General features: G+C 44.9%; 1 protein-coding gene and 1 pseudogene across 1 annotated transcript; one reads left to right on the forward strand and one right to left on the reverse strand.

Annotated features, from left to right (window-relative positions):
- Window positions 1–3,224: 3,224 nt before the first annotated feature.
- LOC143998116 (flap endonuclease 1-like) lies at window positions 3,225–46,364 on the forward strand (the record flags this gene model as incomplete). Its single annotated transcript, XM_077493860.1, has 10 exons — window positions 3,225–3,328; window positions 11,831–11,933; window positions 13,806–13,845; window positions 18,418–18,479; window positions 20,363–20,514; window positions 24,609–24,669; window positions 27,674–27,805; window positions 35,175–35,323; window positions 38,141–38,294; window positions 41,868–46,364. Coding segments are annotated over 10 exons (993 nt in total), but the record flags the coding sequence as incomplete, so codon positions are not given.
- Window positions 46,365–51,045: 4,681 nt separating this feature from the next.
- Window positions 51,046–70,196, reverse strand: LOC143997677 (epiplakin pseudogene; annotated as a pseudogene).
- Between the last annotated feature and the right edge of the window lie 73,983 nt (window positions 70,197–144,179).

Consider the following 144,179-nt stretch of genomic DNA (forward strand, 5'->3'; position numbering starts at 1 on the left):
TCAGGTTTTGAATCATGTGTCTGGGTTTCAGTCCGCCTGAAACCCAGACCACAACATTCAGACAAGAATGTGGCTTGGTACAGGGCTTGACAGGGAGGGTGAGGGGGCACTATGTGTGCCCGCATTACTATTCTCTTTGGGGGCGCCCAAAGGTGTCTCCGGTCTGTTACAATCCTTTAATGTATACTAAAAAATATTTTTTTTTTCTTCTATGTACCGCTAAAGTGTTCAGGTTTGGCTTGAAGAAAAAGCGGTAACCCTAACCTCCCCCCCCCCATGGCCCTCTTACCCCCTAGTACCCTTCCTACACCCCATTCTTCCACCTGCCACATGGCCTGGATACCCCAGTACCCCGCAATCCTTCCACCTGCCACATGGCCCTGTTACCCCAGTACCCCACAATCCTTATTGGCCCTATAACACCCCGGGATCCCCCCCAAATGTGTCTGTCACCCTCCACCCCAGTATCCCCTCCATTTGTCCCTGTTATACTCCAGCACATCCCCCCTATATTTGATGTCCCTATAACACCCCAATATTGTCCCCCAAGTGTCCCTGTCACCCTCTCTTACACTCCCTTCACCCCGCCACCCCCCTATTCTGGCCCTGTCATGCTCCAGCACCCCCTAGAACCCTCCCACACCCCAATATGCCCCAATTCAAGTGTCTCTGTCACCCTCTAGCACCCCCAGTAGTCTCCCTTCACCCCAGTATTCCCCTTTCCACAAGTACTGTCAACCTCTAACACACTGTAGTTTCCTCCCAGCACCCCAGTACTGCACCTCCTATGTGGCCCTGGCACCCTGTAGTGCCCTCCCTACACCCCAGTGTCCTCCACAAGTGTCACCATCCTGCATCTGTAATGTTCTCCCAGCACACATACCTCCAAGTGGTCCTGCCACCCTCTAGTACCCTCCCTACACCCCAGTGTCACCCACAAGTGTCACCATCCTGTACCCTGTAAAGTTCTCCCAGCACACATACCCCCAAGTGGCCCTGCCACCATCTAGTACCCTTCCTACACCCCAGTGTTTCACCTGTCAAGTGGCACTGACACCCCAGTACCCCAGCCCTGTAACACTTCAGCCCCTCCCCCCCCTTAGTGTGCCTGTCACCCTATAGCACTCCCCCTCTACCCCAGTACCCCTTCCCCCCCAGGCACTGTCACCCTCCATCATCTCACAGTTCTGTCCATACACCCTACCCCCCCCCCCCCCCCACAGGGGCCACATCACCCTCTATCATCTCACAGTTCTGTCCATATACCCTAGTGCCCCCCCCCCTCCCCTGTTACCTTCCAGAACTCCATAGTGCTCTCACTATGCCCCATCACACACCACCCCCCAATTAATATGCATTTACAATGCGTTGGCTCCATATTCACACTGATCTGGAGGAATGAAGGAAATAAATAATAATACTGACCTCTCCTGATCTCAGATGCCCATACACACAACTGACCTCTCCTGATCTCAGATGCCCATACACACAACTGACCTCACCTGGTCTCAGATGCCCATACACACACTGACCTCACCTGATCTCAGATGCCCATACACACAACTGACCTCTCCTGATCGCAGATGCCAATACACACAACTGACCTCACCTGATCTAAGATGCCCATACACACAACTGACCTCACCTGATCACAGATGCCCATACACACAACTGACCTCTCCTGATCTCAGATGCCCATACACACAACTGTCCTCTCCTGATCTCAGATGCCCATACACACAACTGACCTCACCTGATCTCAGATGCCCATACACACAACTGACCTCTCCTGATCTCAGATGCCCATACACACAACTGACCTCACCTAATCTCAGATGCCCATACACACAACTGACCTCTCCTGATCTCAGATGCCCATACACACAACTGACCTCACCTGATCTCAGATGCCCATACACACAACTGACCTCACCTAATCTCAGATGCCCATACACACAACTGACCTCACCTGATCTCAGATGCCCATACACACAACTGATCTCTCCTGATCTCAGATGCCCATACACACAACTGACCTCACCTAATCTCAGATGCCCATACACACAACTGACCTCACCTGATCTCAGATGCCCATACACACAACTGATCTCTCCTGATCTCAGATACCCATACACACAACTGACCTCACCTAATCTCAGATGCCCATACACACAACTGATCTCTCCTGATCTCAGATACCCATACACACAACTGACCTCACCTAATTTCAGATGCCCATACACACATACCCGGGGCTGGCTGGTCCTTCTTGCTCTCAGTATGAAGGTTGCTGTGCTTTGTATGAGACTATTGGGTGGGCCGGAGGCTGGAGACAATGGCCGACCTCCCCCCATCTGTCACACTCAAAGACATCTAAATCTCTAGGGGTATCCTGAGTATTCCAGGACCCATACATACAATCAGTGTTCACCCCATCGGACTCTGACAAGTACCTCTAATGCAGGGCTGCTGCACTAAATTATCTATATCCTTGGTTCCTAACCTGCTGTCTAGGGGACATATGCGGCCCTTTGGCACTTTGTCCGCAGTCTCTGACCATCTCCTGTACTATGTCTGCAGTCCCTGACCATCTCGTGTATCATGTCCGCAGTCTCTGACCATCTCTTGTACCATGTCTGCAGTCTCTGACCATCTCTTGTACCATGTCTGCAGTCTCTGACCATCTCTTGTACCATGTCTGCAGTCTCTGACCATCTCTTGTATCATGTCTGCAGTCTCTGACCATCTCTTGTATCATGTCCGCAGTCTCTGACCATCTCTTGTACCATGTCTGCAGTCTCTGACCATCTCTTGTATCATGTCTTCAGTCTCTGACAATCTCTTGTACCATGTCTGCAGTCTCTGACCATCTCTTTACCGTGTCCGCAGTCTCTGACCCTCTCCTGTATCATGTCTGCAGTCTCTGACCATCTCTTGTACCATGTCTGCAATCTGTGACCATCTCTTGTATCATGCTCATAGTCTCTGGCTGTCTCTTGTACCAATAAGAGATTGGTTCTTTGATGATGCTGGGGGGCATACGAGGCCTCCATATCAGGAAATGTGGCCACCGCTTATCTATATTCTTGGCATCACAGACATCTGTAAGAATCTGTAAGAAGATTAGGAATCCAGTGAGAACAGATAAAAGGGATGTAATAGCAGGTGTGTGAGTCCATGGAGAGTGTTGGAAATCCGGGGAGATCAGTGATGTTTTGCTGTGATTGTCTCTTCCAGGGAAAATCCTTGCGGTGGACGCCTCCATTCTTATCTGTCAGTTCCAGTCGGCGATGCCTGCGCTTTCCAACCGGGACGGCAATAACATCAGGTGAGTGCGTACCGGGGAGGACAGACACCATTCTCACACCTCTTCTATCACAACTGCTGTTATGGACCCCAACCAATCACATTCACTAGAGCCCAAATCTGACCTCCGGCCCTCTTGCACAGTTGTACCGGCTCCTCTCCTGGACTGAAATACCATCCTCTGATTTCACTGCCAGTGACTTTTACACAGTAATCAGTGAATTTTTATAGTACGGATCGCTGTATAATTTTCAGTCGTCCCAAATATGTGTCAAAAGTGCCTGATGTGTCCGCCATAATGTCGCAGTTACAATAAAAATCGCAGATCGCCGCCATTACTAGTAAAAAAAAAAATAATAACAAAAATGCAATAAATCTATCCCCTATTTTTTAGACGCTATAACTTTTGCGAAAACCAATCAATATACGCTTATTGTGATTTTTATTACCAAAAATATGTAGAAGAATACATATCGGCCTAAAATGAGAAAAAAATTGGCTTTTTTGAAAAAAAAATTGGGACATATATTACAGCAAAAAGTACAAAATATTGTGTTTTTTTTTTTAAATTGTCGCTCTTTTTTTGTTTATAGCACAAAAACTAAAAACCGCAGAGGCGATCAAATACCACCAAAAGAAAGCTCTATTTATGAAAAAAAAAGGACATCAATTTTGTTTGGGTGCAGCGTCGCACAACCGCGTAATTGTCAGTTAAAGCGACGCAGGGCCGAATCGCAAAAAAATGCTTCGTCATTGAGCAGTGTTGGTTAAAGTGGAGTTCCACCCACAAATGGAACTTCCGCTGATCCGGTTCCTCCTCTGGTGTCACATTTGGCACCTTTCAGGATGGTGGTGGGGGGGGGGGGGGAGCAGAGCGGATACCTGTCTAATCCAGGTATTTCCTCCCACTTCCTGGCTGGTCTCCTCCCCCGATGTGATAGCTGCAGGGAGGGAGGTGCTGAGAAACCCACCGCCGACGTCAGCCAAGCAGAGGAGGGGAGGAGACCAGCGGGCAGTCACGTGAGCGCCCACAGCATATTATGGCATACTTACCTGTCAAACTGAGCCGTCCAGCGCTGAGCTGTGATCGATCCGCCGTGTTCTGCATGGCTTCCATCTTTGCCCGGTCCTCTTTCCGGGTTCTGTGCTTTCTGTCACTTGAATGGGCGGACCGTGATGATGTCATGGGAGTCACATCGCAGCGGCACAGATCAGGGGGGTGTAAATGTTCATTGAGCTACGCATGCGTGGCTCAGTGTACATAACAGCTGACAGGCAGGAGGAAGCATTTATGACATAAGAGAATTATAGGGTTCCTTCTGTCAATCATACCCTGCCTGTCAGCAACTTTTAATAGCACTAAGTTTACTACCAATTTAAAACAGCTTAAATATTCTTATGCTGCGTACACACGATCGGACATTCCAACAACAAAATCCATGGATTTTTTTCCGACGAATGTTGGCTCAAACTTGTCTTGCACACACACGGTCACACAAATGTTATGAGAAATTCCAAACGTCAAGAACGCGGTGGCGTACAACACGTACGACGAGCCGAGAAAAATGAAGTTCAATAGCCAGTGTGGCTCCTTCTGCTTGAGCATGCGTGGAATTTTGTGCGTCGGAATTGTGTACACACGATCAGAATTTCTCACAACGGATTTTGTTGTCGGAAAATTTGAGATCCAGATCTCAAATTTTGTGTGTCGGAAATTCCGATGGAAAATGTCCGATGTAGCCTACACACGGTCGGAATTTCCGACAACAAGCTCCCAACGAACATTTTCCGTTGGAAAATCTGACCGTGGTGTACGAAGCATTACAATAGCCAATTCATGATCTGATATAAACCCCACATTACATATCCAAGCCTAATACATACACAATAAACATTGTTTAACCGTTTGTCCCCGATTGAACGTCATGTGACATCCTCAAGTTTAGGTGGTTTTACCAGGACCATCATCCTGGTGTCAACATTTTCAGCCGGCGATCGGCTTTTATGTAAATGTGATTCAAGTGGCTATACAGTCACTCGATCACTTCTACAGGCAGCTGAAGGGAGACCCCCCTCCTCCCACCTCCACCTTTCCTGTTCTCCCCCCATCCCATCAAGGTCCCTGGGACCGCTCTGACCAGTGATGAGGATTTTGTCACTTTCGGTTACGGTTTGATGTTTGCAAGCTGTTACCGGCTTGTACAAGCATCTGATCAAACCGATCTTGGATCAACCAGATGCTTTGGAGGTCAGAAGAGACATCTGAGACCCCAGATCTCTCTCTAAAGAAGGGCTGTCATGCTTATTGCAATCACAAGGGATGTTGTTCATCCCTTGTGATAACAATAAAGTTGATAAAAAAAAACTTGCTCGGGCCTCTGATAAAACAAAAAACTATATATATATATATATATATATATATATATATATATATATATATATGTACAGTATGTATGTATGTGTGTATACATATATATATATATATACATATATATATATATATATATAAATATATATATGTATGTATGTATGTGTATATATATGTGTGTGTATGTATGTATGTATGTATATATATATATATATATATATATATTTCTTGATCATACATCACGGGACACAGGAGCTTCATTACATAGTGGGTTATATAGGCACCTCTGGTGATTGGACACTGGTTGACCCTAATTAAGGAGAATTCCTCCCCTATATAACCCCTCCCATCCGGGAGGCACCTCAGTTTTTTCGCCAGTGTCTGGTCGATGGTCACGTAAAACTTAGCTCTATGCGGGTCCCGGCGAGGGCCGAAGGGCTACAACAAACCGGATCCATACCTCGGGCCGATATTTGACTCCCAAGATGGTATGGTACCCGGGCCTCGTTTGCCGAAGACACGAGGTTTTGCCTGTAAGTCCTCTCCATTGGAAGACTGGACTCTGGGACAACCAGACTTGGGGTACTGTTGACTCAGGGCGCCCGTAAGTTTCTGGCAGAGTTTTTTACAAGGCCCAGGTAGGAGGATCTTTTCGTAAGAACCCCAGATACGCCTGAAGGTTGGCTAACAATACCCGCCGTGATGGGTGAAGGCTGGAATTGGTCTGAACACAGCAATTCCTGCGGCGGGGAACAGGTAGGGGAAGTCATCCTATATATTTAATATATGAATGGATTTCTTCACTGTGAGTAGTTGTATGTCTTACCTGGTTTCCACCACTAGATGGAGTAAGAGCAGCCTGATGCATACTTACATGCCTTTCAATACTAACACGCTCAGTGAAGTGCCTGGTTCTCCAGCTCTCACGTCTCCTTGCAGTCCCTGCCACAATAAAGGTAAAAAAGGGGTCCCACGCAGATCAGGGGGTCCCAGGTCACTCCTTTTGGGTTCTCCTCCTCCCCCCCGGATCCCGCGGTCCTCGTGCACGCGCGCGGGCGCGTGCACGCGCGCCGGGCGCGCTCCCGGCCTATTGGGGAAAGGGGGGGGGGTGTGGTTGCCAGCTGTGCACAATCAGGTGCTCTATGCTGTAATGCAGGCGCCAAAACGGCCGATTTAAAAGCCCAGAGCGTCAGGGGACTGTAAGGTGAGGCACAGGAGCTGTGGGCAGTAAGCATCCGTGGGATTGGATCCAGGCAAACCCTAAGACACCTACTCGGCATCATATTGTGCAGTTAAGCTAATATTGATTTATTGTGAGACTTTAAGCACAAATAAGTGATTGCATTTTACATTAGTAACTCTGCTTTGTAGCTCAGTACTATGTCTCCTCGTAAGAGGGTTTCAGGGGCAGGTAACAAAAGCACTGGCAAATCACCGCCTAGGTCCAGGGGTTCCAAGGGTGCATGCAGGTTACCATCCCCCTCTGCAAGAGTGGAGCCTGCATCTCAAGACGAGTCAGTGCCCCTTTCAGGCTTTGCAGCCTCTCCTAATGTCGCAGCCCCGGTCTATGTCACTGAGGACTCCCTTAGGGCTTCATTGGAGAGTTTTGAAGGGAGGATAATGAATTTTATTTCTGCTTCCCTAAAAGATAGCAGAAAAAGGGGTAGATCCCCTCCCTCTGCTGAAATCCCTCTCTCAGACAGTTGCTCTGAAAATGAGGAGAGATCCCTATCTTTAGAAAGGGATCATGAGCAGTCGGATCAGTCAGAGGATGAGGAGCTAGTCCCCTCCTCCCAGGCACTCAGAAAGCAGGTGCAGTATTACACTGAATTGGTGCGTACCACGTTCAGAATGCCGCCTGCTGAAGTCGCTACATCCTCTGTCTCTTCCCTGGGAGTCAGGAAAGCCCCACAGACTGCCTGTTCCTTCCCAATTCATCCTTTAATGGCTGACTTGATGTATGAGGACTGGGGACATCCCGATAAACTGTTTACTCCTCCCAAGAGGTTTTCTATGAATTATCCCGTGGAGGAAAGTTTCACCAAGAAATGGGGGGCCCCATCTGTTGATGCGGCTATCTCTTGTGTGAATAAAAACCTAACTTGTCCTTTGGATAATGCGCAGGTATTTAAGGATCCAGCTGACAAAAGGCTGGAAACCTTGTTAAAAGCCTCCTTTTCCATGGCCGGCGCTGTGGTGCAACCTACAGTCGCAGCCGTAGGATTGTGTCAGTTCCTTAAGGAACAGGTCAAACAAATGTTTGAACTCCTCCCCAGCGAGGAAGTAGTGAAATATGCAGAGATGCCTCACATCTTATGTTTCATAATTGATGCGATTTTGGATTCTGTCCAACAAGCATCCCGTTTGTCCCTTATGTTGGTACACATGCGTAGGGCTCTATGGCTAAAAAATTGGGCCGCTGAGATGTCATGCAAAAAGCATTTGGCTGGGTTCCCATTTAAAGGGGAACGTTTGTTTGGAGAGGAACTAGATAAATTCATCCAAAATATCTCAGGAGGTAAATCTACACTCCTTCCAGTCAAGAAGAGTAAGCGTCCCTCATTCAGGCGTACTCTTTCTCCCGAAGCGTCAAGCTCTAAACAGTGGCGACGGCCTTCCCAGCCCTCCGCTGCTAGAAAGCCTCAGGGCCGAGCCCAGGGACAGAAAAAGACTTGGGGGCGGAAGCCTGCCAAGCAAACCTCCAAGACCTCCTTGTGAAGGGGCGCCCCCGCTCGGCCGAGTGGGGGGAAGGCTCCTGCAGTTTGCAGGCGCCTGGCGGGAGGAGATTCAGGACAAATGGGTGATCTCTTCGGTATCTCTGGGCTACAGGCTAGAATTTCAGAAGATTCCACCTTCTCGTTTTCTAAGGTCAAGGATCCCCAAGGATCCAATAGAGCGGAAATCGCTACTCCTGGCCTTAGATCAGTTACTATCCCAAGGTGTGATAGTAGAGGTGAGCCCGAAAGATCAGGGTTCAGGTTTTTATTCGAATCTCTTCACCGTCCCAAAACCAAACGGAAGTGTCAGACCTATCTTGGATCTGAGAGACTTGAACCGGTTTCTACACATCCAGACCTTCCGGATGCAGTCTATACGCACTGTGGTTTCCTCCCTGCAGGGAGGAGAATTCATGGCATCAATAGATATCAGAGATGCATATCTCCACGTGCCAATATTTCCCGCGCACCAGAAGTTCCTAAGGTTCGCGGTAGAGCAACGCCACTTTCAATTTGTGGCCCTGCCATTCGGCCTAGCCACGGCCCCCCGAGTCTTCACGAAGATTCTAGACCCTCTCTTAGCAACTTTAAGAGTTCAGGGCATAGCCGTCATGGCTTACCTAGACGACTTGCTTCTCGTAGAGAGAACTATAACGAGCCTAAGTCGCAGCGTCACCAGTACGCTAGAACATCTGGGCCGCCTAGGTTGGATTATAAACCTAGAAAAGTCGTCTCTGCAACCGACCACCAGGTTGGATTACCTGGGTCTCATTATCGACACCGCTCAGGGCAGGGTGTTCCTTCCAGGGCCAAAGGCCTTGGCCATTGGAGATCTGGTGCGCCTAGTTCTGGGCAGAAGATCTCCCTCTATTCGTCTATGTATGAGACTATTGGGAAAGATGGTCGCCTCATTCGAGGCCGTCCCATTTGCCCAGTTCCACTCAAGGTCCCTGCAAAGATGCATCCTTGCGATTTGGAACAGGAAGCCCCAATCCCTGGATCTTCCTATGCGTTTATCCCCCCGGGCACGCAAGAGTCTGGTTTGGTGGTTACAAACCAGAAATTTGCTAAAAGGCAAAACATTTCTTCCCCTCTCATGGAAGATTGTCACAACGGATGCCAGCCTGACAGGCTGGGGAGCCGTATTAGAGGGAACATGCTCGCAGGGAAAATGGTCTGCGACCGAAAGTCTGTTGCCCATAAATATCCTAGAGATTCGGGCAGTTTACATGGCACTCAGAGAGTGGTCTCACAGACTGCGAGGCTTCCCGGTTCGGATTCAGTCCGACAATGCCACCGCGGTGGCTTATATCAATCACCAGGGCGGTACCAGAAGTCTGGTGGCCCAAAACGAGGTGAATCGCATACTTGTCTGGGCAGAAGAGCATGTTCCGTGCCTCTCTGCAGTCTTCATCCCAGGAGTGGAGAATTGGCAGGCGGATTATCTCAGCCGCCAGCAGTTGTGCCCAGGAGAATGGGCTCTGCACCCCGATGTGTTTCGAGACATATGTTACAAATGGGGCACTCCAGACGTGGATCTTTTTGCGTCCAGATTCAACAGGAAACTGGACAACTTTGTGTCAAGGACAAGAGATGCACTTGCTCAGGGGTCAGATGCTCTGACGGTTCCCTGGAATCAGTACAATCTGATCTATGCCTTCCCCCCGAACCCGCTACTGTCACGGTTCCTGGGAAGGGTCAAGAGGGAGGCGAAGTCGGTCCTTCTAGTGGCCCCGGCTTGGCCCAGGCGACCATGGTTCGCAGAAATCATGAAGCTAGCAGTGGGCAGGCCATGGACCCTCCCCCTCCGGCCAGATCTGCTCTCGCAGGGCCCAATTTACCATCCTGCTTTACGCAGTCTGAATTTGACGGTCTGGCTGCTGAGACCCACATTTTAAAAGACCGTGGTCTTTCGGGGCCAGTCCTTTCCACTCTGGTCAATGCCAGAAAGCCGGCCTCCAGGCGTATCTATTACAAGATCTGGAGGGCATATGTTTCCTGGTGTGAACCCAGGAGATGGCATCCCAGAAGGTATGTCATTAGCAGAATCTTGGCCTTTCTCCAATCAGGCCTTGAATTGAATTTGGCCATAAGCACCATCAAGGTGCAGATTTCGGCCCTGTCGGTCTTTTTTCAAAGACCGCTTGCATCACATTCCCTGATACGGGCCTTTATCCAGGGGGCTATGCGGATGAGACCGCCAGTCAGACCTCCGGTATGCCCATGGGATCTGAATTTGGTTCTCTCGGCCTTAGTAGCCCAACCATTTGAACCTTTGCGTCTTGCTTCGTTAGTCCTCTTGACAAAGAAGCTAGTCTTCCTAGTAGCCATATCCACGGCTAGAAGGGTATCAGAATTGGCAGCTCTTTCTTGTAAAGAGCCCTATCTAATTATCCATAAGGACCGGGTGGTTATGCGTCCCAACAGGTCCTTTCTACCTAAGGTGGTTTCAGGTTTTCATCTGAATCAAGATATAATCCTACCATCCTTTTTTCCAAATCCTCAGTCCATAGAGGAAGAATCCTTACACACTTTAGATGTGGTTAGAGCAATCAGTCTTTATCTTCAAGCAACTGCTCAGATAAGAAAAACTGACTGCTTATTTATTCTGCCAGAAGGCCCTAGAAGGGGTCAGGCAGCGTCAAAGTCCACTCTCTCGAGATGGATCAGACAGGTTATTTCTCAGGCCTATAGCTTAAAGGGGAAGATTCCTCCTTTTCAGGTGAAAGCGCACTCTACTAGGGCTGTCAGTGCTTCTTGGGCAGTGCATCACCAGGCCTCCCTGGCTCAGATCTGTAAGGCTGCGACTTGGTCATCAATCCACACATTCACCAGATTCTATCAGGTGGATGTCAGAGGGCAAGAGGATATCGCCTTCGGGCGCAGTGTACTGCAGGCTGCAGTTTAGGTCCTCAGGTCCCTGGCGGTCTATGCTTATGATCTGTGTCTCCCTCCCCTCAACCTGAGCATTGCTTTGGGACATCCCACTATGTAATGAAGCTCCTGTGTCCCGTGATGTATGATCAAGAAAATGGGATTTTTATATACAGCTTACCTGTAAAATCCTTTTCTTGAGAGTACATCACGGGACACAGGGCTCCCGCCCCTCTTGGGTTTTACGTGGTTCTTATTGCTTTGCTACAAAACTGAGGTGCCTCCCGGATGGGAGGGGTTATATAGGGGAGGAATTCTCCTTAATTAGGGTCAACCAGTGTCCAATCACCAGAGGTGCCTATATAACCCACTATGTAATGAAGCTCCTGTGTCCCGTGATGTACTCTCAAGAAAAGGATTTTACAGGTAAGCTGTATATAAAAATCCCATTATATAAAATGTTTGGGGGTTCTAAGTAAATTTCTAGCAATAAAAAATGTATTTTTTTTTTTTTATATACAGTATGTGTGACACCTTGATTAACATGAGGATTATTTTGCTGCAGTGTGTTACAGGGCCTCTTTAACCGCACAATCTACATGCTGGAGAACAGAATGAAACCCGTCTATGTATTTGATGGAATACCGCCAGAATGCAAGCGTGCCAAGGTGAGCCGGTGATGTAAGCAAGCAGCTTGAAGTGGTTGTAAGCCCTTATGTCTACCCAGACAGCTGACACACAGCGATGAAACAAATCTGCCTACATAATTTGTACCTTTTTATCTGCAGTCTTCTCCACTCTACATCTGTTCAAAGTCCAGAATTTATAAAGCTTGTCTGAGCTGTCAGAAAAAAGGGGGAAGAGAGCTGAACTTACACTCTGCAGAGCTCAGCAAGGAGAGCTCTGAGGGCTGATTGGAGGGAAGAGTAAAAAATCAGTGTGGAGTTTAGCTAGCGTTGAATGTGGAGGACACCTGAGCTAATCTCTACTCAACAGAATCACAGCTTGTTGAAGGCTCCTGGCTCTGCCATACGGGGGTGGTTGCCTACCCAGGCACTTGATTCTGCCATACGGAGGTGGTTGGCTGCTCAGGCACCTGGCTGTGCCATACTGGGGTGGTTGGTTCTAAGGCACCTGACTCTGTCATACTGGGGTAGTTGGCTGCTCAGGCACCTGGCTGTGCCATACTGGGATTGTTGGCTTCTCAGGCACCTGACTCTGTCATACTGGGAGGAGGGGGGGGGTTGGCTGCTCAGGCACCTGGCTCTGCCATACTGGGGTGGTTGGCTTCCCAGGCACCTGGCTCTGCCTTACTGGGGTGGTTGGCTTCTCAGGCACCTGGCTCTGCCGTACTGGGATGGTTGGCTTCTCAGGCACCTGGCTCTGCCATGCTGAGGTGGTTGACTTCTCAGGCACCTGGCTCTGCTGTTAAAATTATACTCTGCAGAGCTCAGCAAGGAGAGCTCTGAGAGCTGATTGGAGGGAAGAGTAAAACATCAATGTGGAGTTTAGCTAGAGTTGAATGTGGAGGACACCTGAGCCAATCTCTACTCAACAGAATCACAGCTTGTTGAAGGCACCTGGCTCTGCCATACTGGGGTGGTTGGCTTCTCAGGCACTTGGTTCTGCCATACGGGGGTGGTTGGCTGCTCGGGCACCTGGCTCTGCCATGCTGAGATGGTTGACTTCTCAGGCACCTGGCTCTGCCATGCTGGGGTGGTTGGCTGCTCGGGCACCTGGCTCTGCAATACAAGGATGGTTGGCTGCTCAGGCACCTGGCTTTGCCATACGGGGGTGGTTGGCTGCTCAGGCACCTGATGGTGTCATACTGGGAGGGTTGGCTTCTCAGGCACTTGGCTCTGTCATACTGAGATGGCTGGCTTCTCAGGTACTTGGGGGTGGTTGGCTTCAAGCACCTGACTCTGACAGGCTGCGGTAGTGGGCTGCTCAGGCACCTTGCTCTGCCATACTGGGGTGGTTGGCTTCTCAGGCACCTGTCACTGTCATACTGGGATGGTTGGCTCCTCAGGCACCTGGCTCTGTCATACTGGGGTGGTTGACTTCTCAGGTACTTGGCTGTGCCATACAGAGGTGGTTGGTTTCTCATGCACCTGACTCTGTCATACTGGGGTGATTAGCTGCTCAGGCACCTGGCTCTGCCAAGCTGCAGTGGTGGGCTTCTCAGGCACCTGGCTCTGCCATACAGGGGCTGATTGACTGCTCAGACACCTGACTGTAACACATAGGGGTAGTTAGCTGCTCAGGCACATGGCTCTGTCACATGGGGGTAGGGAAAAAATTCTCAGCTCAGTGTAAGCTCCAAGTTGTAAACTGAATGCCCATGCCCCCTCACTAGTAGCAAAACTATGAGAAACAGACCCATTTTCTTTGATACCACACTGAAATTTGGCAGCCATCTTATTCTCTGGAATCGATCTTCCAAAGCTTTATTTATAATTGGCATAGCCATAAGCTTAATATATACATAGTTCTGCCAGGAGGGTCTGACTGTTTCTCATCTATCTATTCTTCTTTCTCAGGTCAGTAAAGACGGCGTTGGTTATGTCAGGAAAGGCCCAGGTAAGAACATTAATGTATACTTTTTTGAGAGAACAGAACATGGCATTTATTAGGCTGAACTCTGGACTGCGTCCTCCCTGAGTCCATTGTGCGGGGTGTATCCTGTGTATCAGGTATCCTGTGCATAAAGAAAAAAATGTGGGCACTTACATGATCAAACAACTCTGCACCCAAACATGTAAGTCCATGTATGAACAAATTCATATATTAAAAGTCCAATATCATATAAAAATAAATAAAAGTCCAAGAATCCAGTAGATGCACCAGGGCGAGCTTTTCCAGTGAGCAGAAGCAGACTCTATATGTCAAACAGGCAAAGAAAGGGGAAAAGTGCCTCTAAGTGCTCTAGGTGTTAGCCTGGTTAGCCAAATGGCCACTTACATAATGTAGGTAGATAGCAGGCTCATCGTATAAGAAAAGTCTGTGACGCAGGGCACGATGAATGCTGGGGAGCCACCAGGGACCGCTTCCATGCTTCTGGAGAACTCCAAGATGGCATTGAACTGCAAGTGTGACCCGCAGTGTCAGAGGGATGATGTCACCAGACGACGCGTTTCAGAGCATGAGCCGTGTCTGGTCATGCACACTCTTTCATCAGGCTAAGGATATAAGACGATGTGCCACTATTTAACAGGACTAGTCGTGTCAGAATACAATGCCCAGCTTGCCCACAATTATTTTAGGCTTGACGGAGACTTACCTACAGTTTCAGGGAACCGCTATGGGGGGCTAATGTTGCGCCTTCTTACCCTAATATGACCATGGGTCATTGGGAAACACTATACATACAGTATCTCACAAAAGTGAGTACACCCCTCACATTTTTGTAAATATTCTCTTCATATTATTCTTTTCATGTGACAACACTGAAGAAATGACACTTGTCTACAATGTAAAGTAGTGAGTGTACAGCTTGTATAACAGTGTAAATTTGCTGTCCCCTCAAAATAACTCAACACACAGCCATTAATGTCTAAACCGCTGGCAACAAAAGTGAGTACACCCCTAAGTGAAAATGTCCAGATTGGGCCCAAAGTGTCAATATTTTGTATGACCACCATTATTTTCCAGCACTGCCTTAACCCTCTTGGGCATGGAGGTCACCAGAGCTTCACAGGTTGCCACTGGAGTGCTTTTCCACTCCTCCATGACAACATCACGGAACTGGTGGATGTTGGAGACCTTGCGCTCCTCCACCTTCTGTCTGAGGATGTCCCAAAGATGCTCAATAGGGTTTTCAGGGACATGGCGGTCACGGTACTGGCAATGCCGCCCCCTGAACACTCATGGTCACCCACAGAGAGTCCCAAGACTTGCACGTACTGGTGCGCATCAGTGCACATCGGTGCATACTGATGCACATCGGCGCACATTGGCACATCGGTGCACATTGGCACATACTGGTGCGCATCTGCGCACATCGGTGCATACTGATGCACATCGGTGCTCATTGGCGCATACTCGTGCGCATTGGCGCACAGTGATGCGCATCGGCGCACACGTATGCGCAATACTTCTGGCGTGACTAACGCTGGCGCCAGTGGCCCTATTTAAGCCAGCCTGCAACTACAGGACCTTGCTGGATTATCTCCTCAGCTGCCTTGTGTACCTTGACCTTGATTCCTGATCTATAACACCCGTTGTGACCCGGCTTGCCTTCGACCTTGCTTCCTGATCTCCTAGTCTGACCTTTGGCCTGTTCCTGGACTCTGCTTCTGCTTCCTGATCTCCCAGCTTGACCTTTGGCTTGCATCTGAACCCTGCCTGTGTTTTACCTTGGCTCGCCCCTGAGTATTCTTTGGACTGATCTATCCATTCATGACTTTTGGCCTGGCTCCTGGTTTCCCTGTTCATCTGAACACAACAAGTTCAGCTTTGCCTGCTTCAACCACCCTGCAGCAGCCGAGCTCATCTAACTACAAGCAAGCACCCGGCCACCCGTGCTTCTTCGGGCACCGCGCTTCCTGTTCCCAACTTCAGGAGCGAGCTGCACCTAGCCGCAAGGGGAGCCCTCTTAGCATCTCGATCTCTGTATACGTTCCTGACAAGGGTTTAGGTCTGGAGACATGCTTGGCCAGTCCATCTCCTTTACCCTCAGCTTCTTTAGCAAGGCAGTGGTCATCTTGGAGGTATGTTTGGGGTGGTTATCATGTTGGAATACTGCCCTGCAGCCCAGTCTCTGAAGGGAGGGGATCATGCTCTGCTTCAGTATGTCACAGTACATGTTGGCATTCATGGTTCCCTCAATGATCTGTAGCTCCCCAGTGCCGGCAGCACTCATGCAGCCCCAGACCATGACACTCCCACCACCATGCCTGACTGTAGACAAGACACACTTGTCTTTGTACTCCTCACCTGGTTGCCCCACCACACACGCTTGACACCATCTGACCAAATAAGTTTATCTTGGTCTCATCAGACCACAGGACATGTGGTCTTCTATGGTCAATATATAGACAACATTATTATCTGGGACGGCCCCATATCACTTGTTGAAGATTTCATATCCCACTGCAACAACAGTTGCTTTGGTCTTTCTTTCACCTCTGCTAGAGATTACCATAATTTAGGCTTTCTAGATCTAAAAATGGTCCATGATCGCAAGATTCATGCTAGAAACTACACCAAACCCACTGCTACGGGCCATACTTGTGGTTCAAAGCCATCTTGGAGTTCTTCGGCTGGCTTCCTTCTCTATCCCACAGTGTGGTAGTGGTCCCTGGTGGCTCCCCAGCATTCACCCTACCCTGCGTCCCACACTTTTATTATACGATGAGATTGCTATCTACCCAGTAGTGTATTTAGGTTTCGTGCTGCCCTAGGCCAGACTAAACTCGTGAAACCCTCTAATTTAAATATGACCCATCCCTTCCTGTCAAGGCCACACCCCTTGCTGTTAAAGACCTGACCTGAAATTTTCGAGTGGGGACACTAGTGCTGAGGGCCTGGGGGCAATGGATTCCCTTAATTTGCATAGATTTCCTCTCACTTCCTGTTTGGCTATGGGGCAGGAAGTGAAGGGAAATCTCTGCAAAGGGACAGGGATGGTAAAAAATAAACTGACAGGGGCTATAACCCTCCCTTATTCTATCCAAAATGAAAAAAAAAAAAGTGTTGCCTTTAGTTCTACTTTAAAGAGGGATTCCACCAAAAAAAAAAAAATATTAAAAGCCAGCAGCTATAAATACTACAGCTGCTGACTTTTAATAAATGGACACTCACCTGTCCCGGGTTCCAGCGATGCTGGCAGCCGAGGCCGATCGATCGCTCGGCCCTCGGCTGGTGCCGCCACCATTCTAGGTGAGGGAATCAGGAAGTGAAGCTAATTGGCTTCACTTCCCGGTTCCCTACTGCGCATGCGCGAGTCACGCAGCGCAATAGGAATTCTCTGCGCTGTCTCTGAGACCCGTGTGTGTCCCAGCAGACAGCGCGGCAGGACAGGAAATGGCGTAGACTCCCACGGGAGTCTATGCCCGGAAGTGGGTGTAAATACCTGTCTTTGACAGGTATCTCCACCCCCCTCCCCCCTGAAAGGTGCCAATTGTGACACCGGAGGGGGGGAGGGATCCGATCAGTGGAGGTTCCACTTTAGGGTGGAACCCCGCTTTAAGCACAAATTTCTGATAATTTTATGGAGAGGACTAAGGAGATATAAACATGCCAGTGGTGCAGCAGAAAACATAAAGCACAGTGAGGAAGGTTTGTGGTCCAGGATGAGAGGACAGTCAAAATTTGAAGCTCCCCCCCCTCCCCCCCACATTTGCCGGCCGCCAACATACCGGAAGCAGTGCGCCCACTTTATGGGGGCACTAGACTAATCCATAAGGCTGGCACTGCACTAATAGTGTAGCGCAAGCCAGCGGGGACTCTTTCCGCGCTGCCCCCCTGCAAAATGCTGCCCTAGGCCCGGGCCTTGTTGACCTAGGCCAGGATACAGCGTTGTATCTACCTACATTATGTAAGTGGCCATTTGGCTAATCTGCCTTTTAATAAAAATTTCTAAAGTCTGCACTTAGAGGAGCTTTCCCCTTTCTATCCTGTGTATAAAGCTGCCCACAGATGAGTCCGTTTTACCCTTCAACCAGCGGGTCAAAGGAAAAAAAAACACTGACCTGATTTCCCCATTCAAACAGTCAAGGTTGATGGAGGCTTCCTCACCGTCACAATACACTGATCAGTGTTGCAGGGCTATAGCCTACAGCACTGATCTAGAAGAAATTTTCCAACAGGATGGCTGTACAGAAATCTGTGGGTAGATCTACTTCTATACAACCACAGTGCCCCATACATGTATCAATGTTCATCTGGTTGCTGTTATAAATAATAAAAAATAGACTCGTGTGATTGGCCCTCGCCCTGTCTAAGTCAGTCTATAGCTTATGTTGTATGTCAGGAACTGATAATACTTGTGCATTGAATGTCACCAGTCTGTGTATGTCACCCACAATATCTGTCCTAGTGTCTCCTGTCTGACATGCTGCGCCCACATCCCTCCTCATTCACATTCTATGCCTATTTGTCACCTTTTCCTATTTTATTTAATACAAAACTCCTCCATGTGTGTCACTGCAGGGCCAGAGAGGCATGGAGACCTGAAGGAGCTGCTCAGACTTCTGGGGGTGCCTGTTATACAGGTAAGATGGAAGTATACTGTATCCTATTCTGTATTTCTATAGCTCTGACATATACCGCAGTGCTGTACAAGAAGCTCAGATCTAGCCACAGTGGTCTTTGCACCAGAGGAGCTTACACTCTAATGTCCTCTCCATAGTCACACACTATTATTATTATACATTTATATAGCTCTGACATATACTAAATTACCGAAAGTATTGTGACGCCTGCCTTTACACGCACATGAACTTTAATGGCATCCCAGTCTTAGTCCGTAGGGTTCAATATTGAGTTGGCCCACCCTTTGCAGCTATAACAGCTTCAACTCTCCTGGGAAGGCCGTCCACAAGGTTTAGGAGCCTGTCTATTGGGAATGTTTGACCATTCTTCCAGAAGCGGAAGGTAAGGTCAGGCACTGATGTCGGACAAGAAGGCCTGACTCGCAGTCTCCACTTTAATTCATCCCAAAGGTGTTCTATCAGGTTGAGGTCAGGGCTCTGTGCAGGCAAGCCAAGTTACTCCACCCCAAACTCGCTCTTCCATGTCTTTATGGACCTTGCTTTGTGCACTGGTTCAAATAATTTGGTGGAGGGGGGATTATGATGTGGGGTTGTTTTTCAGGAGGCATTTTCCTCCACACAACTGCAGCTCACTGGATGTTTTCTCTTTTTTGGACCATGCTCTGTAAACCCGAGAGATGGTTGTGTGTGAAAATCCCAGAAATACTCAAACCAGCCCGTCTGGCACCAACAACCAAGCCACGTTCAAATCCTCTTTCTTCCCCATTCTGATGCTCGGTTTGAACTTCAGCAAGTTTTCTTCACCACGTCTAGATGCCTAAATGCATTGAGTTGCTGCCATGTGATTGGCTGATTATCAATTTGTATTACCAAGCAATTGAACAGGTGTACCTAATAAAGTGGCCGATGAGTGTAATGCCGTGTACATACGACCGGACTTTTCAACGGACTAGGCCCGACAGTCTTCCCGACGCACTTTCGGCGAAGGTCCGACAGACTTTATGAACGAACGAACTTGGCCACACACGACCGGACTAAGTCCGTTCAAAAGTCTGTACGTTTTGAACCTGATGACGTAAGACAGGACTAAAAAAGAAAGTTCAATAGCCAGTAGCCAATAGCTGCCCTTGCGTCATATTTAGTCCGTCGGACCAGCACACAGACGAACGATTTTCCCGATTTTTAGTCCGTCGGATAGATTTGAAACGTGTTCTATTTCTAGGCCCGTCTGATTTTTTTAAAATAAAAAACGGTCGGACTAGCCCTGACATGATCAGATTGTCCGATGGACTGATCCCGTCGGACTAAGCCCTTGTACACACGGTCGGACATTCCGACAACCAAATCCATCGGATTTTGTCCGACGGATTTTGTCAGAAACTGTTGCATACACACGGTCGGACCTAGTTGTCAGAAAATCCGATCGTTCAGAACGTGATGACGTTATTTCGTTACGGCGGGACTACGTTCAGGCTAGTAGCCAATAGCTTTGGTCTAGGAATTTGATCTGAGCATGCGTGGCACTTTGTCTGATCGGAATTCTCTACACATGATCGGACAAAGTCCGATTGGATCATGTTGTCGGAAAGTTTTATAGCCAAGCTGGAAAACTTTATCCGTCGGATATTCCGACGGAAACAGTCCGATGGAGCCCACACACGGTCAGATTATCCGACAACACAGTCTGATCGGACATTTTCCGCTGGAATGTCCGACCGTGTGTACAAGGGCCTAGTCTGCCCGGAAAGTTCGGTCGTGTGTACGCGGCATTAGTCGCCATTGGTATGAAGCTGGTTAGTGTACTCACCTGCAGACTCCATAGTGTATAAGCTTTCCTCATTGGCTCTCCCCATTGTGTCGTGTCTCCTCTTGTCACCTCTTAGGCCCCCAGTGAGGCGGAAGCCACTTGCGCCGCCCTGGTGGAGAAGGGCCGGGCGTGGGGAGCGGTAACGGAGGATATGGATGCTCTGCCTTTCGGCTGCACTCGCCTCATACGGAACCTGAAGGCTGATAAGAAGAAATATGTATCTGAGATGTTCTAAATTATAATTGATGAAGCTAGGATGCAGAACTGCAAAGATGAAGTTGTGATCTAGGTGTGGGGATGATATATTCCATTGCACCCGTGTCTTCCTGTCTTTCTCCTGAGCAAGGCCAACCTCAGGTGACCCCCTGCATCTAATGCTAAGATTTGACCTAGCAGACTTTAGATGTAGTCCAGAGCTTTACTTATCCTCCAGAGCACCCTTGGAGCCCCCATATACCAACACCCCACCCGCCAAAGTCAGAGACCCCTAGGAAGGTGCAGGCTTCATCTTTCAGGAGGGGCTATTTGCATAATAGATGTTTTAGGGCTCCTGGACAATAGAAGTAGCTGCATTTAAAGGCATGCTCCATCTTTGTACCTGCATTCAGGCCTGCAGGTCATTGCAGCTGACTTCAGTTTCAAGGCACACGCTCCAGTATGTTTTACCCCCAGCCCCAGGCCCATACGGAGGTGTGGACTTTCTTTTATGGGGTGGAGGAAGTTGTGAATGGACTACAACTGCAGTGACTTCACCACCCTAATGCCATGTTCTGCTGAGTCCTTATGCTGTGATGGCAGATGGGACTTTTATTATGCGGCTGTACAGGGACGGTGCTAGACTATTTTTTTTGAGCCCCAGGCAAGACCAGCTACTTGCATTCCCCCCCCCCCCCCCAAAAAAAAAAATATTAAATTGTTAAAAAATGTTTTATATTTATTAACATATCAGCAAATGCAGCCTGTGTAGGGATGCTTTCTCACCACTTTGCCAATGTTGGCTCCGTGTGGAGACTGACAGGGGTGCTAGGAGGAAGTAATGTAGAGAGCCGCATGGCTTGTGTGGCACCTCCTTGGCTGGATACCTCTCCTTCAAGGACTGGCTGAAGTTTGCAGGAGATGGCTTTGGCTTCAGCTAACATCATGCAATCCTGCAGCAGTATGCAGATTGTTGGCGTAGTGTATGGGAAATGTCGGCAGAGTGTAGGGAAGCCAGCAGAGTGTTAAGAAGCCAGTGGAGAGTAGGGAAACCAGTGGCCACAGCAGTACGCCCTAGGCGGCTGCCTAGTTTGCCTATCGGCCCTGGGGCTATAGTATGAATGATGCGGCTGTATGACAGGTGGTGTGTACATACGCACTTGTGACGAATGCAGATGTCAGACCGCTGCATCTCCCCTCTCTCGTTCTGCCAGCTACCGTGGGAGTGGCCGTGAATCCCTCGCTGACATCGGCCAGGAGGAGGAGAGACGCAGCCGGTCACATGAGCAGCTTGTCACGTGAGAGGACTGTAGCACGAACACTCAATTATTTTACCAGCATGGGGGGGGAGCACCAGGGAGCAGATCAGAGCTCACAGGCAGAGAGGGGGCAGAGGACAATGTCAGGGCTCAGCAACCATGATAAACCGTGGTCAGTTTACAGGGGGGTAGTGTATGGGACTCTTCTCCATGCTGAATCCTAAATATGGGTGTATAATGAAACATGGTCTAAAATGTGGACTATGCCTTTAACCCCAGCAGGCAGTTCAATCTATAGTACAGATGTACAGTAATTTAATTTCCAATGTAAGTTTATTTCTGATAGAGCTTTTACCTTTCTACTTCTTTGAAAAAGAAATCTGCTAGAATCATGAAATCTGAACCATATATTCATCAATATTGTCTATATAAAATGTTAGTTATTTTTTTCTTAATACAATAATTGCTTTAGACAGTTACAAGATTAAAAAGAGGCACAATGCAATGTAAAGGCTGCCGTGCCATATTTTTTTCTCCCAGTGAAGCCCCCGACAAGAATATTATCACTGGAGGAGATTTACTACAATCTGGTGCATAGTGTGTAGAGCAGCAGGAACCCTTGAAATAGTTCTCTGGTCTCGGGGAACCCCCTGCTAAAAATGAGAAATCTACAACTCGTGATACATTAGTGTGATGGTCAGTGGGAAGAATGGTCCTTACACTTGTGGTCATTGGGAAGAATTACCTCCTTACAGGTAGCTAAAAAGATCAATGTTGTCAGTGGGAACTTATCTGAGAGGCAGAAATGGCCCAATGCTGAAGGAAACCCCTACAACCTCTGGAGGAACCCTGGTTGAGAATCACTGGTGTAGAGAAACCATTCAGCTTCTAATGTCAGCTTGTTCAATTAAGCTTTGACAATAAAACCTGGAAGCTGATTGGTTACTATGCACAGCTCCACCAGATTCTGTGTCCACCAGATTTAAAATCCAACCACAAAGTATACACCGGTCAGGCAATCGGTGAGTGATTGACTGACTGCTGCAGGTGCTCACCCTGGCTCGCCACCAAAGGAGCAATAGAGAAAAGGAAAAAGTTAGCACACCACAGCGAAGTCAAAATCTTAAAGGTGCTTTATTGTTGCCAAGTCAGACAGATACACAGGGACATGGTTGACGCGTTTCACGCAAAATCACTCGTGCTGACTTATAACTTTATGAGTAAGTGCGACAGATTTTTATGAAACGCCTCAACCATGTCCTTGTGTATCTGTCTGGCTTGGCAACAATAAAGAACCTTCAATATTTTTGACTTTGTTGTGTGTGCTACCATTTTTCCTTGTCTCCACCAGCTTTAGTAAATCTTCCCCAGTGCTTCATAGCTGACTTATGCTGCGTACACACGACCGGACTTTTCCGGCAGACTAGGTCCGACGGGATTAGTCCGTCGCACAATCCGAATGTGTGTGGGCTAATCCGTTCATTTTTCAGGAAAAAAAAATCTGACGGACCTAGAAATAGAACATGTTTCAAATCTATCCAACGGACTCAATTACGACTAAAATCGGGAAAACTGTTCGTCTGTAGGCTGGTCCGACGAACCAAATACAACGCAAGGGAAGCTATTGGCTACTGGCTATTGAACTTCCTTTTTTAGTCCCGTCTTACGTCATCACGTCCCAAACGAACAGAATTTCGAATGGACTTAGTCCGTTCATGTGTGGCCAAGTCCATTCTTTCGGAAAGTCCGTTGGAACTCGGCCGAAAGTCAGTCGGGAAGACCGTCGGACCTAGTCTGCCGGAAAGTCCGGTCGTGTGTACGCGGCATTAGTGATCATATGATCAGGGATCCCTTTGATTGACTCCTGATCATTAGTGGGGACCAGAGCTGTCAGTGACAGCCAGGTTTGACAGCTAACAGAGGTACAAATTGTTGGCTGGTCACCGTCAAAGTGAAGATGTTGAACTAAACTCATCAATTTAAAGTGGTTGTAAACCCTTACAACACACTTTGACCTACAGGTAAGCCTAGATTAAGGCTTACCTGTAGGTCCAAGAAATATCTCCTAAACCTACACGGTTTAGGAGATATTTCCTGAAAGACAGGCACCGCTGTCTACGGCGCATGCGCAGGCGCACTGAGCGCGCCGCGGTCAACGGCGATATTCCACGAGTGGCGGCTCCTGTGCGCATGCGCGGGAGTGACGTCATCATGGCTTCGCCGAATGACAGCGGCGGAGCAGCGAGACCCACCGAGAAGATGGTTGCGCCGGACTACAGGGGACAGCGGTGACATCGCTGGCTCCTGTGTCAGGTAAGTGACACATAATGGACTACTATGCGATGCATAGTAGTCCATTATGCTTTACCTTTGCAGGGAATGAAAGAGGAAGTAAAGTCATCAGGGTTTACTACTTCCTCTTTAACTGTTTCCTAAAACAGCTACGTTCAAGGCATGCCATGAATGATAACTGTCGCAGTAGCTTGTGTTCTCATCTGAATCGTCAAGCCATCAAATAGATAACTGATCACATGTGCCGCATCATAGCAACTGCAGATCATACAGAGGCTAAGATGGCAGCTTCCTTGGCTATAAGGCATAGAAGGGGTTGGTTCTGCTTTAACTGTATTTTTCTCTATCACCTGTAGCTTTCTATGTGATTCTTTCTCACAGTAACAACAATAAAAAAAAAAAAAAAAGACATCATCGGTATTCACAGTCTTATTAGGAGGCATGTCAATATGTAATTCTTCACACCAGTCCTCTGACAGTCCACAATGCATTGCAGCTGGTCTGTGGCTCCTCATAGGAGGACTCACCTATGCCGTGGTGATTGTATACAATGGACATGATATCTGTTTCTTCCAGGAATATTGAAGAGTATAATCTTCCCAAGATCCTAGAAAAACTGAAAATGACCCAAGAACAGGTAAGTCCTGTTTTTGCCACCAACAAAGTCCAGAGTGTAGTACATTTCCTTATTGATATATCTCCTTTAGGTACCTATAAGTAGGGATTTTTTTCAGTGGAAATGCGGGGGGGATGCAGTTCCGGCACCTCCAGAACTAAATGTATGTATTGGCACGGGGTTCTGGGGTTTTCTGAAGTTTCTATTTATGCTGGCTGCTGGCGGACCTACACTATATTGTAAAAAGTATTGGGACACCTGCCTTTACACTCACACTTTAATGGAATCCCAGTCTTATGCCTTATGTCTTATACACAAGCGGAATTTCCGTCAGATCTTGGATGGTTTTTCTGACGGAATTCCGCTCAAGCTTGGCTTGCATACACACGGTCACACAAAAGTTCTCTGAACTTCCAACCCTCAAGAACGCGGTGACGTACAACTCTATGACGAGCCAAGAAAATTAAGTTTAATGCTTCCGAGCACGTGTCGAATTGTTTCCGAGCATGCATCGGAATTTTGCTAGTCGGAATTGCCACAGGCGATTGGAACTTTTTTCCGTCGGAAAAATAGAGAGCCTCTTGTCAGTCTTTTGCTGGCAGAAATTCCACCAGCAAAAGTCCGATGGAGCATAAACACGGTCGGAATTTCCGACAAAAAGCTCACATCGGACTTTTGCTACTGAAAATTCCACTCGGGTGTACGGGGCATTAGTCCGTAGGGTTCAACATTGAGTTGGCCCCCCCTTTGCAGCTACAGTATCTCACAAAAGTGAGTACACCCCTCACATTTTTTAAATTTTTTCATGTGACCACACTGAAGAAATGACAGTTTGCTACAATGTAAAGTAGTGAGTGTACAGCTTGTATAATGCCCTGTACATGCAATAGGATTTTCCGACAACAAAATCCATGGGATTTTTTCCGACGGATGTTGGCTCAAACTTGTCTTACGTATCCGCGGTCACACAAAGTTGGTCGGAAATTCTGAGCGTCAAGAACGCGGTGACGTACAACACGTACGACAAGCCAAGAAAAATGAAGTTCAATAGCCAGTGCGGCTCTTCTGCTTGATTCCGAGCATGCGTGGCACTTTGTGCGTCGGAATTGTCTACACGCGATCGGAATTTCCAGAACCAGATCTCAAAATGTGTGTGACGGAAATTCCAGTGTAAAATGTGTGATGGAGCCTATACACGGTCGGACTTTCTGACAACAAGGTCCTATCACACATTTTCCATCGGAAAATTTTATCGTGTGTATGGGGCATAACAGTGTAAATTTGCTGTCCTCTCAAAATAGGTCAACACACAGCCATTAATGTCTAAACTGCTGTCAACAAAAGTGAGTACACCCCTAAGTGAAAATGTCCAAATTGGGCCCAAAGTGTCAATATTTTGTGTGGCCACCATTATTTTCCAGCACTGCCTTAACCCTCTTGGGCATGGAGTTCACCAGAGCTTCATAGGTTGTCACTGGAGTCCTCTTCCCCTCCTCCATGATGACATCACAGAGCTGGTGGATGATGGAGACCTTGCACTCCTCTATCTTCCGTTTGAGGATGTCCCACAGATGCTCAATAGGGTTTAGGTCTGGAGACATGCTTGGCCAGTCCATCCCCTTTACCCTCAGCTTCTTTAGCAAGGCAGTGGTCATCTTGGAGGTGTGTTTGGGGTCGTTATCATGTTGGAATACTGCCCTGCGGCCCAGTCTCTGAAGGGAGGGGATCATGCACTGCTTCAGTATGTCACAGTACATGTTGGCATTCATGGTTCCCTCAATGATCTGTAGCCCCCCAGTGCCGGCAGCACTCATGCAGCCCCAGACCATGATACTCCCACCACCATGCTTGACTGTAGACAAGACACATTTGCCTTTGTACTCCTCACCTGGTTGCCCCCACACACGCTTGTCACCACCTGAACCAAATATGTTTATCTTCTTCTCATCAGACCACAGGACATGGTTCCAGTAATCCATGTCCTTAGTCTTCTTGTCTTCAGCAAACTGTTTGCAGGTTTTCTTGTGCATCATCCTTAGAAGAGGCTTCCTTCTGGGATGACAGCCATGCAGACCAATTTGATGCAGTGTGCGGCGTATGGTCTGAGCACTGACCCTCCACCCCTGCAACCTCTGCAGCAATGCTGGCAGCACTCATACGTCTATTTCACAAACACAACCTCTGGATATGACGCTGAGCACATGACCTCAACTTCTTTGGTGGACCATGATGAGGCCTGTTCTGAGTGGAACCTGTCCTGTTATACAGCTGTATGGTCTTGGCCACCGTGCTGCAGCTCAGTTTCAGGGTCTTGCCAATCTTCTTAGGCCATCTTTATGTAGAGCAACTACTTTTTTCAGATCCTCAGAGTTCTTTGCCATGAGGTGCCATATTGAATTTCCAGTGACCAGTATGAGAGAGTGAGAGCGATAACACCAAATTTAACACACCTGCTCTCCATTCACACCTGAGACCTTGTAACACTAACGAGTCACATGACACCGGGGATGGAAAATGTTTTGTTGCCAGCGGTTTAGACATTAATGGCTGTGTGTTGAGTTATTTTGAGGGGACAGCAAATTTACACTGTTATACAAGCTGTACACTCACTACTTTACATTGTAGACAAGTGTCATTTCTTCAGTGTTGTCACATGAAAAGATAGAATAAAATATTTACAAAAATGTGAGGGGTGTACTCATTTTTGTGAGATACTGTATAACACCTTCAGCTCTTCTGGGAAGGCTGTCCACAAAGTTTAGGAGTGTGTCTATGGGAATGTTTGACCATTCTTCCAGATTTTCCCTCTATTCATGTTCTTATGACAACTGTGAAGTTTTGTATTTCCCGATCATTTTCAGTCCCAATGACATTAGTCCCCTGGAGAGGCTACGTCTCCCAGCAGGGACATGGACATCAATAAAGACCTGACAGGGGGTTCAAGCCCCCGTAATCAATCCAAAACTAAAGAAAAATAAAAAAAGAGCTTTACTTTGATATTCATTTTATTATTTTACCCCTGTAGTTTATAGACTTGTGCATCCTGCTGGGTTGTGATTATACTTCAAAGATCAAAGGTTTGGGGGAGAAAAAAGCAATAAAGATGATGCAGAAGTATGGAACCATCGAAGGGATCCTTCCAAACATCATCCCAGAGGTGAGAAGACGGGAGACTACCATATATCCTCCAGTGTTGCATAGTTCCATAAATACTGTATGTATATCTTCCACCATTCATCGTCTTCCATATTTCAAGATTTATGTCCTCCAGCATCCCTCTTCTTATGTATTCCCAGATATATCTCCTCCATCATCCATTTTCTTCAGTATTTCCAGATATATTGTATCTCTTTCATAATACCTCATCTTCCATATTTTAGATTTACCACCTTCAGAATGCATTATCTTACATACTGTATTTCCAGATAATATATCCTTCAAAATCCCTCATATTCCGGATTGCAAATATATGCACCCCTTCATCCCTCATCTTCCATATATGTAGACATATTCCCTCCATCATCCTTTATCTTTCATATATCCAGATATAACTCCTACATTATTAATTTTCTTCTATAATTGCAGATATATCTCCTCCACAATCCCTTATCTTCTATATTTCCAAATATGTCTTGTTTATTATCCCCCATTTTTCATATTTACAGATATATCCCCTCCATAACCCCTTATCTTCCATATATATATATCTCCATCATTCTTCATTCTCAATATATACTGTGCTCCATCATCCCTCTTCTTCAGTATTTCCAGATATACTGAAGCTCCTTGATAATCCCTCATCGTGCATATTTTAGATATACCACTTCAGAATCCATAATCTTCCATATTCCCAGATAATATATCCTTCATTATTCCTCATCTTCCATATTTCCAGATATACCTCCATCAAAATCCCTCATCTTCCATATTTCCAGATATACCTCCATCAAAATCCCTCATCTTCGATGTTTCCAGATATACCTCCATCAAAATCCCTCATCTTCCATGTTTACAAATATCCTTCCATCAAAATCCCTCATATTCCATGTTTCCAGATATACCTCCATCAAAATCCCTCATCTTTGATGTTTCCAGATATCCTTCCATCAAAATCCCTCATCTTCCATATTTCCAGATATACCTCCATCAAAATTCCTCATCTTCCATGGTTACAGATATCCGTCCATCCAAATTCCTCATCTTCCATGTTTACAGATATACCTCCATCAAAATCCCTCATCTTCCATATTTCCAGATATACCTCCATCAAAATTCCTCATCTTCCATATTCCCAGATATACCACCATCAGAATCCCTCATCTTCCATGTTTACAAATATCCTTCCATCAAAATCCCACATCTTCCATGTTTACAGATATACCTCCTTCAAAATCCCTCATCTTCCATGTTTACAGATATACCTCCATCAAAATCCCACATCTTCCATGTTTACAGATATACCTCCATCAAAATCCCTCATCTTCCATGGTTACAGATATCCTTCCATCAAAATCCCTCATCTTCCATATTTCCAGATATCCTTCCATCAAAATCCCTCATCTTCCATATTTCCAGATATACCTCCATCAAAATTCCTCATCTTCCATATTCCCAGATATACCACCATCAGAATCCCTCATCTTCCATGTTTACAAATATCCTTCCATCAAAATCCCACATCTTCCATGTTTACAGATATACCTCCTTCAAAATCCCTCATCTTCCATGTTTACAGATATACCTCCATCAAAATTCCTCATCTTCCATGGTTACAGATATCCTTCCATCAAAATCCCTCATCTTCCATATTTCCAGATATACCTCCATCAAAATTCCTCATCTTCCATATTCCCAGATATACCACCATCAGAATCCCTCATCTTCCATGTTTACAGATATACCTCCATCAAAATCCCACATCTTCCATGTTTACAGATATACCTCCATCAAAATCCCTCATCTTCCATGGTTACAGATATCCTTCCATCAAAATCCCTCATCTTCCATATTTCCAGATATCCTTCCATCAAAATCCCTCATCTTCCATATTTCCAGATATACCTCCATCAAAATTCCTCATCTTCCATATTCCCAGATATACCACCATCAGAATCCCTCATCTTCCATGTTTACAAATATCCTTCCATCAAAATCCCACATCTTCCATGTTTACAGATATACCTCCTTCAAAATCCCTCATCTTCCATGTTTACAGATATACCTCCATCAAAATTCCTCATCTTCCATGGTTACAGATATCCTTCCATCAAAATCCCTCATCTTCCATATTTCCAGATATACCTCCATCAAAATTCCTCATCTTCCATATTCCCAGATATACCACCATCAGAATCCCTCATCTTCCATGTTTACAGATATACCTCCATCAAAATCCCTCATCTTCCATGTTTACAGATATACCTCCATCAAAATTCCTCATCTTCCATTTTATACAGATATACAGTTGTGTGAAAAAGTATTTGCCCCCTTTGTGATTATTTTCCATATTTGTCACACTTAAATGACTCAGATCATCAAAAAATTGTATTATTTCACAAAGATAACTTGACTAAATACAAAATGTTGTTTTTAAATGATGGTTTCATTTATTTACACAAAAAAGCTGTCCAAAGCTGCCTGGCTTTACAGTGCCTTGAAAAAGTATTCACCCCCCTTGGCATTTTTCGTGTTTTGTTGCCTCACAACCTGGAATAAACATGGATTGTTTGAGGATTTGCAGATATATCCACTTCATAATCCCTTATCTTCCATATTTACAGATATACTGTATCTCCGCCATCATTCTACATTTTCAATATATATATTGCCTCAACCCTACCTCTTGTTCCATATTTTCAGATATGCCCTGTCCATCATCCCTTCTTTTTCATATTTCCAGATACAGCGCCTTGCAAAAGTATTCACCCCCCTTGGCATTTTTCGTGTTTTGTTGCCTCACAACCTGGAATTACCATGGATTGTTTGAGGATTTGCATCATTTAAAGGGATTGTAAAGTGATTTTATTTTTTTTTTAAATAACAAACATGTTATACTTACCCCGAACCTACTCTTTAGGGGTCCCTCGGCGGCTGTCTCGGCTTCCTCCCGCAGGTGCTTCTCACGTTCATGCGAGCTCCCTCACATAGGTGAGAAGCATCTGCGGGCGCACTCCCGTGATACAGCTGGCGGCTATAGCCGCTCGCTGTATTACACGGCCCCGCCCCCCGGCACTCCGCGTCAGTGGATGTGATTGACAGCAGCACGAGCCAATGGTTGCGTTGCTTTCCATCCATCCACTCCAGCCAATCAGCGGCCAGGCTGAACGGTGAAAAGGACGTCGGGGGACGATCGCGGGACTTTCGAGGGGTGAGGTAAGTAAAACGGGGGGGCTGGGGGCGCCAGGACTGTCAGATGTTTTTTCACCTTAACCACTTCCCACCCGGCCAATGCACATATACGGCCGGGTGGGAGCCGTCTACTTCTGATAGGACGTTCAGGAGCGGCGCGATCCCGATGCGCCCGTGTCACCCGGACACGGCACATCTCAGATCGGCAGGATGGCTCTCTGATTGGCCCTCCTGATCACATGACGGCCGTGTCCAATCACGGCCGTCATGTGATGTAAACAAACAGCCGGTTGCTAGGCAATCGGCTCCTCCTCTCCTCACACAGAAGTCATCGCTGAGGAGAGGAGAGCAGATCGCTGCAGCCGGCTGGTGATCAGTGAGTATGAGATGTTTTTTACAGCTTTTTACTCACTGATCACCAGTCTAGTGTACACACACAACACACCACACAGTGTAAACACACGTCCCCACACATGTCCCCAAAACACACATGTCCCCAAATAATAAAAACACATGTCCCTAATAATAAAAACATGTCCCCCACATATGTCCCACTAAAACCACATGTCCCAATGATTATCTGCACACATATATACGTGATCACCTGCACACATATGTACATGATCATTTGCGTACATATGTCCGTGATCACACAAACCAATTATTATACACTTAACGGAATTTTTTTACCAAAGACATGTAGCAGAATACATTTTGGCTTAAATTTATGACAAAATTTGATTTTATTGGATTTCTTTTAAAATAGAAAAAATAAAATATTTTTTTTTTTCCAAATTTCAGCTTTTTTGCGCTTATATCGCAAAAAATAAAAAAACGGAGTCGTGAATAAATACCACCAAAATAAAGCTCTATTTGTGCAAACAAAATGATAAAAATGTAATTTGGGTACAGTGTAGCATGACTGCGCAATTGTCACTGAAAGCGCTAGAGCGATGAAAGCTGAAAATTGGGCTGGGAAGGAAGGGGGCGAAAGTGCCCTGTATTGAAGTGGTTAATGCATAGAATGTATTAAGGTGAAAAAACATTTACCTTTACAACCCCTTTAATTTACAGAACATGCCCACAACTTTGAAGATGTTTTTTTTTTTTATTGTGAACCAAACAAAAAATAGGACAAAATAACAGAAAATGTCAATGTGCACAACTATTCACCCCCCTAAAGTCAATACTTTGTAGAGCCATCTTTTGCGGCTATCACAGCTCCAAGTCACTTTGGATAAGTCTCTATGAGTCTTGCCACATCTTACCACTGGGATTTTTACCCATTCCTCCTTGCAAAAACTGCTCCAGCTCCTTCAAGTTGGATGGTTTGCGCTTGTGAACAGCAATCTTTAAGTCTGATCACAGATTTTCTATTGGAATAAGGTCTGGGCTTTGACTAGGCCATTCCAACACATTTACATGTTTCCCCTTAACCACTTGCCAACCAGCCGCTGCAGAATGGCACAGCGACTAGGGGTGCGGCTGACACACGGAGAACCAGGATCTGTGTGTGTAAACACACAGTTTTCGGTTCTCTGAGGGGAGAAAAGACAGATCGCCTGTTCATACAAAGTATGAACAGCGATCTGTCATCTCCCCTACATAGTCCCCTCCCCCCTTCAGTTAGAAAACACACTAGGGAACACAATTAACCCCTTGATCGCCCCCCTAGTGTTAACCCCTTCCCTGCAAGTGACATTTTTACAGTAATTAACGCATTTTTATAGCACTGATCGCTGTATAAATGCCAATGGTCCCAAAAATGTGTCAAAATTGTCCGATGTGTCCGCCATAATGTCGGAGTTTCCAATAAAAATAGCATATCGCCGCCATTACTAGTAAAAAAAAATAATAATAATAAAAATGCCATAAATCTATCCCCTATTTTGTAGACGCTATAACTTTTGCACAAACCAATCAATATACGCTTATTGCGATTTGTATTACCAAAAATATGAGAAGAATACATATCGGCCTAAACTGAGGAAAAAATTTGCTTTTTAAAAAAAAATGGGGATATTTATTATAGCATAAAGTAAAAAATATTTTGCGTTTTTTTCAGAATTGTCGCTCTTTCTTTGTTTATAGCACAAAAAATAAAAACCGCAGAGGTGATCTCTTGCTCTTACTTAGGTGTTGCAGCCTCTGGGGCCTTTCAAAAATGTGTATACATGTAATGACAGGTCATGTGACACTTAGCTCCGTACACACGTTTGGACATTCTGACAACAAAATCTGTTGGGTTTTTTCAGACGGATTTTGTCCGAAACTGATGTTGCATACACACGGTCGGACAAAGTTGTTGGAAAATCCGATCGTTCGGAACGTGATGACATTCCTTCGTTACGACGGGGCTACATTGCAGCTAGTAGCCAATAGCTTTGATCTCGTAATGTGATCCGAGCATGCCTGGCACTTTGTCCGATTGGAATTCTCTACAAACGAAAATTTGAGGTCCTGCTCTCAATTTTTTTCTGACTGGAAAAAGTCAGATAGAGCCCACACATGATCGGATTTTCCGACAATATAATCTGATCAGACCTTTTCCGTCTGAATTTCTGACGGGGGCTAAAATTGCACACAGGGGGACATCATTTCACTAATTAGGTGACTTCTGAAGGTAATTGGTTGCATCAGAGCTTTTTCTGGGCTTCATAACAAAGGGGGTGAATACATACACACATGCCAATTATCAGTTTTTTATTTCTGAAAAATAGTTTTATGTATATGTAGCGCCGGCTCCTGACAAGCATGTGCTATATGTTTTTGCAAATGAATATGCCTAAAACCACAGTTGGGTTTTAGGGCTAATTATGCTAAATTATGGTTTCAGTGGCAGTATAGCTGGATTGCACTGGGTTCTCCTTGACCGCAGGTGTCGCTGTCACTGCTGTCAAGTGTGAGAACGCAGTTTAGCTTGGCGTATTGCGTGCCATCCCTTTCTCTGAAGCAGCCCAGTGGGAGTGTCATCCTGCTGTGCATTCTGAGAGGTGGTATTTAAGGTACTGACATCACGTGCTTCTGGGTTCCAGTCCAGAAGATCTTTCTGTCTGTTTGGTCCTGGTCCTCCTGACCAGCCCACATGGCCCTCCTGGCCTGGGGTGCGGATACATGCAATTCCGAATCTCGGGGCTGGATGGTCCGAGGCAAAGTAACTGCAGGGACATGCCTGAGTGGATATTGAGGCCTGAGGATTCAAAGGGGGTCTGGTACCGTCTCATCTAAAGAGAGGCCCAGCAACTGAAGAAGCATCCAGGGGAGGACTCTTCGGGAGAAGGCCATGCACAAGGCTGGCTTCTCTGAAGGAGCCTGGAGGCTCAGTTGAAGGACACTAAATGGATCTACACTTATACGGTATCACCGGACCGGCTGCGAGATACTGGTACCGTATGATAGCTCTTTAAATTTACCTACGTCCCTCAGTTCTACACCCAAGCCTGTGGCAGAGGCTTTTCTCAAGTGTTCTACATCCAATTCTGTGGCAGAGACTTTGTTTTCCTTAACACCCTACCGGCTACCAGGCCTAGTGAGAGGAGGTCTATCCGGTGGTTGTGAGAATCCAGTTGTGAAACGGTAATTCTCTGGATTTCTATTGTGAGAGACTTCCTATCTTTACAGTCCCAAAAGTACCTGAACTTTCTTCCTAACCCTTTACCCTCCATTAAGAGACTGTGTTATCTTCTAAATAAATATCCCAAAAAGAGGATCCAGTGTCAGTTTCTGCAGTTCTTTGGGCTATCTACCACGGGAAACCCCTAGACAGAGACAAGGTCAAGAAGGTAACGGTAAGCCCAATAAAACCAGCAGCTCCTTTGGGGGTCAGTGCTACATTTATATTTTTCAAATTTTACTTCACCAACTTAGACTATTGTGTTCTGATCCATCACATATAATTCAGATTAAAAAAAACATTTAACTAACGGCTGTAATGTAACAAAATAGGTAAAAAGCCAAGGGGAGTGAATACTTTTGCAAGGCACTGTATATCTGCTCTGTCATCCCCCATCTTCCATATTTCCATATAAATCTCTTTCATCATCCTTCATCTTTCACATTTCCAGATATCGCGTCCATAATCTATCATCTCCTGTATTTCCTTATCCTCAATGTCCACCACTCCTCAGATCCCTTGTATGGAGTTGCTTTGTACTTACTCCTTCTCTCCTTTTATATAGGATCGTATTCCCCCAGATTTCCATTTCCAAGAGGCTCGTAAACTGTTCCTGAAGCCGAATGTAGTGGATGTCACCTCTCTCAATCTAGAATGGAAGAAGGTGGATGAAGACAAAGTCCTCCAGTTCCTGTCAGGGGAGAAGCATTTGAAGTATGTGTGATTAGAAGGACAGAAGAACTGATTCCAGGAGGGAGGACAGACTTTTCATAGACTTATGAACATTATGTACTTATGTACATACAATCGGAAATTCCCCCAGCAAAAGTCCGATGTGAGCTTTTGGTCAGAAATTCAGACCGTGTGTACGCTCCATCTGACTTTTGCTGGCGGAATTCCCGTCAGCAAAAGATTGAGAGCAGGTTCTCTATTTTTCAGTCGGAAAAAGTTCAGATCGTAAATTTCCGATTGTCTGTGGCAATTCCGACCTGCAAAATTCATGCTCGGAAACAATTCGACGCATGCTCAGAAGCATTGAACTCCATTTTCTTGGCTCGTCGTAGTGGTGTACGTCCCCACGTTCTTGACGGTCGAAAGTTCAGAGAACTTTAGTGTGACCGTGTGTATGCAAGCCAAGCTTGAGCGGAATTCCGTCGGAAAAACCATCCAAGTTTTTTCTGATGGAAAATCTGCTCATGTGTACGGGGCATTACTAATTTCAAAGGGACAGAAATTACCTTTGGGGTGGTGGTGGTTTGCAGTCAACCTGCTGACTAGCTTTGACTCTTACTGTGATAGCACCACAATGAAAAAAGATCCGTTACATGAGCCACAAAACTGCTAGCTCCTTGTAGTTTACTTTGAGAGCATTATTATGTATTGTAAAAACATACACAAGAGAAACGCCTAGTGCATTATCACCAGATCAGAGCCCTGCGGAAGGTGTCTGTCCCCCGAAATTGGGAACGTTTTTTTCACTGTGTGGCATCAGATGAGATACCTGTCTCACCTGCTGGAGTTGTTCACTTGATAAGCTTGATTCTGTCACAATTTTGTGAACAGAACACTGTTGTGTGTTTTTAATAATTGGCTTTGGTGATAATGCACTAGGCGTTTGTTCCCTCTTTTGTATGTTTTTACAGTATTGTCACGTACCTAGTTGATGAGCCCGAACTGCAGAGGAAGGCCTCTCTTACCTCCGACTTAAGGTCCCTGGTAGAGTAAGCAGGCTGGAGACTGGAGCAGCAGACAGGTGCAGCAGGCTGAGGACTGGAGCAGCAGACAGGTGCAGCAGGCTGGAGACTGGAGCAGCAGACAGGTGCAGCAGGCTGGAGACTGGAGAAGCAGACAGGTGCAGCAGGCTGGAGACTGGAGCAGCAGACAGGTGCAGCAGGCTGGAGACTGGAGCAGCGGACAGGTGCAGCAGGCTGGAGACTGGAGCAGCGGACAGGTGCAGCAGGCTGGGGACTGGAGCAGCAGACAGGTGCAGCAGGCTGGAGACTGGAGCAGCAGACAGGTGCAGAAGGCTGGAGACTGGAGCAGCAGACAGGTGCAGCAGGGTGAGAACTGGAGCAGCAGACAGGTGCAGCAGGCTGGGGACTGGAGCAGCATACAGGTGCAGCAGGCTGGAGACTGGAGCAGCAGACAGGTGCAGCAGGCTGGAGACTGGAGCAGCAGACAGGTGCAGCAGGCTGGGGACTGGAGCAGCAGACAGGTGCAGCAGGCTGGGGACTGGAGCAGCAGACAGGTGCAGCAGGCTGGAGACTGGAGAAGCAGACTGTGGGTAGATTCCCACTGGACTGGGACTCAGACAAGCCGGGCCATACACAGACAGGAGTACTGGAACAAGGCAGAGGCAGAAGCACTGGAACAAGCCGAGTCGGTATCAGGTGGGCAGCAGAAGGACCAGAGGAGCAGGCAGGAGCAACATCAAGACAGGCCGGGGTCAGATGCAGGCAGGCAGCGGGGGATAGTCAGAGGCAAGCAGAGTATCACACAGGAAAAGGTTAAGATAGCAAGGTATACACGGAACGCTGTAGATCAGACAGCAATGTTTCTGTGTGTCAGCCTGGTTTAATTAGCCCGCCTGGCGTCAGGGGCTGTGCTTGCGAATGCGCATTGGCACCCACGATCGCGCACCAGCAAGTCCGGATCTCCTGTTACTGGCAGGATCTTCCTGACATTGCCCCCCCCCCCCCCCCAAAGGGGCAGCCTCCAGATGCCCAACCGGGCCAACTTCTCAGGATGAGACCTCTTAAAGGACTGGATGAGACTCTTAGCGTGGATGTTACCTTCAGTCAGAGACAAGCCATGTAATGCACAGGAACAGGTTCAGATAGCAAGGTCTACATGGGAATGCTGTAGATCAGACAGCAATGTTTCCGTGTGTCAGTCTGGTTTAAATAGCCTGCCTGGCGTCAGGGGCCCGTGCGCATGCGTGCATGCTCATGAATGCGCATTGGCACCCGCGATCGCGCACCAGCAAGTCCGAATCTCCTTTTTCTAGCAGGATCTTCCTGACAAGTATCCTGAAGATCTGAGGAGGGCTGCATTGTTGAAACCATCGCCTGCCATAGTCCTCTTGGGAAGTTCTTTGAAATGAGAATAATGCTGTGGTGTTTGCTGGTAGTATTGTATCTCTGTATAATAATACTGTGCTGTTCCTGTTAGTAGTGTATCTCTGTAGAATAATACTGTGCTGTTTGTTCCCAGTAGTAGCAGTAGTGCATCTCTGTAGAATAATACTGTGCTGTTCCTGTTAGTAGTGTATCTCTGTAGAATAATACTGTGCTGTTCCTGGTAGTATTGCATCTCTTTAGAATAATACTGTGCTGTTCCCAGTAGTATTGTATCTCTGTAGAAGATTACTGTGGTGTTCCTGGTAGTATTGTATCTCTGTGGAATTGATACTGTGCTGTTCCTGGTAATATTGTATCTCTATAGAGTAATACTGTGCTGGTCCTGGCAGTGTCAGTGCAATCCTAATATAGTGCTGGACTGGATATCATAGTATTGTGTTCTTCCATCCAGCAGGGAGAAGGTGCGGCGAGCATTACAGAAACTCCATCCGGCTGAAACTCCGAGAAAGCGCAAAGCCAAATCCAAAGCCAGTGGTCCATCTGCAGAGAAGCAAAAGAGGATCAGTGATTTTTACCCAGCAAAGAAATCAGCAAATCAAGAAAAGGTGAGCAAAGTACAACTCACCTTCACCTCACCTGGGCATTTACCTGTCACTGGGAGCAGAGTTATGGGAGTGCGAGGTACGGCTCACACTTACCTCACCTGGGCACTTACCTGTCATTGGGAACCGAGTTATGGGAGTGCGAGGTACGGCTCACACTTACCTCACCTGGGCACTTACCTGTCATTGGGAACCGAGTTATGGGAGTGCGAGGTAAGGCTCACACTTACCTCACCTGGGCACTTACCTGTCATTGGGAGCAGAGTTATGGGAGTGCGAGGTACGGCTCACACTTACCTCACCTGGGCACTTACCTGTCATTGGGAGCAGAGTTATGGGAGTGCGAGGTACGGGTCACACTTACCTCACCTGGGCACTTACCTGTCACTGGGAGCAGAGTTATGGGAGGGCGAGGTATGGCTCACACTTACCTCACCTGGGCACTTACCTGTCATTGGGAGCAGAGTTATGGGAGTGCGAGGTACGGCTCACACTTACCTCACCTGGGCACTTACCTGTCATTGGGAGCCGAGTTATGGGAGTGCGAGTTACGGCTCACACTTACCTCACCTGGGCACTTACCTGTCACTGGGAGCAGAGTTAGGAGAGAGTGAGGTACGGCTCACACTTACCTCACCTGGGCACTTACCTGTCAATGGGAGCAGAGTTACGGGAGTGCGAGGTACGGCTCACACTTACCTCACCTGGGCACTTACCTGTCATTGGAAGCAGAGTTGCGGGAGTGTGAGGTACGGCTCACACTTACCTCACCTGGGCACTTACCCGTCATTGGGAGCAGAGTTACCGGAGTGTGAGGTACGGCTCACACTTACCTCACCTGGGCACTTACCCGTCATTGGGTGCAGAGTTATGGGAGTGCAAGGTACGGGTCACACTTACCTCACCTGGGCACTTACCTGTCATTGGGAGCACAGTTATGGGAGTGCGAGGTAAGGCTCACACTTACCTCACCTGGGCACTTACCTGTCACTGGGAGCACAGTTATGGGAGTGCGAGGTACGGCTCACACTTACCTTTTCTGGGCTCTTACCTGTCACTGGGAGCAGAGTTAGGAGAGAGTGATGTACGGCTCACACTTACCTCACCTGGGCACTTACCTGTCATTGGGAGCAGAGTTACGGGAGTGCGAGGTAAGGCTCACACTTACCTCACCTGGGCACTTACCTGTCATTGGGAGCAGAGTTACGGGAGTGCGAGGTACGGGTTACACTTACCTCACCTGGGCACTTACCCGTCATTGGGAGCAGAGTTATGGGAGTGCAAGGTACGGGTCACACTTACCTCACCTGGGCACTTACCTGTCACTGGGAGCTGAGTTAGGGGAGAGCGAGGTACGGCTCACCTTCATCTTGTGAGAAACCATAAACCAGGCAGAGACAGAAAATGCAGTTAAAATCATACCTTTTACTGAAAAACCAGAAATAACAGACCAGGAACGTAGTCAAAAACGGAAGCCAGGGTTTGGATGCCAGAGCGGATAATCAGATGAGCTGGGGTCAGGAAACCAGAAGTCAGTGTAATCAGGAGCAAATAAATCAGGAACAGGTATCGGAAGAGAAGTCAGCCAGGCCAAGCCATACACAGGAACACAGACAGAAACGCACTGGAGAACATAGACCACACAAGGGCAAGGAAGAAATGAGCCAAAAGGGGCTGGCTGTAGGCTGGATTAATGGGGCAGGTTAATGGTGACCAGGTTAGTCACTATGGGAACAAGTGGCCTGGTAATTAACCGACAGCTGAGCTATTTGAGCAATGAAAGAAAAGAGCTGCTCATAAGTAACAGGAGCTCAGCCCTGACACATCTCACCTTTTGTACTAACCTGTCAATGGGAGCATGGCTAGGAGAGAGCGAAGTAAAGCTCACATGCAACTCATCTGAACATTGGTGTCATCGATATGCCATCCAATCTGCTGTTGGCCGTCATCCACAAATATTGGTTAGTTTTGTTTGGGGGTTCAGGTGTAAACATTCTCTTGCAGTCTGTAGATGGTCATAAAAGGGGCAACTTATCAGCAGAGGTTGGTTGTTCCAAGCTTGGTCTGATCATTGTCAGTGTATATGAAGTCTCCCTAGTGCCATCTGCTATGATGATGTTTGAGTGAGGTGGAAAATGCCATCCTTTGACTATATGTGGGCTGTGTATGCGGTTATTGTACAATCCTTCAGACAACCCTCCACCTCACCAAGCATATTCAGTGACCACATTGTACAGATTTCATCTTTATAGAAGTATGGCCAAACTTGTAAAAGGCAGGAGCCCCTGAGACAAGGCAGAGTTAAGTTGGGAGGATAGAGGTCTGAAGGTGTCACTAGAGGAGATCTCCGTGGTGCGTTCGGGCCAGCTGATCATACACTATATTGTCAAAAGTATTTGGACACCTGCCTTTACACGCACATAAACTTTAATGGCATTCCAGTCTTAGACCACTGTACGGTTCAATATTGAGTTGGCCCAAATTCGCTCATCCATGTCTTTATGGACCTTGCTTTGTGCACTGGTCTGAATCATTTGGTGGAGGAGGGATTATACTATGGGGGTGTTCTTCAGGGGTTGGTCTTGTCTCCTTAGTTCAAGTGAAGGGAACTCTTAAGGCGTCAGAATTCCAAGACATTTTGGACAATTTGATGCTCCCAACTTTGTGGGAACCATTTGGGGATGGCCCCTTCCTGTTATAAAATGACTGCCCACCAGTGCACAAAGAAAGGTCCATAAAGACATGGATGAGTGAGTTTGGGGTGGAAGAACTTGTCTGGCCTGTACCTCAACCCGATAGAACACCTTCAGGATGAATTAGAGCAGAGACTGTGAGCCAGGCCTTCTCGTCCAACGTCAGTGCCTGACCTCACAAATGGGCTTCTGGAAGAATGGTCAAACATTCCCATAGACACACTCCTAAACCTTGTGGACGGCCTTCCCAGAAGAGTTGAAGCTGTTATTGCTGCAAAGGGTGGACCAACTCAATATTGAACCCTATGGACTAAGACTGGGATGCCATTAAAGTTCATGTGCGTGTAAAGGGAGGAGTGTAGTGGTGTGTGGAGGATTAACTCATCATGTGACAGAAAGCTCTTGAATTGGGAAGAAGGGAACATGATGTGTTGAGGGTTCAGGATACAGATATGGACCTGGAGCCATTTGGCATGCCTATATTGACCTATCAGAATGCAGTTTATGTAAAGTTGTTCTTAAGACAAAACGTTTTACCTTATTGCATTCTATGCATTAAGGAAAAAAACGTTCTGAACGCAGCGGCTTCCATAGGTCCCCCTTCCTGATCTCGATCCAGCACTGTGCACGAGAGCAGAGGCTCTCTCAGCTTTCTCCCTCCTCATTTGCTCAGACACAGCCGCAGGAGCCAATGGCCATCACAGTCAACGAGGAGGGAATAGTGGGTGGGGCATGGGCATGTGCATGCACATGGCTTGCTATGGTGGCACTTGTGATTGACTATGAGGAAGAATATTTTCCACCAATCCTCTGCCCGGCATTAATCCTCAGGGGGCACGGAGAGTGAGAGATGGAAACTCATGTCTTATTTCTTGTTTGACAGTCTTCTACGGAGAGCTCTCCGACTTCCAGCAGATGATCCCCGAAGTCTGAACATAGCTGAGTTCTGAGATCGAGCGCCATCAGATGGGAGACTGAACAATTCTGGACTCCAATGACATTTTATTTTATCATGTTACAGTAATCGGTTTGTGGCCAAGACGGCAATGGCGGGAATGTTATCATGTAACCTTGGGGTGTATATACTATGTTCTACAAATGGTGTGGAGGGATGTTCTCATCATTGTCTTCTGTTTTTGTTGGGTGACACACCATGAATAGGATAATATATGTCCTGCCTACAGTGAGAAAGGCGCTTTCTTGTCCTCCGAGAGACACAGCAGTTCTTCAACTGTCGGGTTATACTGCTGCCTACAGGAGACTCGGACACTGGAATACAAAGGACTATCTGCCAGCCCAGGATAATCCCTCTCACTAGAAGTATGCCTCAGTTTTTTTGCTAGTGTCTTACAAGGATGGATGCCTTTTTTTTAAGTGGTTTTAAAGGCTTAAGGTCTTTATTTATCTTAATGAATTCTTTGCATTAAAGTAGAACTATAGGTAAAACTTTTTTTTTTCATTTTGGATAGAGCAAGGGAGGGTTAAGTGCCCATCAGTGCCGCCTATCAGTGAAGTGCTGCCCATCAGTGCCGTTTATCAGTGGCCATCAGTAAGAATTTTTTATTTTTTTGCCATCTGAGACATTGTGGAGATTTCCCTTCACTTCCTGTCCTTATAAGCAAACAGGAAGTGAGAGGCGATCCATACAAATTAAGAGAATTCCTTGAACCCCCAGTGAAGTGCTGCCCATCAGTGCTGCCTCTCAGTGAAGTGCTGCCCATCAGTGCCGCCTCTCAGTGAAGTGCTGCCCATCAGTGCCACTTATTAGTGGCCATCAGTAAGATTTTTTATTTTTTTTTTGCCATCTGAGGCATTGCGGAGATTTCCCTTCACTTCCTGCCTTATAAGCAAACAGGAAGTGAGAGGAGATCCATACAAATTAAGAGAATTCCTTGAACCCCCAGTGAAGTGCTGCCCATCAGTGCTGCCTCTCAGTGAAGTGCTGCCCATCAGTGCCGCCTCTCAGTGAAGTGCTGCCTATAAGTGAAGTGCTGCCCATCAGTGCCACTTATTAGTGGCCATCAGTAAGATTTTTTATTTTTTTGCCATCTGAGGCATTGTGGAGATTTCCCTTCACTTCCTGTCCTTATAAGCAAATAGGAAGTGAGAGGAAATCCATACAAATTAAGAGAATTCCTTAAACCCCCAGTGAAGTGCTGCCCATCAGTGCCACCTATCAGTGAAGTGCTGTCCATCAGTGCCACCTATCAGTGAAGTGCTGTCCATCAGTGCCGCCTATCAGTGAAGTGCTGCCCATCAGTGCCGCCTATCAGTGAAGTGCTGCCCATCAGTGCCGCCTATCAGTGAAGTGCTGCCCATCAGTGCTGCCTATCAGTGAAGTGCTGCCCATCAGTGCCACTTATTAGTGGCCATCAGTAAGATTTTTAATTTTTTTTGCCATCTGAGGCATTGCAGGGATTTCCCTTCACTTCCTGTCCTCATAGCCCAACAGGAAGTGAGAGGAGATCCATACAAATTAAGAGAATTCCTTGACCCCCCCAGGTCACCAGAACTACTGTGGCTATTGGAAGATTTGCCCTCTATTACTTTTCTGGGGGGTCAATCCAGAATTAGTGATTTTCTTTTACTTTCACTTTTAATGATAAACTGGATAAATAAAGAGGGTGAATCTCTTTGAGGGACACAGAGAGCAATAAAAAATTAAAAGCCGTACTAATCACTCTCCACTCTATCCAAAACAAAAAAAAAAAAAAGAAGATTTGGAAGAAACGATATTTGAAATTTTAAGATGCTACATTCAAATTTGCATAAACTTAATAAAAAAAAAAATCGTCATTTATTGAATTTTTTAAAAACATATCCATATAAAACAATATATAGTCTTAGATATGTATCTTGTTATCTGTAATTCCATAACAGTATTACAATTCCCAACATGTTTCGCCCTTCGGGCTTCTTCGGGGGACATATTGCCTGCTAATAGTCATAGCACCGGAGCCACATGGGTGGTGTTTAACAAACAGATGTCTACAGCTCTGTATAATCTGGTTTCATGTGAAGACTGAGCGCCCCTTGTGATTTTCTTTGGTATCACATATTCTATTGATTACAGTCTGTTTTTTTTTAAACCTCCTGTGGTCACACACAGCCTGTAATTTGACATCACTGGGAAGGTTATCGAGTATTTACCATTGGGTATTCAAAAAATATATGATATATTATAGGAGCTATGATCATTAGCATGTAATACGTCCCCTGAATAAGCCCAAAGAGTGAAACATGTTGGTAATTGTAACTGTAATGCCGCTATTGAATTAAGGATAACAAGACCTTATATAGCTCCTGCTTCTGCCAATTAAATCTTTATGAGGAGGCAAGGGGGCAGGGCTGAGCTGAGCTGTGTGTGTCAATAGGCATACACTGCCCAGCTCGAGATTGAGCCTGCAACAAGTGCCCCCTCATAAGGGAGGAGCCCACTCATAAGGGAGGAGGAGCCCCCTCATAAGGGAGGAGGAGCACACTCATAAGGTAGGAGGAGCCCACTCATAAGGGAGGAGGAGCCCACTCATAAGGGAGGAGGAGCCCACTAATAAGGGAGGAGGAGCCCACTCATAAGGGAAGAGAAGACCACTTATAAGGGAGGAGGAGCACACTCATAAGGTAGGAGGAGCCCACTCAAAAGGGAGGAGGAGCCCACTAATAAGGGAGGAGGAGCCCACTCATAAGGGAGGAGGGGCACATTCATAAGGTAGGAGGAGCCCACTCATAAGGGAGCATGAGCTCACTCATAAGGGAGGAGGAGCCCACTCATAAGGGAGGAGAAGACCACTTATAAGAGGGGTCCCTCCCAGAAGAGGAGGTTCAAGACTTCTGTGTGGAAAACACAGATTGCACAGGGCTAACTATCACATCTTTATTATATTGAGAAACAAATAAACCTTTACAATCACTTTAAGGCGTCTTGCACACGATACTTCTGTTTGAGCATCTACTTTTTCAGACTTTTTTTTTTATGTATTTGCGTGTATTTTCGCGCATATGCGTTCACACATTTTCGCAAACTTATTCTCACGTTCTTCTTCTGCAGATTGTAAATCATGGCTATTAGCACACACTTGCGCATATATAGGAGTAATTTACTGACCAAAAAATGCAGAATTTTTTTTTTTATGAAGAATACACAGGTCTTGTTTACGCTCCCGTGTGGACAGGCACATTACAATTCATGGGCTGTATTTTAGCTCAGTGAAAAAAAAAAAAAGCTGTACTGAGCTTTCTCAAGCTGCAGCGTGCACGAGGCCTAAGCTCTGCTGTATAAAAGACTAACTTATTTTTACTACCGCCATTTTTTTATTTTAATTTTTTTCTCTTCCGCCCTAAAGTTTCACTGCTCTGCTCCCATGCTGCCATCTTGGAAAGAAAACCTATGCATGCGCAGACATGCCAACGGGGTGTCTGCCAGGTCAGTGGGCGGATCTCCGGCATGGGCAGAGACTCTGCGGTTCTGCCCATGTGCAAGATCTTGCACTGAACCTCCAGACATTCCAGGAGGCAGCGGGGTGGATGGACCACGTCATCCCCCTCCCAGGCAAGGATTCAGGAAGTGGATCAATGCAAGTATAGAAAAAGGGGAATACAATTTTTAAAGATATATCTTTTTTTCATTTGTGTAAGCCCTTGTACACACGGTCGGACATTCCGACAACAAAATCCGACGGATTTTGTCCGAAACTGGTGTTGCATACACACGGTCGGACAAAGCTGTCGGAAAATCCGATCGTTTGTAACGTGATGACGTTATTTCGTTACGACGGGACTACATTCAGGCTAGTAGCCAATAGCTTTGGTCTCGGAATTTGATCTGAGCATGCGTGGCACTTTGTCCGATCGGAATTCTCTACAAACGATCAGACAAAGTCCGATCGGATCATGTAGTGGGAAAATTTTATAGCCAATCTCTAAAACTTTGTTGGTCGGTTATTCCGACGGAAACAGTCCGATGGAGCCCACACACGGTCAGATTATCCAACAACACGGTCCGATCGGACATTTTCCGTCGGAATGTCTGACCGTGTGTACAAGGGCTAAGAGGGAGGTGGGAGGAGGCAGAAGAAAGGAAAGTGCTATTCATGAGTAAAGGACCGATCGAATGAGCTGCATACATGTATTGTGTCTTCTCTAGGTGAGGGGGATGAAATCACACAGATTCCTGAAGGCTGATATCAGGTCTGTACACATTTTTTATGTCCTCGTTTTTATGTTATTACATACATGTTGTTACATTTTGTACACCTTAAGGTGCATTTTTTTGTTGTGTTTTTACATGCACTTTTCTGTATTCTTTATACATGTATTGTGTCTTAGTCATGTTGATTTTATGGAATAATCAAAATTAAAACCTTGTTGTCGTTTTCTGTTACTGCATGTGATTCCCTTTGTGAAAAACTGCTATATATGCGTTTCTCTTCACTCTATTTGTAGGGAAGGTGCAAGGGGTAGGGTGTGTGGGCATGGGCATCCGGAGAACCTTTTTTCGGGGGGGCATAATTTTAGGGTCACCCATGCGCCACCCCTTTTTGACAATGTCATTATCACATTATGATGGTCAGAGACTGCAGACGTAGTACAGTCCCCAGTAATGGATAATGGCCGATAGGCCCTCCTACCAGACCTAGCGAAACGACAGCATATTTTAATAAATAAGGTGAATCTGTGTGTTCTTTGAATGCCTTGTAGACATGTGCACTGACAAATAATTCGTTCATTTTCGTTTTTTGTTTCATTCGTTTTTAAAACATTTACTGAACTTCGGAAAATTTTAAAATTCGGAAATTTTGGGATTTTTCACATTTCGATTTTTTGGATTTCCGAATTTCCAAATTTCGGATTTCTGAATTTTTGGATTTTCGATTTTCCGAATTTCGCATTTTCGAATTTCTGAATTTTACAAATTTTCGGATTTACGAATTTCTGAATTTTCGATTTTCTGAATTTCCGAATTTCGGTTTTCCTAATTTTAGAATTATTTGAAAATCCAAAAAAATTGAAAACTAAAGTGCTCAGTGACAATCCAAAATAAGTAAACACACTACAGAGGTGCTAAACACCTAATGGTGTTCAAAAGAAAGATATAATAGTGTTGAATACTATATACCCAATGTAAAACTGGAGCATAATATATGGTGTCAGTTTAAAAGATTTTTGTCTTTTGTTTTAAATTGGTTTATTTATTGAAAACAATTGCACCTTCGGGAGATTTTTATACACACTCCAAGACTTTTATTGGCTCTGTAGTGTGTTTATTAATTTTTTAATTAATATAGTTTCTTTTACCTGGGTTTTATTTTGGTTCTTTAGTGCACTTTATTATCTGCACTCATCAAATGAGCAGCAGTTAGCACTTTTTCCATTCTATTTCTATGTTAAATTGAATCTAATATATATATATATATATATACATACAGATGGGCATATCATTTATAGCACTGGAAGTGTTTTTATACGCACAGGTTGTCTCTGTAGTGCGTTTACTTTTTACTTTTAACTGACACCATATATTATGCTCCAGTTTTACATTGGATATATAGTATTCAACACTATTATATCTTTCTTTTGAACACCATTAGGTGTTTAGCACCTCTGTAGTGTGTTTGATTATTTTGGATTGTCACTGAGCACTTTACTTTTCAATTTTTTTGGCACTTTGCACATTGAATTTATGGAATTTATGCTTTATGATTTATAATTTAATAAGAATAGCGTGACATCAATACACCCCATATTCTTTGCATTAGTGGATAAGGCTTGATCCATCTCGGTGGATGCAGCTATTCACAAAGTTAGTTTTTATTAGTGGTAGTGCAGGAATAATCATTTGTTACGGTTATCAGCATTCCTTTCCTCACGTTGTCAGCAGTGTCCTGATTATCAATACAGTCCCACCAGTGCTCCTCATCGTTGTCACCTTTCAGTGCCGCCTATCAGTGTTACCCATCAGTGCTGCCAATCAGTGCCCATCAGTGCTTCCCCATCAGTGTCACCTATCAGTGCCGCCCACCAGTGCTGCCAATCAGTGCTCATCAGTGCCACCTATCAGTGTCCCATCAGTGCTGTCAATCAGTGCCTCCTCATCATTGTCACCTATCAGTGCCGCCTATCAGTGCTGCCAATCAATGCCCATCAGTGCTTCCTCATCAGTGTCACCTATCAGTGCTTCCCACCAGTGCCCATAAGTGCCCACCAGTGCTGCCAATCAGTGCCACCTATCAGTGCTGCCAATCAGTGCCTTCTCATCAGTGTCACCTATCAGTGCCCATCAGTGCTGCCTATCAGTGTCACCCATCAGTGAGGCCAATCAGTGCCCATCAGTGCTTCCTCATCAGTGTCAGCTATCAGTGCCCATCAGTGCTGCCTATCAGTGTCACCCATCAGTGAGGCCAATCTGCCCATCAGTGCTTCCTCATCAGTGTCACCTATCAGGGCCGCTTACCAGTGCCCCTTGTTGCCGCCTATCAGTGCCACCTCTCATTGCCCTTCAGTGCCGCCTATCAGTGCCCATTAGTGCTGCCTATCAGTGCCACCTATCAGTGCTCTTTGGTGCCACCTATCAGTGCTGCCTATTAGTGCCACCTCCCATTGCCCTTCAGTGATGCCTATTAGTGCCCATCAGTGCTGCCTATTAGTGCAGCCTCATCAGTGCCAACTATCAGTGCCCATCAGTTCCCACCAATGCCACCTCATCAGGGCCCATCAGTGAAGGAGAAAAATTACATTTTTGCAACGTTTTATAACAAACTATGGCATATTTTTTTTTTTGCTTGTTTAGCAAAAGAAGAAAAACCCCAGTGATGATTAAATACCACCAAAAGAAATCTCTATTTGTGTGAACAAAATTATAAAAATGTAATTTGGGTTCAGTGTTGTACGACCGCACAATTGTCATTCAAAGTGCAACAGCGCTGAAAGCTGAAAATTGGCCTGGGCAGGAAGGGGGTAAAAGTGCCTGGTAGGCAAGTGGTAAAGTAACCTCGTGCTGTACACACCTGTCTGTTCTCAGCTGGGGTCCTTTTTTTGTCTTGAATTTGGTTGGGTTACTGAGGCCACACAACAGTATGGTGGTGGGTTGGTGGGTGGTCTTCTGTTGGACTGGTATTCACAGACCGGGACTTTTTTTAATTTATACGTTTTGAAACATTTGAGATTTCCCATCACTTTCTGTCTCAGCGGCGATGGCAACCAGGTGAGGGGTGAATCTCCCCAAGGGGGACACAGGCAGCAATAAAAACCTGACAAAGATTACAATCCTTCCAAACCCCATAAACCAAGGGCAGTCTGACTTTAGATTTATGATAACCATAAGCCCAACTCCAGCCATTTTGCTAAACGGCTAAACTCTGTTTTGGATACATCAACGGAGGGGCAAAGGACTGGGATAAGAGGGTACAAATGGTCCTCCTATACAGGGGGCCGGGCCAGTAGGGGGGCCCAGGCAGCAGGGTGAATTGAAAGTGGGCACAGTGGGGGAGGGTGGGGGTTGGCAGGGTAATTACTGGAACCGAAAGCCTGTATGGCTCTGTCTGCATCTGCTGAAAGCTGGCTTTTTCTCCTCTCCTTCCCGCTGGCTTTCAGCTGCTGCAGAGAGAGCGATACAGGAGGGTTGGTTTCAGTAATTGCTCCCCTGCCACACCGATCACCCTCCCTGTGCACCATACATTTCCCCCTGCTGCCCATGCCACCCCCAACCCCTGCAGTGTTTCTGGCTTCCCTCCTCTCCTTCCCGCCGGCTTTCAACTGCTGCAGAGAAATCCATATAAGGGTTGGTTTCAGTAATTGCCCCCCACCTCAATTCCTTAATTGCCCCCACCGCCACAATGATCACCCTGCCTGTGCACCATATATTTCCCCCTGCAGCCCATGCCACCCCCCCCCCATCCCCGCAGTGTTGCTGGCTTCCCTCATCTCCTTCCCGCCAGCTTTCACATGCTGCAGAGAGCCATATAGGGTTTGGTTTCAGTAATTGTCCCCATCTCAATTCCTTAATTGCCCCCACCGCCACAACGATCACCCTTCCTGTGCACCATATGTATCCCCCTGCTGCCCATGCCTCTCCCCACACCCACAGTGTTGCTGGCTTCCCTCCTCTCCTTCCCGCCGGCAAGCACACAAGTAAAATCTTCAGGATGGAGTGTTGGGGAAGGGTCCGATAAATATGTCACATTTACCAGCCTCTTCCTTTCCTGAATGAGCACAAGGACACATGGATACCAACCACACATTGTGATTAGTTGGGAGGGGGGTTGGGGTAGGCTGTCAGGTTGGCTGTATGGGGCCCTGTGGTTTTTAACTTCAGCCCTGTTCTTTTGGGAAGATCTTCCCTTACTTCCTGCCAAGAATTATAGGGAAATCTCTCCAACAGCAACACAAAAACGCATTGGGGTTGATTTACTAAAGCTGGAGAGTGCAAAATCTGGTGCAGCTCTGCATAGAAACCAATCAGCTTCCAGCTTTTTTTTTTTCCCAAAGCTTAATTGAACAAGCTGAAACTGGAAGCTGATTGGCTACCATGCACAGCTGGACCAGATTTTGCACTCTCCAGAGTTAGTAAATCGACCCCAACGAAGGGTATGTACTGACAATGTTTTTATTGCTGTCTGTGCCCTCCTGTCCCGCTGACACCCCCATCCACTTTTTCTTTTATGGGTGTCACATGGACAGGAAGTGAGGTTAAAAGAGTGTACTGCTTAGTAGAAATCATTAAAACTAGTGCATTGTACACTGTATAATAAAACTCACAAATAAAACTTCACTTTAGAAAAGTCAAGAGTTTATTAATATTAAAGTAGATAAAAAGTAACAAGAGACAGTATAGAAAATATTGCATTGTACAGTGTTTAGGTGGCTGACACATTGATGAGCTCTACTTTCTAAAAATTCTGTTTTTTTAACCTCAACAATGCCACTAAAATGAAACTGTTGAAGTTTATTTATTTTTTGTCATTAAAGGGGTTGTAAAGCTTTGTTTTTCATTTTCTAAATAGGTTCCTTTAAGCTAGTGCATTGTTGGTTCCCTTACCTTTTCCTTCAATTTCCCTTCTAAATTTTTTTTTTCTTTGTCTGAATTTCTCACTTCCTGTTTCTCCTCAGTAAACTTCACACCATCATCTGAGCGGTGTTTAGTCAGCCAGAACAGCTTACTGAACAGCTTACTGAGGAGGAACAGGAAGTGAGAAATTCAGACAAAGAAAAAAAACATTTCGAAGGGAAATCGAAGGAAAAGGTAAGTGAACCAACAATGCACTAGCTTAAAGGAACCTATTTAGAAAATTAAAAATGAAGCTTTACAACCCTTTTAAGAGTATCGGACCTAACAGAAGACTGTGGATGGAATGACCTGGCCACCTTTGAGGATTAAGAGCATCCTACAATTACACACAGGGGTTGGTTTACCAAAACTGGAGAGTGCAAAATCTGGTGCAGCTCTGCATAGAAACCAATCAGCTTCCAGGTTTTTTTTTGTCAAAGGTTAATTAAACAAACCGAGGTTAGATGCTGATTGGGCACCATGCACAGCTTCATCAGATTATGCACACTCCAGTTTTAGTAAATCAACCCCAAAGTTTGGATCTGGCTGGTACATAGTGCAGAACAAAGGTTTATTAGAGATCAGACCCAGCTGACCCTTTTGCGAGCTCAAGTTATCTGCTAATTATGTATTTTCTGAATATAAAATGGCTCCACAATATTTCTTTACAATGACCCTGCCAGTTCCAATAGTGACCTTGAAGAAAATGCGTATTGAGGTATTAGAGGAGACAAGTCCATCAGCTGGTATAATTGCACTCAAAGAAACCCTAATGGAACCCAAAGGGACATGGACAAAGTTAAGTAAAACCCCAGAAATCGAATCTTCCCCAGAGAGATTCAGAGAGATGACATGCACATGCTTAGGGCACCACCATTTATCGGACTGAGTCATTGCTTTGAACAGCTTCAAGCGTTAAACTTGATGTTCCGGGTTTTTTCCTCTGTCTCTTTTATGATGGTGGTAATGTTTTCGAAGATTTGTTCCCAAGTTATGGTGCCAGATTCGTACTGCTGAATAAGCTCCTTTCTTTTCTCTTCTGTAATGTACTCTGAATGAAGGAGCTCCCAAAGAGAATGCGATTCACCTTCTAGTTTGAATCCTCCAATGTTGACCTGGACTCTTACAGATTTCAGGAAGGTGGCCGTGTCTGGTTTTTGTGTGACCACAGTAACAGTTTTAGATGATGAACCACTCAGCGTTGCAATAATTCCATTAATGGTGAGAAAGTACTTCTTGAGGAGCTCTAGACGCATGGCTTTGGTGATGTTTTTGGATTGGAGTAGGTCCCACAATGGAATATTTTCTCCTGTAAATTCACTGCTGGAAATAGAGACAGTAAATACCTGAAGTGACTTTGTAACTGGTTCTGGAATGGACTCAAGGCTTAATTGTTCAGTTTTTAGTGTGACCTTCTGGCGACTTGAGATCTGGACATTGGTTTTCTCAGCTTCTATGAGAATTTCCATTATCCTCTTCATGAGATCTTGAAGCCCAATGGCACCAGTCTCATACCCTCCTATGAGTTCATTCCTGGTATCGCCTGTTATGTATGAAGAGTGCAGAAGCTCCCAAAGGGAATATGTCTTACTTGCCTGTTGACCCACTGTCACATCGACTTCTACAGACTGGAGTACATTTTGGGTCTCTGCACCTTTGTTGGCTTGTGTAGATTCTTGCCTGGTTGAGGAGCTCTCGAGACTTTGGGCAATGGAGACTTCTGTTGCATTTCCCTTGACAATGTTGGTGCAAACGCTCATGACTTCTCTAACAGAAAACTTGTACGTTTGTAGCAGAATGTTTCTAGTCTCCTCAGGTACATTTTGGCTATGCAAGAAATCCCATAAAGAAATGCTGCCTGCTTCAGATGGCTGTCTTGATAGGTTACTTGGAATCCCTTGTAATGCTTTTTGTAGCTGGTCTTCAGAAGGCCAATGTGATGTCTCTGCGTGCTCCTGAACAATCACTGTCTTCCTTGATTGCATCTCTGTTTTTTGTATCATGCCTAAAACAATATTGATAATTTCTTCGATAGTCAGCGTTTTGGATTTGAACTTTTCAATCAATTCTTCTCTTTTATCGTCAGGGATATATTTGGAATGGAGCAGGTCCCAGAGTGACATAGCTTTTTCATGAAAGTCCCCGATGGAGATTTCTATTTTTACAGACAGGAAAGATTTTCTAATGGCTTTAATTTCTGGTGATAGTTTTTCTTCTTTCTCTGCTTTATCTGACTCAGTAATTATGGTAATAAGAATAGTAATAAGTTCCTCAATAGTCAAGGTGCCAGCACGGTATTTTTTCAGGAGTTCTTGTTGCTTTTCTACTAAAATATACCGAGAGTAAAGAAGATCCCAGACAGAAATGTTTTTCCCTTGAAATTCCCCAACTGAAATTTGAACAGCTTTAGACTGAAGAGCTGATTTGATTTTTAGATCTTCTTTTATAGCAGAGGCATCTTTTACATCTAGCATATACAGGCCAGTCTCTGGATCTTGGACACACCTTTGGAGTAGCTGCAGATAAGTGAGGTTCTCATGAGTGTTGGGATCAAAGAATCCCTTTGTATCATCAGACGGATCTGAGAGGATCTGGTTCATTTCTTCATCAAAGTACCCACGTTTGTATGCAACCCCCACGGGTACACGATGACTGTATATGGGATCGATAATTCCACCAGTGGCAATCTGGGCTTCCAGGAGACGTATGCCATGATCCTTAACAATGAGATCTTTCTTCATGGCCTGGAAGAGAGAAATCTTCTCACCAGTGTAGGGGTCATTATAGCCAGTGACTCCTCTTTCTGCAGACTGAAGTTTTCCATATACGTCATGCCCAATCAGTCCTGCAGCTAAGGCCTCCTCTACAGAAAGTTTTGTGTTCTGAATAGGATCAATCACAAATCCTGTAGCAGCCTGTGCTTCAAGAAGTATCAAAGCTGTTCCAGGTCTCAGTATACTTTTCAACATGGCATCATAGATGGTCAGCTTTTGTTTTTTGGAAGGATCAGTCTTTGATGTAATAAACACTCCAGCAATGCTACTAGATCCTTCAAGATATTTTTTCACAGAGTCCATCTGAGTGACTTCTTCTACAGTCTTGTTGCCCTGAGTCAGGTCATCCAGAGTTTTCTGATCTATGATTTCTGATTGAAGCAGTTCAGAGGCTGTTACCTGCCGACGGAAACCCTTAAACTTCTGTTCGCGTCTCTTTTCTGTCTCTTCAATTATTGTGATAATGATTTTTAAAATCTCATCAGCTGTTAATGTTCTCAATTTGTATTTTTCAAGTAGTTCATTTCGTTTCTCCTCAGTGATATACTTGGAATAGAGAAGGAACCAGACAGAAACATTTTGACCTTTGAATTCTCCAGCTGTGACCTCCGTGAGCTTCAGCTCCAACTCCTGTTGTATCTCTTTCTCTCTTTTGATTCTAAGACTCTCTTCAGTTTCCTCAATTATTGTAATAATTATTCTTAAAATCTCTTCCTCTGTTAAGGACCCCAGTTTGAATTTTTCAAGCAGTTCAGTTCTTTTTTCCTCTGTGATGTACTTAGAGTAGAGAAGGAACCATAAAGAAACATTCTGCCCTTTGAATTCTCCAACATTGACTTCAGTGAACTTCAGTTCAAATTTCTGTTGAATTTCTCTCTCTGCTTGTATTTGACGGGTGTGTTCAGTCTCTTCGATTATCTTGATAATTATTCTAAAAATCTCATCCTCTGATAAAGACCCGAGTTTGTATTTCTCAAGTAGTTCAGTTCTTTTTTCTTCGGTAATGTACTTAGAGTAGAGGAGGAACCATAAAGATACATTCTGTCCTTTGAATTCTCCAACATTGACTTCATTGAGCTTCAGTTCCAGTTTCTGTTGAATTTCTTTCTCTGCTTGTAGTTGCTGAGTCTGTTCAGTCTCTTCAATTATTGTAATAATTATTCTTAAAAACTCTTCCTCTGTTAAGGACCCCAGTTTGTATTTCTCAAGTAGTTCAGTTCTTTTTTCTTCTGTGATGTACTTGGAGTAGAGGAGGAACCATAGAGAAACATTCTGTCCTTTGAATTCTCCAACATTGACCTCAGTGAGCCTCAATTCCAATTTTTGTTGAATTTCTCTTTCTGCTTGTTTTTGCTGGGTCTGTTCAGTCTCTTCAATTATTGTGATAATTATTTGTAAAATTTCTTCATTTGTTAAAGTTCCAGATGCATACTTTTCCAGAAGTTCCCTTCGCTTCTCCTCAGTGACATATTTTGAATGGAGAAGAAACCACACTGAAACATTCTGTCCTTTGAATTCTCCAACACTGACCTCCGTCAGTTTCACTTCCAATTTCTCTTTAACTTCTTTATCTGCTTTTATTTTTTCGGCCCGTTCAGTCTCTTCAATTGTTGTAATAATTATTCTTAAAAACTCTTCCTCAGTTAAGGACCCCAATTTGTATTTCTGGAGCAGTTCAGTTCTTTTTTCCTCCGTGATGTACTTGGAATAGAAGAGGGACCACAAAGAAACATTCTGTCCTTTGAATTCTCCAACATTGACCTCAGTGAGCCTTACTTCCAATTTCTGTTGAATTGCTCTTTCTGCTTGTATTTGCTGGGCTTGTTCAGTCTCTTCAATTATTGTGATAATTATTTTTAAAATCTCTTCTTCTGTTAAGATCCTAGATGTGTACTTTTCCAGAAGTTCCTTTCGCTTTTCCTCAGTGACATATTTTGAGTGAAGAAGGAACCATACTGAAACATTCTGCCCTTTGAATTCTCCAACGGTCACCTCAGTGAGCTTAACATCTAATGCTTGTTGAATTTCAGTGTCTTCTTTCGTCTCTGATTCATCAATTAAGAAAGCAATTGTTTGCTTTAAATTTTCCACAGTTAACTTATGTTTGATAAGCTGGTCAATACGCTTGTCCTCAGGGAGATAATTGGAATGGAGGACATCCCAAAGTGACATTTTCTGCTCTTGTTGATGGCTGGTTTTAATATTGACCACAATTGCATTTAGGGCTCTTTCAAGTTCATCTGTGGCTATTGTTACAGTTTCTCCTGGCTTTGGAATGGTGGCCTGATGAATGGTGATTGTGATGATTCTAATGATCTCTTCTAGCGTCAAGACACCTGAGAAATACTTCTGTAAGATTTCTTCCTTTTTGGTTACTTCTATATGCTCGGAGTTTAGAAGGTCCCACACAGAGACCTTCTGGCCCTGGAGTTTGCCTTTGGTAATCTCCACAAGCTCAGACTGGAGAAGGCTCTTCTTATTTTCTTCTGTAATATCGTGGACTGCCTCTTCTAGGCTAAATCCATTCACATTCTGGCTACTAGGCTGTTTTTCCCATTCTTCAATGGCTGATTGAATGCTTGAAATAAATTCCTCTACTGTTATAGTCTTTGAGTTATACTTATTCAGAAGTAGCTGTCTCTTTTCTTCCGTGAAATACTTGGAGTAGAGAAGCTCCCAGGAGGACACAGTTTGTCCCTTATATTGCCCAACTTTAATTTGAATAGTTAGTGACTGCAGACTAGTCTTTTCAGCTAAGGCAGCTTGTTTGTCTTTCATGGTCAGCATGTACAATCCTGTATCTGGGTCCTGAACACATCGGCTAAGTAACTGCAAGTAGGTGAGGTTTTCATGAGTGTTGGGATCAAAGAATCCTTTTGTGTCATCAGTGGGATCTGAAAGTACCTGGTTCATCTGTTTATCAAAGTAACCCCGTTTATATGCCACTTCCACTGGGACTCTGTGACTGTGTACTGGGTCAATGATGCCCCCAGTGGCAATCTGGGCCTCCAGCAAACGGATACCATGATCTTTTACAATAAGGTCTTTCTGAATGGCTTGGAAAAGGGAAATTTTTTCACTAGTATATGGGTCATTGTAGCCAGTTACTGCCTTTTCTGCAGATAGAAGTTTTGCATGAAGTTCCTGGCCTATTAAACCAGCGGCTGCAGCTTCGTCTACTGACAGTTTTTTGTTGCTCACAGGGTCGATAATAAATCCAGTGGCAGCTTGAGCTTCCAGAAGAACAAGAGCTGTTCCTGGTCTCAGGATGTTCTTCAACATAGCGTCATAAATGCTCATCTTATTTTTCTTTGAAGGATCTTTAGGAGATGGAACCAGTACTCCAGCTATACAGCTTGTTCCCTCTAAGTATCTTTTCACACTGGCCATTTGAGTCACCTCCTCTATGGTCTTTTGTCCTTGAGCCAACTCTCTTAGTGTATTCTGGTTAATAATGTTTGACGAAAGCAGTTCAGATGCAGTAATTTGTCTTCTGAGGCCTTTAAATTTCAAACTCTTACTGTGTTCCTCTGTCTCTTGTATAATTGTGGTGATAATCTTGATAAGCTCATCGGTGTTGAGTGCGCCAGAGTTAAACTTCTCAAGCAGCTCACGTCTTTTCTCCTCCGAAAAGTACTTAGAATTTAGTAGGTCCCACACTGACCATTTTTGACCTTTGAACTCGCCTTCTGTTACTTCAATCTGGGTGGTCCGCACAGTGCTAAGGGTTTCCTCCTTCAAATTGTATTCTATTTTAAAGTGAGATTGGATGCTCCTCTGATCACTGTATTCAATGGTCTGAATAACAAGTCGTATTATGTCTTCAAGAGTTAGCTTGTAGTTCCCGAGCAACTCTTGTCTTTTTTCATCTGAGATGTATCTGGAGTGCAAAAGGTCCCACACAGAAACCTCCCGCCCAGCATACTCTCCTTTTCTAACATGGATATTGATGCTTTGCAAAGCTTTCTGAATCTCATCTTCTTGTAATGAAGGTTCAGGCTGTATCTGCTGCTGTACGGATATGACTGAACGTTGAGAGACCCCCTCAGTAATGGTTGTAATGAGAATCCTTATCATTTCTTGTATGGTCAGAGTCCCATTGTTATATTTTTCTATCATTTCCCTTTGCTTCTCTTCGGTGATATAATGAGAATTCAGGAGCTCCCACACAGATGCATATTCTTTAAAGTCTTCTACTGACACGTCCACCTTTTCTGATTTCAGTAAAGTCTCTTTATCTGCTGAGGCTGTTGTATCAGTCAAAAGTATTGTTCCAGTAATAAGTTTGATAATGGTAGTAATAAGTTCATCAACAGATACGGTTTCTGAACTGTACTTTTTCAACAGCTCTTCTTGTTTCTCTGTGGAAATAAACATGGAATTCAGATGCTCCCAGATGGAAATGTTGTTTTCTTGCATGTTGGTCTGTGTGAACCTAATATGTTTTGTTCTTAGAACAGTCTCTTTTCCAGTCTGGGTAGATGGAACTTTATTTACATTCACATCCAGCATATGCAGTCCAGTCTCTGGATCCTGGACACATCTTTGGAGCAACTGCAGGTAAGTGAGGTTCTCGTGCGTATTAGGATCAAAGAATCCCTTTGTGTCATCAGAGGGATCTGAGAGGATCTGGTTAATTTCTTCATCAAAGTATCCACGTTTATATGCAACCTCCACAGGTACACGATGACTGTGTACGGGGTCAATAATTCCACCAGTGGCAATTTGGGCTTCCAGGAGACGTATGCCATGGTCCTTAACAATTAGATCTTTCTTCATGGCTTGGAAGAGAGAGATTTTCTCACCGGTGTAGGGGTCGTTATAGCCTGTGACTCCTCTTTCTGCAGACAGAAGTTTATCATATATGTCATGTCCAATCAGTCCTGCAGCTAAGGCTTCCTCTACAGAAAGCTTTTTGTTCTGAATGGGATCAATCACAAATCCGGTAGCAGCCTGGGCTTCAAGAAGTATCAAAGCTGTTCCGGGTCTCAGTATACGTTTCAACATGGCATCATAGATGGTCAGCTTTTCTCTCTGGGAAGGATCAGTCTTTGAAGTAACAAACACTCCTGCAATGCTCCTAGATCCTCCAAGATATTTCTTCACAGAGTCCATCTGAGTGACCTCTTCTACTGTCTTGCTGCCCTGAGTCAGGTCATCCAAAGTTTTCTGGTCTATGATTCCTGACTGGAGCAGTTCAGAGGCCGTCACCTGCTGACGGAGACCCATAAAATTTAATTCAGGTCTCTTTTCTGTCTCTTCAATTATTGTGATAATTAATTTTAACAGCTCATCATCCGTTAAGGTTCCTGATTTGTATTTTTCAAGCAGCTCATTTCGCTTTTCCTCAGTGATATACTTGGAATTGAGGAGGAACCAGACAGAAACATTTTGTCCTTTGAATTCTCCTATGTTGACCTCCACAGACTTTGATTCTAAGTTTTGTTGGATTCCTGTTCCAGCTTTAATTTCAACATTCTAAATTAATCCAAGGATTCTCTGTTTAAGTTTTTCTATGGCAACTTGGTGTTTTTGTAGCTGGGTGTTGCGGCTATCATCTGAAACATATCTAGATTGGAGCACTTCCCAGAGAGACACTCGTTTACCCTGAAACTCTTCAGCCTGTACGTGAACAGTAAAAACTGTTAAAGCTTTGTGGTCTTCATCTGTATCTAGTTTTACACATTGTTTTAGCTTAGGAACAAAGCCAATATCATAAGCTTCTTTTTTCTCTATGGTCCCATCTTTCTTAATTTCTTTGGTAATATCTTGGACTGCCACTTCCAGGCTAGCACCATCCACAGTTTGGCTACTGCTCCTTTGTTCCCATTCTTCAATGGCTGATTGAATACCTGAAATAAGTTCATCAACTGTTATAGTCTTTGATTTATACTTATTCAGAAGTAACTGTCTCTTTTCTTCTGTAAAATACTTGGAGTGGAGAAGCTCCCAGGAGGATGGAGTCTGCCCTTTATACTGTCCAACTTTAACTTGAATAGTTAGTGACTGCAGGCTAGTTTCAAAGTTTTTCTCTGCTAAGACAGCTTGTTTGTCTTTCATGGTCAGCATGTACAATCCTGTATCTGGCTCCTGAACACATCGGCTAAGTAACTGCAAATAAGTGAGGTTTTCGTGAGTGTTGGGATCAAAGAATCCTTTAGTGTCATCAGATGGATCTGAAAGTATCTGGTTCATCTCTTCATCAAAGAAGCCACGCTTATAAGCCACTTCCACTGGGACTCTGTGGCTGTGTACTGGGTCAATGATACCCCCGGTGGCAATCTGGGCCTCCAGTAAGCGAATACCGTGATCTTTTACAATGAGGTCTTTTTGCATGGCTTGGAAGAGGGAGATCTTGTCACCAGTATATGGGTCTTTATAGCCAGTTACCGCTCTTTCTGCAGAAAGGAGTTTTGCATGAAGTTCATGGCCAATTAGACCAGCAGCTGCAGCTTCGTCTACTGACAGTTTTTTGTTGCTCACAGGATCAATGATAAATCCAGTGGCAGCCTGAGCTTCGAGAAGAACAAGAGCTGTCCCTGGCCTCAGGATGTTCTTCAACATAGCGTCATAAATGCTCATCTTATCTTTCTTTGAAGGATCTTTAAGAGATGGAACCAGTACTCCAGCTATACAGCTTGTTCCTACTAAGTATCTTTTCACACTGTCCATTTGAGTCACCTCCTCTACAGTCTTCTGTCCTTGAGCCAACTCTCTAAGTGTAGTTTGGTCAATAATTTCAGATGTCAGCAGTTCAGATGCTGTAATTTGTCTCCTGAGGCCTTTGAATTTCAATTTTTTGCTATGTTCTTCAGTCTCTGTTATAGTAGTGATGATAATTTTGATAAGTTCATCTATACTTAGTGTGCCAGAATTAAACTTCTCGAGTAGCTCACGTCTTTTCTCCTCTGAAAAGTATTTAGAGTTCAGAAGATGCCATACAGAAAGTTGCTGACCCTTGAACTCTCCTTCAGTTACTTCAATCTGCACGGTCTGCACAACATTGTAAACTTCCAGTTTCAAATTGTACTCAGTTTTGAATCTGCTCTGATCTGCTCTGATAGAATGCACCACCAGTTCCATGATGTCTTGGACAGTCAGTTTGTATTCTTCTATTAGTTCTTGTTTTGTATCTTCAGGAATATATTTGGAATTAAGCAGATCCCACACAGAAACCTCTTGTCCAGCATACTGACCTTTTGTGACTTGAATACTGATGTTTTGTAATGCCTTCTCAATCTCATCATCTTGTACAGAATGATCAAGTTCCACAGGCTTTTCATCTGGTACAGATACACTCTTCTGGACCACCTTTGTTGTTTCTGTTTCTGTGATGATGGTGATGAGAATTGTGATAATTTCTTGTATGGTCAGAGTCCCCGACTGTATCCTTTCTAATATTTCCTTTTGTTTCTCTCCAGAGATATAATGAGAATTCAGGAGCTCCCAAACAGAAATGCTTTGTCCCTTGAAGTCGCCCACAGACACGTTCACCTTTTCCGACTGGAGCCAAGTCTGGGCTTTAGCTACTTGCTCGGCGGAGTCTGTGGTATCAACTTGAGACACTGTTGTACTGGCCTGAGATAATATTTGCTCTTTTTCATTAATGACTTTAATAGTTATGGCCAGAATTTCCTCGATAGTTAAAGTACCAGCTTCAAATTTCTTCAGTAGCTCCTCTCGCCTCTCAACTGTGAAGTATTTGGAGTTGAAAAGCTCCCAGATGGAAACGCTTTTTCCTTGAAACTCTCCGATGGCAATCTGAATAAAACTGGATTGTAATTTATTTTGGATCTGTGTTGGGGAGAACTTGCTGTCTTTAAGCTCCAGCATATACAATCCAGTGTCAGGGTCTTGGACGCATCTCTGGAGCAGTTGCACGTAGGTGAGATTTTCGTGAGTATTTGGGTCAAAGAAACCTTTTGTGTCATCAGTGGGATCTGAAAGAATCTGGCTCAGTTCTTCATTAAAATAGCCCCTCTTATAAGCCACTTCCACAGGGACACGGTGGCTGTGTACTGGGTCTATTATGCCACCAGTTGCAATCTGGGCTTCCAGTAGGCGTATACCGTGCTCTTTTACAATGATATCTTTCTGCATGGCTTGGAACAAGGATATTTTTACACCAGTATAGGGATCATTGTAGCCTGTAACTCCTCTTTCTGCAGACAGAAGTTTCTCATAAATTTCATAGCCAATCACCCCGGCTGATAAAGCTTCATCAACTGAAAGTCTACGGTTTTGTATGCTGTCAATAACAAATCCGGTAGCGGCTTGGGCTTCCAGAAGAACCAGTGCTGTCCCAGGCCTCAGAACACGCCTCAGCATGGCATCATAGATATTAACCTTTTCTTTTTTGGTGGGGTCAAGTTTTGAAGGGATAAGCACCCCTGCAATGCAGCTGGTGCCTTCAAGGTATCGTCTAATGGAATCTATTTTTGCTACTTCATTCACTGTCTTCAAGTCCTTCTTTAAACCATCAAGAGTCTCTTGGTTGATAATTTCTGCATCAAATAATTCTGCAGCGGTCACCTGCTTCCTCAGTCCCTGGAACCAGATGTCGTTTTGACCCTTATCCTTTTCTTCAATGACTGATGTGATGGCACTTACAATGTCTTTAAGTCCTGAAGAGATTTTTGTTTTATATAACTTGATGATCTGCTTTCGTTGTTCTTCAGAGACATAGGTGGAGCTCAAAAGTTCCCAAAGGGAAATATCCTGACCTTTGAGCTTGCCGCTGTTCATTTTTACAGTGGTTTCTTGCAGGAGTTTCTTGGTTGGCTCATCAATGTAGAAGTAATCATCACGTCTTTCAGTCAGTGGAAGCAAATAAAGTCCAGTTTTTTGGTCTCTGACACATCTTTCCAGCAAGTTTTTATATGTAATTCTTTCATGTGTGTTGGGGTCTACAAATTCTTTCTTTGCAGAATCTGAGATGAGAAGGTAAAAGTCTTCATCCAGGTAAGCCCTCTGGTAAGCTATATGCAAAGGAATTCTATGGCTTAAAACTGGGTCTACAACCCCTCCAGTTGCCAGTTGGACGTCAAGGAGAGAAATTCCTAGCCCTTTGGGCACAATTCCTTTCTTGATGGCTTGGAAAAGAGAAATTATTTTCCCAGATTCTTTATCTGTATATCCAGTAACTGCCTTTTCAGCAATTTCAAGCTGTTCTTGAAAATCAGAGTTAACTAGACCTTGGGACACTGCATTGGGAATGGAAAGCACTTGATTTTTGATGGGGTCAATAAGATGGCCAGTGGCAGCTTGGGCTTGAAGAAGAATCAAACCAATGTCTCTAGATAGGATTCCTTTACTTACAGCTTCATAGATACTTAGAGTTTCATTGGTAGGCAGAGATAAAACTCCAGCAATACAACTTGTTCCTTTCAAGTATCTTCTAACAGAATCCAGTTCGGAAACAGCTTCCACAGATATTTTTCCTTCTTTCAGGTCACTTAAGGTTTTTCGGTCAATTATGTCTGCATTGAACAAATCAGTGGCACTTACATCTCCATGAATTCCTTTCAGTTTTAGGTTACTGCTCTTAGATTCGTATTCTTCTATAACTGTAGTGATGCTGGAGATTAGCTGCTCTATGGGGAGTACCCCCAAGATGTACAGTCTAACAAGTTCTCTTCTTTTTAGGTCTGTGATATAATGAGAAGTGAGTATTTCCCAAATAGACACAGTTTGATTGACATATTTTCCAAATTGAAGTCTAATGGTTCTTGACTGTAAGTCAGCTTTCATTTTGTCAGTGATATAGAAGTAGTTTTCACCTCTCTTTACAACCTGTAGTAAATACAGCCCAGTTTCAGGATCTTGGATACACCTTTCTAATAGCTGCAGATAAGTAAGGTTCTCGTGAGTATTGGGGTCAAAGAAACCTTTAGTATCATCGTTGGGATCTGACAGAATTTTGTTCATTTCCTCATTGAAGTAGCCTCGTTTGTAGGCTACTTCTACAGGGACTCTGTGGCTGTGGACTGGGTCAATAATGCCACCTGTGGCAATCTGAGCTTCCAGCAGACGAATACCATGGGTCTCAACTATGAGATTTTTTTGCATAGCTTGAAACAAGGAAATCTTCTCCCCACTAAATGGATCTTTATACCCCGTCACGGCTTGTTCTGCAGACAGCAACTTGGCATGTACATCGGACCCTATTAGGCCCTCAGCAAATGCTTCTTCAACAGACAGCTTCGCATTCTTAACTGGATCAGTTATAAAACCTGTGGCTGCTTGGGCTTCTAAGAGTACCAAGGCAGTACCAGGCCTCAAAATACCTTTGCGCATTGCCTCATAAATACTCATCTTTTTGTTTGTGGCCTGAAGAAGAACACCAGCAATACTATTTGTTCCTACCAAGTAACGTTTAACAGCGTCCATTTCTGTCACTTCATCTATGGTCTTCTTTCCCAGGTTCAGCTCATCCAGAGTTTTCTTGTCTATGACATCTGACTGGAACAGGTCACTTGCAGACACCTGCTTGCGAAGACCTTTGAACTTGATCTGTGTACTTGTTGTCTCAGTTTCCTCAAAGATGGTGGTGACCGTCTTTATGATTTCCTGTAAAGCTTCAGAGCTGCTGGTTTTGTATTTAAATAGAATTTCTTTTAATTTATCTGCACTGACGTACTCTGAATTCAGAAGCTCCCAGAGAGACACGGTTTGGCCTTTGAACCTTCCTGCATTGACAGTAACTGTAAATGATTTGAAAACATCAATGAAATGTCCTTCAGCATAAAAAGCTGCGGTCTCTGAAAGAGCCAGAAGCAGCGAGCCTGTCTCAGGGTCGGTGTAGCATCTCTGTTTCAGTTGCTCATAGCTCACTTTTTCTTTGGTGTTTGGATCAACGTAAACTTTCAGGTCTGCTGTTTGTTTGTATATTTCTTCATCAAGAAAGCCCAATTTATATGCCGGCTGTATCGGTACAAAATGACAATGAAGAGGATCAATTATTCCACCAGCAGCCAACTGGGCTTGGAGGAGTGGGACACCTTCGTTCTCTGATATCAGTTTCTTCTGGATTGCCTGACCTAGAGATATCTTGTTTCCTGTGTAAGGGTCGGTATATCCACTTACCGCACTTTCTGCAGTCAAGAGTTTTTCATGAAGTTCAGGGCCTACAACCCCAGCTTTCACTGCACTGTCAACTGTATATTTTTCATTTTTTACTGGATTTATAATAAATCCTGTTGCAGCTTGGGCTTCCAGAAGCCTTATGGCATTGGCTGGAAGGAGTAATTTTTTTTCCAAAGCCTGATAAATGCTCAACTTTTCCTTTGTAGATGGCAGGAATACTCCAGAGATGGAACCGGTGCCCTCTAGACTTTTCTTCACTTCAGGCAATTGAGAAATCTCCTCAACAGACTTGAGTCCCTGAACAAGTTTATCAAATGTTTTCTGTGTAATAATACCTAAGTCTAAGAGCCAAACAACTGGGACGGGACCTCTGAGTCCTTGAAAATGAATGTGAGTTGTCCTTTTTATTTCATTACTTCTGACTATTTGTAGGATTTCAGCGGTCAGTTCCTGAAGGCTCAGTTTCTTAGCTCTAAATTTTTCCAGGAATTCAAATTGCTGTTCTTCAGTAAAATATCCGGAATGAATCAGTTCCCAGACTGTGATGTTTCTCTCTTCGATCCTGGCGGTCTTCAAGAGCTGCCGGACTTCTTCATCAGAATATAAATTTATTACTGGAACCTCTGCAAAATCTTGGGGCAATGGAAGCAAAAGGAGACCAGTTGATTCATCTTTTTGTGACCGACTGAGAAGTTCGGAGTAAGTAACCTTTTCTTTGGTAGTTGGGTCATAGAATGTTTTTATGTCATCTGTAGGGTGAGAGAGATCTTTAAGTAGCTCCTCGTTAATATAGCCATGCTTCTTGGCTACAGAATCTTTAAGGTGGAAGCCATGTATTGGATCAATGACTCCACCAGTAGCTATCTGGGCCTCGAGAAGCTGTTTGCCATGCTTTTCTTCAATAAAACCTCTCTTCATAGCTTGGAAAAGGGAGATTTTCTTCCCTGAAAAAGGATCTGTGTAACCTGTTACAGCTTCCTCTGCATAAGCAAGTCTCTCATAAAACTGTGGATCGACAACAGCTGCTTTGAGAGCCTCGTCAACTGAGAGTTTCCGGTTACTGACCGGGTCCACTATGTGTCCGGTAGCAGCCTGAGCCTCTAATAATGGCAAGATGGTGCTAGGCAGCAAAATTTTGTTTTTTGTTGCTTCGTAAAAACTGAACTTCTGATTGGAGGGTTGGATAATGACTCCACCGAGGACACCAGACCCTTGTAAGCTCTTCTTAACTTTGTCGATATTAAACACATACTCTACTGTCACTTTTCCTTCTAGGACTTGCTCAAATAATTCTTTTTCAATGATCTCATATTCCAACAACTCATAAATGTTCACTTGTCCCCTTAATGTGGGAACACGGATCGCTGTCCATTTCTTTATTTCCTCTTCGATGATGATGATAATTTGTTCAAGGGTCAACTTTTTCAATCTAAACTGCTCCAACAGCTCTCTCCTTCTCCACTCACTGAAGTACTCAGAGTTGATGAGGAACCATGCGTTTACTGTTTGCCCCTGGAATCTTCCATATCTGACATAAATCTCCACATTTCTGAAAGAATTCCTGATGTGGTCATTAATATTGAATTGTCGCTGCTTGCTAACCAAGGGTAGAAGACAAAGGTTAGTTGATGGCTCTGTAATGCATTTCTCTTTCAGCTGTAGATAGGTGAGGTTTTCATGTGTGTTTGGATCAAAGAACCCTTTTGTGTCATCGCTTGGATCTGAGAGTATTAGATTCATTTTTTTGTCAAAATAGCCTCGCTTGTAGGCAACTTCGACTGGGATTCTGAGACTGTTTATGGGGTCGATAATGCCGCCAGTGCCAATCTGGGCTTCGAGGAGCCTAACGCCGTGTTCTTTAACAATTAAGCCCTTGTTCATTGCTTGAAACAGGGAAATTCTTTCACCTGTGTATGGATCTTTGTATCCGGTAACTGATTTTTCTGCTGCCAAAAGTTTTTCGTAGTACTCAGGACCGATAATATTTGCCTTGAGGGCTTCCTCCACAGAATAATTTTTATTTTTCACTGGATCAATAATGTAACCTGTTGCTGCTTGTGCTTCAAGGAGAATCAAGGAGGTCCCTGGTCTTAGGAAGCCTTTTCTCTTTGCTTGGTAGATACTGATCTTCTCTTGGGTATCTGCTAAGATTAATCCACCTATGCTTCCCGTGCCCTGCAGGTATTTCTTGACCGTGTCAATGTTCACCACATCATTTGCGGAAGCTTCGCCTTGCTGCAGTTTATCAAACAAGTTCTTGTCAATAATTTCAGACTCCAGCAGTTGGCCAGGAGTTACAGATTCTCTAAAGCCTTTAAACGTGACTTTGGTGGAGGATACCGCTTGCTTAATCTCTGCTTCGACTTTTCTAGACAGTTCTTCTACCGAAAGACTTCCCGCTTTATACAGGTTGATGAAAGATTGTCTTAATTCAAAGCTGAAAAATTCTGAGAAAAGGATTTGCCACAGGGAAACAAGATGTCCTTTAAACCTGCCAAATGTAAGAGTCAGTTTTATTCCATCGAAAATCACTTTGGTCTTATAATCTATAAATGAATGTGTGGTTTTCTGTGCCTCCTGCGTGTTGTCAAATACAGGAGTCAGGTAAAGCCCAGAGTGAACATCGATAACGCTTCGTTCCAGCAGTTGCTCATAGGTAACATTTTCTTTTAAGTTTGGATCGAAAAATCCCTTAATGTCATTGGTTTGAGCAAGCAAAGCTTTATTTGTATCTTCATCAAAGTGACCACGTGTATAAGCCACCTCTACTGGAACACGATGCTTTTTTGATGGATCAATGATTCCACCTGTGGCAAGCTGGGCATTCAGAAGATGGATGCCATAATCTTTTGTAACAAAACCCCTCTTTATTGCTTGGAACAATGAAAGTCTCTCTTCAGAAGAGGGATCTTTGTAACCTGTGGCTGCCTTTTCAGCGAACAGAAGTTTTTCATAAAGCTCAGGTCCAAGCAAGCCATTTTTTACTGCATCGTGCACAGAAAATTTCAAGTTCTTGACAGGGTCTATCAAATACCCAGTGGCGGCCTGGGCCTCAAGTAGAGCTATGGACGTTCCTGGCATGAGAAGATGTTCTTTGAATGCTTGGTAAATGCTTATTATTTTATTGGCTGAAATATCTGCCACTCCGGCAATTAAGCCAGTTCCCTGAAGATAGCGCTTCACGCTCTCCTGTTCAGCAACATCTTGGACGGATAGTTTTCCTTGCTGGAGGCTTTCAAATGTTGCCTGGTCAATGATATTAGAATTCAGTAACTCATTGCTTGTAACTTTTCCCCTTATACCATGGAAGGCAAGTTTCAAAGGAAAGAAGTATGCATTTGAGTCTGGATCAAATGTGGCTCTCGATCTAAGTTCCTGATAAGTAACCCAGTCATTAGTGTTGGGATCCAGGAAACCACGATTTATGGATAACAGTTTTGCTGTCTCTTCATCCAATAAACCTCGTTTATAGGCAGTTTCCAAAGGGACATGAAAACTGTGGAATGGATCAATAATGCCTCCTGTTGCAAGCTGGACTTGAAGAAGATTCAGGCCCAAGTTTCTATCAATCAGCTCTTTTTTTATTGCTTGAAAGAGGGAAATGTTTTTCCCAGTGTATAGATCGTTAAACCCAATGACCGCTCGTTCAGCATTCAGTAGCTTCTCCTTGAGGTCAAATCCCACCACTCCTTCTTGAACAGCTTCAGTGACAGTGAATGTTTTTTTCTTCTCTGGATCTACGATGAAGCCTGATGCTGCTTGAGCTTCCAACAGGGAAATTGCATAATCTGTTGGAAGAAAGTTTCTCTTCAAAGCCTGATATATACTGATTTTCTCCTTTGTGCTTTCTATGTGCACTCCTCCAAGGCTCAACAACCCATTTAGATACTGCCGGACTTCTTTCAGTTCTCCCAACTGCTGAATGGTTTGTTTGCCTTCTCTGATTTCATTATACTGAACCTGAGTAATTATGTTGGCCTTGAACAATTGCTCCAAATTGACGGACTTTCTCAGACCCTGCAGACTTTCCTGTAGAGGGAGAAGTAACAGTCCAGTCTCTGAATCTGTGAAGCTTTTGGCTAGAAGCTCCTGATAGCTGGAGCCTTCTTTTGTATTGGGGTCAGGATAACAGCTTGAGAATTCTGATGGCCCAGTAAGTGTTTTGAACAAACTCTCATCTATGTAGTTAAGTTTCAAGGCTTCAGAAAACGGTACTCTGCTTCCAGTCACGTAATTGATTATTCCACCAGTCGCTATTTGGGCTTGTAGAAAACGCACTGCATCCTTTTTCCCAACCAGACCTTTTTTAAATGCCTCAAAGAGAGATATTGTTTCTTCTTTGTGTTTGTAGCCCGTGGCTGCACTATATGCCAGCAGCAGCTTTTGTTTATACTCCGGCCCAACAATGCCTTGTTGAATAGCTGCCTCTACAGTCAGTTTTTGATTGTTTGATGGATTGGTGATATGGCCAATAGCAGCTTGCGCTTCCAGCAGAGCCAGAGCCACCTCGCCAGAGACAAGATTCTTCTGTAGGGCTTGGTAAATGCCAACTTTCTCCTTTGTCTGAAACACAGAGAAGCCATTGATGCTTGGAGTGACTTTGATGGGTTCGTCAGGTTTATCCTGATGACATACAGCATTGTGGTGGCCTTGAATGTGAATGTGGTGGCCCAGAGAACCATGAATGTGGCCGGTGGCATGGTGGCCTACAGATCCATGAATGTGAGTGGTGGCCTGGTGGCCTACAGATTCATGAATGTGAGTGGCGGCCTGGTGGCCTACAGATCCATGAATGCGAGTGATGCCGAGGTGGATCCCAGCTCCAGCGATTTGGCCGGTGACTTTGATAGGTTCATCAGCTTTCTTCTGGTGGCATACAGACTTGTGGTGGCCTACAGCCCCATGAATGCGAGTGATGGCGTGGTGACCTTCGGCTCCACCGATGTGGCCGGTCACATGGAGACCCCCAGACTCATGATGGCTATGAGAGCTGGACTCATGATGGCCATGAGAGCTGGACTCATGATGGCCATGAGAACTGGACTCATGATGGCCATGAGAACTGGACTCATGATGGCCATGAGAACTGGACTCATGATGGCCATGAGAACTGGACTCATGATGGCCATGAGAACTGGATGAATGTGAGAACTGCTGCAGACCTTGTAAAAAGGGAGTTTCCACCTTGCCGACCGTCTCTTTCACTGTGTGAGAAACCTTGTTCTGCTTCTCGTGTGCGTGATGCCCTTTGCGCTCCATTATTGTGACCTGTGACGACTTTACTCCACACTCTTGCCAGACTTTTTTTCAGATGCTGTTAAAAAAAAAAAGAAGAAGAATAAAGATTAGGTTTGTGTATGGCAGCTAATAACACGTAGATAGCAAGCCTGATAAAGGAAATAAAAGGAAAAATAGGAAAGGAAAGAAAAAAAAAGGAAAGAAAAAAAGATGAAAAGGAGAGAAAAAAGGAAAGAAAAAAAAACATGAAAAATATAGAAAGGTAAGGAAAGAAAAAAAAATGAAAAGTTAAGGAAAGGACAGAAAAAAAAATGAAAAGAAAAGGAATGGAAATGATTTGAAAGGAAAAATATGGAAATGAAATGAAAGAAAAAAACATGAAAAGCAAAGGAAATAGAAAAGAAAAGGAAATACAAAAAATTAAAAGGAAAGGAAAAAAAAAGAAAAGGAAAGGATAGAAAAAAAATGGAAAGGAAATTAACGAGAAAAAAAAACATGGAAAGGAAAGAAAAGGGAAAGAAAGGGAAAAAAGGAAAGAAATGAAAAGGAAAGAAAAAAAAATGAAAAGGAAAGGAATGGAAAGTAAAGAAAAAAACATGGAAAGGAAATGAAAAAGGAAGGAAAGAAAAAGCAAAGAAAAGAGAAAAGAAAAGGAAATACAAAAAATTAAAGGTAAGGAAAGGAAAAAAAATGAAAAGTTAAGGAAAGGACAGAAAAAAAATTAAAAGAAAAGGAATGGAAATGATTTGAAAGGAAAAATACGGAAATGAAATGAAAGAAAAAAACATGAAAAGCAAAGGAAAGAGAAAAGAAAAGGAAATACAAAAAATGAAAAGGAAAGGAAAAAAATATGAAAAGGAAAGGATAGAAAAAAAATGGAAAGGAAATTAACGAGAAAAAAAAAACATGGAAAGGAAAGAAAAGGGAAAGAAAAGGAAAAAAGGAAAGAAATGAAAAGGAAAGAAAATAAATGAAAAGGAAAGGAAAGGAAAGAAAAAAACATGGAAATGAAAAAGGAAGGAAAGAAAAAAAAAATGAAAGGGTATAATTATTATTATACAGGATTTATATAGTGCCAACAGTTTGCACAGCGCTTTACAACGTGAGGGCAGACAGTACAGTTACATTACAATTCAATACAGGAGGGATCAGAGGGCCCTGCTCGTTAGAGCTTGCAATCTAGAAGGGAGGGTCAAGTGGAACAAAAGGTAATAACTGTTGGGATGATCAGATGGAGAAAATGAAAATACAGTTGTTAGGTGGGGGTAGGGTAGGCTTCTCTATAGAGGAGGGTTTTCAGGGATCGTCTAAAGCTAATAGAGTAGGATATAAGTGAACAGATTGGGGTAAGGAGTTCCATAGGATTGGAGAGGCTCTGGAAAAGTCCTGGAGGCGAGCATGGGATGAGGTGACGAGGGAACTAGAGAGCTGGAGGTCTTGAAAATAGAGGAATAGAAAGCAAAGGAAAGGAAAAAAATGAAAAGGAAAGGAATTGAAAGGAAAGGAAAGGAGAGGAAAGGAAATGAAAGAAAAAAAAAACATGAAAAGCAAAGGAAAGGAAAAAGAAGATTAAAGGAAATAAAAAAATGAAAAGGAATGGAAAGGAAAGAAAAAAAAATGAAAAGGAAAGGATAGAAAAAAATGAAAAGGAAAGGATAGAAAACAAAAAACGAAAAGGAAAGAATAGAAAAAAAATGAAAAGGAACGGATTGAAAGGAAAGGAAATGAAAGAAAAAAACATGAAAAGGAAAGGAAAGGAAAAAGAAAATTAAAGGAAATACAAAAAAAATGAAAAAGAAAGGAAAGGAAAAAAAATGAAAAGGAAAGGATAGAAAAAAAATGAAAAGGAAAGGAAAAGATAGAAAAGGAAAGGATAGAAAAAAATGAAAAGGAGAGGAATTGAAAGAATTGAAGAAAAAAAAAAAATGAAAAGGAAAGGAAAAGATAGAAAAGGAAAGGATAGAAAAAAATGAAAAGGAGAGGAATTGAAAGAATTGAAGAAAAAAAAAAAACATGAAAAGGAAAGGAAAGAAAAAAGAAAATTAAAGGAAATAAAAAAATGAAAAGGAAAGGAAAGGAAAGAAAAAAAAAATGAAAAGGAAAGGATATAAAAAAAAATGAAAAGGAAAGGAAAGGAAAGAGAAAAAAATGAAAAGGAAAGGATATAAAAAAAAATGAAAAGGAAAGCAATTGAAAGGAGATAAAAGGAAATTAAAGAAAAAAAACTTGAAAAGGAAAGGAAAAAGAAAATTAAAGGAAATAAAAAAAATGAAAGGGAAAGGAAAGGAAAGAAAAAATATGAAAAGGAAAGGGAACTGTAAGGTGCTATACATAACCCCAAGAAATAAACACATCACCTTGTTTTATAAAACCTTACAAAAAATCATATTAGTTTATGAGTTAAAAACATTCCATAAAATCATATCAAATGTATTAATATCATCCCTGAAAAGGCGCTATTTCCTGCTAAGCCCTAATAATCATATACATACAATATGTTGCACATGTTCAAAAAAGTTATTATCACCTGTGGAATATTGTTATAGGGTAGAGCAAAAACGCAGGAGGATTATAGTAGGTTCCAATGCGTTTCACAATTTTGATGCTTCATCAGGAGACCAACAAACATAATATATTATGGTGCGTGTAGCGACACATCCAAATAACGGGGGGGGTTGGTATTTTGCAGGGTCACGGCTTAGGAAAGTCATTGCCAATGAAAAAGCAAAACTTTGTACTGCAATTTGCTGATGTAAAATTCTGTTTGATTCAACGTCTATATCTTATTGCAGGGTTAAGCTGCCTGGGGATAGTGCCGAGTCAGCAGGTGACCATATTGCAGCGACAGACTAAGTCTGGGGGGGGGGCATCTAAAACAGAACACTATGAACGATCAAGTTTCAAGCAGTTCAAAGAACAGCGTACGCATAAAGACTGCTGCTGGATATCCAACCAGATGCAGCAGCTGTTTGGATGTTTTGACAGCATGCCGACGCTGCTTCCAAATCACAGTAGCCTAGCAGGGGGGGTTGGGGGGCATTCATCCATCCATCCACGCTGTATATAGCATGGATGGAGGAATCTGTTAGATTTCATTTGCTCAGCCCGCCGACTGAACAAAATAAATCTATCGCTATTAGATTGTAAGATCATATGAGCAGGGCCCTCTTAACCTTTGTGTATTATTGTACTGTATTGTCTCCCTTTGTATTGTAAAGCACTGCACAAACCGCTGACACTATATAAATCCTATAGAATAATAATAATACCAATGTAAGCTTTAGTCGGCTGATCTGATGTAGTACTGCAGGTTGAGCACTGGGTGACGCTGGCTGATCAATGTTGGATGGATGGCATTCCCATCTTTTTACTGCAGGAAAGACATTCCCGTCTACAATAATAACCAGGTTTAAAGGCTAAGTTCACCTTTGTAATGAAATGCAATATGCAAGCAAGAGGCCCCAGTGCAATCACAATCACCGTGTAGCTTTAAAATGAGAAGTTTAATTTAAAGTGCAATCTCCCTAATCCGTTAGGGGGATTCATCCTCTCTATTTCTCCAGCTCACTGAAAATGAAAGCAATTCACAAATGCTGGGTTGTCACCAGAACAGGAAGAGAGGGGGAAATCTTCTGATGGGGATGCCAGTTCCCTCACTTTGGAGGGATTTCGCTTCCTGTTTTGGCCGATGGGACAGGAAGTGAAGGGAAATCTCCCCGATGGGACACTGACAGGGGTATAGCCCTCTCCTACTCTATCCAAAATGAAAAAAAAAAAAAGTATCGTCTTTATCTCTGCTTTAACTACTTCCAGACGGCCCCCACCTCCCCCCCACAATGCAGACGGGCAGCCCATGCATGCTAAGCTATGTACTGGTACGTCGTTGCCTGCTTCTGGGATTAGGGCACGTGCATGCGCACGCATGCCCCCCCCCCCTCACCTCCGACAGCAGGAGTCTGTAAGCAAGTCCCAGCCAGTAATTCATGGCCGGGACCTGCTGATTGGCCCAGAGCTCCGTATTTACAATCAACACAGGGCTCTGTACAGAGGGAATGATCTCTCTGTTTCTTATCCCTGCAAAGATAGATCTGTCAGTAGAAGCAGCACACATTACACGTGGTTAGGCGCACAGTTAACCCTTTGATTGCCCCTAGACGTTAATCCATTCTCAGCCAGTGTCATTAGTACAGTGACAGTGTATATTATTATTACTGATCACTGTATTAGTGTCACTGGTGGTGTCAGTGGCAGTTAGTCGCCCCCCCTCTATATCTGTGTATGTGTATATAAATATATATATATATATATATATATATATATATATATATATATATATTTATTTATTTATTTTTTTAGCAAAGACCCTAGGGAATAAAATGATGGGAATTGCAATTTATTATGTCATACGGTATTTGCACAGCAATTTTTCTAATGCAATTTTTTTTTGGGGGGGGGGGGACGACACTTTTCATGAGTTAAAAAAAAAACAAAAAAACAGTACATTTAGCCCCACCCGCCACCTGTAAAAACAATCAGTGCAGGGAATCCCCGGCTGAAAAAGATGATATCTGCACTTATCATTCAGATATCCCCACTGAATGTACCAGGACGTTATATGACGGTCTGTGGTAAGGAAGTGGTTAAAATAGAAATAAAAGGCAATACATTTTTGTATAGATATAAAAAAAAAGGTATTTACGATGTTTTTTATAAGTGATCACATTCCCTCAGTTCTCAGCTGCATAAGAGCTGGGGGAGGAGAAGCAGCAGCACACTGAGCTTCCCCGTGAATGGCTGTGCAGGAGGGGGGGGGGGCTGGGGGGCGTGTCAGGTTAAGTCTGATCATTGGAGGAGAGCAGGCTGAGTTTCCAGCACAGCTAGAGAACTGACTGGGGTGTGCTCTCCTGCTTAGTGTGGTCAGTTTTTAATAGGAAGGCAGAGGGACTGGCAGAAGCACCGGGGATTTCACACAAAGGAAGCAATACAAAGAGAACAGGAGACTTTCTCATACGAGGAAATGATAGAGCCGGATCATATCAGGAATATGAACATGTTGGGGTGACAAGCGCTTTAAGTCGCCTGAGACAGATGTTGCACTGCAATCTGAGCACTGGGTGGCGCCGGCTGATCATAGGTGGATAGGCAGGTTTGGTGGGTTTCGAGGACCATCTAAGCAGGAATACATAGTAGTCAGGATTTCCGTATGCGATTAGCAGGGCAAAGCCTGCAGTGGGCGTGTCTGGGAATGCACGTTCCCACACTACAGGCCGGTGTTCCCAGACCACCAGCGCACAGACAGAAAGGCAGTGGGGTGGCCTGGGCACCGCGGTAATGTCTGGAAAGACATCTATCTCGAAATAGATGACAATCTGGGTGACAGATCTTCCAACTCTGATTCACCCCTCCAACTCTGCTACGGTATATGTATGTATTATCCCTGTGCCTCATTATACACAGGATGCCAGGTCTGGGTGGAGCCCCCTGACCGGTTCAGTCATCACCTCTTGTGACACTCTGTAGTTATTAGTTATGTAAATTTTTTACGAGGACAGACGGGGTAATAAGCGGCGGCTGGGTGTGACCCGTCTGGTCACCTCCCGTACGTGCGCAGCCGGGGGAAAGTGATTATGGAGATAACAAATATTTACATTTAATGCTTCCCACAATGCACTTCTGCTTTTCATATAAATGAATGACGCAATGCAGAGAGAATTTCGCCATCCTCTCAGGTAAGATGTACCGTACTTACCAAACCGCGGGCGCCAGACTCAGAAGTCACACGCAGCATGCTTTTGGAGCTGCTTTCACATTTACATTGACTTGTGTGGGGAAGAGAAGCAGCCCAGAAATGAATGCCTGCATGTTAACCCTACAGGCAGGGCTGCTGATAAGATAGTACAACCAGCCCTCCTGTACCGGGCCCGGGTCCCATCCGTTTAAAAAGCAGGGGCCCAGGCACCTGCTGAGCAGGAAGGCCGGCTGTACTGTCTTATTGCAGACCCCGATCCTCTTCTGCCTACAGCACGGACTTAATTTGCTGGGAGGGGCGTCCCTGAACGTCCTCCCGTGCTTGAGCGGCCTGTGATCAGTGAGTCTGTGAGACTCGGCTGATCACAGATCAGAGTAATGGGGTCGATTCCGACCCCTTACCACGTGATCAGCCAATGACAGCTGATCATGTGATGTAAACTGAGTCGGTAATCAGCTATTTTTCCTCCTCACTCTGGTAGCACGAAGAGAAAAAAAAAAGACGATCACCGGCGGCTGCGAGAGGGACATGGGTTCCGATTGTGGAGGTGTCACCAGCGTCAACCTGCCAGTGCCCACAGTACCACCCATTAGTGCCCAGTGTCACCTATCAGTGTCCTCAGTGCCCACAGTGCAGCCTATAAATCACCAATCAGTGCGTCATTACCAGTGCTGCCTATCAATACCACCTACCAGTGCCACCTACCAGTGCCCATCAGCTCCACTTATCAGTGCCCATCATTGCCACATATCAGTGCCCATCAGTGACATCTATCAGTGCCACCCATCAGTGCCATCTTATCAGTGCCCATCAGTGTTGTCTTATCTGTGCCTATCAGTCGCCTTATCAGGGCTCATCAGTGCCATCTTATCAGGGCCTATCAGCGCTGTCTTATCAGTGCCATCTTATCAGTGCCCATCAGTGTCGTCTTATCTGTGCCTATCAGTGTCACCTTATCAGTGCCCATCAGTGTCGTCTTATCTGTGCCTATCAGTGCCGTCTTATCAGGGCCCATCAGTGTTGTCTTATCAGTGCCCATCAGTATCGTCTTATCTGTACCTATCAGTGCCGTCTTATCAGTGCCCATCAGTGTTGTCTTATCAGTGCCCATCAGTGTCGTCTTATCTGTGTCTATCAGTGCCGTCTTATCAAGGCCCATCAGTGTTGTCTTATTAGTGCCCATCAGTGTCGTCTTATCTGTGTCTATCAGTGCCGTCTTATCAGGGCCCATCAGTGTCGCCTTATCAGTGCCCATCAGTGTCGTCTTATCTGTGCCTATCAGTGTCGTCTTATCAGAGCCCATCAGTGCTGTCTTATCAGTGCCCATCAGTGCCGTCTTATCAGTGCCCATCAGTGTTGTCTTATCAGTGCCCATCAGTGTCATCTTATCTGTGCCTATCAGTGCCGTCTTATCAGTGCCTATCAGTGTCGTCTTATCAGTGCCCATCAGTGCCGTCTTATCAGTGCCCATCAGTGTTGTCTTATCAGTGCCCATCAGTGTCATCTTATCTGTGCCTATCAGTGCCGTCTTATCAGTGCGAATCAGTGTCGTCTTATCTGTGCCTATCAGTGTCGTCTTATCAGTGCGAATCAGTGTCGTCTTATCTGTGCCTATCAGTGCCATCTTATCAGTGCCCATCAGTTCTGCCTCATCAGCGAACATCAATGAAGGAGAAAAATTACCCGTTTGCACAATTTTATAACAAAATATTAAACATGATTTATTTTTATTTATTTTTTCAAAATTTTCCATCTTTTTTTGTTTGTTTAGCAAAAAATAAAAACCCAAATGGTGATTAAATAACACCAAAAGAAAGCTCTATTTGTGTGAAAAAAAATATATAAAAATGTCACGTGTGTACAGTGTTGTATGACCGCGCTGTCATTGTCATTCACAGTGCGTCATCGCTGAAAGCTGGTCTGGGCAGGAGGGGGGTTTAGGTGTCCGGTAAGGAACTGGTTAAACGGGTTTTCGTTCATTTGGATATTTCCGAATTTGTCGAAATTCGTTAAAAAAAAAAAACAAATTCAGAAGGAATCGGATTGCACATGTGTGGTAAGTCGTTGGGGTGATATGTAGAGATTTACTAACACATGTGGAAGATGCAGAACCGGGTTCAGGTGTAAAGTGTTTTACCTTCTATCATTGAGGGGTTAACAAATCAGAAGGCAGAGCCGTTCATTGGGTGATGACATCATCATCCCCCTCCATCCATCCCAAACGGATTGAACCCTTTCAGCACCGGACTGTCCCGGGCAGCGCTGCATTCTGTTACATTGTATAATAAAGGGTTACCCGGGGGGTGGAATACTCGCCACACTTCATTGGCAGGTGAAGGGTTATTCTGCCGTCTGATTGGCTCGCAGACCGGCAGAGAAGGGGGTTACTGATCACTTTCACCGCAAGTTGGCGCAGGTTGGTGTTGTTGACTCTCACCTGCATGACAGGTACAGGCACTGACCCGGCGACATTCCTGGGCGTCCGTCCTGTGAAATCCCCGAAGAGCGGAGACAACACCCACATAACCAACGCGCTCTGGATGGGACGGGGGCCAGCTGGGGCTCACCGGGCAGGAACACAGCACAGAGCTTCTCATGGTGTGCATCAGAAGCTGCTGCCAAAAGTCAGAACAAGCCCCGCTTCATTTCCTGGCTGGAGGACGTCCAGCATCATCTAGCCCTTTCCTCCCCCAGCCTGACTGTCCCTGGTTCTGCCCCTTTGATTTATTGGATTTTTTTTAGTTGTTTCAATCAGGGAGGCTCAGCATCACCTGTGGTGGGTGTTACCTATGCAAATATAGCCTGTCTAGGAACGCCCACTTCTCCAGACCGACACCCGCCCACCAAGGCATTTTTATATTTGCATAACTCTGGAGAAGAGTACTGGGGGGAGGGGGGGGGGTGGAATGTTTTAGTAGGAAGCCCCCTGCCGGTGTTCTGGCAGATAGTGTCCTGCCATCATATAGTGTCCGCCCCGTACTGCGCATGTGCAGAAGAAGCTTCGGAAAATCTCCGAAGATGAACGGCGCCTGCGCCGTGAGTGGAGGTGGTAGCCCCACCATCCAAGCGGACATAGGGTTGGGAAAATTAGAGGACCCCATGTCCACTTGGATGGTGGGGATAGAATCTGGACTCACGGGGCACAGGCGCCGTTCATCCTCGGCTATTTTTGGAATCTGTGTGTGCTGTGTACTACACATGCGCAGTACACAGCAGACACTATCCGATGGGGGACCGTATATGATAGGACACCGGCCCCTCTCACCAGTAGGGTTGCCACCTTTTGTTCAAGTGAATCCCGAACACTTTAGCGGAGCACGCCAATTTTTATTTTTTTTATAGTATAAACTATACATATATTTTGCTATTAACCACTTGAGGACCGCCGTATTGCCATTGTACGTCAGCACAATGGCACAGGCAGGCACAATCACGTACATCTACGTGATTGCCTTCCAGCGGGTGGGGGGTCCGATCGGACCCCCTCCCGCTGTTTACGGCGGTCCGATTCGGTCCAGGAGCGCTCCGTGATGAGGGGATGGCCGTTGGTTTTCGGCCACCCCCTCTGGATCGCTCCTGGCCAATGAGAAGCTTCCTCCCCTGTGTATTGTTTACACAGGAAGGAGGAAGTGATGTCATTCTCCTCGGGGCGGTCTTTTTGACCGGACTACGAGGAGAAAAGTAAAAGTAAGTGTGCACCAACACTACACTGACATGTAGGTACACACAGGCACACAAACCCCCCCCGATCCCCCCCCCAATCGCCCCCCGATCCCCCCCCGCCCCCCCTCCCCCCCCAGTCACAGTGTCACTGATTGCATTGATCATTTCTTTACTGATCAATGCATTCAGTGTCAGTTGTGACAGTAAAAACTGTCAGGACAGTTAGTGTTAGGTCCAGGGTAGCCCCCTATCACCCCCCAATAAAGATTTAACCCCCTGATTGCCCCTAGAGTTAACCCTTCCACCCCCTTTTGCCAGTGTCACTAAGCGATCATTTTTCTGATCGCTGCATGTGTCGCTACAGTCGCTAGGTAGCTAGTTATTTTTTTAGGTTCACCGCCAGGTTTTTATAGCGCTAGGTACCCCGATATACTACCCAATAATGTTTTTAACCCCCTGATTGCCGCTAGTTAACCCTTTCACCCCCTTTTGCCAGTGTCACTAAGCGATCATTTTTCTGATCGCTGCATGTGTCGCTAGGTAGCTAGTTATTTTTTTAGGTTCACCGCCAGGTTTTTATATCGCTAGGTACCCCGATATACTACCCAATAATGGTTTTAACCCCCTGATTGCCGCTAGTTAACCCTTTCACCCCCTTTTGCCAGTGTCACTAAGCGATCGTTTTTCTGATCGCTGCATTAGTGTCGCTACAGTCGCTAGGTAGCTAGTTATTTTTTTAGGTTCACCGCCAGGTTTTTATAGCGCTAGGTACCCCGATATACTACCCAATAATGGTTTTAACCCCCTGATTTCCGCTAGTTAACCCTTTCACCCCCTTTTGCCAGTGTCACTAAGCGATAATTTTTCTGAACGCTGCATCAGTGTCGCTAGTGTCGCTAGGTAGCTAGTTATTTTTTTAGGTTCACCGCCAGGTTTTTATAGCGCTAGGTACCCCGATATACTACCCAATAATGGTTTTAACCCCCTGATTGCTGCTAGTTAACCCTTTCACCCCCTTTCACCAGCGATCACAGTATAAGTGTCACTGGTGACGCTGGTTAGCCAGTTAGTTATTTAGGTTCCCCGTCAGGTTTTTATATAGCGCCAGGGACCCCCATATACTACCTAATAAAAATTTGAACCCCCTGATTGCCCCTAGTTAACCCTTTCACCACTGATCACCGTATAAGTGTTACGGGTGACTCTGGTTAGTTTGTTTTTTATAGCATTTTATATTCAAATCCGGAAGGCAGTGCTTGGTTTTCGGGGTCCCGTACGTGGCTAGGCTCCCAAAAAGTCCCCCACATGTGGTATCCCCGTACTCGGGAGAAGCATCAGAATTTATTTTGGGGTGTAATTTGACTTCTGCCCATAGCATGTGTGAGCAATATATCATTTAGTGACAACTTTGTGCAAAAAAAAAAAAGTTTGTAATATTCCCGCAACTTTTGGCAAAATATAAAATATTCCATGGACTCAACATGCCTCTCAGTAAATAGCTTGGGGTGTCTACTTTCCAAAATGGGGTCATTTGGGGGGGTTTTGTGCTATTTTGGCATTTTATGGCCTTCGAAACTGTGATAGGTAGTGAGGAGTTAAATCAAAAATTTGCACCCTTAGAAATCCTGAAGGTGGCGATTGGTTTTCGGGGTGCCGTGCGCGACTAGACTCCCAAAAAGTCCCACACATGTGGTATCCCCGTACTCGGGAGAAGCAGCAGAATGTATTTTGGGGTGTCATTTCACATATGCCCATAGCATGTGTGAGCAATATATCATTTAGTGACAACTTGGTGCAAAAAAAAAAAAGTTTGTAATATTCCCGCAACTTGTGGCAAAATATAAAATATTCCATGGACTCAACATGCCTCTCAGTAAATAGCTTGGGGTGTCTACTTTCCAAAATGGGGTCATTTTGGGGGGTTTTGTGCTATTTTGGCATTTTATGGCCTTCGAAACTGTGATAGGTAGTGAGGAATTAAATCAAAAATTTGCACCCTTAGAAATCCTGAAGGTGGTGATTGGTTTTCGGGGTGCCGTGCGCGACTAGACTCCCAAAAAGTCCCACACACGTGGTATCGCCATACTCGGGAGAAGTAGCGGAATATATTTTGGGGTGCAATTCCACATATAACCATGGCATGTGTGAGCAATATATCATTTAGTGACAACTTTTTGTAAAAAAAATTATTTTTTTTTTTTTTTGTCATTATTCAATCCCTTAGGACAAAAAAAATAAATATTCAATGGGCTCAACATACCCATCAGCAATTTCCTTGGGGTGTCTACTTTCCAAAATGGGGTCATTTGGGGGGGATTTGTACTGCCCTGCCATTTTAGCACCTCAAGAAATGAGATCGGCAGTCATAAATTAAAAGCTGTGTAAATTCCAGAAAATGTACTCTAGTTTGTAGACGCTATAACTTTTGCGCAAACCAAAAAATATACGCTTATTGACATTTTTTTTACTAAAGACATGTGGCTGAATAAATTTTGCCCTCAATGTATGACTAAAATTTAGTTTATTCGATTTTTCTTATAACAAAAAGAAGAAAATATCTTTTTTTTTCAAAATTTTCGCTCTTTTTCCATTTATATCGCAAAAAAAAAAATCGCAGAGGCAATCAAATACCATCAAAAGAAAGCTCTATTTGTGGGAAGAAAAGGACGCAAATTTCGTTTGGGTGCAATATTGCATGACCGCGCAATTACCAGTTAAAGCAGCGCAGTGCGAAATTGCAAAAAGACCTCTGGTCCTTAAGGTGTTTATTGGTCCGGAGCTGAAGTGGTTAAATGACATTTCTAATCATATGAAGTTAATAACAAGAGTTCCCCTTTACATCTGAACTCGCAGAGTTCCCTTTCACTGTAAGGGAGGACTTTGCAGACTCTGATTTAAGGGAGAACTCTGGGGACTCTAACATAAGGGATGCTCTGGGAACCCTGATGTAAGGGGGAACACTAAGAACTCTGATGTACAGAGAGGACTCTAATGTAAGAGGGAACACTGTGGCCTCTGGTTTAAAGGGGAAATCTGATGTAAAGGGTGCTCTGAGAACCCTTATTTACCTTAGTGTATTCACTCAGAGGCAGGAGAGAGAAGGGGGGAGACTTCAGTCACAGACAGGGATGGATGGTCCAAATGTATCTGAGGCTGCTGAATTAAAATGTTTCCGGCCCCAACTTTCCTTTTCTGAGGCACAGCACCAGGGATTGTGGGCAGACCCAGAGGGGTAGGGGTGGGGGGGAAGAGGTGCTGATCGAGCCCACTCTCCTCTCCCATCTGTGTGTGTGTTTCTGGGGGGGGGGGGGGGTTAGTGCTGGCTTTGAGCAGTGTGAAAGAGTGTAACAGACACTTTCAGCTTAGACAACTGCAGCCAGCAACCCTGCTGGGAAACCATAGTCCAGTCTAAATAATGTGTCCGGGTTTCAGGTAGTCTGAAACCCGGACGCATGATTCCAAACCCGAACTGTCCGGGTGAATCCTGGACAGGTGGCAACCCTACTCACCAGCCTCAGACCTCATTCATTGGCTGCAGATCAATCAGACCTCATACAATGGCTGCCGATCGATCAGACCTCATACATTGGCTGCGGATGAATCAGAGCTCATACAATGGCTGCCGATCGATCAGAGCTCATACAATGGCTGCGGATCAATAAAACCTCATACAATGGCTGCAGGTCGATCAGATCCCATACACTGGCTGCAGATCGATCAGACCTCATACAATGGCTGGGGGTCGATCAGACCTCATACAATGGCTGCAGGTCGATCAGATCCCATACACTGGCTGCAGATCGATCAGACCTCATACAATGGCTGCAGATCCATCAGACCTCATACATTGACTGCAGATCGATCAGACCTCATACACTGACTGCAGATCGATCAGACCTCATACAATGGCTGAAGATCGATCAGAGCTCATACATTGACTGCAGATCGATCAGACCCCATACACTGGCTGCAGGTTGATCAGACCTCATACAACGGCTGCAGATCGCTCAGACCTCATACAATGGCTGCAGATCCATCAGACCTCATACATTGGCTGCAGATCCATCAGACCTCATACAATGGCTGCAGATCAATCAGACCTGATACACTGGCTGCAGATCGATCAGACCTCATACAATGGCTGCAGATCCATCAGACCTCATACAATGGCTGCAGATCCATCAGACCTCATACATTGGCTGCAGATCTTTTGGCACTGTGCCCACGAATGATAAATTTCCCCACAAAATATAAATGTAATCATTAATCTTCCGAGGGTAGGACGGGCCCGGAGGTGGTGACATAGCAGGCCAGGACCCAGAAGGTATATAATCTCATATCTGCTAATATCCACACACCAGCTGCAAAAACGATGACCCCCCCTCCCGGTGACGGGCCGCTCCCCGCTGAGCTATGGCAAGGAGAGCAGAGCCTGCTGAGACCTGCCAGGCAACACACAGCCACCACCTAACATGGACATGAGGAGGCCTATCCGATGGGTCAGCAGGATGGATGGCGTGATAAGGACACTGGAGTAATATCACAAATAACATTATAAGAAGGAGTAGTAGATACCCGGAATGGACTTTCAGCCGAGGTGGTGGGTGTGATAACAGTGAGGGCCCCTTCACACCTGATTGGTCTGGTGACGACACACACACTTTACGTGACACGCTGACTTGCATTGCGCCAAGGCAGCCCATTTATTTGACTGCATTGTAAGCAGAGCACTTTTTGCGATTCGATCAGCGATTTTTTTTTTCTATCGTGACTGCGACATTAGATTGGACAATTTTGCCGCTATTTTGGGACCATTCACATTTATACAGCGATCAGTGCGATTAAAAATGCATTGATTACTGTGTAAATGTGACTAGCAGTGCAGGGAGTTAACCAGGAGGGGGCGCTGTAGGGGTTAAGTGTGTCCTGGGGAGTGATTCTAACTGTAGGGGGGGAGCAGTGATCAGTGTCCTGTCACTAGGCAGAACGGGGAGATTCTTGTCTACATCAGCATCTCCCCGCGAGACGATCTGCTGCTGTGACCAAGACAGATCGCAGCCACAACTGCCAAAAGAAAGAAAAAGACGGCGTGGCTGTTTCAAGGAGCGCAATACGAAGATACTTGAACAAAAATGAGCTGCATGGTTGGGTTGCCAGAAAGAAGCCATTACTGTTGCCGGTGCCACAAACAAATCTAAGCCCGACAACACCTTGACACGCCTCGCAGCTTCTGCCACAGTCACGAGACCCAAAAAAAAGAGCTTTATGGTCAGAACCATAAGTTCTATGTTTGGAGAGGGGTCACCAAGGCCTATAGTGACAAGAATACCATCCCCATTGTGAAGCATGGTGGTGGCTCACTGATGTTCTGCAGGGGGGTGTGAGCTCTAAAGGCACAGAGATTTTTATGAAAATTGATGAAAATTGATGGCAAGATGAATGTTATCAGAAAATACCGGCAGACCATTTGCATTCTTCTGCATGAAAGCTGCACATGGGGCGCTCTTATGCCACGTACACACGATCAGACTATCCGGCAGACTTAGTCTGGCGGACAAACCGCCGGACTGTCCGAACTAGCGTACCTGCCCACACACGGTACTTTTGAGGCCGACTAGGTCCGGCGGACTACTATACGCCGTACTTTAGAAATGAACGGACTTGCCCACACACACGGTGGAAAGTCCGCGCGGCCCCCCCCTTCCCCAAAGCACCCCCCATGTTGAGGGCACGCGGCCTGGTACGGCTCAGGAGGGGGGGGTGGCGCTCACTCGTCCCCATCCCCTTTCCTGACCGGCCAGGTAGCATGCTCGGGTAAGGGTCTGATATGGACCTGGGGGGGACCCCCATGCCGTTTTTTCGGGTTTAGGGCTTCCCCTTTAACTCCATACCAGGTGACGGGGCCAGCGATGCCTCCTTCGCTAGTCCTGGCTACCTGGAGCCGCGCTCAAAATGAACGGACTTTTCTTCGTGTGGGAAAAGCCCGTTTGTTTCAAAAGTACGGCGGCCATATTGTCCGGCAGACATATTTTGGTGCAAAACTACTTTCTTAGTCCGCCGGACTTTTGGGTTAAAAAAAATTCGATTGTCCGGCGGACTCGAGTCCGCCTGACTTTTCCGCCGGATTGTTTGATCATGTGTACGCGGCATTAGACTCTCCAGCACAAGGCCAAGTTGACCCTCCAGTGGTGACAGCAGAAAAAGGTGAAGGTTCTGGAGCGGCCATCACAGTCTCCTGACCTCAATATCAGCGAGCCCCTCTGGGGAGATCTCAAATGTGCGGTTCTTGCGAAACGACCAAAGGACTTTGCATGACCTGGAGGCATTTTGCCAAGAAGAATGGGCAGCTCTACCACCTGCAAGAATTTCGGAGCCACATAGGCAACTGTTACAAAAGACTGCACACTGTCATTGACGCAAAAGGGGACAATACCTTGCTTTGTGCACTGATGTTGGGAACAGTTCGGGGGCGGCCCCTTCCCGTTCCCACAAAGTTGTGATAAGATTGGAAATTAATGGATTATAGTTCTACTTAAGTTTTGTTTAATTTTCTTTAATTTCTCTCTCTGCATTCTATGTGTACGTGTCAAAATATGTTGCAAGGTTGTAGTTTGTGGTTTTCTGTTAAACGACTGACCATCGCGTGATGTATGTTGAAATTAACTGCTTGTTACCTTATATGGAAACTTTGCTAAAACCTATACTTTTGTAACCACCCTATATAAGATAATAAAAAAGAGGAAGAAGCTGAGCACGGGACATTTGAAGCTCAAAGCTGGCATACAGAGCATGGTCTTTCTGTGTCTCATTCTTTAAAGAGCTAAAATTTGGCACAGCAATATAAACTAGAAAGCAATTAAGTTGACAATTGCACCTAACAGTTTGGGCCCGAACAGGGACCCGGCCAATGAAACTACAAGAGGTGGACGAACGGGACCGACGGAACAATCGGATCAGGCATTCTGGGAACCACAGACCAAAACCTGCGCAGGTAAGAAAAAGCTTTATTTTTCTTATATTCTGTGCTCCCCTGATTTGTGCCTATCCGTTCTGTCAGTTACTGTCCTCCTGGTGCAGAGCATCAGCCTCTGTAGTTCAATTACTGTATATTTGGTTTATATTGCTGGAATTATTTGTTGTTTGTTGTCTGTCTGTCTTGTTGAGAAAGTGAATGAGCCTTGTCAAGGATGGTATGAGTTGGAAGGGGATTGCCGAACTAAGCAACGGAATGCGCCCTTTCGGGGGGGTCTGACGCTTATGCTTAACCTCACATCTAATTCATAAACCATAGGCGGGTTGAGAGTATAAGCCCTGTCTGCTCCATAAAGCAGGGATAAGAGTGCACGAGAGGGATCCCAGATACAAAGGGGAATAAGGTCTCCACAAGCCCGGAGATCTAGAGGGGATACCTGGCCACTTAAAGGAATGCTTGTATATGTTGTAGCCGTCAGTCTGGTTATAATATTTGTCAGTTGGCTAGCATATAAGGTAATTCGATTTCAGAAATCTCATCCAGGAGAGGTTTTTAGTATTTTTTGGCACCCTAGGAGGAAAGTAACGAGGTGCTTTTTGTAACTTTTTGAATTATATATATATCGGTACATTAAGTGTCCCACACGCTACCTAGGCACAGACTGCCAAAATGGGCCAGCTGAATACAAAGCCCCGTCAGGGAACTGTGGCACACTATACTGTGCAACAGATAGTTAAAAACATCTATGGTAAAGATGGAGCGAGGGATTTGAAAAATGTCCTCTGTAAATTCCAAGTGAAAGGAGCAGCGGGTTTAGACCCAGAAGTATGGGATGAAATAAGAAAGGACAGACAGGGAGAGGTGTTAGAGAAACAATGGACGTATCAGATTGAATGCTTAATTAAGGTCTCAAATCGAGCACAGGATGAAGGGTGGAAATATAATCCAGAGTGTGACGGATGGGATATGAAAGACCGACGAATGAAACTGGTTGAGCCTAAAGTTAACCCCAAACCATCCACCCCACCCCCATATGCTGACATAGAGCGGAAGACACACAAGATATATCCTGTACTTGAGGGGAGAGGATGGGTTTGTCAGGTCTGTGGAGCACAGAACCCAGAATGGGCAATAGAATGTGTGCATTGTGGGGCACAAAAACCTCACCCAGAAACGGTAGCTCCCGTACGAACTGACACGCGTATAGTGCAAGTGAATAACCCAGATTTTGGACCAGCCAACCCAAATGCCCCACCAACTGTCACCCGTAGAATGCAGATAAGGACTTGGGCGCCTTGGTCAGCAGACACCCTTATGGCATTAATACAGAGCGCCCCAGACCCAGTAGCAAAACCAGCCGCTTTCTGCAGATTTGTAACCCAATTAATGAATACGCATGAAGCGGCCTAGCAGGACGGAGAGGACTTATGTAGACATAAAATGACTTTGACATTATTCAACCAATTTATGAATGAGATAGGTCCACATCGGCCGGCAGGACAGACTGATGCGGATGGTAACCTGTTGGGAGGGCATGTGAGACACATAGACTCAAGGGCCCCTTTTATTGCTAGATTAGAAGCTTTCTGTCAGGCAAAACAACAGGAGAGGGGGTCCATATCACCCATGAAACAAATGCCAGGACAAACTGTTTCAGAATTTTACTTATCTATGGAAAGTATGATGGCAGATGAGGGATTGGATTTGGCTCTGCCAGTCACGATCCGAGCCTTCAATAGACAGTTTATGGAAGGATTAATTCCACAGATAAGTGAAAGACTGAAAGCCTGCACACCAGAGTGGAGGGCAACTAGAGATAAAGGGACGTTGTTACAGAAGGCACAAGGCATAGAGGCGGACTTAGCAGAAACCAAAGGGAGGAAACATCATGCAATCAATGCGATTGTGGGTCCCCAAGAGCAAGGTAGAGGTTCCTCTCGCAAACCCCTCACCTGTTACTACTGTAACAAGATTGGTCACATCAGACGCAACTGTAGGAAAAGAATAAGGGATGAAGGAGAGGAAGGTGTTGATTCTCCAGTTAATCAGAGAAGGAACCAGCCCAGGGGCAACAATAATGATGATATTAGGCGGCAGGGAGACGGTCCAAGGGCATGACTTGCTCCTGTCTTAGGAAAATCACATACAAAAATGTTACACATCCCAATACAAATAGACAATAAAAACATCTCATGTTTAGTGGACAGTGGAGCTTCGCGCAGCCTGCTTTCAGATTCGGTGATACGGCCCGGCCAGGAGTCCACAGAAACAGTATTAATTACAGGGTATGATGGCATTTTAGCCGACGCCCCGCTGACAAAACCTCTAAAAGTTAAAGTAGGTAACCACATGTTCCTTTCACGATTTCTGGTATCTAGAGGTTAATAAGAAAAAGTTGCAAGTGTGTCAGGAAAAGGTTATCTTTTTAGGACATTGTATATCACAGGGTACAAGACATCTCACTGAGGAGAGGGTTCAAGTGATAAAGGGAATGTTACCCCCACGGAATTTCAAACAATTGTGTATGTTTTTAGGTATTGTGTCATATTGTAGACAATGGATACCACACGCTAGCTCTTTGATGCAGCCATTATACGATTGTTTGAAAATCGTGCCATACATGCTTACGGAAGTAGCTTATGAGTCGTTTGTCACTCTAAAAAAGTTATTGATTTCTGCACCGGCTATCGGTATACCAGATTACACCAAGACATTCCATCTATACATTGCTGAGATCACTGGACACGCCACAGGTGTTTTGACACAGTCACATATAAAACAAAGACCCGTTGCCTACTTCTCAGCAGCACTAGATCCTGTGTCCAGAGGTTCGCCGTCCTGTGTACGGGCGGTAGCTGCAGTGTCAATTATCATAGATAAGTCATCAGAAATTGTTCTAGACAATCCGGTTGTAGTGCATACCACACACGACATACATGCAATCTTGTCTCAGATACAGCCTAAACACATATCCATGGCCCGACAACTAAGGCTACAGTGTACTTTACTCTTACCTCCAAATGTCACTTTTCAGCGCTGTACAACTTTAAATTTGGCCACCTTTTTGCCTCTTCAGTCACCAGATTTGGCAAGGGGGAATGATAGTGCTAATAGTGCTAATAAGGAAGGAAATGAGGAAACTGACACTGACACTCTTTTGTTTAAAGAGATAGATGAACACGATTGTTTTCAGCTCATGGAACAAGAGACAATGGGGTTTCCACATGTTACAGATACACCAATTTTAAATGCTGAGCACACCTTGTATATAGATGGCAGCAGGTTTGCTGATGACAAGGGTAAATATCACACAGGATATGCTGTAGTGACTGATACACTGGTAATTGAAGCACGGTCCTTACCAGTCCACATGTCCGCACAAGAAGCAGAATTAACAGCTTTGGAAAAAGCCCTAGAATACTTAGAAGGACGAGAAGGGAATATTTACACTGACTCTGCCTATGCTTATGGTGTTGCACATGATTATGGTCACATATGGAAAGCTAGAGGTTATCTGACAGCAGCAGGTACACCTGTAAAACATGGAGAAGGGATTAAGAGAGTTCTGAACAATCTTCAAAAGGGTAAACGAGTGGCCATTATGAAGATAGCGGCACACACGAGCGCAAAAACAATTGAGGCAAAAGGAAATGCATTTGCAGATTTAACTGCAAAACAGGCAGCTCTAGGGGAAGTAAGCCCTGAAACCTTAGCAACGGTAAAGGTGAGTATCCCAGAACCGACATGGCAGCAGCTGAGTAAACTACAGGAGCAAGCAGGGGAGAGTGAGAAAGACAGATGGGTAAAAATGGGAGTAGCGCTAGGCCTTGACAATATATGGAGGGAAGGAGGCAGAATATGCCTACCTGCCTCTCTGTATCTAGCAATGGCAGCGGCAGTTCACCTACCCACCCATGTCAGTTCCAATTCCATGTATAGGATTGTGAACCAAGGATGGCTCGCCCCTGGATTCAGTAGTATTGCGAGAAACTACTGTGCAGCCTGCCAAATCTGTCTCCTGAATAACCCAGGACAGAGAGTAAAAACTCCACAGAAACACCAGGTTCGGGCCCAGTATCCCTTTCAGAGACTGCAAATTGACTATATCCAAATGCCTAAGAGCGGCCCATTTGAATTTTGTCTCGTGTGCATCGACTTATTTTCAGGCTGGCCCGAAAGTTATCCAGTGAAATCAGCTACAGCAAAAGCCACAGCCAAGAAACTGATCACTGAGTTAATACCTAGGTTTGGTCTTCCTGAAACCATAGAATCAGATAGGGGAACACACTTTACAGGAGAAATCATGCAGAATGTACTTGCTATGCTAGGGGTTCAGCAAAGTTTCCACACCCCTTACCACCCACAGAGTTCAGGATCAGTAGAAAGAGTAAATGGTACAATAAAGTTAAAAATACAAAAAGCTATGCAGGAGTTAAATAAACCATGGCCTGAATGCCTACCCTTAGCTTTGTTCTCTATAAGGTACACTCCAACAGGGAAGACAGGCTTGTCTCCATATGAAATACTTTTTGGGAATGCACCCAGACTAGGTTTATACTTTCCACAGAGTATGCAATTGCAATGTGATAGTTTGACTGCATATGTGATACAATTACAACAGCATCTAACTAAGATCCACAAAAGTGTGTATTCTTCTCTTCCAGACCCTAACTCAATAGCAGGTACTCATTCGCTGAGCCCCGGAGATTGGGTCTATGTAAAGAAACATACCAGAAAAGCTTTAGAGCCACGGTTTGAAGGACCATATCAAGTACTGCTGACCACTCCCACATCGGTCAAGTTGGAGGGTAAAGCAGCCTGGATCCACGCATCACACTGCAAAAAGAGTCCTGAATCGAGAGAAACAGAATGACGATCTTTCTAACTATGATAATAGTGCTTGAGTGTTTTCAAACGTTTGTTTACACATGGACTCCCGGTATCAATGTAACAGTACATGAAAACAGTACTGATCTTAGATGGATAAATCAAGATAAGAGTATAACGCAATATCCTTACTATGAATGGTATACTGTAGGAAATTTCACAGTGTCAGGACAGGAGGGTCCTTTTTACATGATGCAGAATGTGGATTCACCAGTAGTGTGTATAAAAGCAAAGTCACAAGCACAAGTAAACATAACTTTCCATTGGAGGGACAATTTAACATGGCCCTTTAATAGCACACCACATAAATGTGGAGGGAAGTATTTGACAAAACACGAATGTTACTTTTTACCCCAGATTCCCAAACCTACAGGAACCAACAGAGGGGAAAGGGTCCCAGACCAGTAAGTGGAAGTGAACAATTCAATCTAACAGGTCCTATTAGTACAAATCAATCTGCAACTTATATTTGTGCAGCATGGTATTTTGTACCAATAAGGAAATCAGGTAAAAACGAGAGTTAGACTTACCGGTAACTCTGTTTCTAGGAGTCGTCCAGGACAGCACTAGAGAGATAGGCTCCACCTCCAGAGGCAGGAAACACAAACCAGATCTTTAAAGGGCGGTCTCCGTCCCTTCCCCTTCAGTCTTGTAAACGAGAACTTCCCCGGAAACGGCTTCTGTAACGACAAAAACACTTGTCCAGCATTATAACAGCATATAGGGAGGGAATCCATGCTGTCCTGGACGACTCCTAGAAACAGAGTTACCGGTAAGTCTAACTCTCGTTTTCTCTAGTCGTCTGTCCAGGACAGCACTAGAGAGGATCAACGAGAACTTACCAGATTAGGGGGGGACTACCGCTTGAAGGACCTTTCTCCCAAACGCCTGGTCTTGCGCTGAGATAAGGTCCAATCTGTAAGGCTTCATAAACGTCGAGTAGCTTGACCAAGTTGCTGCTCGACAAATTTGTTCTGGTGTTGCTCCAGCTCGCTCTGCCCATGAGGTTGATAGCGCCCGTGTGGAGTGAGCCATGGGGGAAAAAGGACATTCCATTTTCATTCCTTTGTAGGCTTCTACAATAGCTTGTTTGATCCACCTTGCAATTGTATTTTTTGAAGCTTGTGACCCCAATTTTTTACCCGCATGTAAAACAAATAATGCATCTGATTTTCTAATGTTTTTTGACATCTCCAGATATTGTAAGACACAGGCTCTCACATCCAGTTGGCTGAACTCAACCTCCTTAGGATTAGTGGGAGACCCACAGAACGAAGGCAAAACAATTTCCTGTGTTCTGTGGAATTTTGTCACTACTTTGGGTAAAAACCCAGGGTCCGTGTGCAACACCAGCCTATCCTCAAAAATTTGTAAAAACGGCTCTTTCACCGAAAGTGCCTGAAGCTCGCTAATGCGTCTGGCTGTGGAAATAGCCACTAGGAACACCGTTTTAAGCGTGATCCATCTCAAGGAAGGTTCTTCTTCCAGAGACTTTTTTACCCATCCCTGTAACACAATTGACAGGTCCCATTTGGGTAAAATTTTGAAAGGAACAGGTTTAATCCTGGTCAACCCCTTAAAGAACCTGCTAACTAGCGGGTCTATCGCCAGAGGTTGATCCAAAAAAACAGACAGGGCCGTAATTTGTACCTTTAAGGTACTAATGGCCAGCCCCTTATCCACACCGTCTTGTAAAAATTCCAAGACTGTCGGGATACTTAGACACCTTTTTAGTGTCCAACCATGAACAAAAAACTTTCCAGTATTTAACATAAATTGCTTGGGTTACCTTCTTCCTACTAGCAAGAAGTGTTTTAATTACCCTATCTGAGAGTCCCTTAGACTTCAAGAGACTTTCTTCAGACGCCAGGCCGATAACTTTAGGGTCTGTAGTTCTTGTAGCAGAACTGGACCCTGAGACAGCAGATCCTCCCTCTCGGGCAGTATGAGGGGAGGTTCGTCTGTCAGGCCCAGCAGCACCGAGAACCATGGTCTCTTCGGCCAGTACGGAACCACTAGTATCAATGTGGTCTGTTCCTGCAAAAATTTCCTCAGGACTAGAGGAATTAACTTGAATGGGGGGAAGGCGTAGCAAATGTGAAAAGCCCAGCTTTGTGCCAAAGCGTCTATCCCTTTTGCCCCTGCCTCCCTCTCTAGGGAAAAGTATACTGGGACCTGGGTGTTCGCTTTCCTGGCGAACAAGTCCACTTCCGGAAGACCCCATTTGCGCACTAACATCTGGAAAATCTCCCTGTTTAGTGACCATTCTGATTCGTACACCCGGTGTCGACTCAGAAAGTCCGCCAGGTGGTTGTCCACCCCTTTTAGATGGACCGCTGAAAGCGATTTTAGGTTTTCTTCTGCCCAATGCATGATCGTACTTGTTAGCTTGATCAAGGACGGGCATCTTGTTCCTCCCTGCTTGTTTAGGTAGGAAATCGTCACTATACTGTCCGAGAGGACCTGTACATGGTGGTCCTTCAGATCCCTGGCGAACACCCTTAAGGCTTCCCAGACTGCCTGCAACTCCCTCCAATTGGCTGACCTCTGGGACTGTGTCTTCCCCCAGCATCCTTGGGCTACCTTCGACCCCAAGTGGGCCCCCCAGCCCCAAGCACTGGCATCCGTGGTGATGCGAACAGACACTGGAGGAGACCACCAAAGACCCCGTACTAGGTTCTCTTCTCTCTTCCACCACCAAAGAGACCTTTTGGTCTTTGAGGATAGATGGATAGTCCTGTCCAGGGACTCTTGCGTCCCGTCCCAACTGCCTAGAATATTGGCCTGGAGACACCTGAAATGAGCTCTTGCCCAAGGAACTGCAGGGATTGTTGCCACCAATAGGCCCAACCCTGCCATAGCTGACCTGATGGAAATTGTCTGATTGGACTGCAGGAAGGTTACCATGTCTTTCACCTTTATCACTTTTTCCTCCGTGAGGAAGACTTTCTGTGACACTGAATCCAACAGAAAACCTAGATACTGTAAGCCCTGTGTTGGTATCAGGTGTGACTTCTCTTGGTTTATCAACCACCCCAACCTTTTTAGACAAGAGATAGCTACCCTCAGATCTCCCTGCAGTTGGAGCTTTGAGGGGGCAAAGAATAAAAGGTCGTCCAAGTACGGTACGACAGCGATCCCTTTCAGTCTTAGGGGAGCCAATGCTTCTGCCAGGACCTTGGTGAAAATCCTGGGGGAAGAAGACAGACCGAAAGGCAGAGCCCTGAATTGGAGGTATCGAATCTGACTTCCCCAAAGAATCGCTATCCTCAAATACTTTTGAGAGTCTTCTCGAATCGGGATGTGAAGATACGCGTCCCTTAGGTCGAGAGAGGCCATGAAACAATTTGGAGGGAGTACTGATCTCACTGTAAAAATTGTTTCCATCCGGAATTTCCTGTAAGTTACCCACTTGTTCAGTAACTTCAGATTCAAGATCAACCGGAATTTGCCTGACGGTTTCCTTACTACAAACACGTGTGAATAGAAACCCTGATTTATTTCCTGTGGCGGAACTGGCACTAGAACCCTCTGATCTATTAAATCGCCAATTTGCGACAGCAAAGCTGACGCTTTCTGGGGGTCTTTGGGAGGTTTGATCAGACACATCCTTGCAGGTGGGACGTGTGTGAACTGTATTTTGTAACCCTCCCTGATGATCCTCCGGATAAAAGGACTTGGAGTAGTGTATTCCCACTGTGGGAGGAACTGCCCCAGTCTCCCCCCCACAGGAACCGCGTCACTGGGATTTAGTGGTTTTTTTAGAAGAGGAAAAGAGATTGCTTTTCTGTTTTCCTCCCATCCACTGTTTCTTAGGGGTTGACTCCTTAGAGGTCTGTCCTTGTGACTGTCCCTGTCTTTGAGGACGAAAAAAGCGTTTGCCTGTAGTCTTCTTAGGTTTGACAGGAAAAGCCTTTTTCTTGTCTGCAGTACGGTCCAGGACTTTCTCAAGATCCTGTCCGAACAGAAGGTCTCCCTCAAAGGGGATGCCACATAACCTCACTTTTGAGGCTGAGTCTCCCGACCAAGACTTCAGCCAAAGTGTCCTACGTGATGAATTTACGAGGGCAGCGGTCCTGGCTGACAATTTAACAGACTCCGCAGAGGCATCTGCTATATAGCCTGCTGCTTTATGTAGCATAGGAAGGGAATCCAGAATTTCCTTTCTGGAGGTCCCCCCTTCCAAGTGGCCCTGTAATTGTTCCAGCCAGACCTCCAAGTTGCGAGCCACTATTGTCGTGGCCATTGCAGGTTTTAAGTTATTCATGGTTACTTCCCATGACCTCTTTAACAGTACTTCCATCCTTTTATCCATGGGTTCCTTTAGAACACCCATGTCCTCAAAGGCGAGATCTGTTGACTTTGCACACTGGGAAAAAGCTGCGTCTACCTTGGGCACTTTATTCCAAACACAAGAGGGGTCCTCGCTGAAGGGGAATCTCCGCTTCATGCTTTTAGGAAAAAATAACTTTTTCTCTGGTTCCTCCCACTCTTTTTTGATTGAGTCTATCAGTGTGCTATGAACCGGAAAGACCCTAACTGAATCAGTTTTAAGGGTCTGATACATCCGGTCATGCAAGGACAGGGAGACTGGCTCCTCTCTGATTTCGAGCGTCTCATAAATTACCCCCAGTAAGGCATCAACCTCCTCGAGTGAGAGCCTGTATCTGGGAGAGCTTGACCCTTGAACAGGAACATCTCTGGATGATGCCGCCTCACTTAAGCCATCCAGAGAATCAAGTTCCTCCTCCTCTGATTCGTCACCTACAACTGGGGTGGAAGCAGAGGGGACTGCGGCTGGTTTTGGGGTTTCAAGGTTCGCTAACATTGCTTTGATGGACTCCATTTCTTTCTGTACTCCAGAAATCAAATCCTTACAAGCTCCCGTAGCTTCCTTATAGACCAATTTGTCTATGCATGGTTTACAAAGGGGCTTAGACCATCCTTCTTTTAATTTAGCCATACATGAAGGACATCTCTTCTTCCCCCCTGACCTCTCTGGTTCTTTGGGCAGAGCCTAAGGCAAGAGAAGGAGAGAAGAAGGAAGGGAAAAAACAAACAAGCCAACGTCAGCGAAACCTTTAGCAAAATAGGACGCCTTCACCAAACACCTATGTGCACCCCACCAACCGCTAACAGGATTCGCAAGACTCTTTAGTCCGGATCCTGTTTTGAGAGAGAGAGGGAGGGAGAAAAAATACACCTGGACCATTTCAAAATGCCTTTGCATTGATTAGTCCATTACTCCCCCCCCCCTCTCTCCCAGCCCTGTAGGTACAAGACACCTCTGTGTTTGCCTACCTGAGCTGGTTCGGCTCCACTGCCACTCTCCACTGCATCCATTTCGTTCAGAGCACGCCTGAAGGCTTCCCCTCGTAACGGTGATGAAGCGATGCAGCACGAACGCTTGAAGCACGCGCTTAACCGCCTGGAGGTTTTCCTTCGTAATGGCGATAAAGCGATGCAGTGCGAACGCCTCGTGGCTGCGGCTTTTTATAATAGCCGCCAAGGTCCCGAACGTCCACGCTCGCCGCGCGACCCGGAACCGGTAGTGGATTGCCGGAAGTCCTCTATCCTCCTCCTGTGATGCACAGGCCGGAACTCGAAGCCTGTGCCCGCCCCCCGCCTGACTTCGCGCCAATTTAGAACCTATTGTCAGGCGGGGAAACGAACGCCCTCCCCGGGCTTCAGAAGGAGAACGCCGGTTCGAAGCTGCAGTCAACCCGACCGGAGGACTTCAAAAACGTCCGTTTACCAACAGGTAATCCGAACTCCTTCCCCGTCTCTTATGGGCTATCCCACCATCAGGGGAAGGGGAGCTCCTGATCCAGCCTCCTCCTCCGGTGGAGGAAACACAAAGACTGAAGGGGAAGGGACGGAGACCGCCCTTTAAAGATCTGGTTTGTGTTTCCTGCCTCTGGAGGTGGAGCCTATCTCTCTAGTGCTGTCCTGGACAGACGACTAGAGAAAAATAGGAGGATATATACAATGGCAACATTATGGTTTCGATATAAAGATAGAGGACACTCTACCTACCATCTTTGAATCCTCTGTATTAACTCCTATTCCTAAAACTTGCATAAATGTTTCGGTATCACAACAGAAAACAAAAATCAAATTTAATGTAACTTTTCCCCAGCTACCAGAGTGTAGGTATCGACGAGAATGGTATGATACAGTTTTGGGAGCTGCAGGAACTGGAATGGGAGTAATGAATGGGATACAGATGGAAATGATACAAAATAAGTGGAAACGTGCAGGAAGTCACATAGCTGATAGTTTAATAATCACAAGCAAATGGTTACCTACAACATTTGAAACACAAATTAGCCAGGTACAGTTAACTAAATATCTCAATATTATGGTTAATCACACAGTACTAGCTAGTTTGGAGTTGTGAAAAGCAAATCAGAAGTTCATAAATATTACTCAATGTGCTTTCTCTACACTATCTTATCACATTCAAATTAATAGAGCTCGAGATGAGCTAAAAGAAGTTGAATGTGAAGAAAGATGGTGTGCTGGAAGATTTGATGTATATAAAGTAGAAGGGATTGAGGTAATGTGTAAGTTAATAGTAATGCCACTCCTGATAGGGAAGGATCTACCTGAATTTTGGTATCCTGAGATCTATGGACATTATGTAGATACACAAAACATGACTCATGATCTAAGTCTATGTACTAAAACTAATAAGGGAATAGTTTGTGGAAGAAGTTCTCCAGTCTATGAACCTTGCTTATTGAAACATCAATCTAATATATGTAAGTTTCAGAGACTACCAGTAAGTGTAGGAAACAGATTTATGGAGATAGGACCACAACATATTTATTTAATTACCAATGATCAGGAAACTATGGAAAGTTTAAATAAAACAGCTCCTTATTCAGGATGTGTAAAGAATGTTAAAATGCTTAAATGGCAGAATGAAACTTTCCTTTTTGAACCAGATGCACATAGAATATTCAATCAAGAATGGACGGTAGATAATCTTACTGATACTACACCTTTCATAATATCATTAGAGCCCTTACAACAAATCTTAAATGAGTCTGAAATACTTAGAAAACATATAGAGACACAGGAACATACCCTTCAAAATAATTTAATATCTGCAGTTATAGATAAAGGAAAATTAATACATTTATCCTCACAGATAAGAGATGAAACTACCCACCACTGGTACGATGTTTTCAGTGGATGGTCCCCCACAGCTACGGGTATTTTCAATTGGATGCTCAATCCGATGCTTATTCTAATTTTAGCTTTGTATTGCTTACCATAATAAACTGTTGCTTATATAGGAAGATTAAGGCACGAACAGATAGAATGGAAAGAGAAAGATATTAAGGAACTCTAATGATAAAAAGGGTATTTTGACATCACCCCTTTTCTATTCTCTTTGCTTATAAGATGCTGGTATGGATTTGAGGGATGAGGGTAAATAGAGAAGACTTATCCTCCTCTGACAACCCGCGGTCAGGGATAGTACTCTTTGAAGTATCGGCTGTTCACTTGTTTGCAAGGACCCAGAATGGTGAAGGGTATGATGTCAAAGGGGGAAAAATGATAAGATTGGAAATTAATGGATTATAGTTCTACTTAAGTTTTGTTTAATTTTCTTTCATTTCTCTCTCTGCATTCTATGTGTACGTGTCAAAATATGTTGCAAGGTTGTAGTTTGTGGTTTTCTGTTAAACGACTGACCATCGCGTGATGTATGTTGAAATTAACTGCTTGTTACCTTATATGGAAACTTTGCTGAGACCTATGCTTTTGTAACCAGCCTATAAATGACAATAAAGGAAAGAGGAAGCAGCAGCACGGGACTTCATGCTCGGAGCTGATATACGGAGAACGGTCTCTGTGTCTTATTTCTTTAAGAGCTAAAATTTGGCACAGCAATATAAACTAGAAAGCAATTAAGTTGACAATTGCACCTAACAGTGCCATTAATGGCACCACAAGCATAACATGCACTTTGCATGCATCTCTAGAATGCACACAAAAACGGAAAATTGTTTCATACTTACCATAATTTTCCTTTCCTGGTGCCTATCCATGGCAACATACCAGTGATAACTCCACCCCGGAGTCCTCCCCTCAGGATAGTTACTAGCTTATAGAAAGGAAACCCATATCCCCCCCTAGCATTCTCCAATTATATCGAATACCAGGGAGGGTATATATGCTGCCATGGATAGGCACCAGGAAAGGAAAATTACGGTAAGTATGAAACAATTTTCCGTTTTCCTGGTGCCTCCATGGCAGCATACCAGTGATACAATGAATAGCTAAAACCAGGGTGGGTAATGCTTCAAAAGGAAAAAAAAACTTTATTTAAGGCAATGCCAGGGCTGACTCAATAGTCCTTCTACAAAATTCCACCGAAGTTAGTGCCCCTGGGTCAATTCTGTAGTGACGCATGAACGTATTTGGAGACGTCCATGTGGCTGCCTTGCAGATAGTCTCTAAAGATACGCATGCCCTTGCCACGCATGAGGACGAAACAGCTCTAGTGGAATGAGCTCTGACCGCCGGCGGATCCAACCCTCTTGCCCTATACACCTTTTGAATTTGCAGAGCCAAGAGGCGATAGTCCTAGAGGTGGCTTCTTTCCCTTTATTCCTACCCCATGGTATTATGAATAGCCTATTCGAGGCCCTAAAGCAGGGGTGGCCAACCAGACAAAGACCAAGAGCCACATTTGTTACCAAGTTACCGCAAAGAGCCACATCATACGCATGGGCACACATGAACATCACCCCATCCCTTCCTCATACACACATACTTTTGCTCAGCTGGATTTATTGTAAATGTCACACACTGTTTTAACACTACAAAGACCACAGGCCAGTCATTTTCATCAAGTCAGTAATCTTCCTTTGAAAGTACATCCATGTGACAGAAGACAGCAGCTCATCTAATTTCCAAAATACAAATTGTCTTACAAACAGTGAACTGGTCAGGATAACAATAAACAGTCAATGGGTCTTCTAGCCTGAACTAGCAGTAAATTCTTCCAAAAAACCTTACAGAAAGCATGCAGCACACACAGAGCTCTGGATAAATAAGTGAAAAGAAGCTGCAATGGTTAACAGCCAGCCATGTGTCACACTATCAACAGACAGAGAATGTGCTGAGCAGATCTTATCAGTGTGCAGGTAAAACAAAAAATAAAATAAAAAAAATACAGAGCAAGACAGAGGGAGAAGGGAGGATAGATCAGTAACCTGCATACTTGTGGTCATACCTTCTTGTATCTCATCGGCTTCAGATACAGCGTGTTTCTCCTTCCTCTGCCCCCCTTCAGCCTCACTCCAGCGCCTATGTATTGAAATGTGGCGGGCTGGAGACACTACCTGCTGATTGGCTGTTGATGTGTGGGAGGAGCGGAGCAGGTCCTCGCTTATACTCTCATAAGCAGAGGAGTACAGAGACTCGGGCTGCCTGTCACTGTAAACCAGCCCACTGAACCATCGGCCCAGTCCGAACGCAAGAGCCGCAATGAAACAGTCCGAACGCAAGAGCCGAATGAAACAGTCCGAACGCAAGAGCCGCATGAAACCGGGCAAAGAGCCGCATGCGGCTCGGGAGCCGCGGGTTGGCCACCCCTGCCCTAAAGGGACTCGTGACCTGTAAGTAGCGTGTTAAAACTTTTGAAATGTCCAGTTCTTGTACCGCCCCAGAGTGTGGGTCTGTAAAGGTTGGTAGTGCCCAGGCTTCAGAGAGTGTGGCACGGGTAGAAACTTTCGGGCCAAAACCATGCACTGTCCATAGTTCTACCCTGTCTGGAAAAAGGGTTATGTGCTCTTTTTCTGCCTTCAACGCTTGCAACTCTGAAGCTCTTCTTCCTGAAGTAATAGCCACCAAAAAAAAAAAAAAAAAAACGTTTTCAGGGTTAGGTTCCAAAGTGAAGCAGAATCCAATGGGATGAATGGTTGAGCCATTAGACTTTCTAGAACCAGAGGTAGATCCCAAGCTGTAAAGGAACGTTTTAGCGGTGGGCGAAACTTCTTGACTGCCTTAAAGAACTGTACAATGAGTACATCTTCTGCCTATCTTTTCTGGGTAGAAAAATAAGCTGCGCTAAATACAACGTGTAATCAAGGCCGAAGCCTACTGTGCAAATGTAAATAACGCGACAATAAATTACAACTACATTATACCCCCAACGAATGGGGGAAAGCATACAAAACCAAAGTGCATATGTAAAAATTTGACAATCTCACATATGTTCTACCTTACCCTTAAATGGGCAAAGCACAACCTCAATCATAAATGATACAAATAATGCGAGTTAATAAAAAACACCCAGTGAAATGAAGGAAAAAAAAAAAAAAAGTCTCTGTAGAGATAAAAATTGTCAAACAGTGTACAGTCCTGCTGTAATGAATTAGATGTGAACGAAATCCTCCACAGATGAACAGTGTTCTCTCCATCACCATATATCCGAATTCACTTCTTACCAGATGTTCATGACCCCCCCACTACAAAGGGTCACAATGAGCATATAGATATGTAATCGTCCCCCACTCCAAAGGAATCCTTATTGATCTCTTTACACCACCGCTTATACATAAATCGCTGGATATTGGAAAGCTCAAGGTATGCACCAATCATGAAAGAGATAAAGCTCCAGTATAGTGTAAAACCTTTCATTATTATTAAAATCCAAAATATAAAATTGCACTTACAATGTAAACGGAAATTATGAGCCTTAAGTCCGTTGCGCCGGCTGGACGCTCACGGACAAACCCGTCCTTCCTGGACACTGAACACGAGGTGACGTTGGCGTGTCGCTCATCCCTACGCGTTTCGCAACAAAATTGGGTTATCCAGGGGCCCCTGGATGAGGCAAGGTTTTACACTTGTGTGACTTCCTCTTCCATTGTGTCAAAAAGCCCCACTGAAAAGTCCTCAGATGCCAATGGGACCAGGGCACCATCGGTATACAAGCTGACATGGTCCCTATCAGACAATTTGACACCGACAGGTGAGATAGCGTTCTCACATGGCACATTTTCTGAGCGATCGCTGTCACTTTCTGGGGGGGGGGGGGGGGGCTGCCTTGGTGTCAAAGAGGGCACCTAGATAAACCATTGCTTGCGTCGGGATCAGGACACTCTTCCCTGCGTTTATTAGCCACCCGAACTCTTTCAGAGTAGATAGAAGAATTTGCCTGTGCTCTCCCAATTGGTCTGGACTGTATGCTAGCAATAGGATGTCATCCAGAAAATGGAAAACTTGAAGTCCCTTCTCTCTGAGGGGTGCTAGAACTGCAATCAACACCTTCGAGAATATTCTTGGTCATGTGCACAGACCAAAAGGAAGGCACTGAAATTGAACGCGAGTTGATCCTACTGCCACCCTCAAAAACCTTTGGAAGGCTGGCAGCACGGGCACATGGAAATACGCATCTTGCAAATCCACAGAGATCATCCAGTCTCCTGGTTGAACTGCCTGTATGATCGTCTAATGATTCCAACTGAATAAATCGATTTAACCTTTTCAGATCCACTACCGGCCTCCACTCTCCACCCTTTTTGGTGGCAAGAAAGAGGAGAGTAGAACCCTGTGAATCTTTTGGAGGGAGGGGCAGGTATCACCGCTTGTTGAGCCAGCAGGAGTTGAAGGTAACTTTGCAGAGCTTCTGCCTTTTGAGGTGAAGTTGGGATCTTTGTTTGAATTAATGAGTCTTGTGGGGGCTGTTCTTGGAACGTCCAAAAATGTCTGAACCTGACCATAGATACCACCCACGGGTTCCTGCATCTGTGCAGCCAGGCTTCTGCGAACTCCTTCAATCTGGCCCCTACTGGTGGGGATGGCCTCTTGTCAAAAGGACTTCGCACCCTCCTGGGTGCTGGGTAGACTTCTTTGCTTATTTGTTTTCAAGAAAGTAGCCCAAGTGCTTCTCCAAGTCCTTTGAGTCCCTACTTTGCCGGAAGTTGCTGGAATTTCTATTTCTAGATCACTGATATTTAGACGACACCACTCAAGAACGCCTAACCCTTCTATCCTGAGGGAGCCACCCTAATTTTTTCCTCCAGTCACTCTTGAGATTGCCTTTTCCAGCCTCTCCCCGAAGAGGGCCTTCCCATCAAATGGGATTTTGCACCAATTTTGTTTGGATGCCGCATCCGCCGCCCACAGCTTTAGCCACAATGCTCTTTTGGCCATGACAGCATGTAACATTGCCCTGGTTGAATATCTCATGGTGTCTATTGCAGCCTCTCCAATAAAATCTGCTGATATTTTAAGCTCATCCAAAGCTTTAATAATATCTTTGAGGACATCTTCTCGAATAACCTCCTCGATATTCTCCGTCCACACTTTGATCGCATTAGAGACTGAAGCCAGGGCCACCGCTGATCTGCAGGCTCCGCCGGCCAACTGGTAGGCCTTCTTCAGGTCCGCATCTATTCGTCTATCCAATGAATCCTTAAAGGAAGCCGAATCTTCCATAGGAAGGGTAATATTCTTTGCTAGCCGCATTACCGCTGCGTCAACTACCGGAGGATTGTCCAGGAAATCCGCATCCGAATCCGCCAGAGGATATAACTTCTGCAGCCTATTCAAGGAAAAACATTTGTCCGTTTTTTTACCATTCACCCTCCAGTAGATCTTTCAATTCCTCCAGGAAGGGGAAAAAGTTTAGTTTTTTCTTTAGGAAAGGAAAGAAAATCTTTGCTTTTTTTGGAGGCTCTACTGCTTCTTCCCAACCGATGGCTTGTTTAACCGCCAAAACAAATGGTTTCACTAACGAAAAATGGAATCCCAACGGATCCGATTCATCTATGGAGTCCTCCGAGTCACTTTTGTCTCCAGCTTGGGTAGGTGGGCTTGATGTAGCGCCTGCAGGGGCTGCAAAAGATGGGCCAGGAGTGGATAACTCAGGAGACTGAACCTGGCCACCAGAGGAACCCTGCGGAGAGGGGTTTGCCTGCATTAGTTTAGTTAAAGAGTCTTTGACTACTATTTTTAATCAGGTCTGTGACCTGCTCAACTTCATTCCCCTGAATCGCATAACCCTGCAAGCAATTTTGGCAGATATGTTTCTCTGGTAAAAGGTGTCGCTCCACACTGCCTTTTGGAGGATGACTTTTTTAGACTGATGATGGGAGCTAGAGGAACGGCTGTGTCTTGAACTTGGACGGGAGCGTCCACTTTGGTGGCCAGAAGTCTGGTTAGACGTGTTCTGGTGTATAGGGCTGAGAGTAACTGCACAAGGCACTCTTAGTTTAATTCTTTTTTTATTTTTTTTTATAAAGTATGTATGAGCCCTTACCTAAGAAAGTGAGGGTCTTGGTCAAACAGCGGCTGGCTCATAATTGTGAAGGCAAGTAAGGGCGGAAAAGACGACTGAAATAGAAGCTAAAAGAATGGACAGGAAAGAAATAAAAAAAAAGTCTAAAAAAAAAAAAAATGTCATTATCTAGTTCTACAAATTTGTATTATATATTATTTTTCTTTATTAAAGATGATATATATATATATATATATATATATATATATATATATATACACACACATATATATTGTACATTCATAAACATATTGACTAATCCTTACCGCATACCAAAGTATACAAACTACCCAAAGGTTTAATCACTCAATTAAACACACACACAATCCCTGAGTAAGGTAAGGAATAGACCACTTACTAAGTTGAAATGGTAGAGTTGCAGGAGCACTCCCAGGCAGGACAATTTTATCAGAGCCTGCCACCTTTAGCTTGTTTGAGCTTAAAGCCCCATACACACTATCAGATTTTCTGCTGATTTTTGTCCTCAGATTTACCAAAACCATGCAGTGCAAGGGCCTGCCTGATTGTATACAAACTGAAATTCCTAAGGTTTGACCTCATATTATATGGTTTTGGTAAATCTGAAGACAAAAATCTGCAGAAAATCTGATAGTGTTTATGGGGCTTTAATGGAGAGGGGGGGGGAGGGAAAAAGGAAAATAGACTCAGAAAGAGCCCCTACCTGCCTTCAAAGATCAGCATAGCCTGTCTGCAGGACTGAAGCCTCAATTTAGGAAGCTGTTGCTGCTTCCCCAAAAGACCCTCAGAAGGGGCTCCCCTCTTTTCAGTGCTATTAGCAACCCAAGACAGGGGACTGCGTCTGAGAGAGGCTGAAAACCAGACGGGAGCTGCGCCAGGCAGAGGTAAGACCACATACAAAACTGTCCATCGGGGGTGGGGGGGGGGTGATATGGGTTTCCTTTTTATAAGCTAGTAACTATCCTGAGGGGAGGACTCCGGGCAGAGTTATCACTGGTATGCTGCCATGGAGGCACCAGGAAAACGCAGGTAAACAATTAGCCAAAATACATGTTAAAAAAGCACCAAAATGCACATAAAAAATGTGCTAAAATGCATTTTAAAAAAACACGCCAAAATGTGTGTTGATAAAAGCAGAAAAACATGAGGTAAAGGACTGCACCAAAATGCACATAAAAACAGGCCCAAAAAGCCAAATTTAACCTTTTTTTGACATGCAGTGTTGTGCGTTTTTTTTTTTTTTTTTTCAATGTGCATTTTGGCGCGTTGGTAGTGTATTTGTCAAATGACAAAATGTGCGGCAAAATGCATGCTATGCTAACTGCTTTTGGGGTGCCATTAACAACGAATGGCACCCAAAAACGCACTGGGTATTTTTCCATTTCAGAGCCCTGTAAAAGTGTTTGGGTGACTCCATACACCCCAAAACAGAAAAATAAAATCTGGGATGGTTTCTGCGAAAAAGTCTAGGCTGAAAATCCTCCAATACACAGCAGATCAGTCACTTTTATGAGAAAGCCCTTTACTGGAAAGCTGTGAGCGTCATTTCACCACTTGTCTGCCACGCCGTTTATAAATGCACCTTGGTAGACAAGTGGTTAAATAAAATCTGGGATGGTTCCTGTGAAAAAGTCTAGGCCGAAAATCCTCCAATATACACACATTACACAATGCGATCTCATAGAACTCTAAATAAACCGTCTTCATGAGGTGATTCATAGGCCTCCTGTACACTAACCTGATATATGAACATCGGACATTCCTGACAGTAAAACATGTGAGGATGGGCTGTATAGAATTGATTATTATTTTTATTATTATTATACAGGGATTATACAGGATTTATATTGCGCCAACAGTTTGGGCAGAGCTTTACAATATAAAGAGGGTCAGTACAATTACCACACAGTTCAATACAGAAGGAATCGGAGGGCCCTGCTCATGGAGCTTACAATCTAAATTGTATTGTCAGTATTTTAGAGCCCTTTCACACTGAATGTCAGCGGTAAAGCGCCGCTAGTCTTAGCGGCGTTCTACCATAGTTTTAGCATCACTTTTTCGGCAGCTAGTGGGGGGTTAAAAACACGCCAAAATGTGTGTTGATAAAAGCAGCAAAACATGCGTTAAAGAACTGCACCAAAATGCACATAAAAATAGGCCCAAAGAGCCAATGTGAACCTTTTTTGGGCATGCAGTGTTGTGTGTTTTTTTTTTTTTTTTTTTTTTCAATGTGCGTTTGGTAGTGTGTTTGGGAAATAAAAAAATGTGTAGCAAAATGCATGACTGCTAACTGCATTTGGGGTGCCATTAACAATGAATGGCACCCTTAAACGCACTGTGTATTTTTAAATTTCAGAGCCCTGTAAAAGTGTTTGGGTGACTCCATACACCCCAAAACAAAAAAATTAAATCTGGGATGAATCCTGTGAAAAAGTCTAGGCCGAAAATCCTCTAATGCACACATACATTACACAATGCAATCTCACAGAATTCTAAATAAACCGTCTTCATGAGGTGATTCATAGGCCTTCTGTACCCTGACCTGATATATGAACATCAGACATTCCTGACAGGAAACATGTGAGGATGGGCTGTATAGAATGTATTATTATTATTATTTTTATTATTAACCCTTTCATGACTAAGGGCCGGTTCACACTGCGAGGCGAGGCGAGGCGAGGCGACACGGCTCGCCTCGCTCCCGCAAGTCGCCCCCATTCAGTACTATGGAACCGTTCTGAGAGGAGCGACTCGAGTCGCTCCGACTCAGAAAAAAGGTTCCTGTACTACTTCGGGGCGACTTCGGGGGCGACTTGCATTGACTTCTATGCAGAAGTCCTCTGCAAGTCGCCGCTGAGCTCCCCGCAAGTCGCGGCGAGGTAAGTCGGAGACGCCTCGCCGCGGCTCGCTGTGTGAACCGGCCCTTAGCCTATTTTAGACATTTGGTGTTTACAAGTTAAAATCCATATTTTTTGTTAGAAAATTACTTGGAACCCCCAAACATTATATCTATATCTATATATATCTATATATATATCTATATATATATATATATATAATTTAGCCGAGACTCTAGAGAATAAAACAGCGATTGTTGCAATATTTTATGTCACACGGTATTTGCGCAGCGGTGTTTTAAACACAACTTTTTGGGAAAAGGGACACTTTCATGAATTTAAAAAAAACGAAACAGTAAAATTATCCCAATCTCGTGGAATGACGACAAACTACGGTACCTGAAAATCTCAATAGGCGACACTTAAATTTTTTTTTGCCGGTTACCAGGTTAGAGTTACAGAGGAGGTCTAGTGCTAGAATTTTTGCTCTCACTCTGACGATCGCAGCAATACCTCACATGTGTGATTTGAACACCATTTACATATGCGGGCGCGACTTCCGTATGCGTTTTTCTTATTTATTTTAAAATTAATAAATTGGTGTTTTTTTTATTTGATCACTTTTATTGCTGTCACAAGGAATGCCAACGTCCCTTGTGACAGTAATAGGGGGTGACAGGTAATCTTTATGGAGGGATGGGGGGACTAAAAGACCTCCAATCCCTCCTTTAGACCCCTTTCACACCACACCGCCCATTGCGTTGGCGGTAAAACGCCGCTATTTTTAGCGGTGTCATAGCGCCGGATTTGCGGTGCATTTCGGGCGCTATCGGGCGTGCTTTTACCCCCCGCTTGTGGCCGCGAAAGGGTTAAAACCGCCGGCAATATGCCGCAATAGCGGCGTTTTGCCGGCGGTATTACAGCGCTGCCCCATTGATTTCAATGGGGAGCAGCGGTGGAGGAGCGGTAAACACACGCACCTTCACCACTCCAAAGAAGCTGCTGGCAGGACTTTTTTCTGATGTCCTGCCAGTGCACCACTGTAGTGTGAAAGCCCTCAGGCTTTCACACTACATACAATGGTGCAGCTTCTTTAGGGCGGATTGCAGGCACTATTTCTAACGCTATAGCGCCTGCAAAACGCCCTGGTGTGAAAGGGATCTTACACTTCAAAGTATTCAGATCGCCATTTTCAGCTATTCTGAATACTGTATATATTTTTAAATCCAGCGCCATTGGAAGCCGAGTAAACGGGAAGTGACGTCATGACGTCGCTTCCGTGTTTACAATTAGGAGACTGGAATGAAGCCACTTACGGCTTCATTCCAGTCCCTCCCTAGCTGCCAGAGGCATTGGATGTTTGAACGGGAGCCCCGATCAAACAGTTGTTATGGCTGGAAAGCCGATAGCCCGCTCTAAAAATCAGTACCGAGATGATGCCTGCAGCTGCGGGCATCATCCCGGTATAACCCCCGGAAGCCGAGTACGCACATCTGTGTACGTTCGGCGGCAAGGGGTTAATATACAGGATTTATACTGCGCCAACAGTTTGTGCAGCGCTTTACAATATAAGGAGGTTCATTACAATTACCACACAGTTCAATACAGAAGGAATCAGAGGGCCCTAAATTGTATTATAAATATTTTAGAGCCCTTTCACATTGGCTGTCAGCCGCATTAGCGGTAAAGCACTTTTCGGCCACTAGCAGGGAGCTTTTAACCCCCACTAGCGGCCAAAGGAAGGGAGCGCAGCTGGCGAATCGTTTTGCAGGCATTTCAATGGGCAGGGGCTGTGGATACACCACTCCTCCACCCCTTCCAGCTGCTTCCAGGACTTTCTAACATCCTGCAAGCGCACCGCTCCAGTGTGAAAGCACTGGGGCTGCAGGGGAGGCGTTTTTCAGGCCTTATTTTTAGCCCAAGAGTGCCTGTTTATGCTCCTGTGTGTACAGGCTCTTTGAAAACAATGCTCTGTATTTAAAGCAGTAAAAAAAAACAAAAAAAAAAAACTTTTATGCCTAAAAACGCTGCGTTTTTAGAGGCCTAAACGCAATTAAGGGCAGTTGACCATTACTGCCAACTTAATGACGATAACAAATGGGGTGACCAACTTCAAGGCCACAGAAAGAAGCCAGGAACAGGTCATCCCATCATAAATGACAAAATAATAAACTTAAGCACCAAACATGTAAACAAAATCGGCAACAAACTTGCTAAGAAGCAATGAAAAATAAATCAAACAATCCACCGTACTCAATGTAAACATATATACAGGATATTCCAAGCCTCCCGCGAGGTGCGTGAGTCTCCCGCATTTCAGGAGCGGCTCTTGGACACCCCCCGAGTGCCTTTCAATATCCCAGCAGGGCCGATCCTGGGCGGGTGCGTGGGGCGAGGGTGGTCTCAGGCCGTCTGTAGTGGAGAAATGTTTTCCGATCCTGGTTCCTCTGCCTTCAATCTACACCCCTCCTCTCTCATTGGCTCTGGAGAAGCTCTGAATTGTTGGCGCAGAGAGAAGAGGAGTCAGAGAAAAGCTAGCTGGAGGGAGGATGTGAAATGTCAGCACTGACAACTGGTGCGGACTGGACACTGAGCTGTCACAGGGCTGAGCGAGCGAGTGAGGGAGGAGGAGATTATCACCCTAGGAGCCTGGACATCGCCACTGTTCAGATAAGACATCCCTCTGGTCCATGGATAAGGGAGGAGTGGTTTGTGAGCATGCAGAGGAATGTCCAGAAAGGAGAAACTCGATCTCTACCAGGCTTGTGTTTCTGTCAGCACCGCCATTTTTTTTTTAAATGTCGCAATGCCATTCAAAACATGTATTTTGGTAAAAACATTTAAAAATTATACTCGCATGCAATGGTGCATAACATCCTGGCACACAGCGTGTATATGATTTTTTAGGGGAAATCCGCCCACAATCGTTGTTCGCCGCTATTCAGCGGTCCGGCTCAATTCCCGGTGGTTTGAAGTGTGTCGTGATGATGGGTCGACGCGTTTTAGCCAATCAATGGGTCATCATAAAAGCTCTAATTCCACCATACTGGATGAGGGTGATTATACCCTTACGTCAAAACTCGTGATTTCTGATATTCAAATGAGTCGATCACCTGTTATAGGCTTGAAGGTGCTTACAATCTAATCTCTAACAGATCTAGATCTAGGAATCATCACTTAACCACTTACAGACCGGACCATTTTGCTGGTCAAAGACCAGACCACTTTTTGCGATTCGGCACTCTGTCGTTTTAACTGACAATTGCGCGGTCATGCGATGTGGCTCCCAAACAAAATTGACGTCCTTTTTTTCCCACAAATAGAGCTTTCTTTTGGTGGTATTTGATAACCTTTGCGGTTTTTATTTTTTTGCGCTATAAACAAAAATAGAGCGACAATTTTGAAAAAAATGCATTATTTTTTACTTTTTGTTATAATAAATATCCCCCAAAAATATCTAAAAAAAAAAAAAAATTTCCCTCGGTTTAGGCTGATACGTATTCTTCTACATATTTTTGGTAAAAAAAATTGCAATAAGCGATTATTAATTGGTTTGCGCAAAAGTTATAGGGGATAGTTTTATGGCATTTTTATTAATAATTTTTTTTTTTACTAGTAATGGCGGCGAACAGCGATTATTTTTTTTTTTTTTTTTATTATTTATTGTGACTGCGACATTATGGCGGACACATCAGACATTTTTGACACATTTTTGGGACCTTTGTCATTTATACAGCAATCACTGCTATATAAATGCAGTGATTCCTGTGTAAATGACACTGGCAGTGAAGGGGTTAACCAGTGGGTGGCAGTGTAGGGGTGTGTTACTAACTGTGGGGGGCTGGGCTTTCATTTAATGAACACTGATCTCTGCTCCAATGGCAGGGTGGCAAATTTAAAGGGATGTACAGGTACACCCATTTGCCTGCCCGTGCCATTCTGCCGACGTACATCAGCGTGCGCCGGTCGGGAACCGGTTAAATGACAATAATACATTTTAATAAAATAAATTAAATATTATATAATATAAAATACATGAAATTAAGTTTATTGCTTACTAGTAAGAAAGCCATCTATTGGTCATGAGTGAAATTACTAGTAAGTGTGGTGGATTCAATATTGTGAAGTGGTTGTATACCCTTTTTGTACATTTTTTACCTACAGGTAAGCCTATAATAAGGCTTGCCTGTCGGTAAAATTAATATCTCCTAAACCTGTACAGTTTAGGAGATATTTACTTTGCATGCAGCCGCTGACGTCAGTGGCGTATACATTCGGAAGGTCCGGCTAAAGACTAGGCGAAAAGAAGACTCCCGCGGGCACTTAAAGCACCAGAGCCGCAAACCCGGAACACACGCCGAGGGGAAAATCTCAGCTCCTTCCGCGATGAGCGGCATCAGATGCCAATGCCTTGTTCTAAGGTAAGCATTATGTGGTGCATACTAGCTCATTATGTCTTTACCTTACAGATTTTTTAAATTTGAGTGATGACAGTGCCACCTATGGCCAAGCAGAACACAGTGCAATCCAGCTAGACTGGTACTGAAACCATAATTTGGTATAATTAAACCCAAAACCAAACTGCAGTTCTAGGAACGTTAAATAGCGCGTGCTCTTCAGGAGTCGGCGATACATGTAAATTTAATGCCATAGATGTTTCTGTTGATATGGCCAATAAATTGTCTCAGTCCCTTTCCATATTAACAAAATGTCATTTATGTACCTGTGGTATACCTGCAGGTCCAGCCGGATGTTTCCATATATTATTTCATCTTCCCACGTGTAGCACTTACCCCCTGGTTGCATGTAGAATTGCTGGGCCTCTCCAAACCTGAGACGGCACCAGAACATCTTAGAATCCTCCTTCCAGTTACTGCGCCTCGAACTAGCCAGTTCCGAGGCTCAGAAATGGATGGATCTGCACCCCAGGCCATGAGGGCCCCTGGGGGCTGGTCAGGAGGACCAGGACCACGGAGTCAGCGACAACTTCTGGACCGGAACCCAGAACCACGTGACTTCAGCACCTTAAGTACCCTCTCCTGGGAATACACAGTGAGGCAAATGCCCTCTGATTGGCTCCCAGAGAGAGATTGGTACCCAATGCGTCCAACCAGACTGTGTTCTAAGGCCTCTCACAGGTGCAAACCCCACCTATGACCAGGCAGAACCTTAATACAGCTTGCCCAAACTGATGCCAAAGCATAATTTAGAACAATTAAACTCAAAACTCAACTACAGTTTTGGGCAAAAACTAAATTTACAGACATAGCGTGTACTTATTAGGAGTATCGGCGTTACACACTTAAGGTAGATGTTTGCAACACTGGGGGCATATTTAACACCCACAAAAACACCTTTTATTTGGTTGTAATGTAGTCCTGCATACCAAAATAAATTGTTAGTCATGGCAAGTTTTAAGCCATGAAGAATGACTTGTTTTTGTTTGTATTTTAGAGTGGTATATTTGTTCAATGACCATTTCACTTCATTTATAGCATCTTGCTGTCGCATGTTAGTGTACAGCGACTCTACGTCTACTACTGTGACCAAGATGTTACTGTCATTTACTCTTAAGTTCTGTAAATTATTAATGACATCTTTGCTGTCTTTTAGGTAGGATTGACTCTTATGCCACGTACACACGAGCGGACTTTTCAACATCCAAAGTCTGACGGAATGATTCCATCAGACTATTCGATCGTGTGTGGGCTGCAACGGACTTTTGATTCGCAAAAGTCTGACAGACTTTAGAAATGAAACATGCTTCAAATTTTTCAGACGGAACTCTGCCGGACCCAGTTCCTACTGAAAAATTCGCTCGTGTGTATGCTATTCCGACGGACTAAAACCGACGCTAGGGCAGCTATTGGCTACTGGCTATGAACTTCCTTATTCGAGTCCAGTCGTACGTCATCACGTTCGAATCCGTCGGAGTTTGGTGTGATTGTGTGTGGCCAAGTCCGCTCAGTCGAAAAGTCTGTCAGAACTCTGTCAGGACTCCGGCAGAACTCCTTCGGAAGTCTGTCGGACATAAGTCCTCTCGTGTGTACGGGGCTTTAGCCGCCAAGGGCTAGAGGAAAAAATGTTTTTGTATACCCAATTTTCTCCCAAACTTTTGTAGGTCTATAAATGCTTCAAACCTATCTAGATTTTTGGTTGGTACATATTTAAGTCCCTGTTCTAATACATGTAACTTGTGGTCAGATAATGTGATGCTACTTAGATTAAATACACCTTCTCCTAGTTTTCTCTTTTCCTTTTTAGGTGATTTTTTTTTCCCCCTGCGCACCCCCGTATGCGTCGTAGGTAGGGTTGAGCGGACACCTGGATGTTCGCGTTCGGCCGAACTTCGCAAAAAAGTTTGAGTTCGGGACCTGAACTTGACTCGAACTTGACCCCAAACCCGAACCCCTTTGAAGTCAATGGGGACCCGAACTTTTGAGGACTAAAATGGTTCTAAAAAAGTAATGAAAAGGGCTAGAGGGGTGCAAATGGCAGCAAAATGTTGTTAAGAGCATGGCAAGTGCTATGAAAACAAATGTACATAGGGAAATAACTTAAAATAACATAAAATACATAAAAATAAAAAATAATATGCTGGAGGCCCCCTTCTCAGAAGAAGAGGTACAGGAAGTCATTAAGAACCTCAAAGTAGATTCTGCTCCGGGCCCCGATGGTCTCCCTAACCCCTATTACAAGACATTTACCACCACCCTGACTCCACATTTGACACAATTTTTTAATGCAAAGACACAGGAAACCTCACTTGATCCTCACCTAAACACAGCCTACATTGCAGTAATACCGAAACCGCATAAAAACCCGGAAGAAGTCAGTAATTATAGACCCATCTCCCTCATCAAAAGCGACTCAAAAATCCTTACCAAACTCCTTGCAAATCGTCTAGCTTCCTTCATTAACCGATATGTACATAAGGATCAAGTGGGGTTCATCCCAGGCAGACAGGGCCCTGATCAGATCAGAAGAGCCATAAACAGTCTCCATCCTCCAGACAAACTGGCCAGGAGGTCCAAAACAATCAGGCATGCTTTTATCACTGGACCTTCAAAAGGCTTTCGATTCGGTCTCCTGGCCATACATCTTTACAATCCTTGAACGTTGGGGCTTTGGCGACAAGTTTATGGGCCTGATCCAAGCTCTTTATTCAAATCCTAAAGCCTATTTTACGCTTCAAGGCCACTACTCCAAACCAATACATATAGCCAAAGACACCAGACAAGGCTGTCCTTTATCTCCGCTAATCTTTGCAATAGTAATTGAGACACTCGCCATCTCCATTCACCAGGACCCCAACATACAAATGCGTTCAATGTGGCTCTCAGGTTCACAAATGTGGCCTGTTTGCAGACGACAAACACTGATACCTACTCAAGGATTCCTAACTCAGGGAAAAAGACACATGGTAATTTCCATCCCTCTCCTTACAATCACACCTAGGGGTCGGTGGTTAGGTTCCTCCTCTCGGGCACAGCTAGCTCCCATTAGGGGTGTCCAGGGAGGAGGTACACCTCCGACCATTAACAGGAATACCAACCCTTCACTCTAACACTACCCTGTCTGTCTAAAATGATTTTGCGTTTTATATCTCTGACGTGTTACACTCGATTCATTTTGTTGCGCTGCCTGTAACCTTTCTATGTTTTGACTGAATCGATATTCTGAATGTCACTTTCAAATGTATTATTCTTGTTGTGATACAAAAAAGAATACTTTGAAATAAAAAAAAAATAATAATAATCTTGACCTAGGAGGTTGAGATGGTGGTGGATGTGGCGGTGTAGGTGGAAGCGGCGGTGGAGGAGGATGAGGTAGCCAACACTGGTTTTTGTTTTCTATTTATTTTTTTTAAATTAGGGTACACCCCAAAAGGGTGAGAAAGATCAAAAATACAACAATGTCTGGGTAAGGCCGGTATACATGTCTATGCTGCACAAGGTACGGACAAGTCCTGTGGGATCCATGCCTGGTTCATTTTAATGACCGTGAGCTTGTCCACATTGGCTCTGGACAGGCAGCTGCACTTGTCTGTGATAACGCCCCCTGCCATGCTAAATACACGTTCAGATAATACACTGGCTGCAGGGCAGGCCAGCACCTCTAAGGCATAAAGGGCAATCTCAGGCCATGTGCCCAATTTGGAGACTCAGAAGTTGAAGGGGGCAGACCCGTCATTCAGTACATGTAGGTGTGTGCACACATACTGCTCTACCATGTTGGTGAAATGCTGCCTCCTTCTAACACGTTCCATATCAGCTGGTGGTGCTGGTTTTTGTGGCGTGCTGACAAAGCTTTTCCACATTTCGGCCATGCTAACCCTGCCTTCTGAGGTGCTGGCGGTGCCCCGGATGCGTCAACGGCCTCTTCCTCCTCCTCTTCCTTCGCCTTGTGCTTCCACTGTGCCCCTGCTGTCAGGGGGGAATGCCACCAGCAACGCGTCTACCAGCATGCGCTTGTACTGGCACATCTTACGATCACGCTCTAGTGATGGAATTAAGGACGGTACATTGTCCTTGTAACAGGGATCCAGCAGCGTGGCCACCCAGTAATCAGCACCAGTTAGAATGTGGGCAACTCGGTGGTCATTGCAGAGACACTGCAGCATGTAATTGCTCATGTGTGCCAGGCTGCCCAGTGGCCACGAAAAGTTGTCCTCTGTGGGAGGTGTATTGTCTGTGTCCTCTGTATCCCCCCAGCCACGCACCAGTGATGGTCATGAGCTGGTCTGGGTGCCACCCTGCTGTGAACATGGTTCCTCCTACTCCTCCTCATCTTCTACCTGGTCATCCTCCAGAACTGTACCCTTGTTGGACAATTGTGTACCTGGCGTTTGTTGGTGCAGTAAGCCAACTTCAGAGCCACTTGTGAATGACTGCCCTGAAAGCCTTTGAAATGATTGAGGTCTTCCCATAGGATCACTCCGATAGAACAGGCCACAAAACTGGCAAGATATTAAAGAAAGGTACCAAGACCCCCCACAATGGTGGGCAGTTGGAGCTTTTGGGCTCCCACCCAGAAAAGACACTGGGGCAAAACTGTACAGTCCTAGTAATAAAAAATAAAAATATATCATGTATAGTATATTGTAACTAGGGATGAGCCGAACACCCCCCGGTTCGGTTCGCACCAGAACTTGCGAACGACCCCCGCGTTAGGTACGAACGTTAGAACCCCATTGAAGTCTATGGGACTCGAACGTTCGAATTGGAAAGTGCTAATTTTAACGGCTAATATGCAAGATAGTGTCCTAAAAAGGGTTTGGCGACCTGCCTCCTGCCTCAGGGGACATGGGTCACTGCAAAAAAAAGTTTTAAAAACTACCGTTTTGGCGGGAGCACTGATTTTAATGACGATTAAAGTGAAAAAAAAAAGTGAAATATTCCTTTAAATATGGTGCCTGGGGGGTGTCTGTAGTATGCCTGTGAAGTGCCACGTGTTTCTCATGTTTAGAACAGTCCCTGCACAAAATGACATTAAACGGAAATAACACCATTTAAAACTGCTTGCGGTTTTAATGTTATATCTGGTTCCTGCAATATGGTTGAAAATCATTCAGAAAAATGGCATGGGTAGCCCTCCCTGCCCATTACCAGCCCCTTTGGGTTTCGTACGCATATTAAGGGGAACCCCGTACCCATATTAAAAAAAAAAAGGGCCCTATATACTCAGAACAGCAGTATACAGGCGGTGCAAACAAGACAGGGACTGTGTAGGTTTGTTGTGTTAAGTTGAATCTGTTTGTAATTTTCAACTGGTACATTTTTAAAGTGTAGCTCCAGTCGAAAAAACTATTTTTAAGCTTTTTGGAAAACATAGGGAAGGGTTATCACCCCTGTATAATTTGTTTTGTCGTCCATCTTTTTTCATCTCACTTGCTGTTGTCTCCTTCCGTTTGCAAGTAGGAGATGTTTGTAAATTGGATGTTTGAAAGTAGGGGCCTGCCCTAGAGGCTCTGCAGAAATGGCGGAACAAGGTGTTGGTTTTGCAACAACATTGTAAGCCCTCAAAGTGACTCTTGGTGGGCGCTGGAGCGCCCTGCTGTGAACGATTATATCAAGAATTGTAATTACATGCCATTGTTGAACAGTGGTAGAAAAATTGACCTTTGGTGGTTGTGGTGCCGGTGCCACAACACTATAAGTCCTCACCGTTACTCTGGGTGGGCACAGGAAGGGGCCCTCCTGTGAAATATTATATCAAGAATTGTAATTGCATGTCCCTGTTAAACAGGGGCAGAAAAATTGGGCATTAGGCACTGGTGCCATCACACTGCAACCTCTGCCATACACTCTAGTTTTATTGCAGGAATTAGCCCTGCTGCAAAGCATTGCATCAAAAATTTTACTTAAACGCCCCTGTTAAACAGGGGCAGAAAAATTGGGCCTTAGGCACTGGTGCCATCACACTGCAACCTCTGCCATACACTCTAGTTTTATTGCAGGAATTAGCCCTGCTGCAAAGCATTGCGTCAAAAATTGTACTTAAACGCCCCTGTTAAACAGGGGCAGAAAAATTGGGCTGCTGGCATCACCCAGAACCAAAAATGTTCTTCCAACATATCAGCGGAGGAGGAAGAGGATAGACAATCAACATAACAGGACAGTCACTCAGCATCAGCATAGGCAGTCTTGAAGGGATGTGGTATTTCAAAACAAATTATTCGGTTACATCAGCTTCAGGTGCTTGGTAGCTGTGGGTGATCCAAGACTGATTCATCTTGATGAAGGTCAGTCGATCAACTGATTCGGTGGACAGGCGCACCCTGTGATCGGTAACAAAGCCACCAGCAGCACTGAAAGAACGCTGGATGCAGGACAGGCCAGTAGCTCAATTGCATACTGTGCAAGCTCTGGCCAGTGATCCATCCTCAAGACCCAGTAAGCCAGAGGATTTTCGGTGGGAAAGGTGTCCAAGTCTGACCTTGCCCCTAGGTATTCCTGCACCATGTAAATTAGACGCTGGCGATGGGTGCTGGAACCAATCATACCTTGGGGTTGCGGACTAAAAAATTGTCTGAAAGCATCAGTCAGACGGCCACCTTCTCCACCGCTCCTTCTGACTGATGCCTCAGCAACACGTTGTCCAGGACCAGGAGTTTGTGACCTCCCAGTCTCTGGGAACGCGTTGCACAGAGCTTTCTGCAAGGCCTCCCGGAGATGTCTCATCCTCTGCTCCCTCTGCGATGGCAAGATAAGGTCGGCAACCTTACCCTTGTACCGTGGATCAAGGAGAGTGGCCAGCCAGTAATGGTCCCTCTCCTTGATCCGAAGAATACGAGGATCCTTCCGCAGGCTTTGCAGGATCAGGGAGGCCATGCAGCGTAGGTTAGCTGAGGCATTCGGTCCGGAGTCCTCTGGGTCACTAAGGACAACATGATCCACAGCTACCTCCTCCCAGCCACGTACAAGTCCACGTGTTTCTTGGGACTGTAAATCATCCCTATAAGACTGCTGCTGCTGATGCTGAGTGCCAGCCTCCACCTCCATGCTGACACAATCATCCTCCTCCTCCTCCTCTTCCTCCTCCTCACCCTCTTCCTGTGTGATGGGTGGCACAGCAGGAACACTGTCTGGATAAAGGGGGCCTTGAGAGGCAAGGAAGTCCTCCTCTTCCTGCCTCTGTTCTGCCTCAAGTGCCCTGTCCATTATTCCACGCAGCGTATGCTCCAAGAGGTGGACAAGAGGTATAGTGTCACTGATGCATGCACTGTCACTGCTCACCATCCTTGTGGCCTCCTCAAACGGTGACAGGACAGTGCATGCATCCCTGATCATGCCCCACTGGCGTGGTGAGAAAAAACCAAGCTCCCCTGACCCTGTCCTGGTGCCGTAGTCGCACAGGTACTCATTGATGGCCCTCTGCTGCGTGTGCAGCCGCTGCAGCATGGCCAATGTTGAGTTCCATCTGGTGGGCATGTCACATATAAGGCGGTTCTTGGGCAGGTTCAACTCCTTTTGGAGCTCAGCCAGCCGAGCAGAGGCATTAAATGATCGGCGGAAATGCACACAGACTCTCCTGGCCTGTTTCAGGACATCCTGTAAGCCGGGGTACCTGCCCAAGAACCGCTGCACCACCAGGTTAAGGACGTGAGCTACACAGGGCACATGGGTCAGTTGTCCCTGTCGGAGGGAGGAGAGGAGGTTGGTGCCATTGTCGCAAACCACCATTCCTGGCTTAAGCTGGCGTGGCGTCAACCACCTCTCGGCCTGCCCCTGCAGAGCTGACAAAACATCCGCCCCAGTGTGGCTCCTGTCCCCCAAACAAACCAGCGCAAGCACGGCATGGCATCGTTTTGCCTGCGTACTTGCGTAGCCCCTGCAACGCCTACGGAGCACCGCTGGTTCTGAGGACAGAGCACTGGAAGAGGCCATGGAGGAAGAAGAAGAGGAGGGGGTGGAGTAGAGAGGTGTGTCACAACCAATAGTAGCATTTTGGAGGCGTGGTGGCGGAACAACCTCCAACACTACTGCACCTTGTCCTGCATCCTTCCCAGCAGCCAGAAGAGTGACCCAATGGGCCGTGAAAGACAGGTAACGTCCCTGTCCATGCCTGCTGGACCATGAGTCAGCGGTAATATGCACCTTACCGCTGACCGCCCTGTCCAGCGAGGCAAGGACATTGCCTTCCACATGCCGGTAGAGAGCCGGAATCGCCTTCCGTGAGAAAAAGTGGCGTTTGGGGACCTGCCACTGAGGAACCGCACATTGTACAAACTCACGGAAGGGGGCCGAGTCTACCAACTGAAAAGGCAGCAGTTGAAGTGCTAGCAATTTAGCCAAGCTAGCATTCAACCGCTGGGCATGTGGATGGCTGGGAGTAAATTTCTTCCGCCGGTCCAGCAGCTGGGGCAGGGACATTTGCCTGCTATAATCAGACGTGGATGTACCACTAGCAGAGTTCCCGGAAGCACTTGGCTGTGACACACCTAATTCTACACCTTCATTCCTCTCAGAGCAGGTTTCAGAGAGGACTGAAGGTCTAGTGGGGTTGGAGATGCCAGCTGATGAGGAGCAAGGAGAGGTCCGCTTTGTTCTTTGGTGTGGGTCCTTGAGGTATGCTTGCCAACGAGCTGCATGGCAGGTCAACATATGTCTGGTCAAGCATGTGGTGCCCAAGCGGCTGATGTTTTGGCCACGTGAGATACGCTTGAGACATATGTTGCAAATAGCAGCGGTGCGATCTGATGCACTCGTCTCAAAAAAGGCCCACACCAAAGAACTTTTAGAATAACGCGCAGAGGAAGCGCTCTGCGCAGAGGAAGCGCTCTGCACAGGCGGAGCTCTGCGGTGTGATTCAGTCAGTGTGCTGCCCCTAAGCTGGCCCCCGGAGGGCATCCTGCCTCGTTGGACATGTGCCTCCTCCTCCTCCTCCTCCTCCTCCTCCCTCCTTCCAGGCACCCACGTGGAGTCAGTGCCCTCATCATCCCCTCCCTCTTCATCGCTGTAGCAAACCTGGCAGTATGCTGCAGCTTGTGGAACATGACTGCCAGATTGCTGTGCTTCTTGAGCATCCTCTCTCTCTGCGCTCACGCTACTGCCTTCCTCTAGCTGAGTGTCATCATCAGAGCCCACCAAACACTGGGCATCCTCCTGGAGCATGTACCCAACACTGTGCTCAAAGAGTTCAGGAGACTCCTCAGGAGGACGTGGTGGGTCTAGGGAAGGAGTCACTGATGATGACATTGAGAGGAGGGACGACGATGTGTTGGCAGCTGCTTTTCTACTACCCTGAGACTGGGTGAGAGAGGATGAGGAGGATGAAGAGGGCTTGGTCATCCACTCTACCAAGTCGTTGGCATGTTGCGGTTCAACATGTCCAGCTGCAGAAAAGAAGGACAAGCATGTCCCATGGCCACGTGCTGATGACAATGCACCGCGTCCACGACCAGCACTGTTGTCTCTAGACACAGAGCCTGCTTGCCCTCTTTTATCGGCTCGCGCCTGTCTGCCTCTCCTTGCTGGCCTTCCAGACATGGTAATGGCCTGAAGGGAGTTGGGTAAAACAGTAGTTGGGTAGTTTATATTGTGCTGGAGGCACACAACACCCACTAACTCCTGCAGATGCCTTTTTTATAGAACAGCAGAGTTAAAGGGGTATATACAGATGTATACTGTGCTGTGCTGGAAGCACACACAACTTCCAATAACTCCTGCAGATGACAATCGGGCCCAAATAGAGAACAGCTATGTAGGTGGATAATAGCGGTATGTACTGGGTACAGAGCAGGCACACAGCACGCACTATCTCCTGAGTGACACTACTGACTGCAAGCTCTATTGTTAAAGATGGACCACTAGCTATATAGGTGAGGTGAATATCACGGTGTATACTGCGGTCAGGGCACGCAGACAATAACAAGAAAACAGCAGAGTTAAAGGGGTATATACAGATGTATACTGTGCTGTGCTGGAGGCACGCACAACTTCCAATAACTCCCGCAGATGCCAATCGGGCCCAAATAGAGAACAGCTATGTAGGTGGATAATAGCGGTATGTACTAGGTACAGAGCACGCAAACAGCACGCACTATCTCCTGAGTGACACTACTGACTGCAAGCTCTATTGTTAAAGATGGACCACTAGCTATATAGGTGAGGTGAATATCACGGTGTATACTGCGGTCAGGGCACGCAGACAATAACCAGAAAACAGCAGAGTTAAAGGGGTATATACAGATGTATACTGTGCTGTGCTGGAGGCACGCACAACTTCCAATAACTCCCGCAGATGCCAATCGGGCCCAAATAGAGAACAGCTATGTAGGTGGATAATAGCGGTATGTACTAGGTACAGAGCACGCAAACAGCACGCACTATCTCCTGAGTGACACTACTGACTGCAAGCTCTATTGTTAAAGATGGACCACTAGCTATATAGGTGAGGTGAATATCACGGTGTATACTGCGGTCAGGGCACGCAGACAATAACAAGAAAACAGCAGAGTTAAAGGGGTATATACAGATGTGTACTGGGTACAGAGCACGCAGACAGCACGCACTAACACTACTGACTGCAAGCTCTATTATTAAAGCTAGATCACTAGCTATATAGGTGAGGTGAATATAGTGGTGTATACTGCGGTTAGGGCACAGACAGTAACCACTACACAAGAGCAAAATAGTAAATCAGCCAAAAACGATTGGTGTGTAACTGTGTTGAAGGTACACCCACTGCTTCAGATGCTAACAAACACTACACGAGGCCGCCTGAAAGGCAGCTTTATATAGTGTGGGGCGTGCACTACACAGCCTGAGCTATGATTGGCCACAGGCAGGATGCCTGTGGCCAACCATTGCTCTCCTCGCTACTGGCGCTGCGATTGGCCAAGCATGCGGGGTCACAGTGCATGCTTGGCCAATCGTGAGACAGCAATGCATTGCGCCATCGCAGTGCATTGTGGGCCACACGAATTTTGCCGCGAACGGCCCAAACGTTCGGAATTCGGCGAACGCACGAACGACCGATGTTCGAGTCGAACATGCGTTCGACTCGAACACGAAGCTCATCCCTAATTGTAACTACAAAAAAAAAAAATATTTTTTAATAATATTATAATATGATGGTTTTCATAAAATTTAGTTTCTAGTTTAAATCATCACCACCACCAAATTCCTCAATTACGCATAAATAAAATAATATAAAGATAATTTTTCTAGATTGTTTTTTCAGATTTGTTATTAATATTTATTTTATCATTATTTGTATTTACTTTAATTTTTTTCTTTTTATTTAAATGTTCAGGGGGAAAAAAATGACTAATTTGCATAAAATTTAGTTTCTAACTTAAATCATCACCACCAATAAATTCCGGAATTATGCAAATATTAAATAATATAAAAATAATATTTCTAGATAATTTTTTCCAGATTTATTGTTACTGTTTATTTATTATAATTATTTATACTATACTATGTTTTTATTTAAATGTCCGGCCATTATAAATAGTCGTATAAATATAAAAATATAAAAGTAAGTTGTCAAATGCCCAAAAAAAATGAATTCCCACGGACACCAACATTTTATGCACTACCAAAGGTCCACAAATACGCCCATAACCCACCAAGGAGACCAATTATCTCCGGGGTGGGTGCTTTTAGTGAACATGCAAGCCAATTGGTAGATGAATTCTTCAAACCCTTCGTTGCTGCCCTGCCCTCTTTTATCAAGGACACACTTCATTTTCTACAAATTATTGATCATTTACATATTCCAGACAATGCTATATTAGTGACAATAGATGTCGAATCATTGTACAGCTCGATTCCTCATGGGAAGGGCATGGCAGCAATGAAACATGTAATACAAAAAAACAAGAATATAGACCCTATTTATGGTGAATTCATTCTTTCATTGCTTGAGTTTATTTTAGAACATAATGTATTTACGTTTAATGAGTCCCACTACCTCCAGGTGCAGGGAGTAGCGATGGGGACATGTTGTGCCCCATCCTACGCCAACCTGTACCTGGGGGAGTGGGAGTCATCCTTCCTGGGCATTGAAACCTTGTCGATGTACACGGAAATGTTTGCTAATTAGTAATTATTTTTCTTGATACATTTTGGCCAAAATTTATACTGCTACATATCTTAGCTAAAAATAACCCACATTAGTGTATATTATTTGGTCTTTGTGAAAGTTATAGAGTCTACAAATAGTGATGGACGAACTTCCGACTGGACGTTTCGCAAACGCGGACCACGAACGCGGCCGATAGTTCGCGAACCGGAACGTTGACTTCAATGGGAGGCAAACTTTGCAAACCTACAGGTCAAATTTGCAGCCACAAAATAATTAATAGCTGTGCAAACATAGTCCCACCACATGGCCAATGACATAACACATGTATGAGGTGAATCTGGGATCGACAACTACAAGCATTCTTTTTTTATATGGGAAATTGTTGTGACAATTCAGGACTGTGGAGCGCATTAAGGCAATGGAGGAGAGGGAAGGTCAGGGACCAGGGTAGGCAAAGAAGAGGGTGCAGGAGATGATCACCAGCAGCGTGACATACAGCAATGACACCTGCACCGTGATAGTCATCTGAAACCAGCACCGTGATAGAGAGCACTGACATCAGCAGCGTGACATAAAGCACTAACACCAGCACCGTGATATACAGCACTGACAGCAGCACTGTGATAGAGAGCACTGACATCAGCAGCGTGACATACAGCAATGACACCTGCACCGTGATAGAGTCATCTGACACCAGCACCGTGATAGAGAGCACTGACATCAGCAGCTTGACATAAAGCACTAACACCAGCACCATGATATACAGCACTGACAGCAGCACCGTGATAGAGAGCACTGACATCAGCAGCGTGACATAAAGCACTAACACTAGCACCGTGATATACAGCACTGACAGCAGCACCGTGATATACAGCACTGACACCTGCACCGTAAGCAGCCCCAGGAGGAAGTCAGCATAGCACAGGGATGGTGGGAGCCCCTCATAATGAGCATAGCACAGGGATGGTGGGAGCCCCTCATAATGAGCATAGCACAGGGATGGTGGGAGCCCCTCATAATGAGCATAGCACAGGGATGGTGGGAGCCCCTCATAATATGCACAGCACAGGTATAGCCCCAGGAGGAAGTCAGCACAGCACAGGGATGGTGGGAGCCCCTCATAATAAGCAGCCCCAGGAGGATGTCAGCATAGCACAGGGATGGTGGGAGCCCCTCATAAGCAGCCCCAGGAGGATGTCAGCATAGCACAGGGATGGTGGGAGCCCCTCATAATAAGCAGCCCCAGGAGGATGTCAGCATAGCACAGGGATGGTGGGAGCCCCTCATAATAAGCAGCCCCAGGAGGATGTCAGCATAGCACAGGGATGGTGGGAGCCCCTCATAATAAGCAGCCCCAGGAGGAAGACAGCACAGCACAGGGATGGTGGGAGCCCCTCATAATAAGCAGCCCCAGGAGGAAGTCAGCACAGCACAGGGATGGTGGGAGCCCCTCATAATAAGCATAGCAAAGGGATGGTGGGAGCCCCTCATAATAAGCAGCCCCAGGAGGAAGTCAGCACAGCACAGGGATGGTGGGAGCCCCTCATAATAAGCATAGCACAGGGATGGTGGGAGCCCCTCTTAATAAGCAGCCCCAGGAGGAAGTCAGCACAGCACAGGGATGCTGGGAGCCCCTCATAATAAGCAGCCCCAGGAGGAAGTCAGCACAGCACAGGGATGGTGGGAGCCCCTCATTATAGGCATAGCACAGGGATGGTTGGAGCCCCTCATAATAAGCAGCCCCAGGAGGAAGTCAGCACAGGGATGGTGGGAGCCCCTCATAATAAGCAGCCCCAGGAGGAAGTCGGCACAGGGATGGTGGGAGCCCCTCATAATAAGCAGCCCCAGGGATGGTGGGAGCCCCTCATAATATGCACAGCAGAGGTACAGCCCCAGGGGGAAGTTAGCACAGCACAGGGATGGTGGGAGCCCCTCATAATAAGCAGCCCCAGGAGGAAGTCGGCACAGCACAGGGATGGTGGGAGCCCCTCATAATAAGCAGCCCCAGTAGAAATATGACACCGCTCAACCTCTTCAAAGAGGAGGGTACGGGCATATAGTACGGTGTGTTTTTTTTTGGACAAGGAAGTGAGCCAAATGAAGAAAGAAGGTCTGTGTGCTTGATTAAAAAAATTGTTTATAGACATATACATGGTCTACTGGTCACATGTGTTGAATTCCTCCGAGATCCATGCCTCATTCATTTTTAGAAATGTGAGGTAGTTAACACTGTCGTGAGCTAGGCGAGTACGCTTATCGGTCACGATCCCCCTGCTGCGCTGAACGTCCTTTCAGACAGGACACTGGACAAGGGGCAAGCCAACAGTTCGATTGCAAATTGGGCAAGCTCTGGCCAGAGGTCAAGCCTGCCCACCCAGTAGTCCAGGGGTTCATCACTCCTCAGAGCGTCCACATCGGCCGTTAACCCGATGTAGTCGGACACCTGACGGTCTAGGCGTTCCCTGATGCTGGATCCAGATGACACCTGTCGATGGGTCGGCTGAAAGAATGACCTCATATCCGAAGTCACCAACACATCTTCAAACTGGCCTCTTCTTGCAGGCGCTGTTGGATTGGTACCCGCAACTCCTTCTCTGGGAGTGGGAATTGCTCCTCTGCCAGCGTACGCAAAAGCAGAATGCAGCATTTCTCGAAGCAAGGCCTAGAAGTGCTGCAGTCTGACAGCCCTCTGTGACGGCGGTAGCATTTCTGCCATTTTGTGTTTGTACCGGGGGTCTAAGTACGTTACCACCCAGTACTGGTCCTTGACCCTTATACTTTTTATATGGGGTCCCTATTAAAACACTGGAACATGAAGGCCCCCATTTGCACTAAACTGGAAGCGGTGTGGTGGCCTGGCTCATGCTCATCATCCAGGATAATGTCGTCCTCTTCATTCTCCTCTCCCCATCCACGCACAACAACAGGGGTCCCAGAAAGGTTTAAAGCGTGCTCTTCTTGCTCCTCCTCATCCGCCCTGGCACCATCCTCCTCTGGCTCCTCTTCAGACTGCTGTTGTCCACTTGTCTCAGATAGAGTAGCCCCCCCTGGGAATTCACCCAGCATTGCAACTTCCTCATCTTCCCGCTCCTGCTCCTCCACAGTTTCATCAATGACACGACGCAATGCACGCTCCATAAAGAAGGCATAAGGTACCATGTCACTGATGGCGCCATGGCTGCGACTGACCAGTTTGGTGATCTCCTCAAATGAGCGCAGAAGTCTGCATGCATCGCGCATGAGCAGCCACTGGCACGGTGAAAAAAAACCCAGCTCCCCAGAACCTGTTCTGCCACAGAGTTCATACAGGTAGACGTTAACTGCACGTTTCTGCTGGAGCAGCCTATCAAGCATATAGAAGGTTGAGTTCCATCACATGGGGCAATTGCAAATAAGACATCTGACCGGCAGATTGTGTCGCCGCTGAATGTCAGCAAGGCGAGCCATGACCGTGTAAGATCTTCTGAAATGGGGCGAGATTTTCCTTGCCTGCCGCAAGATGTCCTGGACCCCAGGTTATTTGACAAGGAATCGCTGCACGACCAAGTTTAAGACGTGTGCCATGCATGGCACGTGCGTGATTTTGCCCTGTTTCAATGTGCTAAGCAGATTGGCACCGTTGTCACACACCACTTTACCAACTGTCAAATTGAGCCACTGATCTGCCTGTGAACGCAAAGCTGAAAGGAGTGCCGGGTCAGTGTGGCTCTTGGCTTCCAGGCACAACAGACGCAGCACGGCATGGCAACGTCTCACCTGGCATGTCGAATAGGTTCTGGGGAGCTTGGGCGGCGCAGCGGAAGAGACGCTAGCAGCGGAAAAGGAGGAGTCAGCCGAGGAGGAGAGGGAGGAGGATGGAGTAGGAGGAGGAGAAGAAGAGGAGCCAGGCCTGCATGCAATCCGTGGCGGTAAAACCAAATCTACACGGGTGCCACGGTTTACATGCTTGACGGCCGTCAGAAGGTTCACCCAGTGGGCAGTAAAAGTGATATACCTACCCTGCCCGTGTTTGCTAGACCAGGTGTCTGTGGTCAGATGTATCTTGGCACCGACACTGTGTGCCAGAGATACATTCACTTGGCCATAACATGGCCATATAGCTCTGGGATGCCCTTCTCTGAGAAATACTTCCTTCCTTGGACCTTCCATTGTGGTGTTCCAATGGCCACAAATTTACGAAATTTACGAAAGGCCTCCGAATCCACCAGTTTATATGGCAGTAGTTGGCGGGCTATGAGTTCTGACAAGCCAGCCATCAACCGCTGGGCAAGAGGGTTATACGGCGTCATCATTTTTTTACGCTCGAACATTAGGCCCACGGAAGCCTGCCTTTTTGCAGAAAAACGCGAGCTTGGCGTGATGGAAGGTGGAGTGGAGGACAATTGTGAGGAGAGAGGAGAAGGAGAAGTAGAAGACGAGGCTGGACGGTGAGAGCCTGGAGTGTGGCTTTGTGTGTTCCGTTGCTCCCACTGGGCTCGGTGATGGCTGCTCATGTGCCTTCTTAAGGCGGTCGCCCCTAGGTGAGTGTTGGGTTTACCGCGACTAATGCTTGGACTGCAAAGATTACAGATGGCAACGCTATTGTCAGCAGCGGACACGTTAAAAAAAGCCCACACTGCGGAGCCATGTGCCGGTGTCCTGGGAGCTCCAGATGTGACCATACATGGTCGATGACTCGCTCCTGATACATTTGCAGTCTGCTTTGTCCCTCCTGTGCAATGTAAGTTATTCCTGCTTCTCCTCCCTATCTGCTGGTCCATATCTCCCTCTGAACTCCCCTCCTCTTCCTCTCTTGTGGGCACCCACGTGACATTACTAGACACGTCATCATCGACGTCACCTTCCCCACCGCTATAAGTAGAGATCTCGGAGTAGGCAGCAACAGCGGGGACCAACCTCCTCCTTGGGCTGATCTGGGTACTGTCGTCAGACTGCTGAATAGCGGTTGTTGCTACCTCCTCTTCCTGATCCAATACCAAGAGTGGCTGCGCATCAGAAATGTCTTGATATGGATCGGAAAATAATTCCTGTGACTCAAGCGGAAGGTATGTGGTGGTTGTGGTGTTGTTGGTGGTAGTGTCTTTGGCGGTGCACATAGCAGAGAGTGAAGAAGAGGGTGCAGATCGAGAGGATGAGGAGGGTGCAGAAGAGTAAGGCTGAGCGAGCCACTCAACCAAGTCTGGTGCGTCCTTTAAAGTAATTGAACGCACCTTCTGCAACTTCCCACTTTGGCTCAAGCCTGTTGCTCCTGCCCTACCCCTACCACCCCTGCGGAAGGGCCTGCCTCTTCCTCTGCCTGTCATTTTTTAAATGAACCTGTGACAAAACTCTCAGTCCCTATACTGATGAAGGACTGCTGCAGTATAGGGCAGCGGTCAGCAGTAGTGCACCTCAACCCTATGTATTGTGGACCTATGCCAGTCCTTGTAGAATAGCAGACTGTACCTCACTCAACCCTATGTACTGTAGTACCCTATACCTTACCAGTCCTTATAAGGACCTTTGTGGAACAAGTAGGTTGTGTGTGACTGATTAGCAGACTGTACGTCAGTCCCTATAATGATAAAGGACTGCTGCAGTATAGGGCAGAGGTCAGCAGTAGTGCACCTCAACCCTATGTATTGTGGACCTATACCAGTCCTTAAGGAATAGCAGACTGTACCTCACTCAACCTTATGTACTGTAGTACCCTATACCTTACCAGTCCTTATAAGGACCTTTGTGGAACAAGTAGGTTGTGTGTGACTGATTAGCAGACTGTACGTCAGTCCCTATACTGATGAAGGACTGCTGCAGTATAGGGCAGAGGTCAGCAGTAGTGCACCTCAACCCTATGTATTGTGGACCTATACCAGTCCTTAAGGAATAGCAGACTGTACCTCACTCAACCCTATGTACTGTAGTACCCTATACCTTACCAGTCCTTATAAGGACCTTTGTGGAACAAGTAGGTTGTGACTGATTAGCAGACTGCAGCAGAAGGGCAGCAGTCAAGTATAATATTCTTTCTATATTTGGAAGAAAGGAATATTATACGTGTACAAGCCTATTACCATACCACTGATACCAGTCCTGAAAATAACCTTTGTGGACCTAATATAGTAACCGCTACTGATTAAACTGACCCTCACTGCCTCACACACAACTTCCTGCCTGTCCCTATATAAACTGACAAAACAGAGGCTGCTGGTACAATAACTGGTTACTGGAATAGCACTTTTGTGGACCTGATAGTAACAGCTAATGATTAAACTGACTCTCCCTGCAGCACACACCGTCCTGTCCCTTTCTCTAAACTGACAAAAGACACTCAGACTGCTGCAACAATCACTAGCACAGCACTGCCTCAAACTTATATCCTGAACTACACCTAACACCTATACCAGTCCTGAAAAGAACTTTTGTGTACCAAATAGTTAGCGATTTGGGTCACTGCAATTTCTCCCTGCTCCACACAGCAACCTCTCCCTATAGTGACAGAAGAAAGAATGTAAAATGGCCGCCAGATCGGGTCTATTTATAAGTTAGGGGGAATGTCCAAGTGTCCATGTGCTGTAATGTCTCAATTGGCTGTACTGTACCCCATGATGGATGTGTCATCATAGGTCAAAGTTCTTTTACACAGTAAACACGGAAGTCCGCCGGGCGAACGGCGGCAATAGTCCGCCGATCGGGCGAATCGCGAACAGCCGAAATTCGCCGCAAAACGACCGCCGGGCGAACCGTTCGGCCATCACTATCTACAAACTATGGTGCCAATCACTGAAAATTGGTCACATCTGATCAGGCCTTCAGTACATCAGGTGTATCTTATTTCTTGAGACACTAACAAGTCAGGAAAGTACAAATACCCCCCAAATGACCCCTTTTTACAAAGTAGACATCCCAAGGTATTAAGTAAGTAGCATGGTGAGTTTTTTTAAGTTGTCATTGTTTCCCACAATTCTTTGCAAAATTTAAGATTTTTTTTATTATTAATTTTTTTTACAAAATTGTCATTATCAGGTTATTTCTCACACACAGCATATGCATACAACAAATTATACCCCAAAATACATTCTGCTACTCTTCCCGAGTATGGCGATACCACATGTCTGAGACTTTTTTATACAGCCTGGCCACATACAGAACACCAACAATCAAGTAGTACCTTCAGACGTTCTACGAGCAAAAATGACGCATCTCATTTCTCAACCACCTATTACACTTTTGAAGGCCCTGGAGTACCAGGACAATGGAATTTCCCATAAAATGACCCCATTTTGGAAAGAAAACACCCCAACGTATAATCTGTGAGGCATAATGAGTCTTTTGAACGGTTCATTTTTTTCCAGAAGTTTTTGGAATATGTGGAAAAAAATTAAAACGCTTTTTTTTTTTTTACACAAGGTTGTCAATTTATAAGATATTTCTAACATGTATATAGCAAAAAATTACACCCTAAACCACATTTTGCTACTCCTTCCGAGTATGGCGATACCACATGTGTAGGACTTTTACACAGCCCGATCACATAGAGAGGACAAACATTGAAGTTATACGTTCAGGCGTTCTAGGAGCATAAATGACACATCACACTTCATTCCTACCTATCACACTTTTGAAGGTCCTGGAGCACCAGGACAGTGAAATTACCCACAAAATGACCCCATTTTGGAAAGAAAACACCCCAACATATATTCTATGAGGCAATACGTTGGTTCTATGTATGTTTTGTATTTTTTAATTTCCATACCGGATGTACCTGCCCCTGTATTAATACGATGTACTTGCCCTTGTTTATTGATATGTATATTTAGATTTTTTATATACTTTGATCGATGACATGTACGTAATGCCTCTCTATGCAAATTGTATGAATTTCTGTATTTGCCCCTGTATCAATATAATGCACTTGCCCTTGTTTATTGTACACCTTGTTTTTTATGCATTTTGATCAATATTGACATGTATGTTGCCTTTCCATGTAAATCGCATGAATTTATGTGTCTATTTTCGTGATCTATGCTCATGAATTGTGGGAATCTTTTCATGTATATAAAAACTTCTCTAGCCCCCTTGACTATTCCCCCCTCCAAAAGAGCATTTTCGGTTACAGCCTCCCCTATGGAGTTCTGGGCTTTTATTTACAGGATAGCGCCCAGCACACTAAGCCACCCAGGTTCTTTTTACCTGTGGCAGCATTGCAGGGAAAGGCTGGCCGCATATGTCATCAGTGACCGTCCTCCCACTGCATGCGCAGTCTGGCAAGAGAAGCCCATTGTGTCGGTGGGTGGAGTGGGCGTGTCCTCATACCGACGCGCGTGTGCATATGCACTAGACATGGGCGCCGTCAATAAATTTGTTTTGTTCCGTTACGGTTCGTATTAAAATTAATTCGTACTTCGTATTTCGTGTCCGAAATTCCGTTTCGTTTCGTACGAAATATGAATTGTTGTTAGGTTCGTTAACTTGTATCAACGTTCGTTACGATGAATTTAAAGGCAAAAATATACCTCAATATAATGAGTCGATGCTGATGGAAGTTTGGTTTTTATCCAAAATATGAAATTCCGTTGAAGAATTTCCTATCCGAAATACAACTTTTCATTAGATGAGAAAGAGAGAAGCGGATTGTCTGCCATGCACCGCTGGTCCAGTTTTCGCCTGCTCCTCCTGGGGCTGCTTATTATGAGTGGCTCCCACCATCCCTGTGCTATGCTGACTTCCTCCTGGGGCTGTACCTCTGCTGTGCTCATTATGAGGGGCTCCCGTCATCCCTGTGCTATGCTGACTTCCTCCTGGGGCTGCTTATTTTGAGGGGCTCCCACCATCCCTGTGCTATGCTGACTTCCTCCTGGGGCTGCTTATTATGAGGGGCTCCACCATCCCTGTGCTGACTTCCTCCTGGGGCTGCTTATTATGAGGGGCTCCCACCATCCCTGTGCTATGCTGACTTCCTTCTGGGGCTGTACCTCTGCTGTGCTCATTATGAGGGGCTCCCACCATCCCTGTGCTTAGCTGACTTCTTCCTGGGGCTGCTAATTATGAGGAGCTCCCACCATCCCTGTGCTATGCTGACTTCCTCCTGGGGCTGTATCTCTGCTGTGCATATTATGAGGGGCTCCCACCATCCCTGTGCCGTTCTGACTTCCTCCTGGGGCTGCTTATTATGAGGGGCTCCCACCATCTCTGTGCTGTGCTGACTTCCTCCTGGGGCTGTACCTCTGCTGTGCATATTATGAGGGGCTCCCACCATCGCTGTGCTGTGCTGACTTCCTCCTGGGGCTGTACCTCTGCTGTGCATATTATGAGGGGCTCCCACCATCCCTGTGCTGTGCTGACTTCCTCCTGGGGCTGCTTATTATGATGGGCTCCCACCATCCCTGTGCTATGCTGACTTCCTCCTGGGGCTGCTTATTATGATGGGCTCCCACCATCCCTGTGCAATGCTGACTTCCTCCTGGGGCTGTACCTCTGCTGTGCATATTATGAGGGGCTCCCACCATCCCTGTGCTGTGCTGACTTCCTCCTGGGGCTATACCTCTGCTGTGCATATTATGAGGGGCTCCCACCATCCCTGTGCTGTGATGACTTCCTCCTGGGGCTGCTTATTATGAGGGGCTCCCACCATCCTTGTGCTATGCTGACTTCCTCCTGGGGCTGCTTATTATGAGGGGCTCCCACCATCCCTGTGCTATGCTGACTTCCTCCTGGGGCTGTACCTCTGCTGTGCTCATTATGAGGGGTTTCCACCATTCCTGTGCTGTACTGACATACTGAGCACAGCAGGGGTACAGCCCCAGGGGGAAGTCAGCATAGCACAGGGATGGCGGGAGCCCCTCATAATAAGAATTTCAGATTCGTACGAAACAAATCGCACATGTCTAATATGCACGCACGCCGTGGACAGGGGTGTGCGTGCCCCACCCAGGAGGCAGTCTAGCCTCAGTCCTTCTTTCTGCCCATCAGCTGCTGCAATTAACAGGCATAGCTGATTGGGCAGGAATCGCCTTAAAAGCATGCAAGCCTCTGCCGTCCGACATCCTCCACATTGTGTTGGTGGATGCCGTGACGGATGGACGTATGTGACACAGTATCCAGCTAAGGTTGGTCTATATTAGATAGATATAGATATATATATATGTACGTATACTGTATATATAAATGTAATTTTTTTTGGCATTTGACAACTTACTTTTATATTCATTAACGACTATTTAGAATGCTCGGACATTTAAATAAAAACATAGTATAATATAAATAATGATAATAAATAAACAGTAACAATAAATCTGGAAAAAATAATCTAGAAAATTATTTTTATATCATTTTATATATGCATAATTCAGGAATTTATTGGTGGTGATGATTTAAAGCGGTAGTAAACCCGCAATTTATTTTTATTTTTTTTAAAACCTGCAAAGCAAAAGGCATAATGAGCTAGTATGCACCGCATACTAGCTCATTATGAAATACTTACCTTAGAACGAGGCCCCGACATCTCGCCCGATCCACGCCGAGGGAGCCGACATGCTCCCTCGGCGTCTCTTCCGGGTATCGCGGCTCCGGCGCTGTGAGTGGCCGGAGCCGCGATATCGTCACTCCCGCGCATGCGCGCGGGAGATTTAAATCCGGCCGGATGAGCGCTGCCGGATTTTCACGGAGAGAACCCCCTTGTGCGCATGCGCCGCTGCAGTCAGCGGCGCATACCGAGGGGAATATCTCCTAAACCGTACAGGTTTAGGAGATATTTTTTTTACCTACAGGTAAGCCTTATTATAGGCTTTCCTGTAGGTAAAAGTTAAAAAAGTGGGTATACAACCACTTTAAGTTAGAAACTAAATTTTATGCAAATTAGTCCGCTTTTTTTTATTTTATTTATTTATTTATTTATTTTATTTTTTTTCCTGAACATTTAAATAAAAAAAAAAAAATTAAGTAAATACAAATAATGATAAAATAAATATTACTAACAAATCCGAAAAAAACAATCTAGAAAAATTATCTTTATAATATTTTATTTATGCATAATTGAGGAATTTGGTGGTGATGATTTAAACTAGAAACTAAATTTTATGAAAACCATCAAATTTTAATATTAAAAAATATATAAAAAAAAATTCTGTAGTTACAATATTCTATACATGATATATTTTCATTTTTTTTAATATATTTTTTTTTTTTTATTTCTTTATTTTTTTTTTTCACAATAAAGTTTATTAGAAAGAATAAAGTAGATACAGAAAATAAATTGTATCAAATAAAGATAAACAATATGAAAATTATGGACATAGTTCTCGAACTTGTAATCACAAGAATGATAATTAAAAGCTGAAATCACATAATGAGGGGAGTATATTAACTATGACAAAAATATAAGGTATAATGGAAATAATTATATCCTCGCGGAGTAATACTCCTGGCAAGGATAAGGTAAAGTTAAAATTACCAGACACAGGTTTCAGAATGAATGTAACAATGATAAACCAGTATTAGTGATCTTAGAAACACATTCTCAAATACAATCTATAAATGAAAAAATGAAATGATAGGGTTTATATATCATGTCGTGAGGGTATGGAATATCTTTGATTTGGAGAAATTTCGCCAAGGCTCCCAAATTTGCCCAAATTGTGTGATAGAGCCCTGTTTGATAGCAATGATTTCTTCCATATCATAGATATGTTGAATCTTGTGGAGCCAATCTCTAATTGAAGGTAAGGAGTGTGAGTTCCAGTGCATTGGGATCAGGTATTTAGCTGCATTAAGGAAATGTCTGATCAGGGATTTTTTATATGTTCTGTAGGAAAGGTTGTTTATGTGTAATAAACACCATGCAGCATCGAGAATTGCGTGAGAACCTGAGATATAGTTGGTCCAGTGTCGGACTTGATTCCAGAAGGGTCTCAGTTTTTCACAATTCCACCAAATGTTGAAGAAAGTACCAGTTTCTGATTCACATCTCCAACAGACCCTAGAATGTTGGTGGGACCAGTAGTGTTTGGTGAGTGGTGTAATATACCACTGCGTGCAGACTTTATATGAGATTTCTTGCATTCTTGTGCTAAGTGCACATTTGTGGATGAAAACGTTTGCTTTTTCCCATTGTCTGGTGGAGATCTGAATATTGAGGTCTCTCTCCCATTTGGATTTGTATGTATCTCTTTCATTTTTATTTTGGGTCAGTAACCATTTGTATAGAAGAGATGTTGTTTTTCTGATTGGGTTTTTTTTAGACAGATAAGTTCAAATGGGGTCATGGGTCTAAAGATTGCGTCTTTGTGTTTATTATTGGATATAAAGTCATGAATTTGTAAATATGACCATTCAGATAGGGAGGGAGAGGGGAGAACCCTATTTATATCCTGTCTAGATTTCAGCTTCTTATTTTGAATGCAGTTTGTTATTAGTAGGGGGTCAGAGGGGAAGATAGCGTACATCTTGGGGTTATTGAGACCGGGAATAAAATCTGGATTGTTAGCTAGGGTCGAGAGAGGGCCTGGACTTGAGGATAATCCTAGGGGAACTGCCACCTTTTAGAAAATTTTTAGTGTGTTATTAATAGTGGGGTGTTGTTTAATTGAGAGCGGGAGATTTGGGTAGTTTGACCAGGGGAGGTGTGATATATCTAAGGTGGAATATGCCTTTTCCAGGTTAACCCAGTCTTTGTGATTAGCATGACAGTGCCAATCTATAATTCTAGATAATTGTGCGGCCTGGTAATATTTCCTGAAATCCGGTAGTCCAATCCCTCCCTCTTGTTTTAATTTATGTAGGTATGTGAGTTTAATGCGTGATTTTTTGTTTGCCCATAGAAATTTTCTTTGTATGCGGGAGAGTCGAGTAAAGAAAGCTTCCGGAATCTCTATCGGGAGGGTATGGAACAAATATAGGAGTCTTGGCAGTACTGCCATTTTTAGGATCGCAGCCCTGCCAAACCAAGAAAACCTCCCTTTTGTCCATCTTTTTAGGTCTGATTCTATTTTTGTCAGAAGAGGTTGAAAGTTGATTGAGTATAATGAATGTGGGTCCTGGGAGAGATGAATCCCTAGGTATGTCAGGGAGTTTGGTTCCCATTTAAACGGGCAGTTGGACTTTGTCAGCTTTTCTGTTTTCGTGTCTAGATTCAAGCCTAAAGCTTCACATTTTTTTTTGATTTATTTTAAAATTGGATAGGTGATTGAAGTCTTGGAATGTTTTCAGAAGGTTGGGGATTGATATGTGTGGTTGTGTAATGTAAAAAAGCAGATCGTCTGCATATGTCGCGACTTTGTATTCTTTGTCATGTAACTTAACTCCATGAATCGCTTCTTGTTTGTTTATGGTTCTGATTAGTGGTTCAATCGACAGGATGAAGAGCAAGGGTGAGAGCGGACATCCCTGTCTTGTGCCATTTTTGATTAAGACTTTATTGGAGAGAGAGCCATTCACTTTAATGTTGGCACTGGGATTTGCATAGATAGCGTGGATCCACTTCATTAGGTTTTGTCCGAATCCCATGTGTTCGCACACCCTGAACATAAAGTCCCAGGCGACGCGGTCGAAGGCCTTCTCCGCGTCGGTGGACAGGAGAAGGCCTCCGACCCCCCCGCCTCATCCTGTGAATCAGATTAATGGATTTTGTAGTGTTATCTTTAGCCTCTCGGTTGGGCATAAAGCCTACCTGTTCAGGACCTATTAAATTGCCCAGGAGTGGTCTTAGTCTGTTGGCGATAATTTTAGTTAAAATTTTAAGGTCCAGGTTGAGGAGTGAAATGGGTCTATAGTTTGTGCATTCTGAGGGGTCTTTGTTAGGTTTAGGAATGATGGTTATGTGTGCTGCTAGAAATTCATTGGAAGGTCTGCTACCTGATATAATGGAGTTAAATGCTGTGGCCAAATGTTCTGCTAGGGTGTGTTCAAAGGTTTTATAATATTGGGCTGTCAGACCGTCTGGGCCCGGGCTCTTCCCGTTTGTAAGGTCATGAATAGTTTTAGAAACTTCTGCTGTGGTGATCAATGATTCTAGGGTTTCAGTATCGGCTGCTTGTAGAGAAGGCATTGCACATTTAGCTAAGTAAGAGGAGAATGCTAGATCTCTAGTAGAGAGGCCTGATTGTTTTCTTGTTTGTGTCGGGATGTTATATAAGTTTGAATAATAATTATGAAATGTTTCTGCTATTTTTCGTGTATCATGAGTAATAGAACCATTTCTGGTGCGTATCCTATAAATGTTGTTTGAGTTCAAGGTGTCTTTAAGTGCTCTAGCTAGGAGTTTCCCTCCCTTATCTCCGTGTTCGTAATATAAGGATTTTTGGAAGAATAAGTTCCGTTTAGTTTTATTGTCGAGTAGATCTTGGAGTTCTTTCCTGGTTGATGTAAGTTATGTTAGGCTCGAAAGGGCTAGAGATCTTTTATGTTTTAATTCAAGTCTGTTAATTTTTTGGACTAGGTCAAGTATGTTTTTTTCTTTCTCCTTCTTTCTGGCTCCCCATTTGATCAGTTCTCCTCTTATGACACTTTTCTACACTGTCATTGGGGAGATTTCATGGTCGTTATTCTCAGAGAAATAATCTTTCAGTGCTTTGAGGATTTGAGCCTGAACAATTGGATCCGCCAGAAGTGAAGGGTTTAATCGCCAGTTAGAGGAGGGGCGATTGTTGTATAGATTGAGTTTAATTGCTATCGGGGCATGGTCAGAGAGGCCAATTGCACCAATTCTGGCCTTAGTTAAATTTTGAATGTCTCTTTGTGTGATGAAAAGATGGTCTATTCTGGAATACCTGTTGTGGACAGAAGAGAAAAACGTAAAATCTTTTTCCGAGGGATTTAGTGATCTCCAGGTGTCAATAAGGGTGAGGGACTTCAAAAGGCCTTTAATTTTTTTTAGGATGGGATAAGCTATACTAGATTTGCCTGTGGAAGTGTCCAGGTGTGGTTCTAAGGGGATGTTAAAATCGCCTCCCAGAAGGATGCAACCCTCTGCAAAGCCTTTGAGCTCGTCTACTATCAGTTTGCAAAATGTTACATGAGAGGAGTTGGGAAAATAAACGTTTGCCAGTGTGATCGGCTTATCGCTTATAGTCCCCTTCAGAAATAGATACCTGCCTCCTGGGTCTATTAGTTGGTGTTGAATATCTAATTTAGAGTTCTTATTTATGAGTATGGAGACTCCTTTTGTCTTGGCATGTGAGTTTGTTGCATGATATGCTTGTGTGAAAAGATTATTTGTTAATTTGGGAACCTGTGAGCTGATAAAATGTGTTTCTTGTAAGAATACAATCTGTGGGTTACTCTTTTTTGAGTTCATGTAGTAATTTATGTCTTTTTGTAGGGATGTTTAAACCATTTACATTTTGTGATATTATGGTAGGTAGTTTGCCTAGTTCTAGGTATGCCATAGTTAGAATCTGGAAAGAAAGGGGGGAAAGGAAAGGAGGGAAAGGGTGGAGGAAATGGAAGTAGAAGAGCAAAGGTTAGGTGAGGGGAAGAAGAGGGTTGAGCGAGAGAGAAAAGAAAGAAAAGAAGGTCTAAACGGAGAGAAGAAAGTGGTAACGTAAGTGACGTAAGTGTAGTATCAATCAACTTAACGTCTGTATATCTGTAACGAAATGTTTATGAAAGGATATAATCCTTAAACAAGTATGTGAAAAGGAAAGTGATTCTCTGTGGGGAACGTGGCGTGGACCCACTGAGAGCAATTACTTATACAAAAGCAATAATTAAATAACAACTATATGTAAAAAGAACAATTAAACGTCATGAAAAACCGGAAGAGCAACTTATCTCTTAGATAAGAAGAAAAATCAGAGTGTTATAAAGTCCGGGTGAACAAAATGTTCAAAACTTTGGGCATATCCACTGGTCCTGAAGACTGGGGAAAGTTCTGTAAATTAAGCAGGATGTGTATGGAAAACCGTAGTAATAATACCATCTAGAAAAGTTTCCCCTCCAGCTAAGGTGGTAGAGTACTCTTCTGACCGCCCGTAAGTGGAGGTTTGTAGTGTTTTGGGTATCCTAAAAGAGTAGTAAGTACTGTTCTTATGCAGCCAATTCATCGTGCCACTCTCATGGAGTCTGATGGCTGAAGGCCGGACCTTTAAAGATATAACTGAGGCCCTTTAAGGTGGAAGCTTAATCCTTTAGTAATTCAAAAAATTAGAGTAAAGGTGGTTAGGGTTTCTTAAGTTCTGTGAGTTGGGGATCTAAAGAAAAAGGAAACCTGAGTGGTTATGACCTGTAATTTGATCAAGGAGAAGATGGTGATCTCTGCCAGGTGGTTTGTTGCATTCCAAAGCGGGTGTAGAAAAGGAATGGATGATAAAAATAAAAGATTTTACCTTTATGGGTTCATCATAAGGCACAGTCAGTATAGTGGTGTACCTCAGTGAATCCTCGTTTAAGCAGGTAAGTCTTCGACGTGGAGGACCGTGGTGACCACTATTCAGGCATCAGCTTTCTGGATGTGTGAAGATGGTCTCCGGTGTTTTGTAGAGGGTCCACGGTGTGATGTCTGAGTGTGGCTTGTAAGAAAAAAAGAAAGTTATTTCACTTGGTCTAGGGAGATAATATAAGAGGAAAGTGTAATTTCAAGAGCTCTTTTGTTACCGGATGCTGCCATCTAGTGGTCAGAACTTGAAAAGTCATGTTGTATGGAAGGTATTAAGATAGGTTTTCAGTGTTACCTTATGGTTAGAAAAAATGCTTGAAAACAGTATATTGGTAAGAAAATGATAGGAATAGGTCTTCAGGCCAGGGGAATTGAGAATGTCCTCAGCGGCAGTCTCTAATTTTGCTGGCTTTATGCGGCGGCGTAGAGAGGTTGAAGTTGTCGTACAGCTTCTGTTTCTTTACACCTAACCCCCTTGACAAATGGCGATTTGCTCGGCGAGATGTGAGAGGGGGAAGCTAAGGCAGAGACCGGGGGAGGGAGCTTAAATTCTTGGTACCATTCTGGTAGCTCAATTTGCTCGACTTGTAGGGAATTACAAAAAGCGGGTAGTAGAAGACCTGTATGGCGAAGGGGTATTTCCACCTATATTGTATACCTTTCTCCCTGAGTACATCAAGGAGTGGTTTGAGGGCTTTTCTATTCCTGAGGGTGATGGGGGAGAGGTCCTGGAATAGCTGAATTGAAGCATCGTTGAAGAGTATCTGGTCACTTTGTCTCGCTTTTTGAAGAATTTCTTCTTTTAGTGTAAAACTTGTGAGACAGCAGATAATGTCACGAGGTGGAGCAGGGTCAGGAGCTCTAGGTCTGAGTGCCCTGTGTGCTCTATCGAATTCAATGGGGGATTCTTGAGGCCTTTCCAGAAGCCTGTTGAATACTGAGCAGAGTACTGGTCTGATTTGGTCAGGGACGATTGTTTCAGGGATTCCTCTGACTCTAATGTTTGACCTCCATCCCCTGTTGTCCAGGTCCTCTAAATGTCTGTTAACGTTAATAAGATGAAGGGAATGCTGGTGTGAGACTTCCTCAAGCCTTTGAAGAGCTCTGTCCCTCTGTCTGCCCGCTCTCTGCCCCGCCGTAATTTGCCCAGTCAGCATTATGATATCTGCTTTAAGATCAGTGATGGCCGTGGAAAAGGAAGATTTAATGTCCGCGGCAATCTCCATCATTGCTGCATGTGTAAGAGGATGGTCAGGTGGTAAAGGGTGTCTTGCCAGCTCCTCGGAGTTCGCTAGGGACTCTGTGTCAAAGTCCTCTTCCTCCTCCTCCCTCGTGCTAGCCTGCGCCATATTGGCCTCCGCTGGGCCTCTCCTTCCCTGTCCTTGGGATAGGAAAATGTCCGGGATCGCTTTACTTTTAGACGATCCCGGTGTCCGTGGGTGGTTGTGTTGGGTTCCCCCTTTGGTGAGTCTGCCCATGGTGCTCCGATTAGTCCCGGAGATTTGCAAAGGCCGTTGCTCTGTACCGGAGCTCCGTCTCAGGCTTCCTTCGCTCTCGCGCGCCAGGCCACGCCTAGGACTGTTCAGATTTGCCACAGTGTCTTTTCCGGGTGGGAGCCCAAAAGCTCCAACTGCCCACCATTGTGGGGGGTCTTGGCCCCTTTCTTTAGAACAGGCCACAAAACTGGCAAGATATTATCGAAGTGATGGGAAGACCTCAAGGGGGCAGAACAATTACCAATAACAACTACCCTGGCTTTCCGTCTTGTTTTTAAAATGGAATGTCTTTACAACACACTGTTTTGAGAATGTAAGTGATAATTACAATAGTGAAGCATTTCATGTATTTCTCTATAAAATTAGAATTCTTTTGTTTAATGCATACTCTATTCTTTGTTTTAATAGATTATATCTTACAGTTGTACATAATCCCTGAAGAAGATTTAGTTTCTCCGAAACGCATAGGATACTTGAAGTAACTGATATATGTACAGATTTTCAGTGTACCTATACGTTCCTTGTTTTATATATACCTTTCTACTTCTGTTTTTACCTTTTTTCAATAAAATTGTTGTTTGACTTTTTGAAAAAAATCTTTTCTGGATAATTATTGTACGTGTCTTAAAAGTCCAACACTAGGGGTACCTCAAAATTTCTGTTTCAAATTTTGGATGTGGCACACAAAAATTGTAAAATTATTGTCTCCCATATATTTCTCTGTTTAAGAATTGATTCCCATTCCGCGTTTAACAGTGGCCCTATTTCCTGCTCCCAGCTTACTCTGCTCTTAATCGAACCACCACGATCCATTGCTAAGTCGCCAAGTCTGGCCTATAGTCGAGATATTGATCCCTTGGATAGTTGCAGGGATATTATTTTTGTATAAGATTCGGAATTTGGATTCACTACACCCTTTGAAATCTAAATTGTGTTTGTACTGCGTTTCTGACCTGTAGGTATTTGTAAAAATAATTATTTGATAGAGTAAATTCTTGTTTTAAGTCAGCGAATGATTTGATAACATTACCTACAAATAATTGACTCACTCGAGTAATCCCTTGGGTCACCCATTCCCTAGATCTTTCAACTTTAGCTAGTTCAATCCAAGTTCCTGTTGTCTCACAGGGGAGCCAGTTGTGATACCCCCTGGTATCCCAACAAGATTTTCATTGTTTGCCATAGTTTAATAATCATATTTATCGTTGGGCAACCTACGGCAAATGAGTTAGCTTCCAGGGCCTCGACCAGTGTATTATGAGGACAACCCACCAACATCAACTTTTCACTAGGGCAGCCCCCATTCGGGGTCCCTCCCCCAACTAGATGCTGTAATTGGGAGGCCAAAAAGTACAATCTAGGGTGGGGGATCGCCAACCCCCCATCTTCCAACGAGGAGCTGCAGCATTTGCAAACTGATCCTAGACTGCCCTTTTCTCCAAATTAGATCTCTAAATAGAGAATCTATTTTGTTAAACCACTTAAGGCTTACCCATAATGGGGCATTGTGAAGAAAGTATAGAATCTGGGGCAACCATATCATTTTAACAAGGCTGCAGTGTCCCGCCACCGAGAGGGGAAGGCCACTCCATACATCTGCTTTGTGTTTCAGTTTTAATAGCAAAGGGGCTATGTTGTCCTCAAGATACAAATTTATATCTTTGGCAATCCAGACCCCCAAGTATTTAAATTTATCTACCACCTTCAAATTTGGAATGTCGTTTGGAATACAGTTGGCTTGTATATCAATCGGGAGCAAGGCTGATTTATCCCAATTGATAACCAATCCGGAAATACGGCCAAACCCCTCAACCATATTAATCACTTCTTTTCATGTATCTTGAACATCTCCAAGAAAGAACACATCGTCGGCGAACAGCGATATCCTGTCCTCTTGCAGTCCTCTAAAGCCCCGTATATTCGAATTAGTTCTAGTAGTAATAGCCAGAAGCTCTATTGCAAGAGCAAAGAGTAGGGGAGACAGGGGACAACCCTGTCTCGTATCCCGCTCCAGTTGAAACGGCTCCGAGTGCTCATTATTAATTCTAATTTTTGCTCTAGGATTAGTATACAGTAATTTTACCCAGTTAGTAAAATAGGGCCCAATTCCGAACTTGGCAGCATCCTGTGCCAAAATGGCTCTGGAGCTGCCGCTATCTCCTGGAATTTGAATATTTTAATAAGTTCTCCTTATATTATACTAATTGATCTAGACGGGATGAATCCCGACTGATCAGGATGTATTAACTTATGAATACAACTGTTCAGGCGCTTCACCA

The sequence above is a fragment of the Lithobates pipiens genome, unplaced genomic scaffold (genome assembly GCF_037356315.1).
Source record: "Lithobates pipiens isolate NorthernLeopardFrog02 unplaced genomic scaffold, aLitPip1_a1.2 Scaffold_19, whole genome shotgun sequence".
Classification (NCBI taxonomy): Eukaryota; Metazoa; Chordata; class Amphibia; order Anura; family Ranidae; genus Lithobates; species Lithobates pipiens.